This window comes from Rhinopithecus roxellana, chromosome 16, assembly GCF_007565055.1.
Source record: "Rhinopithecus roxellana isolate Shanxi Qingling chromosome 16, ASM756505v1, whole genome shotgun sequence".
Classification (NCBI taxonomy): domain Eukaryota; kingdom Metazoa; phylum Chordata; class Mammalia; order Primates; family Cercopithecidae; genus Rhinopithecus; species Rhinopithecus roxellana.
In genome coordinates this window covers 86,916,309-87,060,487 of record NC_044564.1, presented here as the reverse complement: position 1 = coordinate 87,060,487, position 144,179 = coordinate 86,916,309, and the positions used below count along the sequence as shown (strand labels likewise).

The 144,179-nt window shown below is 42.0% G+C and overlaps 2 protein-coding genes across 3 annotated transcripts; one reads left to right on the top strand and one right to left on the bottom strand.

Annotated features, from left to right (window-relative positions):
- Nucleotides 1–59,141: 59,141 nt before the first annotated feature.
- Nucleotides 59,142–139,591, top strand: SPTLC1 (serine palmitoyltransferase long chain base subunit 1). Of its 2 annotated transcripts, XM_010373597.2 has the most exons (15): nt 59,142–59,296; nt 61,569–61,676; nt 65,322–65,416; nt 85,492–85,585; nt 86,388–86,460; nt 103,951–104,083; nt 112,409–112,538; nt 116,555–116,644; nt 120,749–120,856; nt 123,038–123,133; nt 123,484–123,580; nt 124,701–124,755; nt 132,226–132,343; nt 135,627–135,700; nt 138,181–139,591. In XM_010373597.2, exons 1-15 carry the CDS (start codon nt 59,240–59,242, stop codon nt 138,272–138,274), a joined length of 1,422 nt encoding a protein of 473 aa, XP_010371899.1. In that variant the 5' UTR covers nt 59,142–59,239; the 3' UTR covers nt 138,275–139,591. The 2 variants fall into 2 exon arrangements, with proteins under 2 accessions (XP_010371899.1, XP_030775315.1); XM_030919455.1 differs by lacking the exons at nt 59,142–59,296; nt 61,569–61,676; nt 65,322–65,416; nt 85,492–85,585; nt 86,388–86,460 and adding an exon at nt 103,053–103,203.
- Nucleotides 67,943–69,262, bottom strand: LOC115893931 (putative UPF0607 protein ENSP00000382826). The gene has a single exon (XM_030919456.1). It carries the CDS (start codon nt 69,260–69,262, stop codon nt 67,943–67,945), a length of 1,320 nt encoding a protein of 439 aa, XP_030775316.1.
- Nucleotides 139,592–144,179: the final 4,588 nt, after the last annotated feature.

Below are 144,179 nucleotides of genomic sequence, written 5' to 3'. Positions count from 1 at the left end.
TATGACTCTGCTAGCTGCAGGAGAACCACATTTGCCCTGAGTGCATCGGGGACTTTGGTATTGAGGCCAGGTATTGGCCTCTTTGGTAAAGAGGACAGGTATTGAGGCCACTCTTGGGTTGAAATCTTGCCTCTCCACGTGCTGGCTCTGTGACCTTGGATGGTCAGCTAGAAAAACGGTTTCTTAGAACTGGTTCTACGATGAAGTTGTTTCTTACTTTCCATCTTATTATTGAAATATATTGGTCTGATTGTCTCCAAATGTAAAATACTGAGGGATCCTTCACTATTCAAGGGTCCAGCCTAAAATAACAAAAAACAAGACTACCGTTTCAACAAATACTTTCAAAGTTTGTTACAATAATATTTGCTTATATACAATGCTTTATTAAGAGTTCTATTTAAAACACATCCTTCCAATAGTGTAGCCTTAAAAAAAAAAAAGAAAAATATCAATCCAGTGGAAATACAATCTTATATTGAGTCTTGGGTGTGCTGGCGCACACTTGTAGTCCCAGTTACTCAGAGGGCTGAGGTGGGAGGATTGCTTGAGCCCAAGAGTTTGAGACCAGTCTGGGCAGTGTATCAAGACCCCGTCTCAAAGAAACTCAACCATTTATATTGATGAAATTTAAAAACATAAATATCATGGGTTTAAAAATCTGAAATTACTGACCTCAATAAAAAGCCATTTAGTTTTTTAAATGGCTTTTAAAAAGCCATTAGTAACTAAAAGGTTCTTCTGAAATAACTCATCTCCTTTTTGAATTCATTGTATCAAGCAATAAATGTGACTGGCTCACGTTTAGAATGCTGGAAAAGCCAGCCGGGTGCGGTGGCTCACTACTGTAATCCCAGTATTTTGGAAGGCCAAGGCAGGCGGATCACCTGAGGTCAGGAGTTTGAGACCAGCCTGGCTAACATGATGAAACCATCTCTACTAAAAATACAAAAAATTAGCTAGGCGTGGTGACAGGTGCCTGTAATCCCAGCTACTCAGGAGGCTGAGGTGGGAGAATTGCTTGAACCTGGGAAGTTGAGGTTTCAGTGAGTCGAGGTCATGCCACTGCACTCCAGCCTGAGCAAAAAGAGGGAAACTCTGTCTTAAAAAAAAAAAAAAAAGAACGCTGGAAAAGCAGAAATGTAATGTTTTATGTGGTGGGACAGCCCTTCCAAAAGTGTTTCCCACTGCTGATACTGATGAAGGTAGAAAATAATCTCACTTATTTTAACTCTTCCTTTAAAAATTCCTTTTTGGTGGCTCATGCTATGCATACTCGACATATCCTGGCTGTTAACTGCTCTTAAACCTTTGATGGTCAGTGCGCAGTGAAAATGCAGTGGACATCTTTGATGTGAATTCCATGGAATGGATCCAGACTGTCCCCTTCAACAAGATAATTTGACCTTAAAATTATGTGATTCCATCTACCTACCTATCTTAGGCAGATTTTCCTAGTTTTACTTTCACTGTGTGTGTATTAATGTCTGCATAATTCTATCACCTGTGTGAGATCCCTTATCCACCACCACAGTCAAAATACTGAATGGTTCCAGGACCATGGGGGAGTCCCTCCCGACCCCTTTTAGCGCCCCCTGCCCCTCCTTCCTACCTCCCCCTGCTTTCCTAACCCCTAATCAGTAACTTCTATTTCTAAAACTTTATCATTTCAAAAAGGTCTAACAAATGGAGTCATATAGTATTCATGATTCTTTTTTTTTTTTTTTTTGGAGATAGTCTCGCTCTATAGCCCAGGCTGGAGTACAGTGGTGCCATCTCGGCTCACTCCCGGGTTCACGCCATTCTCCTGCCTCAGCCTCCCGAGTAGCTGGGACTACAGGCACCCACCACCATGCCTGGCTAAATTTTTTGTATTTTTAGTAGTGACAGGGTTATACCGTGTTAGCCAGGATGGTCTCGATCTCCTGACCTCATGATCCACCCGCCTTGGCCTCCCAAAGTGCTAGGATTACAGGCATGAGCCACCGCGCCCGGCCCATGATTAATTTTATCTGCTAAGCCCAAATTAATTTTTCTAAAAAAAACCTTTGGATTAGAAACCCAGGAGAATCCCATTATAATATTCTTATTATCATATAGGAACCACATCAAAAAAAAAAATTGGAATATATACACAGTTCAAATAAATACAAAAACAAAGTGATGCCCGTGAGTTAGATGATACAGTATCTTCAATTCGTATGGTCAAAGTCTGACAAAAATGTGTTCTAACACCCTCATCTAACACCAACTTTATTGAGTAATTTCATCACATTTCAAAATCTGTGTCTCCTAGACCAGTTCAGCTCACAACAAAAGAGAATAGTATAGAGTTAGAAAAGTATATGAAATTAATGAACAAAGCAGTGAAACCTTCCACCCGGAAACATTTTTGGAACTTTCTACCTTGTTAATAATAGCTCCTTCTGGTTTTTAAATATTCAACCTCCTAACGTGAATATGTCTCCCATCAAAACAACCACGGAATAAACACAACATCTTTTTTCAACATCCCTCTTCCTAAGCTCACGTCTCCCATCTCTCTCCTTTGTCTTACAGCCAAATTCTTGACGTTGTTATTGATATTCCTTGCCCTACACTTCCCACCCTTATTCACACCTCCATCCAGGGCAATCTTACACCTTAAACCCTCCATTAAAGCTGCTCTCATACAAGTTATCAGCCATCAATTGTGAAAAACATCTGACCCGTTTCAGTCTCTGTCTTCTTGGCTGCCCAGTGACACTCGACCCTTCTTTCTTCAGCTCCCATGGTGCAGCCCCCTCAGTTTTCCCCACTTCCCTGAATTCTTCTTCCCTGTTGTCTGTGCTCATCTTCCTCTGGTCGAAGGCTCCTTTCCTTCTCTGCTTACTCAGCGGTTCCGAGGAGTCAGGCTGACATCACCAAAAATGAGTTATTGATTTTAGCGTGACAGGTGGGATGGCTAGAGATTGTGTACCACGCACAGTACTGTTCATGAAGTGTTCCTATGACCAGGCCTTAGCGTTCCTTTCCCATTATAGAAAATTCAGGGCATAGAAGAAGTGAAGAAGCACCATGAGGGAGCACAAAGACAGGTGCAGATTGTGGGACATTGTGAAAGACAACAAATCAGTGGCAGGGAAGACTGCTCAGGATGAGAGGACCTTTGTGAGAAAGTGGTGTGCAGGGTGGACCTTGTCAGGATTCTGATTCCAACAAACAGACCGCAAAAAGAGACATACTTGTGGCAATCAAGTATATATGACTGTGGACTAGGTATGGGATGATCATCAGAATCACTGAGCATATCTTCAGGAGTGATCACAGCAATGTGATTATGGGAGAAAGTGTCCCTACTTTTAGTGATACACGTTAAGTGTGTAGAGATGGAAAAACATGATGCCAGGGATTTGACTTAAAATATTCCAACAACACAATAGCAAAGAAAATACTTCAATGATCACATCTCTTCCTCCATACCCGCCTAGACCTGCTCCACCTTGTGTTTCACAATCTCAGTATCTATCAGTGGCCTCCACTCCTTTGCTCAAGTTGGAAATTTGAGAATCACTGCTCATTCTCTTATACCTCAGCTTCCACTTCCAACCGAGTGTGAAGTTTTTGCAATTCTATCGCCTCAATATTCCTCATATCCTCTCCTCTCCATCCTAACAGCTTCTATCATACATAATTGTAATCCGCAATTTCTTCCATTCCCCCTAACTTACTAGCCTCCAGTAAGTAGTAATTGAAGTCCCTTACTGCTAGTGGTGTTGAGCATCCATTGGTGTGCTTATTTGCCACATGTATCTTCGTTGTTGAGGGACCTGTTCAAATATTCTGTCCATTTTTAAAATTTAGGTTGAGGCCAGGAGCAGTGGCTCACACCTGTAATTTCACCACTTTGGGAGGCCAAGGTGGGTGGATCACCTGAGGTCAGGAGTTCAAGACCAGGCCAGCCAACATGGTGAAACTCTGTCTCTACAAAAATACAAAATTAGCTGGGCATGATGGCGGGTGCCTATAATCCCAGCTACTTGAGGAGACTGAGGGGGGAGAATCACTTGAACCCAAGAAGCAGACATTACAGTGAGCCAAGATCGTGCCATTGCATACCAGCCCAGGCGGCAGAATGAGACTCCATCTCAAAAAAAAAAAAAAAGCAAAATAAAATTTGGGTTGTTTATTTTCTTATTATTGAGTTTTTAAAATTCTTCATACATTCTGGATACAAGTTTTTTTGGTCATATTTGATTTGCAAATATTTTTCCCAAATCTGTGGCTTCTGTTTCCTTCTCTGAGTAAATTTCAAAGAATAGAAGTTTTAAATTTTATCTTTTTTTTTTTTTAAGACAGAGTCTCACTGTGTCGCCAGGCTGGAGTGCAGTGGCGTGATCTCAGCTCACTGCAACCTCCGCCTCTCAGTTTCAAGAGATTCTCCTGACTCAGCCTCCCGAGTTGCTGGGACTACAGGCGTGCACCAGCACGCCCAGCTAATTTTTATATTTTTAGTAGAGACAGGGTTTCACCATGTTGGCCGGGATGATCTCAATCTCTTGACCTTGTGATCCACCCGCTTCTGCCTCCCAAAGTGTGGGGATTACAGGCATGAGTCACCATGCCTGGCCCCAAAATTTCATCAATGTTTTAAAATTTTATGCATTGTGCTTTCGTGTTGTATCGTGTTGTTTGCGTTATCCAAGATCAGCAAGATTTTCTTTTTGTTTACTCTTAGGCACTTCACAATTTCGGGTTTACATTTAGTTCTATGACCTATTTTGAATTACTATGTATCTTTGTGGGGTTCTTAATATTTTTTATTGGTGGGCTTTATTGAGTTTCTTGGATAAGAGATTTATAGTTTATATCAAATTTGAAAACATTTTGGCCATTTTTCTCTTGTAATATTTTTTCTGTCCCTCCTTTTTTCAGTCCTTCTGGGACTGAAATTATACATATTATTGGCTACTTGAAGGTGTTCTACAGTTTAGTTTCTTAAAGTCCTTTTTCTCTGTTTCCTTTTGAATAGTTTTTATTGCTATGTCTTGTCTTTGGCACTGTTTAATCTGCCATTAATCATGTTCCATGTATTTTTCATCTCAAATTAAGTAAGAGTTTTTGGGTCAGCATAGTGGCTCACACCTGTAATCCCAGCACTTTGGGAGACTGAGGTGGGCTGATCACTTGAGCTCAGGAGTTCAAGACCAGCCTGGGCAACATGACAAAACCCTGTGTCTCCAAAAATTAGCCAGGCATGGTGGCATACGCCTGTAGTCCCAGCTACTCAGGAGGCTGAAATAAGAGGATGGCTTAAGCCTGGGAGGCAGAGGTTGCAGCGAGCCAAGATCACGCCACTGCACTCCAGTCTAGGTGACAAAGTCAGACCCTATCTTTAAAAAAAAAAAAAAAGTTTTTATCTTTAAAAATTTGACATGGATCTTTTTATATTTTCTATATCTCTACTTAACTTTTTGAAAGCATGAAATAGTTATAATAACTGTTCTGATGTTCTTTTCTGCTAATTCAACATCTACGTGAGCTCTAGATTGATTTTGATTTGTTGATTTGTGATGTGTCTCATTTTCCTGTTTCTCTGCATGCTGGGTATGCCTAACACAGTAGATGTCATCTTGTTGAATACTGGATATTTTTACATTTATAGGAATGCAGCAATTTGGAAAGAGTTCATTCTTTCAAGTCTTGATTTCAAAATTTGTAGATGAATACAGGCACAGTGGCTCCTACCTATAATCCCAGCACTTACTTTGGGGGCTTAGGGAAGAGGATTACTTGAGGCCAAGAGTTTGAGAACACCGTGGGCAACATAGAGAGGCCTCATCTCTACAAAAAAAAAAAAAATTGTTTAATTAGCTGGGCATGATGACATGTACCTGTAGTCCCAACTACCTGGGAGGCTGTTGCAGGAAGTCAGGGACCCTGAACGGAGGGACTGGCTGAAGCCATGGCAGAAGAACATAAATTGTGAAGATTTCATGGACATTTATCATTTCCCCAATCAATACTCTTGTGATTTCCTATGCCTGTCTTTAATCTCTTAATCCCGTCATCTTCATAAGCTGAGGATGAATGTTGGCTCAGGACCCTGTGATGATTGTGTTAACTGCACAAATTGTAGAGCATATGTATTTGAACAATATGAAATCTGGCACCTTAGGAACAGGATAACAGTGATTTTCAGGGAACAAGGAAGATAACCTTAAAGTCTGGCTGCCTGTGGGCGGGCAGGACAGAGCCATATTTCTCTTATTACCAAAAATGGGTAAGATAAATACTGCTGAATTCTTTCCCCAGTAAGGGATATTAATAATTAACAGCCCTGGGAGAAGAATGCATTCCCAGAAGAGGTCTCTGAAATGGCCACTCTGGGGGTGTCTGTCTTATGCAGATGTAGATAGGGATGAAACATGCCCTAGTCTCCTGCAGTGCCCCCAGGCTTGCTAGGATTAGGAAATTCCAGCCTGGTGAATTCTAGTCAGACCGGTTCTCTGCTCGTGAACTTTGTTTATCAATGACAATGCGTGCACAGCTAGACATGGAAGTTAGTGATTCTAGTTTTGCCCTGACCTTGTGATCTCCCTTTGACCTCCTGCCTTGTGATCTTTTGTTGCCCTTGGAGCATGTGATCTCTGTGACCCACACCCTATTCATGCACTCCCTCCCCTTTAAAATTGCTAATAAAAACTTGCTGGTTTTATGGCTCAGGGGGCATCATGGAACCTGCCGACGTATGATGTATCCCATGGACACCCAGCTTTAAAATTTCTCTCTTTTGTACTCTTTCCCATTATTTCTCAGACCAGCCAACACTTAAGGAAAATAGAAAAGGACCCACGTGAAATATCGGGGGCCGAATTTTGCCCAATAGGAGGCTGACGCAGGAGGATTGCATGAGCCCAGGTGGTGGAGGCTGCAGTGAGCTGCAATCATGCCACCGCACTCCAGCCCAGGTGACAGAGCAAGACCCTGTCTCTAATTAATTAATTAAATCATATTTCTTAGGTGGGACTAGAAAACATTTGTGGAAGAGCTAATTAGTTGCCATCACTGAGGAAGCTCCCTCTGATACTCTACCAAAATCTTGAAGTTTTCAGTCTGGCTGATTGGAACAGGCACAACTCCCTATAATTCTTTCTAGTGGTTCCTTTACTGACCCCTGGTAGTTTCCTCACATGACTGTGCTGATGAGTAATGTGTTGAATCCTTGACTGAGATTCTCTGTGGGTTCTGGGCCATCTCTCTCATGTGAACACTCACCCTCACTCACCTCTCCTGCTCTCCCCAGCTCTCCACTTTCATGTACTCTGTCATGTGAATTCTGGCTGCCTTGGTCAGCCCAGACTCCCACCTTCATCTCTCAACTCAGGAGCTCATTTGGTTCTGCTTGGGATTCTACTTCCTGCATTTGGTACTGAAAACTCTCTCGATGGAGCAATCTAGAGCAAAAATAGAATTCAAGTCACTTGCATCCCATTTTTCAGGAATCACTGCCCTTCATTTATTAATGTCCAGCACCACAAAATTAATTTTTGGTGTTTCCAACTAGAAGGTTAAATATAATCCCTGTTACTCCATCTTGATTGAAAGTAGAAATCTCTTTGATTCAGTTCACTTGACATATTTCTACTTCTTCAACATCTAAAGCGAAATTCATTTCTTTTCCCTAATACAATCATTCTTTTTTATATCCTTATTACTGTCAATGTTAATTTCAATCTCTCAGTCTCAGTGAATTAAAACCTTAATGTCCTCTACTATTTTTCTTTCCATTTTCTTTTTTTCTGTCACATGCCATATTTCTCATTCCTGTCTCTTCTTTTGTCATTCTCATAGCCACTACCTTGGTGCAGACACTCATCCCACTTGAAGAATAGACTACTGAAAGGTGAACCTTGGCCTCAGTATGCCTTCATTTCTCTGATCCCCAACACCTACCCCAAACACACACATACAACCTCCCAAATTATCTTATTACTTGAAAAAAACCACTGCTTCATTCATCTTTCTAAAGTCACCTTCCAAGATTATCTGGTTTCCTGTGCCAATTATACAAGGCACTGCCAAATTTCTGACAAGGGTGACATTAGCTGAGATAAAGAATATAGAGTTTATGAGTAGTGGAAGTTAGTTCAAAATTAGGATAAATGTAGAGACTCACATAAGGAGAAAGGGCTGAGAGGTCCTTGAGCCATCACTGTACAGGTGACACCTGGAGCTTCAGGAAGGGATGAGATCACCCAGGAGTGTGCAGAGGAGGAAGATAAGAAGGTCAAGGACAGATGTTAAGAGACACTGAGAGAAAAGTGTAGAGGGGCCTACAACATTCAGAAAAGCCAGAAGTAACAGGGAACCATACTGCATTTTTCTTACTAGGGTATGTACACTACAAGTTCACTGATTCAGTATCCTTTATCAAACACTCCATGGGAGTCTGAAGTGATGTCAGTGAAAATGACAGAGTAAGGATCTCTGAAAATTCTCTCCTCCATAAAAGCAATTAGAAAACTTGAAAAATGTGTCAGAATCAATTTCTTCAGCACCCTGTAAGTTAACCAAAAGTTTTTGGCACTCTTGAGGATTTATTCAAGAAAAACAGCTAAATCCGGGGTAAGAATAGTGAGCTTTGTGGTGTTTTGCCTTGCCCTAGTCTCATGCTCCACTCTCCAGCTCCTCAATAATCTTAAAATGGCAGCCTGCATTCACAGTGAATGCCAGAAGCCATGGGAACCTGAGGGAACAGAAGGGAGGAAAAGGGAGGGGAAAGGACATGATGTGTTTGAACTGACTCAGAGCTCTCTCAGTTTGAAAACTCTATTCCCCAGGGGGCACTTGTGGAAAACAATTATAAACAAGCATTTTTAACATCACAAATGTCTGAGGCAGTGTTTAAAAGTTGGGGAAAACAGTAGGTTAACAAAAAGCTATATAAGGGAAAGCTAAGGAATGTGGCATCCATAGGGGCTTTGAAAATCTCTGACATATTGCTGGGGATCTAGACAGCCATTCACATGCATGGGACTATGCACAAATTCAAGAAAACCCTAAGAAGGCCATGAGGTTTCACCTCTTGCTTATCATCAATGTGTAGATTAATTTTTTCACCAAATTTGGGAAGATTTTAGCCAACATTTCTTCCAATATTCTTGAGGCGCTTCACAACAGAACATGAAGGCTCAGACAGAATTGTAACCTGCCTGAATGAGTGCTGAAGGAGGGCCCCAATATAAACAAGGAACCCCTCAGCAAAGACTGGATGATTTATTAGTTCCTAATGTTTAAAGAAACTTCTGACCAATTATTAGCTGATCATTAAGCTAACAAAGTAGAGACTGTAGTGACCACACATGACAAAGAATAAAGACTTGACAGATTAATTCAGAAATATCATTAAATGAACAAAAAACTACAAGAAGCAATGACAAATTGTAGAGAGGGAGTGCAATCTGAGTTCCTGAGTTGCCACTTTTATTATTTAAAAGATCCAGTTTTCAACAACAACAAAAAATTATGAAACATGCAAAGAAACATGGAAGTTTGGCAACACAGGAAAAAAGTCAGTCAGTAGGAGCAGTTCCTGAGGAAGCTCCAATGCTGGACTTACTAGACAAAGACCTAAATCATTTATTTTAAATATGTTCAAAGAGCTATAAGAAACTGACTAAAGAACTAAAGGAAAATATTCTCATATGTCTCACCAATAAAAAAAATTCAGTAAGAGACAAATTATAAAAGCAACAAAATAGCCTGACATTGAAGAGTATAATGACTGGAATAAAAAATTTATGACTGAAGCTCAACAGCAGATTTTAACAGGCAGAAGACAGAATTCCTGAACTTGAAGATAGATCAATTAGGATTAACTAATCTGATGAAAAGAAAGAGAAAAGAGTGAATAAAAATGAAAAGAGCCTCAGAGACCTACAGGACAGCATGAACTATACTAAAATACACATAAAGGAGTCCCAGAGAGAGAGGAGAGAGAAAAAGGAAAAGAAAGAATAATTGAAGAAATAATGGCTGAGAATTTCCTAAATTTGATGACAAACATTAATCTACAACATCCATGAATCTCAACAAACTGCAAGTAACATAAACTCCAAGAAATCAAACTTAGACTCCTCATAGACAATTTGTTGAAAGACAAAGATCTTGAAAGCAGCAACAGAGAAGCAATTCTTCATATACAAAGGATCTTCAATAAGATTAAGAAAGGAATTCTTGTCCAAAACTATGGAGGCCAGAAGGCAGTGGGAGAATGCATTTAAAGGGATGAGAGAAAAATACTGTTATGGACTGAATTACGTTCCCCCAACATGAATACATTAAAGTCCTAACCCTCAGGACACTTCACAATGTGACTATATTTGGACATAGAATCTCTTTTAAAGATGTAATTAAAGTTAAATGAGGTCCTTTGTGTGGGCCCTAATATAATATGCCTGACATTGTTATAAGAGGAAAAGACACCAGGGATATGCATACACAGAGAAAAGGCCATGTGAGGACACAGTGAGGAGTCAGCCACAGAACCGCAGAAAGAAAAAGACAATTCAAAAACAATAGTTGGGAGCTGGGTGTGGTGGCTCATGCCTGTAATCCCAACACTTTGGGAGGCTGAGGGTGGATCACATGAGGTCAGGAGTTCAAGATGAGCCTGGCCAACCCTGTCTCTACTAAAAATACAAAAATTAGCCGGGCTTGGTGGTGAGCACCTGTAATCCCAGCTACTTGGGAGGCTGAGGCAGGAGAATTGCTTGAACCTGGGAGGTGGAGGTTGCAGTGAACCAAGATTACACCACTACATTCCAGCCTGGGCAACAAGAGCAAAGCTCTGTCTCAAAATCAATCAATCAACCAACTGGGGATTTCAATATCTGACTTTCAATAATGAAAATAACAACTAGGCAGAAGATAAGCAAGGAAATCAATTTGAACAACACTATAATCTAACAAGATATCCACAGGACATTCTGCCTGAAACAGCAGAATGCGTTCTTAGGTGTGCATGGAATATTCTTCAGGCTAGACCATATATTAGGCCATAAAAAAGTCAATATATTTTTAAAAATTGCAATTATACAGAGTATGTTTCTGACCATAATGGAATGAAATTAGAAGTCAGTAACAGAAAAAAATTAGGAGAATTCATAAATACGTGAAAATTAAACAACACACTCCTAAATAACCAATGAGTCAAAGAAGAAATCAAAAGGGAAATTGGAAAGTACTTTGAGATAATGAAAACAAAAACACCACATGACAAATCTTATAGGATGCAGCAAAAGCAGTGCTTAAAGGGAAATTTATAGGCATAATTACTGACATGTAAAAAGAGGAAAAATCTCAAATCAGTAGCCTAACTGTCCACCTTAAGAAATTGGAAAAATGGCCAGGCACCATAGGTCACACCTGTAATTCCAGCACTTTGGGAGCCCAAGGCAAGCAGATCACCAGAGGTCAGGAGCTCAAAACCAGCCTGACCAACATGGTAAAACCCCATCTCTACTGAAAATACAAAACTTAGCCAGGCGTGGTGACACACGTCTGTAATCCCAGCTATCTGGAGGCTGAGACTTGAGAATCACTTGAACCCATGGGGCAGAGGTTGCAGTGAACCAAGATTGTGTCACTGCACTCCAGCCTGTGTGACAGCAAGACTCCATCTCAAAAAAAAAAAAAGAAAATAGAAAAAGAAAAGCAAGCTAAATGCAGACCAAGCAGAAGGAAGGAAACAATAAAGATTAGAGTAGAAATTAATCAACTACAGTACAGAAAAATAGTAAAGAAATGTGAAAATAACGAAGTTGGTTCATTGAAAACATCAACAAAATTGACAAGCCTGTAGCTAGACTGACCTAGAAAAAAAGTGAGAAAAGACTCAAATTACTAAAATCAGAAATAAAAAAGGGAACATTACTACTGACTTCTTAGAAATTAAAAGAAGTATAAGGGAATATTATGAACAAAAATAGAAGGTGGGAGAATACTTTTCAACTTACTCTGAGTCAGTGTTACCTTGATACCAAAACCAGACAAATATCACAAGAAAACCACAGATCAATATTTTGTGTGAACTTAGAGTAAAAACCCTCAGTAAATTCTACCAACCTCAATCTGACAGCATTTAATGGGATTATAACCCATGACAAGTGAGATTTATCCCAGGAATGCAAGGTTGATTCTATACACAAAAGCCAGTCAATGTAATGCACATGTCAATGGAATAAAAGGGAAAAAAAATCCATACGGTCATCTCAGTAGACACAGAAAAAGTATTTGACAACACCATCCTTTCCAAATAAAAATACTCAATAAACTAGGAATAGAAGATAACTTCCTCAATCTGATAACGGATATCAACCGTAAGAAGTAATGAAGGATTGGTACAAGCTTCATGGATGAACCATGAAAGCATTATGAAAGATGAAAAAGCCAGCAACAAAGCACCACATGTTGCATGATTCCATTTACGTGAAATGCCCAGAACAGGCAAGTCCATTGAGACAGAAAGCAAAAGAGAGTAGTGGTTGGGAGGGGCTGGGGACAGTGGGCAATGTCGGGTGACTGCTAATGAGTATGGAGTTTCTTTTTGGGGTGATAAAAATGTTCTAAAATTAGATTGTGGTGATGATTACACAATCTTGTAAATATACTAACAACCAGTGGATTGTACACTTTTAAAATAATGAATTTTATGGAATATGAATTATATCTCAATGTTTTTCATGTCTGCTTTTGAGGTTTATTTCCTTTTTTACTATATACATACATACACATATGCATACATATACGTAATCAGAAAATAAACTCTTGGCTGAAAAACTCGTATAAGCATCTCACCAAATTATAATCTATACCTCAAAGGTGGTGATGCAAACTTTAGGAAAAAATCTCTGTTAAAGTTCACTTGGCAATGGAAAAAATTGGAGGCTTAACATAAATTTAAATGACATCGTTTAAAGAAAATATCAGAAAGCATTTTTATTCACAGATTTTGGGATTAGGAAAATTCTCCTTTACAAAGTTGACCTCATATCAATCACTTGACTCACTACGACATTGGGTTTCAATCTTTTTCTTCATTTAGATCATACAGGAAGAGTTTGAAGTCACAAACCATAGCCAACACTCTCTACCAGCCTTTCTTCCTTCCAGCTTTCTTTGGAAATTTTAGTTTTGATGTTTTAAAGATGAATGAAAGTAATCCAAATGGAAACATCAAACACTATCCAATTATTACATGTAAAATTAAAATATTAAAAATTTATGACAAGAAGTCACTTTTCTTGTTAAAGATACAGAACAGAACTATACAACATAAATGAAATTCTAAAAACAAAGCAATTCCTTTGAGGACTGAATGACTTTTATGTTGTAAAAATAAAATTGATACTGTTTCAGTTAGCACTAGTGATTAATTAAAATAACAGTCATAGTTTTGCCTTTAGGAAACATGAAATTCAAATTTGATAGCATGCCTCACGTTCAACTCAGATTTTAAATATTTCTCAAGATGATTTCAGTTTAGACTCATAATTTGTTATAGTGAGTGGAGAGTCAAAGCTACATCATTTATAGGGATTTCACCATTTGTTCATCACAAGGTAAGGTCTCAGCAGAAAACTTTGGAACATTTCAAAATATCCTACTGGGAACAGCTATATTGCACTGTGAAGTCATTTTCTTAGGATGGAACAAAAATTTTCAATTGCACATAATATAATTTACATCGTATATTACAAAGATTAGATATGACACACATGGTCACAAAGTGAGAGGTAATTAATAAACTTTCTAGAGTTTATCTAAATCCAAAATATTGACACCCAGATACGGCCTTCATAGGCTGTGCCCACACCTTCCGGTGAGTCTAGGTGGAGGGGACCCTTCTTCTGTTGAGAAGGCACTGGACAAGCTCTTGGGGCTTTTTCTACACAGGTTGTGTGACACAAGAACCCACATGCTTTTTGGATGAAATAGAGACTGGATTGTGGTGGCCATCATGGGCCAACTCCCTCACCCTCCATTATAATTCTGTCTATTGTAGAGGCTGAAATGCTAAAAACTATACTTCCCAACTCCCTTGCAACTAACATTTTGGACCTGATATAAGTTCCACTGATATGATTAATTTGAGTGAGACTCTGAGTCCAGCAGGGAGAGGTGCAGGATGCAGAGCATCTATTCTACTGGTGTCGATGCTCCCAGGTGGATATTGAAAGTCACGGCCACAGTGGTGGCTTCCAAATGCGGCAGGAGCATTCTTATTCTGCAGGTGACATCCTGGCTTCTCAGACTCTGGTGGTAGTGGCAGCCCTGAGCCCAGCAGCAGCTATGGGCTCTGAGGGTTGCATAGTGGCGGCAGCTTCCTAATGTGTCGTCTTCTCCTAACACTGGTGGTTGCTGTCCCAGGCCCAGCAATGCTGGGGCAGGAGGTGCTCCTGGGAGCTCAGTTCAGAGCCTGCTTCTGCAGCCCCAGAAAGATTTTTTTCGTTTTTCTTTTTTTTGAGACGGAACCTTGCTCTGTCACCAGGCTGGAGGGCCATGGCACAATCTTGGTTCACTGCAGCCTCGCCTCCTGGGTTCAAGTGATTCCCCTGCCTCAGCCTCTCCAGCCTGTAGCTGGGACTACAGGTGAGCACCACCACAGCTGGCTAATTATTTGTATTTTAGTAGAGACGGGGTTTCACCATGTTGGCCAGGATGGTCTTGATCTCCTGACCTCGTGATCCACCTGCCTCGTCTTCCCAAAGTGCAGGGATTACAGGTGTGAGCCACCACCCTTGGCCCCCAGAAAGATTTTATAAGCACCCACCCTTCATTTTAAATAGCACTTTGTGTAATGAGGGAGCTCGACATGAATGGACAGGGGACTCCGCAGGTCGTGATGCGGGGGGGCAGGACAGGGGTCCTGCTCAGTGCTATGTCCCCGAGGGAGCTCTCGACACACCTGGCTGGTGGACAGTAGTGGTGCTTTAGGTCCCAGGAATTAGCATCAACTTAGAGCCAGTGTTTATCATCTCGGAAAAACCTGGGATTTCCTCCTCCCTAGTGCACAATAGCCCTGTAATTTATGATTGCCTCCAGAGCCCTCCTTTCTGGCAGCAGCGCCTTATTCTGGCAGCAGCAGTTGGTTCCAGTCCGCATTTTCTTTCTGCACCTTGAAAACCAGCCTTGGGGTGTCACCCCAGACGTCTGGGTTGTGCCTTTTCCAAGCTTCTAGGTGCTGAGAGCCCAGCCTCTTTGTTTTGTTTCTCCAGCCCAGAGCTGCTCCTCGCAGCTGCTGCTTCTATGTGGCTGCCCTGTTTGCTGTGGGCCTTTTTAGTCCTCCAATCTCTGCTTAACCAGTTCTCTGTTTTAAAATGAGTCTATTGAAACAACTGGCATCGTTTCTATTTTCCTGACTGGAGCCAGACACATATCCAAAGGTGCATCAACGATAGAATGAAAAAAATTACAGAATATTCATGTAATAAAATATTATATAACAAAACAAGCAAATTATTGCTGCATGCAGCAACATGGATGAAATTTACAAACCTAGTGTTGATGACACAAAAAAATCTACTGTATGATTCCATTTACATACACTGTGAAAGTAAATCATATTATTTAGGCATGCATATATAGGTTATTAAAATACCACAAAAAGTAAAGCAGTCATTAACATGAGCACCAGAGTAGCAGTTCCTGCTAGCAGGGAGGGAGGGGTTGTAACCTAGAAGGGCGCATTTCTGGGGCATCAGCCTCATTTCACATCTTCAACTGAGTGGAGGCTACACAGGTGTTTTATGCACTTTTCTATATAGGTGTCATAGTTCACAATGTAAAATATTGTTAGTTATTTTGATTATAATACAGGTATGTCTACAACTTACATAAACTGTCAGCATTACTTTCCACCAATACCTGCTTATTTCTTACATGTTTATATCAAGTCTGCAGTTCTCTAACATGGAATTATATTAAAATAGTTTGAGTGCAAGAGGAAAATGCTATTTTTAGGACAGCAGAGTGATTCTGAGGTGGCTGTAGAAAATGTCATAAAGCTTAGTCCTTACTTCTCGTTGAGCCATTGTGTTGCAAGTTGTATTAAAATGCACCCAGAAAGATGGGCTCAAGTCCTGTCACTCTCCACCTGGAAGGCAATGGTAAACATTGAAACCAATGTTCGTGCCTTTTCCAGTCTTAATCTATTTGAAGTTGTTCTCAAACCATATTTTTCAGAGGTAATCACATTTATCACATGCTTATATTTAAACCAAAATATGTTCATGTTTATTTCTATATTAAATATATTCAATATATCTTAGCATTCTCCATGTCAAATGAAACCATTTTTAGCAAATTCATGGTAGACCTATAATGAAAGTACAAAAATAAATTATATCAGTTTTCATGAATGATTTAACTCCCCTGTGTCAAATCATTGCTTTTTTTCCCTAATGGCATTACATTTTTTAAAATCCTGAAACCTTTTTTGGAAGACCCAAGGACATTTCAGAAATTTGGCCAGGCCAACAATGGCTGCTTTCCCTATGCTGGCTTTTCCGCACTCCAAGTATTCAGTTCACATTAGTCCTCACAGCTCCCTGGTATGGCACTTCTTAACCTAAGCTACCTTTCATAAGAACACAGGCAGTCATAAAACAAATATATTTAATTATAAGCAAAACTTTCATCATGGTATCAAGATATTATTTATATAGAAGAAAGTATCCAACTACTTCCAACTTCTGATTCCTCTAAGGGATTTTTTTAAATGCCATATTTTATCCATTGTTAATTTTATTTGAAATTAGCAATTGTACTAATTTTAAATATGCGATATTCAAATTGAAGTCTTAAAGAATGACTATACTTGTAGTTAAATGTTAGAGATGAAAAAAGCACAAATTTTAAATTTCTCTAACAAGCATGCCTTTAGCAATGAGCATTGCCAGTAGTTTTTCTGATAACATGATTGCACAGTGATCAGAAAGGCATTGTGTTCAGAAATGCCATGACACTGCAAAAGCATGCTATTGCTCTGCAGTATTCAAAAAGAAAATAATTGAGAACAATGAAACTCTAAGTTAGGCCAAGCGCAGGTTAAACTGGCTCATACCTGTAACCCCATCACTTTGGGAGACCAAGACAGATCACTTGAGCCCATGAGTTCCAGACCAGCCTACGCAATATAGTGACACCCTGTGTCCACAAAAAATGTATTTAAAAAATTAGCTGAGTGTGATAGTGCACACCTGCAGTCCCAGCTACTTGGGAGGCAGAGGTGGGAGGATCACTTGAGCCCAGGAGGTGAAGGTTGCAATGAGCAAAGAGTCATGCCACTGCACTCCAGCTTGGGTGACAGAGGAGACTCTGCCTCAAAAAACAAATCAATAAATAAAAATCTGGGTTAAATGTTAACTTCAAAAAACATTATGATCAGAAATCATCTTTCTCCCTTAGGATCCTTCTTAAAAATGTCAAGCTGTCAGCAGACCCAGCAGTCAATGTTTTGAGACTCCAAGTGTCCCCTTTCTCTGTTGTTCTGTAGCTAGCCCAGGCCTTCATGGTTGGAGCACTTGCCCTGGGGCCACAGCTACCTGAAATACATTCGGCACCTCTCTAGAATTAGAACCTATCTTGGCTTTCATATTTGCAAGGGTAGCTAGAATTATCTTTAACTGTTTCAGATCAACTGAATGATTTGTCTCTCAGATGTATTCAGTTGAAGAATTTGTCCCTGGATATTTGTACTAAAACATACTAAAACCATAAGTCAAAATATATTAGTTCACAGGAAATTGTTCTGATAGATGTGGTGAAAGGGAATTGCAAGTGTTATTTCCAAATCAATCACACCACATGAATTTGGCCAAATACGAGTCCAATACATCACGATAAAATGATCTCATGCTCTTGTACTTTGCTTTACATTTAATTCTGGTTTTAGGGTATGTGTGCCATGAGGTGTCACAAAATGGAAGTTGGGATCATTATAGTTAACCTGAGCATGTTGGAAACCAAGAAGAGGTTGGATGTTATGACAAGTAGCTCATGAATCAGCATAAAAGGTAGAACTATGCATTACCAAATAGGCTGTGGAGTTTGGGAAGAGTCACTACTAAGCTCCAAATAACCACTAGCTGGTTGATGGGTAGTTTCTACAATATCAAAAACCCATATTTCCCTCTTGTTAGCTGCAATGATACTTGATTTTGTGGCTTAAACAGGGCTAGTTGATTTGTAAGTAATGACCTGGACCACTAAGCTGTATTGGATGCAGTTCAAAGTAATGCTTCCATACTCTGTGACAAAAAATTGCAGGTATCAACTATAGTATGGCCCAAAATTCGTAGTATGGGATGCAGTGTATCTTGAAATAAGCATCAATCCATTGGGAGAGGTTAAATGAAAATTTTCTCAATTCCAATAAAAAATGTTCTCAAAAATCAAACCACTAAAGAAAACAAATTTGAATTGACCTGCAGGGGTTGATCACAACTGAGAAATTTGACCTGCCATAATTGAGGGATTTGACCTGCAGCACCCATAGGGACAAGTTAGTTCAACTGAATCACTGTTTCTTCTATTGTCCATGAAAAAGTAAATCTGTACATATTAACTGGACAACCACTGCTTTCCTAACCTAAATTCTTCATTAATCGGCCCCTGTCCCAGGAGATTCATCAGCCTGGGGAGGCTCACCCCACCCTGATCCAGTCCAACGTGTACCACAGCAGGGAACGCATACAGATAGTAGGTGGGCCACTCACTCATTCGTAATGGAAAAATGACCACCAGTTTGAACACAAAACACTTTATTTTCTCTTTATTTTTTATTTATTTTTTTTGAGACAGTCTCACTCTGTCGCCAAGGCCGGAGTGCAGTGGCATGATCTCAGCTCACTACAACTTCCACCTCCTCTGTTCAGGCAATTCTCCTGTCTCAGCTTCCCAAGTAGCTGGGATTGCAGGTGCACACCACCATGCCTGGCTATTTTGTATTTTTAATAGAGATGTGGTTTTATCAAGTTGGCCAGGCTGGTCTTGAACTCCTGACCTCAAGAGATCCACCCACATTGGCCTCCCATGGTGCTGGGATTACAGGCGTGAGCCACCATGCCCCCTCGGAAATACTTTCATATTACCAGGACAGCTTTGTCTCATGCTGGATACATGGGAGCATCCCAAAACTGGGAAGTAAAACCTGGCATGAAATTTAAAACTGTAACCAATTACAAAAAATATTTTTATGAAATATTTCCTGGTATTAAAAAAAGGTAGTTCCACTTAAAACAAAATATTTTGTTTTTACTATCATAGAAAGACCTCTGTAGTGTTAAAAATAAAAGCAAACAAAATGGCTTTTTGCACATTTTATTTGAAAAGCTGAGACACAGCCAGGTGTGGTGGTTCACACCTATAATCCCAGCACTTTGGGAGGCCAAGGTGGGTGAATCACCTGAGGTCAGGAGTTTGAGACCAGCCTGACTAACATGGCGAAACCTTGTCTCTACTAAAAATACAAAAATTAGCTGGGCATGGTGGCAGGCGCCTATAATTCCAGCTACTCAGGAAGCTGAGGCACAAGAATCACTTGAACCCGGAAGGCAGAGGTTGCAGTGAGCCAAGATCATGCCACTGCACTCCAGCCTGGGCGACAGAGTGAGACTCTGTCTCACAAGAAAAAAAAAAAAAGATCTCACACACACACACACACACACACACAGTATCCCTAGGCTGGCTTATGGGAGCTATTCTCACGGCTGCATGGTAAGCTGGCTCTCCGGTGGCCAAATAGACTAAGAAAGTGTGGTACAAGTGGTCCCAATTTGGATGACAATTAGCCCCACACCCTTCTTGATCTGAGCACCTCACCCTTATTCAGGTGTTCAATTTCTAACCACAGGTCAGATTGGTACTTCTCTTTGGCATTCATTTCACTTAAAGAGGCAGAAAGAAGGGAACATGTCATTAAGTGCTAATAGCTGACAGAGACTGACCTATAATTGGATCCTACATAACTGGAATGTGGGACTAATGGGGTTAGAATCCTCAGTCAAACTGAATTTCATATTTAAACAGCATTCCATTAAGGGTACTCTGACAAAACTACACCGGGATTTGTTTCATGGGGAACAAAAATAATGGAGCAAATAAATGAATATGTGTATACTATCTTCCACTTGATTCACATATGTACTTACTTTTGGGCAAATGTGTGATCTGCATAGCCCTGAGCATAAGAGGTAATATGTGTGTTCTGAAACTCTGCACAGATGCTATGCAGCAGCTTTTTACACTGCACCATTCACATACTGAGCATTGCCTTTTCCTTTTCACATTCAATAAACTATACTCGTCTTATAACTGGATCATATGTATAACATAAAAAGCTTTTGGCTTTGTAACTCAGCTTCTTGAATTGGAGTTGATCCAAACGTTAATGACTCCGGTTAAGTGAACAGCGCTTTAGGCATGAAAGCCGGCCCTCAAAAGCTCATATTTCTCCTTAGCTCATTGAATGACTTTTGGAGCACATTTATGTAGAAAACCAGTGTTGCGTTTTTACTCTGGTTTCAATTTTGTTTTTTTTCCCCTTTTACCCTCCAATATTACACCATTCTAATGTATTCATTAGCCACATTTATTGACTATTTGCATAATTATCATTCACACTGTTAAAGCTTAATTTTCCCTATTTTTGTAGTAAGAATGAAAGGAAATTCTCCACTAACCAACAAAAGCATTGAGGAGAGGTGCTTCTTTAAAAAATACACATAAGCCAGGTGTGATGGCTCATGCCTGTAATCCCAGCACTTAGGGAGGCTGAGGCAGGTGGATCACTTGAAGTCAGGAGTTCAAGACCAGCCTGGCCAACATGGTGAAACCCCATCTTGACTCAAAATACAAAAATTAGCTGGGCATGGTGGCAGGCATCTGTAATCTAAGCTACTTGGGAGGCTGAGCCAGGAGAATCGCTTGAACCTGGGAGGTGGAGGTTGCAATGAACTGAGATCATGCTATTGGACTCCAGGCTGGGAAACAGAGCAAGAGCCTGTGGGGGCGGGGGGGAATATATATGTATATATATACACACACACACACAATGCAAATGTGGAAAAAATAAAACAACCTAAATATGTATACAGAAAAGAGACACTATAGTAGGTTTTAACATACGACTCTTTAAGGAGTCATAAAAAATAATTTACTATCAACAGAATAGAGTAAAAACATACAGATAATAGCAAAACGTATAAACCTGTATCTTCACAAAGCTCTTAGAAACTCTGAAGTGACTGGCTAGATTTAAGCCACATTGGTTGGGCATAGACTACGTTCTAAATTTAGATTGTATCGTTGGAGAAAGTGTTAATTCTTTTATGGGCAAAAACAGTGTTTTTGCTCGATTAAGAATGATTACTATTTAAAATTGTGTTTTCTTAATTAGAGATTAAATTTTAACATAGGCACTGAAATTCTACACTGAGCACATCTTGAAACAGTTTAGCATTGTATACCATGGACACCATTTATTCATGTAACCGCATGAAACCCCTATCTCCAGAGGGACTGACCAGTCACTCGGATGATTAGTCTCATCACTTCCTCAAAAGTTCTAAGGCTGGCAAATGATAATTCAAGTGTAAAAGCAAACTAAAGACACTTTGGGGCATCCAAAAAGATAGAAAATTCACTACACACAGATTTTTCAGAATTCGTCAAGGAGCTTCTCTCTAGTGCAGAACACAAACTGGATTCAAGAAAGAGGGGAAGATAGGACACAAGAATGCCAACAACATAAGCAGCAACTTATGGTTAACTCTAAAATACCGTCAGTAGATAAAAGCAATCTTGAACTAAAATGCCAGATGATCCCAGCAAAGGCTGGGGTGGAACTCTGATAAGAGTTCTCGATCAAACACAGGTAGAATGTGTTAGGTTTTGAAGGGAAGGCGAGGGTTAGAGAAAGAAAGGGGGCAGATCAACAGTAAATGCAGGCATTTACGTCCAGCATAAATCTGCAGAGGTGGGGGACCAGCTTCATACCACAGCCCACCGCCGCTTACAGGCTGAGGTACTTTATAGACCTAGGTGGGAGGCGTCTGGTCAGTGTGACTTGCTGCCCGGCAAGATATTGATAAGATGTTCCTATGATCAGGTGGTTTGGCCCTTTTCCCAGTGGGATGTGATAGTGATGTTCCTTGGCTGTTTGCCTGCAGGATGTAATGGGGATATTTCTTCAGCGGAGACTGTCCACCTTGTGGTCAGGTGGTTAGGCAGGATGTTTCACACCGCCCAAACCCTCTTGGAATGTTTCACTTTGAGCAAGGCCTGCAAAAGGGTGGACGGCCTGCACAATGGCGCAGTTTGGACTAACAGAATGCAGTAAGGACCACACTCTCACCTCCTCCTCCAGCCATGTGATTTTCGTGAAGGCAGCAACACTAGTGGCACTGCGACTTCTCTATCAAAATCGATTCCTACACTAATTTCCTTAGAAAAGATGTGCCACAGAGAAGTCAGTTACACAATTTTGAATATTTCTGTTGCTAAAACAAAACAGCATCTTGTATTCTTATCGTAAGAGGAAATATCACAGATTCCCTTGCAACTAAACTTCATGTACTTGGAAAGTGTATTTCTTTGGATCTGATCTACAGACTTTGTCGGGCTCAATTAGGATGCTTTTATATTACATGTAATTATAGGGAACTTGTTGAAACCAAGGCTGCGTCTCAAATATACATACATGTGATACATGGTTATGAAAGGCTTTTAGGAGAAAAAGTATTTTCTAGTGCATGCTTTTCTGTGTGTTAACAGTGGAACAGCACAGGCATTGGGGTCACAAAGTCCTTAGGTGCCAAATCAGTTGCTAAAGTTCTAGGAGTTTCGTGAGCCTGGACATTACAAAACATGATAAAACTGTATTTATATGTGTGTGTGCCTGTATATAAGTACACATACAAACATTAGTTTTAAGTCTCAGTCAAAGCCTTAACATTGATAAATCAGGAAAGTGAACTGAAGAATGTTTAGGAGTTATACACCCAATTAATTTCCTAATTCATTAATTTGTGTTTGTGTGATTTTTTTTTTTTTTTCTTTGAGACGGAGTCTTGGCTGGAGTGCAGTGGCACAAACTCGGCTCACTGCAGCTTCCACCTCCCGGGTTCAAGCAGCTCTTCTGCCTCAGCGTCCCTAGTAGGTGGGATTATAGGCTCACACCACCACACCTGGCGAATTTTTGCATTTTTAGTAGAGATGGGGTTTTGCCATGTTGGCTAGGCTGGTCTCGAACTCAGGTGATCTGCCTGCCTCGGCCTCCCAAAGTGCTGGGATTACAGGCATGAGCCACCACGCCCGGCCCTAACTCATTAATTTTGTGACATGTTTTACATAGTGCTACCTGTATTTCAAAGCACCATCTCTTGTCACACTTTTTTAAAGAACATAGAAATTTGTTTTATAAATAAAAAGAAAACTTCACTTGAAAGCAGAAACCCAGCTATAAGTACACAGGCTTTTTATGACATATTTTTTAAAAGTATCGCAGGCTGTTACTGAAAAATGAATAGGGAAAGAATTGAGGATGTAGGTCTTGATACCTTCCTGAGGAATTCTGCAAGGGCTTGTAATTGATCACCCTACAGAATAAGGAAGCTGTCTTTTGCTCTTGGTGACACCACAATCCAAGGGCTTCCCTGCCTGGGGAGATTTCAAGATCTTAGTGGAAGGAGGAGGCCTGATAGTCTATTTCTAGTTCTCAACAACCTGGAGGAGCTTGCTGCTCTTAGGCCAACAGCTGCTCCTAGCGGCTGCAAGGTTCCTGCCCCGGAGTTCCAGGGACTTCTGGCACAGGTGGCAGTTAAACGTGAAGGCTCAGTGTGCAGGCTGGATGGTCGCCCATCTGCAATGAGCTGGCCTGTGGAAAAGGAGGAAGCCATCCCTGGACTATAGGATGGGACAAATCGGGGAGGGGCATTTTGGTGATGGCATTGTGATCCTTGATCATTCAACATGGCCTTTGAATTATGAAACTTCAGAGGGGTGTGGAATATAAATATATAGATATATTAATATATATACAGTTGTGTATATATACAGTTTCTGCTTTGCATATATATGTGAAATATATGTTATATATCATATATATTTATATCATATACATTTAATATATATGAAAAGCAGAAATTGTTATAAGCTTTTTTCTGTTTTTCTTTGTTGAGGTATTTCTTTTGATAATCTTTAATCTTTTTTTTTTTTTTTTTGAGATGGCGCTGGAGTGCAGTGGCCAGATCTCAGCTCACTGCAAGCTCCACCTCAGCCTCCGGAGCAGCTGGGACTACAGGCGCCTGCCATCTCGCCCGGCTAGTTTTTTGTATTTTTAGTAGAGACGGGGTTTCACCATGTTAGCCAGGATGGTCTCGATCTCCTGACCTCGTGATCCGCCCATCTCGGCCTCCCAAAGTGCTGGGATTACAGGCTTGAGCCACCACGCCCGGCCATATAATCTTTAATCTTGATATAATTTCACATTTGCAGAAAAGTTTAAGAATAGTACAAAGACCTCCTGTATTTTGCCCTATTTACTTTGTTATTCTCTCTCTCTATATACACACACACACATCCACACATATACTTACATTATATATATAACATATATATGTAATAACCTACAGATACTCTGCCCTGTTACCCCTCAAATACTTGAGAACAAAGACATTTCTTGCATGACAACAGTACAAGGATAAAAACCTGGAAATTCAACATTGACATGACACTACTAATGAAAGCACAGTCCGTATTCAAATTTTGTCCATTGTCCCAGTAGTATTTTTCATCACTATTCTCTAATGTGAAGGTATTCCTTAGGCCGTCTTTGTCTTTTATGACCTTGAAAGTTTGAAGAATACAGACCGGTTATTTTGTTTGAGTTAGTCTGGCCTGTCTACATGATTCACGTTAAGATGTTTGGGGAGGATTATCATAAACCTGGTGTTCTGTCCTCAGCTCACCCTGTAGGGCGGCACTTACCTCTCAGGCCATGTGCCTTGGGGTCCCATAGGGTCTGTTTGCCTCAGTTTGGTAATAGGAACTTTGACTATTGGGTTAAGGAGATATTAACTAGGTTTCTCCACTGTAAGTTTCCTTTTTTTCCATTTGTAACTAATAAACTGTTTTATGGGGAAATATGTCAAGGCTAAGATATCCTGGCCTTTGTCACACTTTCATCCACTTGTTTTGTTTTGAGATGGAGTTTTGCTCTTTTTCCCCGGGCTGGAGCACAAAGGCACGATCTCGGCTCACTGCAACCTCTGCCTCCTGGATTCAAGCTATTCTCCTGCCTCAGCCTCGCGAGTAACTGGGATTACAGGTGCGCACCACCATGCCCGGCTAATTTTTTGTATTTTTAGTAGAGACGGGCTTTCACCATGGCCAGGCTGGTCTTGAACTTCTGACCTCAGGTAATCCGTCTGCCTCGGCCTCCCAGAGTGCTGGGATTACAGGCATGAGCCACTGCGCCTGGCTCATCCACTGTTCTTTTTAACCTGAATTATGTGTTACTATGATGCTTGCAATGCAGAGCCCTACAGACATCATTCCTTCTACATTTATTAATTGGTTTTATCTGCAAGGAACAGGTTTTCCTTTTCTCTCATTTATTATTTGTTCATTAATTTACATAAGTATGTACTCATAGGCTCCTATTTTATTTTATTCTTGTGAATATTTATTTTGATGCTTAATTGTCTCCTATCTTAGTCCACTCTGGCTGCTGTAAGAAGATACCATAGACTGGGTCATTAACACAATAACATTTTATTTCTCACAGTTCTGGAGACCGGAAGTCTAAGATCAAGGTGCTGGCAAGGTAGATATCATTCTGAGGCCTCTTCTTTTGGCTTCTAGGTGAAAACTGTCTCACTTGTGTGCTCACGTGTCCTCTTCATTGTGCTTGTGGGGAGAGAGATTGAGAGAGATTGGATTGCAAGTTCTCTGGTGTCTCTTCTTATAAGATCAATAATCCCATCTTTAGGGTCCCACCCTCATGACTGCATCTAATCTTAATTACATCCCTGTGGCCTCACCTCCAATACCCTTACACTGGGTGACAGATAGGGCTACAAAACATGAATTTGGGGAGGACATAGACCTTTACCCTATAACATCTCCTCCAGCCAGTTATCTCCTAGTGATTGGCGACAGAGAGTTCAGGCCAACTCCTGTGTCCTTTCACAAGCTGCAATATTGTCGGGCACTTGGTTGCTTTCTGGCGTAAGATGTATTGAGTTATCTTGTCTCTTCTCTGTCCCATGTTTGGAATCAGGCATTTTCCAAGGACCCTTGTTTCCTTTATGGAGAGTGATATTCAGAAGACACGGTATGCTTGCTGGATGGGAGCTCATTGTTTCTGGCCTATCATTCTTCTGGGCCCTCTCAGCAGAGAGAACTGGGCACGTGCACACAGGCACACACACACGCATGCACGTACACATCACATATAAGTACAAATGCTCATACACACACCCCCACATGTGCACATGCACATATACACTCATGCACATACACACCACACACAAATACACATATACGCATGCACCTACACACCACACACAAATTCAAACACACATACACTCCCCACACATACACACACATGCACATACACACAAATTCAAACACACATACACACCCTGCACACATAAACATGCACACCTACACACATGCACATACACACCACACACAAATACAAACATGCACACCCCGCACACACACATGCACATACCACACACAAATACGAACACACATACGCACCCCCACACATAGACGTGCACACACACACACATACACATACAACCCCACACACAGAAATACAGCTACATACAGACTTCACACACATACACATGCACATACACACCACACACACATACACAAATATTGAAAAATTGAAAACCATGCATCTTTTCAGGATACCATATTCCATAACACATCTAGATAGGATAAATTAACCAGAAATCCGTTGGGAAAATCCTTCTCCTGTGTCCCTGGGAGAAGGAAAGAGGAAGTGAAGGAAGATTGTGTAGAAGGACTTTTGACTGCAGCACAGTTTTAAGGCATGTTTGCCAAGGATATTGAGTGTTCTTAAGCCATACTGTCCTGTCCAGTCAGCTCCCCATCTCTCAGAGTCAGGCCAGCGTCCTATCCCTGCTGAGCTCAGCCATTGGCTGGGAGCAGCCTGTGGGAATCACAGCGTTGGCACAAACACAGTGATAGATGTCAGAGTGCAGTTGTGGAAACCAGTGGTCAGTTACACTCCCTGCAGCTGGAGAGAGAGGTGTGTTCTCATGGCCACCACAGACGGTAATTATAGCACACAAACACATCATTGGAAATAGTGATCAAATACATGAGTTTAACTATAGGGTAAACCCAAAAGAAAGGATTAGTGAACAGGAAAATGAATGGATACAAATATTTCAGATAGATCAATGGGGGAGGGAATGGGAAATACAGAAAATTATCAAAGTACCACATGAAAACAGTGAAAATGTATAATACGAACGTATTGGAGTACAAGGGGAGTGAAGAGAGAATTGAACAAAGGCAATGTTAGAAATACTGGCCAAGAATTTTCCAAAATTAATATCGAACCACAGAGTAAAGATACTCTACATAACTTCTGTAGTGCTCGGAAGTTCTACAAACCTCGAACCTAATAAATACAGGACCACACCTAGGCTTATGTTACTAAACTGCTGCAAATTCATGAGAATGGGTTCGGGTGAGGGTGGGGACACTTTGCTTTCCAAGGAACAACAATAAGACTTTTCCTCAAAAAATCATGAAAGTGAGAAAATAATGGAATGACATCTTTGAGGTACTTAATGAAACTGTCAGCTTATAATCCTATACCCTAGTGTGATGCAGGGGCTGGGCTGCTGATGCCTCATGCGGTCAAAAATCTGTAACTTTTGACTCCCCAGAAACTTAACCACTTAACTACTACTGACTGGAAAACTTACCCATAATATAAACAGTTGATTAATACATATTTTGCATGTTACATTTATTCTATGCTGTATTCTTACAATAAAGTAAGCTAGAGAAAGAAAATGGTATTAAGAAAATGGTAAGAGGGCTGGGCACAGTGGCTCACACCTATAATCCCAGCACTTTGGGAGGCTGAGGCAGGTGGATCACGAGGTCAGATCGAGACTATCCTGGCTAACACAGTGAAACCCCGTCTCTACTAAAAATACAAAAAAAAAAAAAAAAAAAAAATTAGCCAGGTGTGGTGGCGGGCACCTGTGGTACCAACTACTCAGGAGGCTGAGGCAGGAGAATGGCGTGAACCCGGGAGGCAGAGCTTGTGGTGAGCCGAGATCATGCCACTGCGCTCCAGCCTGGGCTACAGAGCGAGACTCCATCTCAAAAAAAAAAAAAAAAAAAAAAAAAAATGTTAAGAAAGAGAAACTATATCTACTATTAAGTGGAAGTAGATTATCATACACGTCTTTATCCTGTTATCTTCACGTAGAGTAGGCTGAGGAGGAAAAGGAGGAGGAAGGCTTGGTCTCGCTGTCTCAGGGTGACAGCGATGGAACAAAATCTACACATAATTGGGCCTGCACGGTTCAAACCCGTGTTGTTCAAGAGTCACCTGTACTTCAAAAGTGAAAGTGGTTAAAGCTTTTCACACAGGCAAAAAAGTTAAAAAAAATTCACCTCCACAGACCTACACTAAAAGAAACACTAAAAGGAATTTTTGAGTCAGAAGGGATTATAGGTGAGAATATGTTAATGTAGGAAAGAATAAAGAGAACTAATATATGGCCAATATAGGGATAAGTCTAAATAAACAGTGACTATTCAAAAAGCAGTCATAACAAGGGCTTTAAAATATATGTGGACATAAATGATAATATCACAAGTGGCAGAAAGGAATTAAGTGGAGCTCATGTTTTAGGGTTCTCACACTGTCAATAAATTCTAAATTTTATGTGGATTATAAATCTAAAGGTGAAGTATTAAACATTTAAAAGGAAACTTAGGAGATGATTGTGATGAACTTGAGATAGGCAGTTTCCTCAAATAAAACACAAAAACTACCAATTTTAAAGGAAGAAACAATAAATTGAAGTACCTTAAATTAAGAGCTTCCATTGACCAAAAGAGAACAAAAAGACCAGTCTCTGAGTAGGAGAAGATATTAGCAATTCATGTATCTATGTAAAGGCTCATATCCAGGGTGTATCTAGACATCAGTTATGGGTATACAAAATATACAAATTATATGCCTTTTGTGTATAATATATTTTATGAGTGTATACGCATGTATACATACAACCAACAAGAAAAAGGCAGGCACCACCTTAGAGACATCAACTTGACCTTCATCAGGGAGATACAAATTAAAACCTCCGTGTGATACCACCACAGGACCACCAAAATGGCTAGAATTTAAACGACAGGAAATGCCAAGTCAGTGAGGGTGTTGAGGAACTGGAACTTCCACATATTTCTAGGGAGAAGGTAAATTGATAAAAACTGTTTTGGAAACTGATTCGCAGCATCTTTTGAAGCTGAACGTATGTGTCCCTTAGAATGCAGTGATTCCGCCCCTGGCAACACAATACAAATGCCTAGATATATAGACTTCAAGACATGGACACAAATATTCATAGCACATTATTTTGTGCTTGCCAAGAAACAAAATAACACAGACATCAATCGAGGAGAATATATTTTACAAGTATTTTGCATTCACATGAAGGAATGCAGCAACAATGATAAAATATTGCTACATGCAACAACATAAACAAACCTCTCACACATAATACTAAGGACGGGAAAAGCCAGATGTCCAAAGGCCCATAGTGCATGATTCTACTGATACACTCTCAAGAGCAGGCAAACTTTCCACAGTGATAGACTCAGAACAGTGGCTCTTTTGGGGAGGGTTGATAACCAGGAGGGAAGCTGAGGGCCTTCTGGTGGATTGGTGGTATTCTCTTACTTGATCTGGATGGTGATTTCACAGGAGTACTCACTTTATTAAATTTAATATTTTCAACTTTATCATATGGATGATTTTATCTCTATTAAAAGGAAGTTTGCCAATACAATGACACTACAATATTTTTAGATTAAAATGGTAATAGTTTGCTGTGTTAACAGGGATGTGGGGAAACAGGGACTCTCCCAGATTGTGGGGGGAGGGGACATAACTTGATATGAACTCTTACGAAATTTTGACCATATCTATAACAATTAGAAACTCACCATACTCATTCACTGAGCCATTCCACTTGTAAGAATTGATACTACAAATAAACTCTTACATGTTTGGAAGAATGTATGGGTAAGTTTATTACTCACTGTGGCTTTGTTTTCAGGGTAGTAAATAGTTAAACAGATCTCGGTACTTCAACACAATGGAATACTAAGCAGCCATATATAAGACATCAAGAAAATGCTGCCGTATTGATGGATTAATCTCCCTCATGTTGAAAAAAGCAAAAAAAAAAGCATACGTCTAACAGTATATAGTGTGCAACATTTTGTGAAAAGGAGGGACACAAAGTTTATACTAGTATTTGCATGCATATGTGTAAATTTTCTTTGAACAAATACATTAGAAATTAACAACATTGCTAGCCTCCAGCGAAGGGAACTGAGAAGTGACAGACAGTGCAAATGAGGTTTTTCACTCTTTTGTACCATGTAAATTTACTGTCTATTCTATTTTTAAATGTTTTAGACAAATAATTGATGGTTTTAGTTCTGGTGAAGATGGAATAAGCACACTACCCTATCTCTGCGATAGCATGCAGCTCAAACCTTGGATTGAATGAAGCGACTGTCTGTGGACTCTGACAAGTAGATGATGGCAGGAACACTGAAGGAGATTAGAGCCCAAGTAAGAACAATGCAGCCATGAAGTTCTTGGATTTGTTTTTCCTTTGGAATCCTCTGGCCTGGATTCAAAGCAGCTTGAAACCTGAAATTGTGTGCTTGATGTGAATAGAATGAATTCCAAGAGAAGCCTTCTCTTTCTCATCATCCTTTCACAAAATAATAAAGGATGACTCAGAGGGCAGAATCAAGAGCCAAGAGCTGGAGCCAAGACCTGGAAGACTTGAAACCTAATTGAGGAACTTCCAACATTTTGCCTGGCTGGACTTCAGAACTTTGATGGATCAGTGACTCCTTTTTAATCTCCCATTTTTCTCCTTTTAAACCAGAATGTCTACAGTTGTAATGCTTTGCCTGGCCAACTATTATATTTTGAGTAAGTTCGGGGCAGATAACTTGTCTCTTTATTTTCACGGATCTACACATGGAAAAGAGGAACTATTCTCTAAGAGCTACATTTAATGGATTAGACTCAGAAGCCTCATCTGTACCACCTTGACTTGATTTAAATGATGAGATTTTGGATTTTCAGCTGATGCTACAATGGGACAAAACTCTTGGGGACCTTGGGAGAGGCTGGATGTATTTTTCACACAGGAACTAGTATGAAGCATTGGAGACAGAGGGTGGACTCTGACAGGCAGACCCTGAGATGACCTCTCCAGTGACCCCTGTCTTCTGGTATGCTCTTATATACCTCTCCCCTTAAGTGTGGATGGGACTTGTGACTTCCTTTTAGCCTATAGAATATGCTAAAGATGACAAGATGTCACAGCTGTGATTGCATTACATTGTATTAGACTCCATCCCGCTAACAGACTAAAGATACAGAGTCTCCTGCAGCATCTGGTGAAGTAAGTAGTCAGGTTGACAAAGCTCACATGACAAATAAAAGCAGATGACCTCTAGGATCTGAAGGCAGACTCCAGTTGATTGTTAGCAAAAAGTTATACAGCTATAAGAAAATAAATTTTGCCAACAACAGAAACGAACTTAAAAGTAGATGCTTCCCCAGTCAAGCCTCCAGATGAGAACACAACCTGACCAGCGCTTTGATTACAACTTTATGAAGAACTGAGCAGAAGACCCACCTGAATTGTGTCTGGATTCCTGACCCGTAGAAACTGTGAAATCATAAATGTACATCTTGTTTCAGGTCATTACATTTATTGTAATTTGTTGTGCAGCAATAGAAAAATACATGGATTGAAATACATTAGACAGAAAAAAAGATTGAAAAACAAAAACAGGAATACAGCCTCAAAAACCTATTAGACAAAGCCAAAAAGTTTAATATTTATGTAATTGACATCCCAGAAAAGAAGAGAGATTGTGGTAGAGAAAAAAATAATTGTTTTGTAATAACAGCTGAAAATTTCCCAATATTAGGATTCAAAAAACTTGGCGAATTCAAATAAACCCATGTTCAATGCATCACAATCAAACTGCTGGAAACTATAGAAAAAAAAAACAGAAAAATAATGCATTACACATAGAGGAACAGTAATCTGAATGATAACATGTTTCTCATTGAAACCATGGAGGTCAGAAGACAGTGGAATGTTTTTTGTGTTTTTGTTTTTGTTTTTGAGATGGAGTCTTGCTCTGTCACCCAGGCTGGAGTGCAGTGGCGAGATCTTGGCTCACTGCAACCTCCACCTCCCAGGTTCAAGCAATTCTTCTGCTTCAGCCTCCCGAGTAGCTGGGATTACAGGCATGCGCCACCATGCCCAGTTAATTTTGTATTTTTAGTAGAGATTGGGTTTTACCATGTTGGTCAGGCTGATCTTGAACTCCTGACCTCAGGTGATCTGCTCACCTTCGCCTCCCAAAGTGCTGGGATTACAGGTGTGAGCCACCGTGCCTGGCTGAAATGTTTTGTAAGTGCTAGAAAAAATGAAGTAAACCTAGAAATCTATATCCAGTTACAATATCCTTCAGGAATGAAGGCAAAATTGTTCTATTCCCAGATGAAAGGACACTAAGAATTTGTCACCAGCCAACATGCTCTAAAAGAAAGACTAAAGGAATTGCTTCAGGTGAAAGTGAAATGATGCTCAAGGAAAAATGAGAACTTCAGGAAAGAAGGAAGAGCAAAAGAAACACTAACTATGTAAGTGAATATAATAATTTTTCTCTGCTTAAGTTCTTTAAGATATGTACGACAATTAAAATAAAAATGATAACATTGTCATACAGGGTCTTGTATATATGTGCAATACATAGGACAATTACAACATAAGCACCCAGAAAGACCAGAATCCACATTCTTTTCCAGTACATGCAGAACATTCACCAAGATAGATCATATCCACGTCACACTTCAGTAAACTTAAAAGAATGCAACCATATGGAGAATGTGCTTTTGTCCTTCCCGTTACTTCACATGTTCCCTGTTCACACCTCACTTTCCTCCAGGCTTCCCTACACCCAGCCCGGTCCCTGCTTGCTCTCCCCTCCCCCTGCTCCCCATTCTCACAGGTTTATCTCAATCCCTTCTCATCTCAGCATCCTTTTTGCATTGTTCCGGTCCCTCCCCTTCATTCATTCGTGGGTCACAAAACATTTATTGAGACAGATAACATGTCTTGGCAAGACTATAGGGAAATTAGAAACCTCATACTCTTCTAGGGGGAAGATACAGTGGTGCAGTTGGTGTAGGAAAAAATTCTGGCAGTTCCTCAAAAGTTTAAACAGAGTTACTCTATAACCCAGAAATTTCACTCCTAGATCTGCAAGAGAATTGAAAATGTATGTCTACACAATGCTCACAGCAGCATGATTCTTCATAGCCAAAAAGTCCAAACAACCCAAATGTCTAAATGATGAATGAACAAACAAAAGAGGGTATTTCCCGGCTGGGCGCGGTGGCTCACACCTGTAATCCCAGCTCTTCGGGAGGCCGAGGCGGGAGGATCACCTGAGGTCAGGAGTTCGAGACCAGCCTGGCCAATGTGGTAAAACCCCATCTCTACTAAAAATACAAAAATTAGCCAGGCATGGTGGTGGGCACCTGAATCCCAGCTACTTGAGATGCTGAGGCAGGAGAATTGCTTGAACCTGGGAGGCGGAGGTTGCAGTGAGCTGAGACTGCACTATTGCACTCCAGCCTGGGTGACAAGAGTGAAACTCCATCTCTAAAAAAAAAAAAAAAAAAAAAAAAATAGAGGGTATATCCATCCAATGGAATATTATTGAGCTATCAAATGGAATGAAGTACTGATCTGTACCGCAACATGGACAAATCTGCAAACATTCTGCTGAGTGAAAGAAGCCATCACAAAAGACTATATATTGCATGATTCCATTTATATGAAATGCCCAGGATAGACAAATATAGAAAGAAAGAAAGTAGACTAGTGTTTTCCTAGGATTTAGTAGGAATGGCTGGGGTGGAGGGTGATGGAGAAGGGGCATGATGTTTCTTCTGAGGGTACTGAAAACTCTAAAATTTAATGTGCTTATAATCCCAGCACTTTGGGATGCCGAAGTGGGTAGATCACCTGAGGTCAGGAGTTTGAGACCAGCCTGGGCAAAATGATGAAGCCCAGTCTCTACTAAAAATACAAAAATTAGCCAGGTGTGGTGGCGGGCGCCTGTAATCCCAACTACTCAGGAGGCTGAGGCACGAGAATTGCTTGAACCCGGGAGGCAGAGGTTGCAGTGAGCCAAGATCCCACCACTGCACTCCAACCTGGGCGACAGAGTGAGACTCTATGCCTAACTCTGTGAATAGACTAAAAGCATATACTTTAAATGAGTGAATTGTATAGTAAGTGAATATCTCAATAAAACTACTTTTAAAATATTTATTGAGCATTTCTTTTGTGCCAAGCATTCTACTAGACATTTGGGCAAATTCTTATTCCAGTGGGGCAGGAAGGGGGCAGACAATAAAAAAATATACATAAGCCACTGTCACAGGGACCCCAAATTATTTTCTCATAATATAGGCTCCTCTATATTTCTGTTGCACAAAACTTAACATAAGCCTTCTATCCTTAAGGTGCTCTCCGGGTCACAGGATGGCTGTATGGCCTAGTGGGCCTGAATACAGCTTTATTCAGGTTCTCCAATGATTCTGACTCCAGCGACTACATCTTACAAATGAGAAAGTGAAGGCCAGTTTGAAGTCACCCAGCCAGTTTGCAGCAGAGCCAGGGCTCTAGCCTCCTTGTAAGACCACTCTACCTGCTACCACTGTCTTCCTTGTGTTAACCACAACGGGTCCTGGCCAGCTCAGTGTGATGGATGAGGTGCTACTTCTGTGAGTGGAGGGTACACGGAGGGACACAGCGGGGTGTCAGGAAGCTTTGCTATGGCTCCACTCAGAAGTGGCTTTGCCCCTCCACTTGTGCAAAAGTGTCTGAGTTCCTGAGAGAATTCTGGGTAGATGGCAGAGTAGGAGGCACCCGGAGTCTGTCTCCCCACCTAGACAACAACTGCACTGGCAGAATCTTTCTGATGTAATATTTTGAAAATCTAGGGTCTATTGAAGGCTTTCAACTTCCAGGGGAAGACTTGGATTACTTGTAGTTGATTTTGGTCAATTTCATCTCCTAGCACAGTAGCAGCTGCCCACCACCACCACCGCCCCCCAGACCCTGGCAGGCAGCTGTGTACATGTTCCTGAAGCAACTTGCACACAGCTTGCAGGAACCAGGGTAGGCAAAAAAAATCCCTATTCAACTACTGGGGATCTGTGCTCTGATTAGTGATTGCTACTTCTGATCACAGAGATACAGACAAAGGGATGGGTGTCCATTGTTATTGAACCTCTTTGGGAGCCAGACATTAAAGAGTAGACAGTCAAGATAACTTCATATAAGAGGAAAATTAGGGCCAGGTGTGGTGGCTTACACCTGTAATCCCAGGACTTTGGGAGGCGGGGGTGGGTATCGAACTCCCAACCTCAGGTGATCCGCCCGCCTCAGCCTCCTAAAGGGCTGGGATTACAGGCTAATGACCCTGTTTTAACTTACCTCTTTAGAGGCCCTGCCTCCAAATACAGTCACATTCTGAGGTACTGGGGCTCAGGACTTCAACATGTGAATTTGAGGAGACAAAATTCGGCACATAACAATGACCTTATCCAAAGCCGAATTTCTTAGTCGTGTTTTGGATTTTTCTACTCCCTGTGGCCAGTACCTCTGTTTATCATTTTTCCTTAGCCCAGATTTGAGTTACTAAAAGAAAAAAATTCAGGAGGCTCATAAGAATAGCAATCAACTCCAACTCTACTTATTCTTTGTTTTTGTTTTGAAACAGGGTCTCACTCTGTTCCCCAGGCCGGAGTGCGGTGGTGCAATCACAGGTCACTGCAGCCTTGACTTCCTAGGCTCCATCAGTCCTCCTGCTTCAGCTTCCCAAGTAGCTGGGACTACAAGTGAACACCACTGTGATCATTTATTTTATGTAGAGATGGGGTCTTGCTATGCTGCCCAGGCTGGTCCTAAACTCTGGTCTCGAGCAATCCTCCTGCATTGACCTCCCAAAGCTCTGGGATTACAGGCATGAGCCACCACACCAGGTCTATTAATTCCTGACTACTTGTCTTCCCACGTGTCTTGCCTCCTCTACTGATGGTCTCCTTGAGGGCTTTACTGCTGCCTTCTCAGGACCGAAAGCAGTGCCTGGCATACACTAGGTGCTCAGGAAGTACCTATTGAACAGGTGAATGGATGACTCACCCCTCCCCACAGGGCATGCTGGTTTCCCTCTTTCTCTCACACACCGCCAATGCTTGGAGCATCGACCTAGTTTCCCAATCTGACTCATTTCTTGCAAAATCTCCTGTGCAGCTTTTATCTGCAACAAGAAAGCTATCCAAATGCCTTGTCACATTGATACTGACAAGGAAGTGTCCCAAAGACGTTTTCACCTTTGAAAAGGAGGCTGAAGCTCCGGAGCACTTTCTGCCTCGCCTCGCCCCGGCCCTCTGCCCGCTCAGCTCCCTGAAAGCCCTGTGCATCCGCTGTTCCCCCAGACACTGGGAGCACTCTCTCCTCTCTCCTGAATTGTGCCTGCCAGAGGACAGTCTGTGTGTGCAATTTGGGATTCATGTCTGTCTCCTGCCCTAAACAGTGCCATGAAGACTGGGTCTAGTTTTCTTACCATTTTATCTTCCTCACAGTCCCTGCCACACATTTTGTTAGTTAGCTGGTTAGTTAGCTAGTTAGTTAGTTTGTTTTTGAGACAAGGTCTTGCTCTGTTGCTCACACTGGAGTGCAGTGGCACCATCTCAACTCACTGCAGCCTCAACTCCTGGGCTCAAGCAATTCTCTCACCTCAGCCTCCCGAGTAGCTGGGACTATAGGTATGTGCCATGATACCTGGCTAATTTTTTCAATTTTTGGTAGAGATGGGGGTCTCACCATGTTGCCCTGGTTAGTCTTGAACTCCTGGGCTCAAGCAATCCTCCTGCCTCAGCCTTCCAAAGTGCTGGGATTACAGGCATGAGCCACAGCACCTGGCCACATATTTCTGAATAAATGTAAAAGTGTGGTAAGGTAACATTGACGTTTTTGTAAAAGACATAGGTGAATGTACCCATAAGTATGAACGTAAATTCTTTGAAAAAGATCCCAGGACACACACACCAAATGTTAAGTGTTTGCCTCTGTTGGGAAGGGAAGTGACAATAGGCGTGTGGGTAAAAAAGCCCTGTGTTTTCTTCTATACCCTTAATCATGCCTTGAGTCTTTTACAACAAGAATGTGTAGAATAACAACATAACTAGAGGAGCAAAGGCACCAACAACATTGTGCCCTCATTTTTATGGTGATTACACGGCCAATTCTCCTTACAGGGAGAGAAGAAGTGGGGCCAGGCAACGCATGTTAGTTCTATTCTATTCTATTCTATTCTATTCTATTCTATTCTATTCTATTCTATTCTATTCTATTCTATTCTATTCTATTCTATTCTATTCTATTCTATTTTCTATTCTATTCTATTCTATTCTATTCTATTCTATTCTATTCTATTCTATTCTATTCTATTCTATTCTATTCTATTCTATTCTATTCTATTCTATTCTATTCTATTCTATTCTATTCTATTGTATTGTATTGTATTGTATTGTATTGTATTGTATTGTATTGTATTGTATTGTATTCTTTGAGACGGAGTCTCTGTCGCCCAGGCTGGAGTGCAGTGGTGTGATCTCAGCTCACTGCAACCTCTGCCTCCCAGGTTCAAGCAATTCTCCTGCCTCAGCCTCCCGAGTGGCTGGGCTTACAGGCGCTCGCCACCACACCCAGCTACTTTTTTGTATTTTTAGTAGAGACAGGTTTCTCCATACTGGCCAGGCTGGTCTCAAACTCCTGACCTCAAGTGATCCACCCTTCTCGGCCTCCCAAAGTGCTGGGACTATAGGCGACTATCGCCACCACACCCAGCCAGTCAGTACATTTCTAACCACCTGCTCATTCCCTCAGGAATCCTGAAAGATTTCAGCACTCATGTGTCCATAACAATGGTTTGGAATGGGGAAACCACTTACTCTCCCTGGAAAATCTGTTCCAGGTTTTAAATCCGTATTTAATCCCAGGAATGAAAAGGGAACACAGTGCGAAAATGGGGAGCCCTGTAACCTCCTGGAGGCTGTTGTGCAAACCTGCTGTTAGGAAATCGGGCTCAAAGGAGTCCAGCAAAGGAGATTTGATGCTGTCAAACTCGTTCTGCTCCTTGTAGCTCTCACGTGTTTTTACTCCAAAAACCCTGGGACTTGATCCTAATCAAGATATTCAAGAAGCCAAAGGACACGCCTCCTTTCCTTGGCTCCTTCAACTTTTCCCACCCAAAGAAGATGCTGTCTGGGTTGAGGACAAGCATGACCACGCACCTAGACACTCACACAGTTGGAGTGAAGCAACAGTGGTCGTTAATGTCTTCTAGACAGTGGCATAAATAACCAGTAACTCCGTTTGGGAGTTTGAGGTTTCAAACACAAAGTACAATAGAGTTTTGTGTTAAAAATCTAATGGGAGTTTCAATTGAGAAAAACGACGAGGCAAGTCTCAATCATTTTAGGAAGTTTATTTGCCAAAGTTAAGGACATGCCTGGGAGACAGGTCTATGCCTTTCTCCGAAGATGATTTTGAGGGCTCCAAATTTAAAGGGGAAAAGGTGATATATTGAGAAGTACATAATTTTCATGTAAGAGGCGGGTAGGGAAAAATAGTCATTCGTGCCTTTTTGTCTGGCTCAGTGAATCTGCATTTTTACATAAGATGACAGGCCGGGTGCGGTGGTTCAAGCCTGTAATCCCAGCACTTTGGGAGGCTGAGACGGGCAGATCATGAGGTCAGGAGATCAAGACCATCCTGGTTAACACGGTGAAACCCTGTCTCTACTAAAAAATACAAAAAACTAGCTGGGCGTGGTGGCAGGCACCTGTAGTCCCAGCTACTCGGGAGGCTGAGGCAGGAGAATGGCGTAAACCTGGGAGGCGGAGCTGGCTCTTCCCTGACCCTAAGCACAGTCCCTGCAGGATGAGCTGAGATCTGGCTGCTGCACTGCAGCCTGGGCGACAGAGCGAGACTCGGTCTCAAAAAAAAAAAAAAAAAAAAAATGACATAGACAAATGGGGCAGAGGAAAAATGCAGGGAATCTGCATTTTACATAAGATAGCATAGAGAAAACAGAGCAGGGAAGGAATCCCATATGCATTTGTGTCTGGTGGGCTGGGGGTGACTGCGTCTGTAATGATAAGCTAGCTATGAATTTACACTGCCATGGTGAAATGTTAACAGCTCACTAGGAATTTCCTTGTGGGCAAAATATGGCAGAGGCATGGAGTTTTTCATCTTGTAGCCATCTTATTTAGGAGCTAAAAAGGGGAGGGAGGTTTGCGTGACCCAGTTCCCAGCTTGACTTTTCCCTTTGGCTATATGAGTTTGGGGTCCCAAATTTTAATTTCCTTTCATAGGATCCAACTCAGTCTAACCCTAACCCTGACATGCAGGAAGGAAGAAGGGAGCTGAAATCATAAACCTGTTCCAGGCTCCTTTTGTCTCATCCACCGGCCATTTTTTATCCAGACGATGTGTGAATGCTTTCTTCATCCCAGGCGACCTGACGAAGCCACATTATGGGCATGTCTGGTCCTATCTTGGCAGGGGATCTTGCTGGATTACCAGGAGAGAGTCACTCCCTGAGCTGGCTCTGAACTCACCATCTGGCATCCTGGCAAAGGCTCCCTGCCCTCCTGTCCCCATTCAATCTGGAATTTGTCTAGTGATAACAGCACCTGCTAGTCATTACTGTCTATTACTTCCTGCTAGGTACTTCTTATTAAACCATTTTATCTTCATGATTATCCATCCCCATTGTACAGATGAGTAAACCAAAAGAATAGGGGTTTTTTAATGTGCTGAGAGCCTTAAAGCTAGGACTTGAAGCCAATCCATCTCACTGGTCTTGGGTTATATTGGTTCTCCTGTGCTTTCTGCTGGCTGTGGCCTCCTTCCCCAGCCCAGCTCCCGCAAATGTGAACCCTCTCAAGAGAACCCAATTTTAATTCTGTCTTCCTCCATGCTCATGCCACATCTGGAACCCAAGCTGGGTCCAGAGCCCCATGATCCTTGACAGTCTAACAAGCAGGATTGACTCAATTATTTCATGCCCAGGACCTTCATCTAACAAAGAAATGTACTAGATGGGAAGGAGAGGAAAGAAAGAAGAGATGGAATAAGGGAGAGACAGAGTTATTAAAACAAAACCTTCTTATATCAGGATATTTTATTACCCTGAAGATACCCATAGTAGTGCACCAATAGAATATTGATAGCTATATATATATACACTCACACATATATGAGTGTGTAAATATATGTAGGTGTGTGTAGATATATGAATATATAGGTAATGTATTCTAATGCATAAAATCTGTAAAGACTCCATTGAACATGCGTGTAAGTCATGTTAAAACGGAAATGCTAAAGGCCTTTGAAAAGCTACTTTCTACATTTCAGGCCAAGTTGCCCATCTCAGCCAGTAGAACAGGAATAGGAGACGCCGGGCAACTGAATTTATCAGTGGCATTCAGAGACCACTGGCGGATCTGGGGAGTTCTGATTTCTTGCCTGGGGAAGGTGGCCTGGCTGAGCAGGTAAACGGTGACCCACCCCTGCCTCCGCGCCTTTGCCCAGGCCGTTCCCTTCCCCTGGAAAACTTCCTCTGCCAGCCCTCTACCCAGCCCTTCTCAGTCACCTTCCACCTCCCAAATGACCCAGCTTGAGTCTTATCTGCTCCAGGACAGTGTCCCTGACCAATGCCAGCTCACAGTTCCACTTTCCTAGTCTGAAACCCTACACACCTTGTAAAGTTATTCTTTGTTGTGAGGAGTAATGGAGATGAGCTACAATAAATCGCCCGTCATCAAGCCTAAAATGTGACAGGTACTCAAAAGTCAGAAGTATCATGAGTATGTTGAAAATCAGATGAACAGAAAGCAAAATGAAAGTTAAAATGTAGAGAGATTTTTTTTTTTTTGTAGAAAGTTTTCATTTTGAAACATTAGGATTCTTCTCGGACATCATAATAACAGCAAAGGCCTATGTGCCAGGTGTGGTCCTAAGCACTCACTAGGTGCCATCTCCTTTGTTCCCCACAATGGCCCAGGAGGCGAGTCCTGCTCTGTTCCTCTGTGGCAAGGAGAGAAAGCAGGGGGCGTGGTTGTGGAATTTAAACCCAAACTCCTAACCCCTCCTGCAGCCTCTGGCTCTCCCCTGACCCTAAGGCACAGACCCTGCAGGATCGGAAGGTCACCTCAAAATCAAATTTCCTTTCACTGAGGCCCAAGGACCTAGTCACTTTAGGTTGACTGTTCTGTCTGGTGTGGCCAGCAGAGTTAAACATGGAAATGAGATTTTTTTCCCTCTTGCATGTGTTCATTTTAGCAGTTGAAAGTCATGAATAAAGTGTCCTATAAGCAGTTTGATTGTTAAATTTGTCTCCTTGGACTTCGTGTGAATCTTCACTCTTTTCCTTCCACAGGAAACTAGATTTATTTTATTTGCTGTGGAAATTAGACGTAGATGAAATTTTGTTTTCTTTATAAAAATGAGGTGGCATTCAGACTTGAAAAGTGAGTGAGATTCTGTTCTTTCAGGAGATGGAGGGGATTTCCCCAGCTGAACTGGAGCAGGTCTGGGTTGATCCAGAGACAGGGCATCAGGGTCTCCTGCGATGCCCAGTTCAGGAGCAGCCACACTAAGCAACAGCTTCTCATGTGAGAGGCAGAGCTCCAGGACTCTGCTGCGACGGTGAGTTGCCCCAGCCGCCCCAGAGAGGCATGTCAGGTCCTGGAGCGGCCCAGCTCCCTAGGGGGGGGTCACTCAGTGGTCGCTTATGACCCCCCTCCAGGTTTGGCTCAATGAGCCTCCAAGGGAGGTGAGGCACTGGGACCATTTTCCACTTTCCAAATATGTATCAGATTCCGCCTTTGACACTCTTTGTAGATACTCTCTTTAGATGCACAATAGTAGTAGTAAAGATTGCTGATTTTTAAGCAACTAATTTTCATGAAAAACCAATACAGTCATTTGAAAGAAGCCAGGACTCCTGGCCCCAGCAGCCTCTGCCCCAGGCCCTAAAGGGCAGAGGTCCCCCAGTGCTGAGCTCCTCCTCCACAGAGGACCCATTGTCTGTGACAACCTTACTAAAAGACAGTTGAGGGGTAAGGGGGACTGGTGAATGGGACAAGTTCATGCCTGCTTCTCTGTATCCCATTGAGTAACAGCAGGATAACAGGAAATGTTTCCAAATTCTGGAATCAAAGGCACCATGCCACTGCAAACTAACATAGTGGAAATGTAGATGTTATCACAGAACACAGCTATCCATGATTGTTTGCATTTATAACACGGGTTCTACTTGTCTCTGTCTCTACTGGGTGCCTTTGAACAAGTCACTTCTTCCCCTCTCCCTCAGGCCGCGGCTTCTTGCCTCTGGAAAATGACGGAACTTGAACTCGATGACTTCCTAAGGTCCTTCCTGCCCAACAGTCATACAAGCTGTGGCCTGGCATCCCTGGAGGGAGGGAGGTACAGTGTGCCAGGTGCTAACAGCCACAACTTGATTTCATCCAATCCTCATTTCATCAGGTAGCTATTAATATCCCCATTTCATGAATGAGAAAACTGAGGTTTAGAGAAGTTAAATGAATTATCAACAGTCTTAGAGCTGGTTAAGCCATGGAGTCTGGGTTCAGACCTTGAACACCATGTTTTTAGTGACTGTGCATCGAGATCCTGCTGCTGTGATAGACACTGGAATAAAAAGCTCGCAGTCAGACAGCACTCTCTTAGGGCCAGCCCCGTCCTCAGAACATTGCCGGTACTAATTTCGCCCAATCCACAGTGTTATCTCCATTTGACAGTTGAAGAAACTAGGTCCAGAGAGGTTATACAACCCACCCAACGTCACACAGATAGTATTGTAGGAGAAACATTCATAACAGCCAGACATAACTTTGAATGATGTTTCCACTTTTTTATAATAGAGTATGAAAAGATTGTTTTTAACATCTATGTGTAGAATATTTGTCCACTACTAAAGACTCTAACTTTCAAGACCTCCTCCATTACTGGGATTTTTTTTTTTTTTTTGACATGGAGTCCCCCTCTGTTGCCCAGGCTGGAGTGCAGTGACACGGTCTCAGTTCATCACAGCCTCCGCCTCCTGGGTTCAAGCGATCCTCCTGCCTCAGCCTCCCGAGTAGCTGGGACTACAGGCGCACGCCATCATGCCTGGCTAACTTTCGTATTTTTAGTAGAGACAGGGTTTCACTATGTTGGCCAGTCTGATCTCGAACTTCTGACCTCGTGATCCATCCGCCTCGGCCTCCCAAAGTGTTGGGATTATAGGCGTGAGCCACTGCGCCGGGCCAATACTAAGATTTAATTCCCCCAAAAACTTCCTCACTAGGTCATCCCTAAGCACTAGCAGTTGGGCATATTAATGAAATACATCAGTTAGACAATCAACTTATTTCATCCTTAAGGGAGGGTCGCCTAATCATGTTAATCTAGACTTTTTTAAAAGTGTGTGACATAGTAATGCAAGATTTGGAAGATGATTCTGTATCATCATAAATTGCTTATTTGTAGTATCCTGAACTGAAACTTGTAAATTTCTCCAAGCATAAAATAAGCTCCCATTTAAGCAAAACGGAATTTAGTTTACGGGCCATCTAAGACCACCCTGTTGAACATTTTCAGGACTTAGGGTCCAAAATAACTTTTTTAAATGACATGTGTGTTTATCATAGAGAGGTGTGGGTGGAGTTAAGGGAGCAAAACAGGCGCTCATTTATTTAATAATTCTTTATTATCTTCTAGATATTTGAGAATACAGTAACAAAAATATTGTCCCCGCTAGGCGAGGTGGCTCACGACTGTAATCCCAGCACTTTGGGAGGCCAAATTGGGTGAATTGCTTGAGGTCAGGAGTTTCAGACCAGCCTGACCAACATGGTGAAACCACGTCGCTACTAAAAATACAAAAATTAGCCAGGTGTGGTGGCACGTGCCTGTAGTCCCAGCTACTCAGGAAGCTGAGGAAGGAGAATCGCTTGAACCCAGGAGGCAGAGGCTGCAATGAGCTGAGATCGCACCATTGCATTCCAGGCTGGGTGACAGTGAGACTCCCTCTTGAACCAAAACAAAATAAAACAAATAAACAAAAATATACATATACATATATAGTCCCAGCTCCAATCTTTGATCTGTGGAGAAGGCAGATGTTAGTCCATTCATACACAATAACATCCTTAGGTTTCATGGTGTGAAACAAAGCAGTGCAGATTTCTAAGAGAGGGTTTTATGCCATTCTAAAGTTAGAGTTCTCAGAGGGTGTTTTATCCCAGGACTGGGGTAGATAATATTAAACTGTTACTTTATGCCAAAACTTAATGGCATAAAGCAACAATTTAATAGCAACAATGTAATATTGTCTATCCCAGTCCTGTAGGTTGACCATGCTCAGCTGGATGGTTCTCAGTTGAGGTCTCACATAGGGAGAGGTGTCAGTCGGGGAAGCCATGTGAAGGCTCGGCTGGGGGCTGCAGTCATCCGAATGCTCAGCTGGGCAGGATGTCCCTGGTGGTTCACTGACACGGCTGGTGATTGACGCCAGCTGCTGCTGGGAGCTCAGCTGGGGCTGTCAACCACTGTGCCTACACATGGCTGCTTCCTACGGCTGGGGCATCTCACAGTATGGAGACTAGTTTCCTAGAGGGGATATCCTGAAAAAGTGTTTCTAGAGTCTCAGGCAGAGCCAGTAAGGTTTTCTTATTATCTGCTTTTGGAAGTCACATGGCATCATTTCCACTATACTCTACTGGTCAAAAGCAAATACTGACACAACCCAGATTCAAGGCTGAATACTAGATGGTATAACTAAGTGAGAGGGCCATCTTTGAAGACCAGCTACCATACCATGGAAGGGTTATAAGTGATGCATTGCACAGCCAGATGGTTGCTGTGTTGTATGAATTGGAGGAAAGCAAAATAAAGTCGGGGAGACAGTGAGGTGGCTTTAGAGGATTGTGACTCCCAGTACTCATTCTGTCCTTCCCATTGGGTAGCAATGGTACCATCTAAGTGATAGATTTCAGCTCCAAGGTGGACCTTGTTAGGATCATTCCTTCCTTTCTTTACACTGATTGATTTAGGGATGGGCAGAGCTAAGCCAATTTGAGCCTTGAGATTTGAGCAGGGCTCTGAGAGTCTCTGAGAAAGCTGGTTACTTGCTTTTAAGAAAAACCTCAGGAAACCAGTCTCTCTTTGCCTAGGCGTAAATGCAATCATACAGAACTGGTGACCATTGACTGATGTCTTACAACCAATGAGGAATGTTGGCCTTCAGATGATCTTGATATTGGTCTTAAATGGAAGTTAATATTCTGGTAGGTAGCAGAGCAAGGATCTCAAAGGAACTAGGGTCTTCAATGGCTTTGTTGGGCCACAGGACTAGAGCTATCTTGGGGTGGACTGAACCTCATTTTTTAAATTTTACATGACTAATTGGGACACTGAATGGCACTGTGTGTCTTGCAAAGCTACAAGTATACTCAAAGACATTAGAGTGAGTATGCAGAAGGACAAGCAATGGGAATGTGAGTGAGGCTCTGATGCAAAGGGGAAAATATGCCGGTGGATAAATAAATGAACTACAAGTTATTTTAAACTTAGTCTGAATAACTCAGTTTTATACCCCTACATTGAAAAACCTCATGATGAACTGAAGGCACTTAAAAGACATCTAAGGAAAAGTTTCAGGAATGGAGTCAAGGGTGTGTATTCAAAACCACATGTATGCCAAAATACTGTAGATTTGTGAGAGACTTAAAGAAATTTTCTTTCCTTTCTTTTTCTTTTTCTTTTTTTTTTTTTTTTTTTGAAACAGGGTCTCACTCTGTAACCCAGGCTGGAGTGCAGGGGCGCAATCACAGCTCACTGCAGTCTCGACTTCTAGGGCTCAAGTGATCCTCCCACCTCGGCCTCCCAAGTAGCTGGGACTGCAGGCATACACTGCCATCTCCAGCTAACTTTTGCATTTTTTGTAGAGACGGGGTTTCACCATGTCGCCAAGGCTGGTCTCAAACTCCTGAGCTCAAGCGATCCACCTGCCTCAGCTTCCCAAAGTGCTGGGATTACAGGCGTTAGTCACCATGTCCAGCCCCCAAAGCTCTTTCTTATCTAAATGTTCCTTTATATATCGTATGGCTGTTTTCTCCTGAATACAATATATTCTTCTTTTGTCCCTGAACATATTGTTATGTTTTTCCTTCTCCTCTGTGCATTAACTCTGCTTCTCCAAGTTCTTTTTTTTAAATAAGATTTTTATTTTAGAATAGCTTTAACCTCACAGAAAAATTACAAAGGTAGTACAAAGCGTTCTTCTCTACCCCACACCCTGTTTCTCCTAGTATTAACAGCTTGCATTAGGATGGCACATTTGTCACAATATCTGTCACAATGAGCCAGTATTACCAAGTTCTTTTTACTCTTTGCAATTGATCTTTCATCCTAGAGGCTTTCCTCAATTCTGTGGTGACTCTCGATGGCCATTTTATGTTTAACAGCAAGGACACTCTAGATATATAAAGTAAATGGATTTTTGATGAGCTTAAATAAAGTCTTTCTAGAGACTATCGTAAGTCTGACACTATATAAACGTCCATGGATTCAGTCTCTCTCGAGAGGAATAGTCCACAGCAGGAAAAAGCTAAAATTTTAGAATGTTTAAAATTCTGCTTTTTTTTTTCCCCCAAATACACTAACTGGAAATTGATATCTAATACAATCAAGTAGAAATGAAATCTAGGATGAGTGTGGTGGCTCACACCTGCAATCCCAGTGCTTTGGGAGGCCAAGACAGAAGGCTTGTTTAAGGCCAGGAGTTTGAGACCAGCCTCTTTGATGATACCTTGTTTCTATAAAAAATAATAAAAAAATAGCCAGTCATGGTGGCACACACACCTCTAGTCCCAGCTACTCAGGAGGCTGAGGCAGGAGGATTGCTTGAGGCCAGGAGTTCAAGGTTTCAGTGAGCTGTGATCACACTACTGCATTTCAGAAAGCTGTGATTGTACCACTGCACTCCAGCCTATGTGACAGAGAAAGATCCTGTCTCTTAAAAAAACTAAAATAAGGCCGGGTGCGGTGGCTCAGTCCTGTAATCCCAGCAATTTGGGAGGCCGAGGCGGGCAGATCATGAGGTCAGGAGTTTGAGACCATCCTGGCTAACACAGTGAAACCCCGTCTCTACTAAAATTACAAAAAATTAGCCGGGCGTGGTGGCACGTGCCTGTGGTCCCAGCTACTCGGGAGGCTGAGGCAAGAGAATCGCTTGAACCCAGAAGGCGGGGGTTGCAATGAGCTGAGATTGCGCCACAGCACTCCAGCCTGGTGAAAGAGTGAGGCTCCGTCTCACATTTAAAAAAGTAAAATTAAAATTTAAAAAAGATAGCTAAGAAATATAGTTATTTGGGAAAACAGAAGACATTTTTAAAGTAAATATAATCAACATGCCTGGTAAGGAGTACTCTAAGGCAGGGTCTTCATGTCTCTTCTGGCAAAATGTCACCCGGTCACTGGACTATCCACTTCATATTTCTATTTTCGGTCTTTCCTCTGAACTGCAGATCCAAGAATCCTGCAGCCTATGGGACTTCTCTATTTGGGTATGTAACATCCACTCCCAAACTTGTTCCTCATTTAATCTCTCCACCTTCAAAAATGGTCGTTCCATTCACTCACAGTTCAGGCTAAAGAGCTGGGGGCACCCTTGATCCCCCTTTTGGTCTCATCCTACAGCAGCCAATCTTGTCTCCCACTGATGTCTCAGGTATGACAACTTCTCACCTCACCATCACCACCACTGGGCCTAAGTCAGGACTTGTGCAGCTGCTTCACTCGCACTCTCCTGCCACACTCGCATTTTCCCACCTCAAAACATTTGCACTTGGTCTTCTGCCCTCTTAGCTCACTTTTTCACCAAACGTTCATCAATCTCATTCCTTTACTTTAAAAATAGTTCTGTTCCAACAATACCTCTTTGGAGAGGCTTTCCCTGTCCACTCTCTGTAATTCTTTATCTCCACACATACTTTCGCTTTCTTCATAGCACTTCATGATGTTAACTTAAATATTTAGTTCTCTATCTGTTTATTGTCAACTACCCACTGGAATGTAAGTTCCCAGGATATCAAACATGATTTTATGCATTTTTACATCTCCAGTGACTAAGAGAGTCAATGCTGAATATGAGTGAATGGATGAATGGATGAAGTGAAATTAAAGCTGAAATGAAAGTCTAATGGACTGGTCTGATGGGGTAAGCAGGCACAACTAAAGATAAAATCAGTTTACTAGAATATTAACATCAGGAATCTTGCCAAAATGAAACAGAAAAGGACAAAAATTGAAAATGTTGGACCGGGCACGGTGGCTCAAGCCTGTAATCCCAGCACTTTGGGAGGCCGAGACGGGCGGATCACGAGGTCAGGAGATCGAGACCATCCTGGCTAACACGGTAAAACCCCATCTCTACTAAAAACTACAAAAAACTAGCCGGGTGAGGTGGCGGCGCCTGTAGTCCCAGCTACCCGGGAGGCTGAGGCAGGAGAATGGCGTGAACCCGGGAGGCGGAGCTTGCAGTGAGCTGAGATCCGGCCACAGCACTCCAGCTTGGGTGACAGAGCGAGACTCCTTCTCAAAAAAAAAAAAAAAAAAAAAAAAAGAAAATATTGGAAAAAGTTAATGTATATAAAAGATAAATATATACATATATTTAAAGAAAAGGGAATTTTTATCGTTACAAAATATACATAAATATAAAGTTTACCATTTTCATCATGTTTAAGTGTATAAGTCAGTGGCATTAAGCATCTTTTCATGTGCTTCTTGGCCATTTGTATATCTTCTTTGGAGAAATGTCTATTCAAGTCTTTTGCCCATTTTTGAACTGAGTTGTTTGTTGCTGCTGTTGTTAAGCTGTAGGAGTTGTTTTTATATATTCTGGTTGTTAAGTCCTTATTAGATATAGGTTTTGCAAATATTCCCTTCCAGAAACAGGAGGATTTTTTGTTTGTTTGTTTGTTTTAAGAAAGAACATAAATAATGAGGAGGAAATAGTAAAAAAAAGAAAAAGGAAAACAATTGTTCTAGAACTGAAGAAAGACACAATTCTTCAGCTTGAAGAAAACATACCTAGTATCCAGCAGAATAAATAAAAATGGTTATCTTTACTATCCATAATACCTATATGTATATATACGCAGGTACATGCTATATTGTTACATGCACTTAAACACACTTATAAATAGATCATATCCTCTGACAATATGCTTTTTCCATCAGCACAGTGTCTTTGAGATGTATCCTTACTGATGCATGTAAATGTTGGTAAAAATAAACTGGATGTATACTTTTCACATTCTAGAAAATTTTCAAGGTAACAAGTCAACAGATCAATCTAACAAAAGGAGGTACAGAACTACAAATATCACACAAACCAGCCTCCAAGATACAAACATGAAATGGGACAAAGAGGATCACTTAATTATAATAGAAGAAACAATCCTCTGTGGAAAGGCTGAGATAAAACATACAGCATTTGAAGAAACATCAACAGGAGAAATCAAACATCAAAAAGCACACACAGGACCAGGCACAGTGGCTCATGCCTGTAATCCCAGAGCAAGGAGGGAGGCCGAGGTGGGTGGATCACTTGAGGTCAGGAGTTTGAGACCAGCCTGGCCAACATGAAACCCCATCTCTACTAAAAATACAAAAATTACCTGGGCATGGTGGCGCACTCCTATAATCCCAGCTACTGGGGAGGCTAAGGCATGACAATCACTTGAACCCAGGAGGCGGAGTTTCCAGTGAGCTGAGATTGCACCACTACACTCCAGCCTGGACCACAGAGCAAGACTCCATCTAAACAAACAAACAAAGCAGTTCACTATTCCCTTTGACCCAGAACACCCCACAAAATTATGCAAATCCAGTGGTTCAAATCTTTGTATTCACTTTAGGAGCATCCAAGAAACTGCCCAGGCCATCCCAGTATGCATATACAAAAAGCCACCATGTATGTGAAAGATGTCACCTTACAGAAGTAATGTGTGCCTCTCCATCATTACCAGGGTGGCGATGGTGTGTCCAGCCCATATAGTGGGGCTGGACAGAGGGTCGGTGACCTAAAAAGAGAGCTGAATGTTCGCTACACGTGCTTAACAATGCAGAGAGTCCTGCTGAACTCAAGGGTTTAGCTGCAGATTGGCTGGTCATTGAGCTTATCCTGGGGAACAAAGCCCCTTGAGATGTGCCTTCCAATTATACTTGCAGAGTTCATGGTCAGGTTAACCCACACATGAGTGTCCCTTGAACAGATCCTTACTGAAAAAAAAACATTGTTCCGAAACCAGAAGAGGAGTTCGCAAAGAATAAAAGGATATCTCAGAAGAGACTGAAGAAACAGAAACTTATTGCCAGGGAAGAAATTCAGCATAAAATAAATGCAAATAAAAATTAAAAATATGTATACCCAGGGCCGGGCGCGGTGGCTCAAGCCTGTAATCCCAGCACTTTGGGAGGCCGAGACGGGCGGATCACAAGGTCAGGAGATCGAGACCATCCTGGCTAACCCGGTGAAACCCCGTCTCTACTAAAAAATATAAAAAACTAGCCGGGCGAAGTGTCGGGCGCTTGTAGTCCCAGCTACTTGGGAGGCTGAGGCAGGAGAATGGCGTAAACCCGGGAGGCGGAGCTTGCAGTGAGCTGAGATCCGGCCACTGCACTCCAGCCTGGGCGACAGAGCGAGACTCCGTCTCAAAAAAATAAAATAAAATAAAATAAAATAAAATATGTATACCCAGATATTACCAAGAAGTTGTAGAAAATCAACACCTGAATGAGAACTACTAGTCCTGAAAACAGTTAATAAATCAAATACTTGGAAACACTGAGGTAAGTATAACTGCATTCTCAGAGGAACAAGTGAAATTGTTTTATATGGGTTATGTTCAGTTTTTCTCCCCCCCGTTTTCCTACTGTCCCTGCAACCAGGTCATCATCTCCACCACTCCACCAAAACTGCTCTCACTGAGGTCATCAACGATGCCCACATTGCTAAAGCTGTGGTCACTTCTTTGTCTACCTCTCGGCCTTTTAGCACTGCTCAACCAGATGGCCACTCTGTTGTCCCAGAGCCCTCTCCTGGTTTTCCTCAGACCTTCCTGACATTCCCATTCAGTCCCCTTGGCTGGCTGTCCCTGGGGGCTCAGGCTTGAGCCTCTTCTCTCTCCATTCCTTCCTTAGGTGATCTCATCTGGAGTCTTTAAGTTCGCACTGTAACCGAGCACAGACCTGGCCGCTCGCAGCTTGCACAGCTGGTAACAAGGATGAAGTACAGGGATAGGAAAGTGACTGTATTCGAGCTAGCAGTGGTAAAGTAGCCAGTTTACACATCCAGAAACGGCTTCAAACTTTAGGCTTGGAAGAGGTTATTCAAAGCGGGACCTTGGAATGGGAGGCATGCTGGCGTGGTGCTGAGTACAAAGTCTGTGTGTCCTGTTACCACTGTAACAGGAGCTGTGGTCCACCTGGGGCCCCAACTGGCATCATCTCAACATCTCATATATTGCGGGTGGGAATGCAAAATGATGCAGCCACTCTGGAAAATAGTTTGGACATTTTTTATAAAACTACCGTGTGATCCACCAATGGCAATCCTGGGCAAGTATCCCAGAAAAATGAAAATCGATGTTCACGCAAAAATCTGTACATAAATGTTTATAGCATCTTTTATTCATGACAGCCTAAAACTGCAAACTATCCAGATGTCCTTTAATATGTGAATAGCTAAACAAACTGTGGTACACTCATACTGTGAATGCTACATGGCCATCAAAAGGAACAAACCAGTATTCCATGCACCTTCCTGGATGAATCTCTAGGGAATTATGCTCAATGAAAAAAGTTAATCCTGAAAGGTCTCCTATTGTATGATTCCATTTTCATAACATTCTAGAAACCAAAACTATAAAATGAAGAGAAAGTTAGTGGATGACAGGGGCCAAGGAATAAAGGCAGGGAGAGGAAGGGAACTGGGTGTAGTGGTAGAAAGACAACATGAGAGATCCTTGTGGTAAACAAATGATTCCATATCTTGACGGTGTCAATGTCAATGTCCTGGTTGTGATACTGTACTATAGTTTTGGAAGATGTTAACACTGGGGAAAACTGGATATTGATGACATTGATGGTAAAGAGTGCACGTGCTATTTCTGAATTATTTCTTACAACTGCATGTGAATCTACAAATATCCCAGAATAAATAATTTTTAAAGCAATATTGTATTGGTATGGTAAAACAAATAGACTAATGGAATCAAATAGAGACTCCACATATAAACCCTATTAGGTTTGTTACCTCAGAAGCGGACCACAAAACAAGGATTTGTGTAAAAGTAATTTATTAGTGAGCATTCCCATGAAAAACATGGTAAAAGAGAGGGGAGTTGGGATGAGGAAGGGAAGGCGACTGGAATGAGTTGAATGGTGGATCTCAAATAGGCATGCCTATGTCCCAATCTCCATGTGATGGTTAGTTTTAGGTGTCAACTTGACTGGGCTAAGGGGTCCTCACATAGCTGGTAACATTTATTTCTGGGTGCGTCTGTAAGGGTATTTCCAGAAGAGACTAGCATTTGCATTCATAGACTAAATAAAGCAAATTGCCTTCACTAATGTGAGTGGGCATGACTCAATCCATGGAAAACTTGAGTAGAATAAAAAAGCAGAGGAAGGGTACATTTCATTCTGTGTAAGCTGGGACATCCATATTCTCTAGCCCCTGGACTTTGGTGCTCCTGGTTCTTAAACCTTCGGACGAGGACTGAATTACACCACTGATGTTCCTTGTTCTCCAATTTGCAGATGGCAGTTGTGTGATTTCTCAACTTCCATAATCATGTGAGCCTTTTTTTTTTTTTTTTTTTTTGAGGCGAAGTCTCACTCTTGTCTCCAGTCTGGAGTGCAATAGTGTGATCTCGGCTCACTGCAACCTCCACCTCCTGGGTTCAAGCAATTCTCCTGCCTTAACCTTCCAAGTAGCTGGGATTACAGGTGCGTACCACCATGCCCAGCTAATTTTTTGTATTTTAAGTAGAGACGGGGTTTCACCATGTTGGCCAGGCTGGTCTTGAACTCCTCACCTCAGGTGATCCACCTGCCTCAGCCTCCCAGAGTGCTGGGATTACAGGCGTGAGCCACTGTACCCGGCCAAGCCAATCATTGTAATAAATCTTCTCTTATGTAGAGATCTATATGTGTTTTATTTATCCTGTTTCCCTGGAGAGCCCTATTGTACCCCAGAACATGTCAATGTGATCTTATTTGGTGAAAGCGTCCTAACAGATGTAATGAAGGATCTCAAGATGAGATCATCCTGAATTATCCAGGTGGGCCCTAAATCCAATGAGAAGGGACTTTATAAGAGACAGAGAGGAGAGACACATACAGGAAGAGAAGGCCATTAAAAGACTAAGGTAGAAATTACAGTGATGCTGCCACAAGCCAAGAATTCCTGGAGCCACCAGGACCTGGAAGGGGCAAGAATGATACTCTCCTAGAGCCTTCAGAAAGAGAGCGGCTCCATCAATACCATGATGTTTGTCTTCTGATCTCCAGACTTTGGAGAAAAAAGTTTTGTCTGTTTTAAGCCACAGTAGTTTGTGGCAATTTGTTATGGCAACTCTAGAAAATTAATACAGATTTTGGTACCAGGAAGTGGGTGCTACTGTAATAAATACCTCAAATTGTGGAAGTGACTTTGGAACTGAGTAACAAATAGAGGTTGGATGGTTTTTGAGGTACTTGAAAGAAAAGTCGTAGACTTTCTTGAAGAGACTGTTAGTGGAGTTATGGATTTTAAAGGCAATTCTGGTGAGGGCACAGAAGGAAGTGAAGAGCATGGTAGAGAATTCTTCCATCATCTTAGAAATGTATATCTCATCATGAGCAGAATGTTAGTAGAAATATGGATATTAAAGGTGGTTTATGTTGAAGGCTAAGAAGGAAATGAGGAACATGTTATTGGAAACTGAAGGCAAAGTGATCCTTGTGACACAGTGGCAAAGAATTTGGATGAATTGTGTCCTTTACTTAGGTGGATAGCAGAATTTGTAGGCAATGAACTTGGATATTTAGCTGAGGAGATTTCTAAGCGAAGTGTGGAAGGTACAGCCTGGTTTCTTCGTTCTGTTTGTAATAAAATACAAAAGGAAAGAAGTAAATTGAGGAAGCAGCTGTTAAGCAAAAAGAAACAACACTTGATGATTGAGAGTTTATTGGTCTATTCAGATTGCAAAAGATGCTAAAATTGGGAAATTCACCATTGGGAAAGTATACTCTGGATAGAGGGCCAAGGGTGTGCCTAGACAATATCGTGCTGAAGAGATCTGCTATACAACTGATAGATCCCTCAATTATCTCACAGATCCAAGGATAGATCCAGGGTTATCCAGGAAAGATCTGTGGGGGTTCTTTTATCTAATGGCATGGATCCCTGTGACATACATGGGAGCCTCAAAAGTTCTTGAGCAGGTTGTACCAGAAGAAACACTGTCAGCTTGGCCTGAAGGGACTGAGACAGGACAAAGTGAAAGAGAGGCTGTTAGATATGCACAATTCTTCAGGCAAGAAGAGGACTGATAGAACTACTCAGGTATCAGCATGCACTGCCTTTCAAGAAAAAGGAAGAATGACTCTGAGGACAGGATCATGGACACAGGGGTAGAGGCTGAATGTTCAAGAGTGGAGACCTACCAAGCTGCCATGAGCAAAGAGACCTATGAAGCCATGGGCCCAAAAGACACAGCTTCAAGCCACAGAGGATTATTCCCAGACCTTGAAACCAAGTGACTTTGCCTTGCTGGGATTCTAACTTGCTTGGGATTGATAACCATTTTATTCCTTCTGTTTTCTCTGCTTTGCAGTGAGATTGTTTATCATATACATGGCCCACCTTTGTGTTTTGGAAGCAGGTAACTTGTTTTCTAGTCTCAACAGTCAATAGATGCAGAGGAATATTGCCCTTTCCTAGCTCATACCCATAGAGTCACCTACACCTGAGTATTAGATTATTTATATGTGAATATTTGAGACTCTTTGAACTAATTTTTATGATATTTAGATGAGAGTTAAGACCTTTGGAGATGTTGAGATGGAATGAATGTATTTTGCACATGAGGCAGATGTGAATTTGGAAGGCCAGAGGTTGGACTCTAGTAGGTTAAATGGCAGACCCCAAAAAGACATGTTAACATTCGAATCAGGGATTAGAACCTGGGAACATGGCCTATGTGGAAAAAGGTTCTTTACAGATGTAACCAAGTTAAGGCTCTCGCTGGAAGAGGCAAAAAAGTCTTCTCCCCCAGAGCCTTTGGATGGAGTATAGCCCTGTCAACACCTTAATTTTGTATATCTGGCCTCCAGAAATGTGAGAAAATAAATTTCTGTTGTTTGAAAGCATCCAGTTTTTGATTGTGTGTTATGGTAGCCCTAGGAAACTGATACAGAGGCCAAGCAAAAGTGCCAAATCAAGCAAAATCCCACGGTGTGTTCCTTCCAGTTATCCCAAAATATAACAATCCCAAAACAGTGGCTTAGAACAATAACAATAGTTTATTTTGCCCACACATTTGGGTGTCATCTGGGCTTAGCTAGGCGTACCTCACTCAGGGTCTCTCAGTGGTGGTAACCAGATGGTGGCTGGAACTGGAGCCACCTTGAAGGTGTCATCCCGCACACGTCTGGTACCTGGACTAGTAAGACTCAAACAGCCAGGGGGTGGGGCAGCTGGGGCCCTTCAGTCATCTCTTTCCCCCTCTATGTGGTTCTCACATGATCTTTCTACATGGCAGCTGCATTCTCTTATAGAAGCTGCCACAAAGATGTGCCGAGCCTCAAGGAGAGGAAAAATAGACGCCACCTTTTGATAAGTATATAAAAGAATTTGCAGACAGTACCATTGACTCAGAATTGCAGACAGTACGGTGAAGTTCACCCCTCAGAGTTGTCTTGCTAAGTGGGGCAAGGAAGCTGCAATATTTATATTCCAGCTACCATCCGTCATCCACAGTGGTAAGTACTGCCCAGAAGAAGATACATTCTCAGATACTTCCAACTCTCTAGGAGAGCAGGAAACGTGGGAAAGGCAGCCTTCCAGGGGGTCCTCTGAGAAACGCAGGCATGGCTGCTGGAAGGAAAGCACCTGGGGGAGGAAATGCACACAAGCACAGGACTGTGGGCAGAGCACTGACACGGGTTCCGTAGTGCCAACTTATGTGGAAATGTAGCACATAATGTAGCGGCATTATTATTTGGGGTAATACCTGAGGTCCACAGCCATGGAAAACTAGGATGCGACACACCAGAGTGAGGTTAAGAGCAAAAGTTTAATAGGCAAACGAAAGAGAAGAGCTCTCTGTGCAGAGAAAGGGGTCCCAGAGAAAATGGGTTGCCAGTTCTGCAGTAAAATGCACAGGGTTTTATGGATGAGCTTGAGGAAGCAGTGTCTGATTTATATAGGGAATGAAAGATTGGTTGGACCAGGTGCGCCATTTGCACAGTGCATGAAGAAGCTAGCCTAACACCCTAATCTTTGATTATGCAGATGGCTTCTCTACCTGGCTGATGCCATGTTGCCTGTTCCTTCACTGTACACGTGGTGAAAAAGAAAATGGAGGATGGAGTCTTCATGTTGAATATACCTGGTTTCCAGGTAGTCCTTTTCTATCGGCACAACTGCCAGCATTCTCCTATGCGCTTCCAGCTTGCTTATCTATGTTTGTAGCTCAATTTTTCAGGCTGCTGTTTGTCAAAAAAGAAATAATTTTGGGGTTGCTTTTTGTTCAGAAAGAAGCTCTGCTGAGGACTCTCTAACCCTCACTATCTGCCTAAATAATTTCTTTTTAACTCCTGTATCAATATCACTGGTACCATTTCAGATTACTGGGGAAAGTCAGGGTTACTCAAATAAACGGCACTCAAAAAATCGTTATTCCTTTAGAAAAAAACATAATTAAGTCCCTTAACTCTCATTATACAAACATATAGTTTCCAGAATAAAGAGCTAATTGCAAATAACAACAAACTGCTGCATGAATGGTTGCAAATCATAGATGTGGTGAAGAAGGCCTTTCTAAGCAACATGCAGATCCAGAGACAAAAAGGGAACAGACTGAAGCACTACATAAAATTTAAAATTAAAGTATGATGAAAGAGCAGAAACCACTAGGTGGAAACTGAGCAAAAATAGTTTTCACATATGAAACAGAAAAATGTAAGATATTCAGAATGTATAGAGTTCCTATAAATCCATAAGAAAGCAAAAATAATCAACAGAAAAATGGATTAAGAATATGAATTGGCGATTCATACAGTCTATAAATGCCACTAAACATATAAGAAGCTGCACAACCTCATGAGTAACCAGAAGCATCAATAATAAAGGTTAATGAAGTATCATTTTATCTCCATTAAACTGGCAAATTTTTTTTAAAAGATTGATAATATCCATGGACTAGAGCATGGAAAAACTTTCAAATTATTTTAATTGGTTGAGCCATTTTGGCAGTACTTATCAAAATTAATAACGTGCATAGTCTTTAGATATATTCCATTTTGAAGAAACTGGTCAGAAAAACTCCAACGTGCACAGAAAGATAGACATAGAAGGAACATCGACAGTTATGCCAGCATTATTTGTAATAGGGGAAAGGTGGGAACAACATAAGTATTCACCAATAGGTAAATGTTTAAATAAAATGGAACGAGAAATACACATAAATTATTCCATGAAAGTCTTCAGCCATTAAATATGAGATATATTAGGGGAAAAATGCTGGAAAAAAAATAAGAAAAAGTAAGTTGTAGGAAAGTATTGTCCCTATGATCTTAATCATATTTAAGAAATCCAATCCAATTAAGTATGTGTGCGTGCATACTGCTTGCATATGCATTGGAAGGCTCTAAAAGATTCTGCACCAAACTGCTCTAGATTTAACACCTGCAAAGCCTTGGCCTGTGTCTGACAAACAGGAAGTGCTATTTGAGTTGGCTATTTTTGTGTATAATTATGCATTTCTTAATGATAATGCATTCCTGGATTACTTATGTTACTAAACGTAAACGTATTGGCCAGGCGCGGTGGCTCATGCCTCTAATCCCAGCGCTTTGGGAGGCCCAGGCGGGCGGATCACCCGAGGTCAGGAGTTTGAGACCAGCCTGACCAACATGGAGAAACCCCGTCTCTACTAAAAATACAAAATTAGCCAGGCGTGGTGGCGCACGCCTCTAATCTCAGCTACTCGGGAGGCTGAGGCAGGAGAATCGCTTGCACCCGGGAGGCGGAGGTTGCGGTGAGCCAAGATCGCGCCATTGCACTCCAGCCTGGGCAACAAGAGCGAAACTCCGTCTCAAAAAAAAAAAAAAGTAAACGTATTTCAATCATTTTAACACTCTGCGCCCAGCTGATGGCCAAGGGTAAGGCCCGTTCATTACTACTTTCTCCATCCCGAATCCAGCAGAATGGGTAATGGACACAAGGTAAACAACTCCCGGAAGAACCTTGCGCCATCCCACCCGACCCCGCCCAGCCTCCCCTCAAGCAGTGCGCAAGTGCGAAAAGGCGGTGCTCAGCGCTCCACCGTCCAGCCCTCCGCGGAGGCGAAGACGTCACTGAGCAGCGACGCGCACTTTTAGGACGTGTTCGTAACCCGCCTTCCGGAAGGAAGCGGTTAACGATGGCGACCGCCACGGAGCAGTGGGTCCTGGTGGAGATGGTTCAGGCACTCTACGAGGTGGGCTCTGCGCCGTGAGCGGTCCGCGACACACCCGGGCCTGGGGAGGGTGGGACGGCGCGTGTGGATTTGTGGCCTAGGACCTCGGCGAGACTGGCTCGGTCACGCCCAGACTCGGCGTCTCTTGCTGGAAGGACTGCCGGGAGCTTCTATTCCCAGCGGTTGAGTGTAGGGAGGAACGGGCGGGGGCTGGGACGGAGGGTCTCGGTTTGAGTTCTTACGCTCCGGGTCCCCTGGAGGCTCAGGAAAGGAACACGTGTAAGGGGACGCAGGAGACAGGTCTGCAAAAACCAGAGTTTAGACGGACGATAAAACGAAGTGGTGAAAATGAGTGGAAAACCTTGGTCTGGGAAGGTCCTAAGGAAGTCAGTTCTTTGGAACTATGGAACAGTTCGTTGGGGAATAAAATTGTAATAAATTGGAGTTTGTTTTTGTCGAAAAGAAACCAAGTGATTTAGGATCTGTGAATAAGAAATAGTTTGTCATTCTTCTGCGCACATCAGTTTTCTATCTTATAAAGATACAACTAGTTTAGTTTATTTATTGAGACGGAGTTTCGCTGTTGTTGCTCAAGCTGGAGTGCAATGGTGCTATCTCGGCTCACTACAACCTCCACCTCCCAGGTTCAAACGATTCTTCTGCCTCAGACTCCCGAGTAGTTGGGACCAGATACCACCACACCCAAGTAATCTTTCTTTTCTTTTTTTTAAATAGAAACGGGGGACTTGCTATGTTGCCCAGGCTGGGCTCGAACTCGTGGCCTCAAGCAATCCTCCTGCTTTGGCCTCTCAAAGTGCTGGGATTACAGGCATGAGCCACCACAGCCAGCTGCAACTGAATTTTTAATTTAACTTAAATAGCCCCGTGTAACTTAGTGACTGTCCACATTGGACCACACAAATCTAGATGCTAGGGATAGTGCGGTGAACAAATAGGCAAAAGTCCCTGTGCTTATAGAGCTTACATTCATTTCAAGTGAATTTCACGTTACTTTTAATGATTTAGTATCACCAAACTTCATATCACTATCTACTGTTAGGGGTAATGATGGTGTCTTCCATTGCAGGACATACTGGGAATGTTATCTTGAAACATTGCAGAGACAGCAGATATGGCTCTGTCTTATGCTCATATATTAAGTGATGCCCAATATTAGGTTAATTATAGTGACCTAAAATGAGTCACTAAAATTGAATGATCTTTTTTATAAATGATTTTTTAAAGAAATGGATTATTTTCTGTTAAATGTTGTTTGCTTCCTTTTTGAAGACTGACAGTAGTGTAACTTTTCATTCCTGGAAACTGTCCAGCAGTGAGACTTGGGAGAACTCCTTTATGTAACATTTCCTGGGAAGGAAAAGAAGTGGTGTTTGTGATTTTTATTCACTAGACAAATAGTTTCTCAACTTTTCTTAGGGCGATTTCTTTTTGGAGTGAGCTCTTAACTAGTGGCTTGGGCAGATGTTTGCTTGCTAGAATCCAACTATTGAGAAAACTAAAGGGGTATTTAGACTTACTCGTAAATGAATTGTGTTTAGGGCGATGAGCAAATTTTAAAATTCATCATAAAGATAAACTTCTTACTCCCAATTCCTATGCACGTTGAATGTAGAATATGAATATCTTGTATAGTGTACCCAAAAAAGAAATAACCACTGAAATTAAATAATCTGATAGTTGATATTGTTTTAAATGTTGGGATTCTGTGTTAGATTTTATTTATTTATTTATTTGAGATGGAGTTTTGCTCCTGTTGCCCAGGCTGGAGTGCAATGGTGTGATCTCGGCTCACCACAACCTCCACCTCCTGGGTTCAAGCAATTCTCCTGCCTCAGCCTCCCAAGTAGCTGGGATTACAGGCGTGTGCCACCACACCCAGCTAATTTTGTATTTTTAGTAGAGACAGGGTTTCTCCATGTTGGTCAGGCTGGTCTCGATCTTCCTACCTCAGGTAATCTGCCCACCTCGGCCTCCCAAAGTGCTGGGACTACAGGTATGAGCCACCACACCCGGCCTAGATTTTATTTTTTTAATTTTTATTCCCAAAGAAGTTTGAAAAGCTAAAAATATTAGGGGTTTTTCATGTGAGGGAGAAATCACCTGCTATTAGAAATGGGGAAAGGAATGAATAGAAATTAAGGGAGCTTCGAAAGTAAATTGTTGAGAATAGGCTAAAAGTCATAGGAGACAGTATATGCAGGTGTAGTAAATTTTATGTGCAGGTGTTAGAAGTGTATGTTTCATTTCTCACTTGTTTCGGACTCACTCTTAGGCTCCTGCTTACCATCTGATTTTGGAAGGGATTTTGATACTCTGGATAATCAGACTTCTTTTCTCTAAGACTTACAAATTACAAGAACGATCTGATCTTACAGTCAAGGTAAGAAATTAAATCTGTTTTAATTATTGGGTATGTGATTATAGTTGCTATGTCCTTCCAGAAAGGATTTGTGGTGGCTCAACTATGTGTGTTAAAGCATTTTCTGTAATGTAAGGAAATCAAGGGGAATGAAATATTGGGGTAGGCAAAATATGGGGAAATCTAGAAATAAAGTCAGTACCCAAATGAAGACCGTATTATGGTCTTGGATACTTTGCTAGGAGTAAACAGCCGTCTTGCAAATAGATGGTTAGAAGGAACCCTGGGCAACTGCTGGAGTTTGAATGTTCATATGAGGGTTGTGTGAGTTGCTGCAGAATAGCGCAACTATTTCTGAAGTGTAGGATAAAGTTTCCCCTGGGGTCTTCTTAAAGGAGAGTCAGAGTAGAAAAGAATCCTACTCATACCACCTCAAATGGAATTTTGATGTGTTGTGTATGGTAAAGAAAAAAAAATTCTGAGCATAGAAGTTAAATTTTCATAAATTAACAAGTCACCCACAAAACTGCATGGAAAAGAGCCTCTAGCACTAGTGATAAGGAAAGAGGCGGGCGTGGTAAGTGCACAAAACTCACAAGTGATTCTGTTTTTATTCTAGCCACAACTAGACATGGTATTTCTAGCAGTGTATTCACTGTGACTTTTGCATTGCAACAGACAATTTTGATACTGCCGAAGTTGATGTAAAGTGACTGCGCCTGAAAAGCTTCGGGGGTTTGAATAAGGATAGCCATAATAACAAGTGCTATGTGGCTTACAGAGGAATAAGCGATAAGTGATGTTAAGTCAGTTTGTCTTAGACAAATAGTGCTTGTTATAACTATTCCTCATAAGGATAGTATGAGGAAGGGGTAGGATATATATTCTGTTAGGGGGCTGAGGATGAGGGTAAGTCGTATGATACCGTAGCCGCCTAGTTTTAGTAGTACTGCTGCAAGTACTATTGAGCTGGCAGTAGAGACTTCTATGTGGGCTTTAGGGAGTCATAGGTGAAGTCCATGTAGAGATATTTTTACTATAGAAGTCATAATACATACTAGTCATATAAGGTTGTTAGATCAGGAGTTCAATAGTTCTTGATTAGTAAACATTATTATTAGGATATTTAGTGAACCTGAGCTATTTCAGGTATGGATGAGTGTAATAAGTAAGGGAGGGGATCCTCCTAGTGTGTAAAATAAATATGAGCTTGCATTAGGCATTCTGGTTGGTTACCTCAGTGGGTAATAATGATTAGGGTAGGGATGACTGTAGCTTCTTAAAGAATGTAAAATATAACTAGTTCTGTGGCTGTAAATGCTGTAATTTAAAAAGTTTGTAGGAAAATTAATTTGGAAATATGGAGTGTTTTTCCACAGGGGTGATTCATTAGAGAGGTGATGTTGGCCGGCTGGGATTATAAGAGGTAGTAGTCAGGCTGTTTGGATTGGAAGAGGTGATGTTAATGGGTCAGAAGAAAAAGTTAATGAGAAGTTAGATGAATTATTGTTAGGTTGATTTAAAAATAGTAGGGTAATGAGGCTGATGAATAGGCTATGAGTAGCTATATTCAGATTATAGAGTTTTTGGAGAGTCATATTGTAAGACTATAATTGTTGGAATGATAATTTTGGGCATTGGAGTCAATTTAGATTTTGTACATAGTCTAGGCCAGATGCGTTGGAGATGGAGACTAGCAAAGCAAGGCCTACTGCGGCTCTGCAGGCAGCAAATACCAAGAGGATAGTGGGTATGAGGAAACCTAGAGTGAAATGCATGTTTACAGTTATGAGCGTATTTATGATAAATATTGACAGTATGATGCCTTCTAGGCATAATCGGGATGATGTTAGGTGGGATCGATAGATTAGTGCTCCTAGCAGTGCTACGGTGTATGCTAATACAATGTTAATATAAACAAATGGCATTTGGTAAATATGGTCTATGATAATCTAATGAGTCGAAATCATTTAATTTAAACTATTTACCAATTTGACTCAATCTAATCCTTTTTCGGTTTCATTCATAAATTAGGCCTAGGATTAGAATCGTACTTAGTAGAAGGGCTGTACTGATTATTAGGATAAGGTTATTTGTTTGAAGGGCTCATGGCAGGGGTAGTAGTAGGGCGATTTCTAAATCGAATAGGAGAAATGTGATGGCTACTAGGAAGAATTTTATGGAGAAGAGGAGGCAGGTAGAGGTTAATAGATCAAATCCACATTCATACGGTCTGGATTTTTCTATGTAAGTATTAAGTTATGGGAGTCAAAATGTAATTACTACTAATAGAGTTAATAAGGTGTCAGTTATTAGGGCTAGTGCTAGGTTAATTACTCTTTTTCAGACTTTGTTGAAACTAGTTGATTGGAAGTCAGTGGTACTGCATATACTAAAAGAGTAGTAGGACCCTCATCAGTAGATAGAGACACATAGGAATAGTCATACGACATCTACAGAGTGTCAGTATCAGGTGGTGACTTCAAAGTCAAATGGTGGTTGGATGTAAAATGAATTTTTTTTTTTGAAACAGAGTTTCACTCTTGCTGCCCAGGCTGGAGTGCAATGGCGCAATCTCGCCTCACTGCAGCCTCCGCCTCCCAAGTTCAAGCAATTCTCCTGCCTCAGCCTGCCTGAGTACCTGGGATCATAGGCATGCACCACCACCACGCCCAGCAAATTTTGTATTTTTATTAGAGATGGGGTTTCTCTATGTTGGTCAGGCTGGTCTTGAACTCCCGACCTCAGGTGATGTGCCCACCTCGGCCTCGCAAAGTGCTGGGATTACAGGGATGAGCCACCATGCCTGGCCTAAAATGAAATTTTAATTGGTGGAGAAGGCAGATGGTGAGAATTGTTGATCCAATAATAACATGAAGTCCATGAAAGCCTGTGACTATAAAGAATGTTGAGCTGTAGATTCCATCAGAGATGATAAAGGGGGCCTCGAAATATTCTGAGATTTTTAGAAGGGTGAGATAGACTCCTAAGAGGATTGTGGTAAATAGTGCTTGGATTATTTGTTTTTGGTTACCTTCTATTAGGCTGTGATGGGCTCAAGTAATTGGAACTCCTGATGCAAGTAATACAGACGTATTTAGGAGAGGTACTTCTAGGGGAAGAACACCTGTTGGGGGTCAGTGTCCTCCTGATTCTGGGGTTGGTGCTAAACTGCAGTGATAGAATGCCCAGAAATAACTGGCGAAGAATAATACTTCTGAGATAATAGGAGCATCCCATATCAGAGGCCTTTTTGGACAACTGCTGTGTGGTGGCCGTGGAATGTACTTTCTCGGACAATTTCACGTCATCATTGATATATAGTAGTGTGTTGGTTAGTAGGCTTAAAGTTTTAACTTTTAACAGTGGTAGAATTAAAGTAATCCTATGGTTAAGTCAGATGTTATTCGGAGAGCCGAGAGAGCTCCTGTTAGTGGTCAAGGGCTAGGTACAACTATATGGTAGGCATGAGTCTGGTGGGTCATTATGTATTATCATGCAAACAAAGACTTACTAATAATGTGAACACATAAGCTTGAATAAGAGTGACAGCGAACTTGAGAATAGTTAGTAGAATTAGAATAATAAGAGATAGTGAAGTTGCAGAGACACTGATAATTGATAATATTAGCACTGCACTGTATTTTAATTCTTTTTCTCCTGTAGGAAAAAGAAGAACTGATTGAAGAGTGGCAGCCAGAACCTCTTGTTCCTCCTGTCCCAAAAGACCATCCCGCTCTCAACTACAACATCGTTTCAGGGTAAATTGATTTTGCTACCTGAATTACTTGTATTTGGCTTCTTGTAGTAACCTGCAGTATATAGTGCTTTATATGTAGTAGTCCTTTTTTATCTGAAACTAAACGTTAAGAAGTTCCCAGGAGTAACAGCTTTAGCTCCTGGTTTTAAAAAATTTATTCTAGGGATGTTATAGACATTTTTTTAAATCTCCAATTTAAGCATTAATGCTTGCCTTTTTTCCCAAGAATGTGCATGTGTTAATATTTCAAATGGTCGAACACTTAAAATGAAAAGCAACAGACTCCTGCTTTTTACCCATCTGGTTATTTTCTGATTTTAAATCTGTTGCATGTTACCTTCATAATTCTAGATACTGTAGTATGCTTAACTACCATTTGTTGATTCACGAACTACAGACAATACCTGTTGACCCCCACAATATGAATTATGGAGCTTCTGCTCACTTATGCCTCTTCCCTCCTTGCTTCCAATGTCTCGTCTATTTTTTACTTTTCGTTCTCTTGGCTATCTTTGCTATATTGTATGTATTTTCATTAATTAAGAAATATATTAAGAATACAGAAAGTTGATATCAGACACCTATATACCTGCCACCCAGAATTAATAGGTGTTAACATTTTGCTATTTTTAATTCAAACTTACTTTTACAGATAAATAGAATATTACAAATGTATCTTAAGAAATTCCTTCGCCTTCGTCACTTACTCTTGCCTCTCATACAGATAACCAGTCTTGAAGTTGGTGATTGTCTTTGCTTATATTTATAATTTTACCATATATGCCTGTTGCCATAAAAATATTTAGTTTATTTTAAAATGTGATACAAGATATTTTCCTGAGCATTATTGTTCTGATTCTGATCTGATCACAGAGGAGCTTTTATTCTTCACTTCTGTAGATCTCTTTAGTCTTATAAAAGTTTTATATATTCTGAAATCAAACCTACCAATCTTTTAAGCTCCGCCTCCCGGGTTCACGCCATTCTCCTGCCTCAGCCTCCCGAGTAGCTGGGACTACAGGTGCCTGCCAGCATGCCTGGCTAATTTTTTGTATTTTTAGTAGAGACAGAGTTTCACTGTGTTAGCCAGGATGGTCTCGATCTCCTGACCTTGTGATCTGCCCGCCTTGGCCTCCCAAAGTGCTGGGATTACAGATGTGAGCCACCGTGCCCGGCCCAAACTTACCAATCTTTTATAGTTTGGTCTTTTGAGGTCTTAGGGAATTCTTTCCTACCCTAAAGGTCTAATTTGATTGTTTTCCATACGATGGCCAGTTGTCCCAGCATTACTAGTTGAATAATCTAGTATTTACCTACTGCTTGGAAATTTCCCTTCTTTGGTAAGCCCGATTCCCTTCTAAAGAGTCTGTTTCTGCCTTTTATTTTTATTCATTGGGTATATTTGTATCTCTGTGTACCAGAGACTCATTCATATATACCACAGCTTTATAATAAACATTGATTAGAGTGTCTTTCTACCTCCATGTTCTTCAGAATTGTCTAGGCTATTCTTGACCCTTCTTCACTGTGAGTTTAGGTTTAGGTGATCATATTTAACCAAAACAATGCATTTGGGTTTTTTATTAGAAGTGTGTTGAATTTATGGATTAATTTAGGAGGCTTGGTATCTTGCTGATACTTAATCTCACTACCCATTTACATGGTATATATTGCTTGTATACTTGGGCCTTTTGTCTTGTATACTTGAGTCTCTCTCTGTCGCTAAGCTGGAGTGCAGAGGTGCAATCTCGGCTCACTACAACCTCCACCTCCTGGTTCAAGCCGTTCTCCTGCCTCAACCTCCCAAGTAGCTGGGACTACAGGTGCGAGCCACCATGCCCGGCTAATTTTTGTGTTTTTGGTAGAGACGGAGTTTCACATGTTGGCCAGAATGGTCTCGATCTCTTTTTTTTTAAATTAAAAAGTAGACTTTAATGTCAAAAATACAAACTTGGGAAGGGCAGAAAGATCACATACAAGGCTGTCACTTCACACCTGGAGGGTTGCACAGCAGCCCAGCAGAGACGCTCCTCACTTCCCAGACAGGGCGGTGGCCGGGCAGAAGCGCTTCTCACTTCCTAGAGGGTGCAGGGGTTGGGCAGAGGCGCTCCTCCCTTACAAACGGTGAGGGGGCCGAGCAGAGGTGGTCCTCACTTCCCAGACCAGGCAAGGGCCAGGCAGAGGTGCTCCTCACTTTGCAGATGGGGCAGTGGCTGGGCAGAGGCGCTCCTCACTTCCCAGAGGGTGCAGGGGCTGGGCAGAGGCGCTCCTCCCTTACAAACGGTGAGGGGGCCGAGCAGAGGTGGTCCTCACTTCCCAGACCAGGCAGGGGCCAGGCAGAGGTGGTCCTCACTTCCCAGACCGGGCGGGGGGCCAGGAAGAGGCGCTCCTCACTTCACAGACGGGGCAGTGGCTAGGCAGAGGCGCTCCTCACTTCCCAGATGGTGCGGGGACCAGGCAGAGATGCTCTTCAGGTCTTGATCTCTTGACCTCCTGATCCGCCGCCTGGGCTTCCCAAAGTGCTGGATTATAGACGTGAGCTACCACGCCTGCCCTTCCGTATCTTCTTTCTCCTCCCAAGCGGCTGTTTTCGTCTCCTGGATTTTGATGTTCTACTTAACACCCCTATGTTCTTACCCATGTTGCCCTGCTGGAGGCGTCCTTCCCTCTGGGAAGCCTGACCCAGCTCTAACAGTGCCTCAGGAGATAGGCAGGGAAGCTTAGCGGGTGGGGCCCGCTCGTTTCTATCCCACCTCAGTTGCAGGGGAGGGGTCGGTTGCAGCGGCAGTGGTGGCCCTGACAGCTTTCTTTTGCGGGACCCGTGGCCGGCAGCTCTGGGTGGAGAAAAGTTACTTGATCCCAGAAGGGCTGCAGGATCTTTGAGCTGCATGTCCTTCCCTGTGATCAGCAAGCCTGGAGAGCTGGGCAGGTGATCTTTACCCAGCACCTTCAAGGCCGCCTTCTCTGGCCACAGGGAGCAGCCCGGAACTGGGGCAGGGAGCACTGTTGGAGCTGCGTCAGGCTTCCCAAAGGGAAGGATGCCTCCAGCAGGGCTGTGTGAGCTGGAGACTCCATGCCCCTTGGGGTAGAAACTCACTGCATGCACCTGGGCCTTGTCATTCTGGTTCTTTTCGGTCAAGCTCTTGAGGTGGACATTTCCCTCCAAGGGCCTGGGACTGCACCAGCAGGAAGTGAGGTTTCCCTGATTCTCCAGGGGCCTAGAGGTGGAGGCTGCTTCCCCATTGCTACAGGGGCCCCTTTTATTGTCCTCCTGCCCCTGGGTCTCTACCTGGTCTTTCACCTCCGTTGCTTCTTTGGGCTCTTCTGCCCTCACCTCCGTCTTCGGGAGCCTGGCTGGGATCACCTGCTCATCTAATGAAGGCAGTCGGAGGTTAAACTTGCGTCTGAGACGAGGGATCCTCACGGGGCTGGGGTGTCCGAACATCATGGAGTTGCGAGCAGACAGCACGGGTTTCTTCCTTGAGGGGGTGCTCCAGTCCACAGGAGACGGGACCCTCAGTGGGGTGCCCCTGTTCCGAGGGAGAAGACACAGCCTCGTAGGGGCGCCGTCCCACCTGGCTGGAAAAGAAGGCCCAGGATGTCGCTGAGGGTAGAAGAGGAATCGGGAACAGCCCAGGGTTCTCGAGGCAGGCACAGGTGCAGGAGCCGCAGGGTGAGCCCTGCCAGCTGGAAAGGCCTCAGAGATAAGACGAGCAGATTGCCAATGGCATCTCGGGGACCTGTGGTGGAACCAGGAACAAAATACGCTTAGACGAGCACGTTGCCAATGGCATGGCCGGGACCTGCGGCGGAACCAGGAACAAAATATGCCTAGTGAGTTGCCCATTTTGAGCAAGTTGTGCACAGATGAAACTAAGGGTCAGAGCGGAGAGGATACTCCTAAGTCAGCCACTTCTCTGTGGCCGGATGCACACTGGGCACCTGGGAGCTTATGACATCACCATGGGGCTGGTGACAGAGCCAGGGTGTGGAGGCGTGCTTAGGAGCCCAGCGAGGGTGCCTACAAGAGGAGTCAAAGGACAAAGGGCGAGGCCCCTCCAACGGTCCAGCTGGACTCTAGCCTCAGGGACGTCCTGCTCCTGGGGGCACATGTGTGGCCCTGGATGGGCCCCCCCTGTGGGGCTGTTGGGGGTGCAGGGCTGATCTGCCAGAGCCCTTCCCGCCTGGTGCCTGGCCCAGGTGCTGGCTGACACCCAGTGGCCCTGTCTTGGCTGGCCCTGTGCCCTTGGTTACAGTGCCAGAACTTGCTGGAAGCAGGGCGCAGGACCAGCCAGATCTCACCAGGCTTCCCAGGGCCTCTCCATTGCTTCTGTGCCGCCTGGAGCCAGGCCTGGCTTCTCCATGGCTACTGTGGCCTTGAGGGCCACCAGCCTCGCTGCGCAGGTTTCCAAGGAGAGGACACGGTGCCCTGACCTGACTGGATGCTGCCTCTTACCACATAGCCCGCTGGCAGGCAGGGTCTCCACTTCTTTTTACAAGTTTGTCTGAGATCATTCCTCAGGTCATTCAGGTGGTCACGGCCCAGCCAGGCTTTGGACCCGAGCTGTGCCATTCCACAGCTGGCATTCTGGCCTGTGGGCCTCATGATCATGGATACAGCATGTATTCTTATTTATTCCTGTATTCCTGGGGTACTTTGCACCGTGGCATATCTGTAATAAGCACATGCACACCTAGAAGAAGGCTTTCACTTCAACATATAAGTTGACCATGGCCCACTCTGGGCTCCAGTCCTCTACAAAGATGTAGGGCAGGGACTACCAATTAGCACAGCACCATCGCACATTGCTCTTCCAACGGAGTCTTTCACCCCAGATGTTCTTTCTCATCTGATGGGAAGTATCCAAGTATGTCAAGATTATGTTCTAGATCAGCTTTGGTCTATCCTAAAAGAAATTCACCAGTGGATTATTCCATATAGATAAAAGTCAGTTTCTCTGGTCTTCCTGGAATGTGTCTAGAAAACAAATACATTATTTACAAGTTAATAGTAGATCAATGTATTGAATTAAAATATGACGAACATAATTTGGTCATTGTGAGCATGCCAGCTCGGTCAACTATTCACCGCACATTATGATGCCCTAAATATAACTCTAGATTTTCTTATGCCCAAGAGAGGAACATACTCTTGGGTGTCTGGACTAGGGAAACGTGTGAAAAACCATTCAGCCGCTCTACATCTTTTTATTGGAGAATTGAAACTGTCTGTATTCAAAGATATTATTAAAAGGCAAGAAGTGAACTTCTGTCATTTTGTTAATTGTTTTCTGGTTGTTTTGTAGATCTTTTGTTTCTTTTATTGTTCGCTTTATGATTTGGTGAGTTTCTGTACTGATTAACTGATTCTTTTCTTTATTTCATTGACATATCTGGTGTAATATTTTTCTCTTTGGTTACTCTGGAGCTTACATTTAAAAATTTATAGTTATGATAGACTATTTAAAGTTGATTAAAAGTTTTGATCACACATGAACCTGCTATACCATCCCCACATCCCTTGTCAGTGCACAACATTTGTACTTTTTTGCCTTAATTTATATTGTTCTGTATTGGGCATTTATTAAGAACTCATTGTGGATATAACTATCTTCGACTGTTTTGATGTTCGCCTTTCTCGAGGGCGATTTGAAAGATTGTAAAGCATTGTTTCAGTGCTGTGGAACTCTCAATTTGCATGTGAATTTGTTTTTAACAGGTTGACCGTGTCCTGTGTTTTTGCTTTAGTATTGTTCTTTCACTTGTGATTGAAGCACTCCCTTAAGCATTTCTTGTCAGGCTGGCCTTACGGGGATGAATTCCATAAGCATGTGTTTGTCTGGTAAAGACTTTATGTCTTTAATTTCTGATGGGTAGCTGTGCTAAGTACAGTGCTCTTTGCTGACAGATTTCCCATTAGCACTGTGAGTATAGCATCCTATCTCTCCTGGCCTTCAGGGTTCCTGCTGTGAAGACTCCTGATAGTCTGAAGCAGACTTGCTTCCTTGGGATTTGATGCTTCTCTCTTGCTAATTTTAGAATGTTTTCTTTGTGTTTGACTTTTGACAAATTGATTATAATGTGACTTAGACAAGACCTTTTTGGGTTGAATATGTATTGGACCCTTGAAGCTTCGTGGAACTGGATGTCCACATCTCTCCCAAGAATTGGGAGATTTTCAGCTATTATTTTGTTAAATAAGTTTTCTGTGTCTTTGTCTGTCTCTTCTCTCTGTTTCTCTTCTGTGTTTCCAAAATCTGTTATCGTAATATCATGGCACAAGCCTCATAGGCTTTCTTTGATTCTTTTTCCTCTTTTTTTCTCCTTTTTTCCCTCAGGCTGGGTTATTTCAAAAGTCCTATCTGCAAATTCAGAAATTCTTTGTTTTGTTTGACCTAGTGTGCCGTTGAAGCTCTCAGTTGTACTTTTTATTTCATTCATTCAGTTCTTCATTCCTAAAGTTTCTGTTGGTTTGTTTGTTTTCTTTAATGATATCTATGTCTTTGTGGAATTTCTCATTCAGGTTATTGCTTTTTTTATTATTTGTTAGGTTTTCTATCTGTATTCTCTTGTATCTCATTGAATTTTCTTAAGATCAATGTTTGAAATTCCTTTTAAGGCAATTTGAAAATTTCCATTTATTTAGGGTAACTTTGTGAAACATTATGCACCTTTGGTGGTCTCGAGTTTCATTGCATTTTCATGTTTCTTATCTCCTATGTTTATATTTATGATACTGTTGACATGGTCACCTTTTCCAGTTGTATAGAGTAGTTTATGTAGCGAAAGACTTTCACCTGGAGAAGTGTCTCAGGGTGTCAGTTGGATGGGCTGCATCTGCTTTAGTTCCAGGAGGACAGTAATGTAGTATCCGTGCTTTTTTCTTGCCTTTTTTTTTTTCTTTTGCTGTTATCCATTTTGGTGATACCCGTGAGTGCCTTCGTGACCTAGGCTGCAGGAGCATGTGCAGTTTGTTTTTCTGCTCAGGTTGGGAGTTGTGGAGGAAGGCGGCGGTCTCAGGAAGCTGCATGCCTAGCTGGTGAGTGTGTTACTGAGTCACAAGGGTTGGTTCACCAGTTTGAGATGGGACTGCCCTGGAAACACTCATCTGGCTGTGGATTACTGGGGCTGGTCTGCAGGCTTGCGATGGGGATCTCCTGGAAGCAACAGGCCCAGTTGGTGAGCACACCGATGGCATGAGAAATCAGCCCACAGTTAGTGTTGCAGTCACTAGGATGTGGAAGGCAAACCTCTTTGAGAGTTTGTTTCTAGGATAGAGAGAGCAGTAGCTGCTTTCCTGAAGAACGCTGTTGTAATGACAGGGTAGCCTCTGTCATTACAGAGGAGGCAGTGACCACTAGTTCACGGAGCAGAATATACACAGGTATGGCTTGGCTTTCTAGATAGTGCTGTATGTGGGCTCCTTCTCTGGGGCAGTGTAGCCCTGTGGGCATCAAGCAGCTCCCTAAACTAGGCTGCTAGAGATGGGGTTTCTCCATGTTGGTCAGGTTGGTCTCAAACTACTGACCTCTGGTAATCTGCCCACCTCGGCCTCCCAAAGTGCTGGGATTACAGGCGTGAGCCACCATACCTGGCCTACCTTTTTTTTTTTTTCTTTAAAGAAACTTGGTTATGTTGTTCTTTATTTTCTTTTTGATTTTTTTCACCCAGGTTTCCTTACAGTCATGCATCACTTAATGACGTAGATACGTTCTGAGAAATGTGTTAGGCAATTCCATTGTCCTGCAAACATCATCGAGTGGACTCACACAGACCTAGATGTGTAGTGTGTACCTATAACCTGGTACACACCTAGACTATTGTGGTATAGCCTGTTACTCCTAGGTTACAAACTGTACAGCATGTTACTCTACTGAATGCTCTAGGCAGTTGTAGCAAAATTGTATTTGTATATCTAAATATATTTAAGTATAGAGAAGGTACAGTAGGGCCAGGCATGGTGGCTTATGCCTGTGATCTCAGCACTTTGGGAGGCTGAGGTGGGCAGGTCACTTGAGCCCAGGAATTGGAGACCAGCCTGAGCAACATGACAAAACCCCTTCTCTACCAAAGAATCCAAAAAATTTGCTGGGTGTGGTGGTATAGGCCTGTAGTCCCAGCTACTTGGGAGGATGAGGTGGGAGGATGGCTTGGGCTCGGGAGGTAGAAGTTGCAGTGAGACAAGATTGTGCCACTGTGCTCCATCCTGGGCAACAGCGCCAGACCCTGTCCCCCCCCACCCCCAAAAAAAAAGTACAGTAAAAATACAGTATTATAATCTTATAGGACTACTGTTGTATATGTGGTCCATTTTGTCAACTGAGATGTCGTTATGTGGCACATGACTGTATGTCCATTAATTGTAGGTGATTGAGACTGGCTCTCTGAAAACACATCTGCACTCACTGTCCCCAGGCCTGGACTAGCTCCTGTCGTGCCTTTGTGTGGATTAGGGGAAGGTACTCTTCCTCCAGCAAGTGCAGCAGCCTGGTGCAGACCTTGGGCTGTGGTGCCAATACCTGGGTGCCCCTTACAGGACGCCAGCTCATGCAGCAGCCTTGCGCTGCCCTTTCTTCTGGCAGAGTTCAGATAGAGCATACTGTGTCCTTAGATAGTTTAGTGGTTATATTTTTATGACTTCATTAGTATTATGCATTAGTTGGGCCAGTGTTATGAGACTGTGTTTTCTTTATTGGAGACTTTTGTTTTCCCCAGAGTTAATCATTTTTGTTTGTTCACTTGATTGGTTCTATACTGGTCTTTAATTTAATGTTGTTTTCCTCTAGGAGCATGAAACTCCATTCAGAATGTTCACACGTTAGTTATCTATGGGATTCACTTTCTTTGTTCTTTCTCTGTCCTGCTCCACTCCTGACTGGTTGTTATTTGCAGCCGCTACACAGGGTGTGTCGGCCGGTGTGTCCAATCACCATTAGCTTGAGAATTTCATTTCTCTGTTCTGCATTGGCTATTTCCTATCTCTTGGTTTACAGTAGATTATAGATGGATTTCGGAGAAGGGTCATGGAAGGTGAATTTCTTTTTTGAAACCTACACATCTTAAAATTTTTTATTTTTACCCTTTTGCACTGTACTGATTATCAGTTTTTATTGATCTGTTAGACACTTACTTCCTCAATATCTGGTGATTGTTAACATCTCTTCTTTTTTCTCAATATGCACAATATTTTTATTGTCATTAAGAACATTATGTAAATTGCAGAAAACCACAAGAAAATAGAAGGATGTTTTGTTGATAGTCATACGTTGAGTGTTACTTTTCTTCAACTTATGCAATACCTATTTATATTCAGTACTGAGTTGACACAAGAGTAAGTGAATTTACTTGTTTTTCTTCTTTAAACAGCAGCCTTATTGATATATAATCTATATACCATAACATTTACCATTTTGAAGTGTAAGTTTTTTTACTTTAAACAGCAGCCATATTGATACATAATCTATATACCATAAAATCCATCATTTTGAAGTGTATAATTAAGTGGATTTTAGCATGTTCCCAGAGTTATACAACTATCACAACCATCTAATTCTGGAACATTTTTATCACCCCAAAAGAAATCCCAAAGCCGTTAGCAGTCACTTCCCACTCCTTCCTCTGCGCAGGCCTTAGCAACCATTTATCTACTTTCTTTGTGGACTTGCCTATTCTGGACATTTCACATTAAAAGGAATAAACAATACTTAGCCTTAGTTTCTGGGTTCTTTCATTTAACGTAATGTTTTCAGGACTCATCCACATTGTAGCATGTATCCATACTTCATTTTATCACGAAATAATATTTCAGTTTATGGGTATACACATTTTGTTTATACATTAATCAGTTGAAGCACAATTGGGTTTTTTCCCTCGTAAGAGTATATGAAAAAATAAAATATGTATGAATAAAACTGCTATGAAATCATGTGTACACATTTTTGCGTGGGCATAATGTTTTAATTTTTCTTAGATATATACCTAGGAGTAGGATTGCTGGGTCATATAACTCTGTGTTTAACGTTTTGAGGAACCCCCAAACTGTTTTCCAAAGTGGTTGCATCGTTTTGTATTCCCACTAGCTACGTATGAGGTTTATAATATCTTCACATCCTCAGCAATGCTTATTATTTTCTATTTTATTGTAGCCATCCTAGTAGGTGGGAAGTGGGATCTTGTGGTTTTAATTTGCATTTCCCAGATAACTAATGATGTTGAGCATCTTTTCATCGGCTTATTGGCCATTTGTATGTTTTCTTGGCTGTTTTCAGTGGGGGGGGGGGGTTTCTTTCTATCAGTAAAACTGTAAAAGTTCTTTATATATTTTGAATCCTTGTCAGATACGTGATTTGCAGATTTTTTTTTTTCGTTCTGTGGGATTTTATTTTACTTCTTTGATAGTGATCTTTGAAATTCAAAAGTTTATTTTAATGAAGTCTAACTTACCTGTTTTTCCTTTTGTTGCTTGTGTTTTTTTGTCATCCGTAAAAACTTTGGCTTAATCTAAGGTTACGAAGATTTACTCTTTGCTGTCTTCTAACCATTTATAGTTTTTGCCCTTGACATTTAGTGTGTCATTCAAGTTAATTTTTGTATATGGTGTGAGGTAGAGGCCTATCTTTATCTTTTTACAGGTGGATGTCAAGTTGTCCTAGCACTATTTGTTGAAAAGACTATTTCCCTTCTGAGTTGTCTTGTTGAAAATCAGTTGACCATATATCTAAGGATGGTCTATCTATTTTCAAGAATGACACACTAAAACGGTCATTGAGAGCCCTGTTAAAATGGGCTTGGCTTTTTCTTCAGTTTTACTGAGGCATAATTGCCAAATAAAAATTGTATATATTCAAGGTGTATAATATGATTTTATATTTTCATGTATATATATACACACACATACACATTGTGAAATAGTGATCACAATCAAATTAATTAACATATCCATCACTACATTTAGTTACCGTTTGTGTTTTAGAGGGGTGAGGATGGGGTGGGCTTTTTGACTGAGGGGCTTGCACTAGGATAATCAGACAGGGACCTGTTCGTTTATTTGAGGGGCCCCCCCAAACTTAGTATTTGTAGTTTTTATTCTCTTGGCTTTGTGTTTCCCAGGAGAGGAGTCCTCTCGTCTGTTACTTTGCAGGTAAAAAGCTGCTTTCCACCATTTGGGAGCTGAGTTGAAGGCAAGAGGCCCAGGGTCTTACCTTTCTTTATGTAGCTTACACTAATTTTTGTCTTCAGAGTGGCACCCGTGCCTTCACTCGTTCTTTCTCTTAAGGACTTCCAGTTTATACACAGCCTTTCCAGAGAGCATTTCTTCAGGGTGGAGGAGGGGAGTGACTGCCTATTGTCTAGGCACCCAGCCAGTCCTCCTGTTGTCAGCCTTTCCCGTTTTCCCATGTTTAGAGGAAGCTGGTACCCCGTTGGGGAGCATGTTTCAGGCATTGCTGCTTGGCTTTTCACTGCTGGCCTAGGCTTGTCTTTCTCTTTGATCTCTTTGACTTATGAAATACAACTTGTCCATTTGCTTTCCGGTTTCCAACATTTTGTCAGCTCTTCTCCTTGTTCTGGTCTGGGTAGGTTTAGACCTTTAAACTTTGTATGCATTTTGCATTTGCTTTCCGAGTGTGCTTTCAGAAGAGACCAAGGGTTGAGGTGGTTTTTAATGTTAGCTGATACTAAATGGGATGAAGAAATATCAAATCAGGGTCAGTAAAGAGAGGTGGGGTTGCTGCGTGTATTTCTTGTTCATTTCTTTTGACTGTCACGTATTCTTCTGTTGTGTGCAGCCTCCACATTTCACTTCTCCATTTTCCTCATGATGGACACCTAAACCGCCCCCATTTCCCACTGCTGCAAAGAATCCTCTGATTAATATTCCCTCATGAACCTAATATTCCCTTGAATTTCTCTGGGGGTATAGAGCCAGGAATAGGATACTGATACATGCCTGCCTAATTTTCCCTTAGGACTTTCCTGTGTCGTCTGTGGTCCCCTGAGATAGTATATAGGAATTCAAGTTTTCCCTGCATCTCTGTTTAGCAGTACTGTTTGCTTTGGATTTCTCTTGCTGTTTGAGCCTTTGAGCATCATTTCATCTACTTTTTAGCTGTTGGAGTTTTCTACTTCTTTGAATGCCTCTTCATATCTTTTACCTATTTTTCCACTGGATTCCCAGTCTGTCTTTTGATTAGCAAAAGTTCTATATACCTTGTAGATTTTAATCCTTAGTCAGTTTTTGACTTAGTACTCTATTACATTGGTTCTAAGACACATACCGTTTTTCCCTAGTTTAAAATCCCTGAAGTGGGGATGAATCTTAAAGCTGCTGAGAGTCACTGGTGAGTCATTGTCAGCCAGGAAGGTAGTTTGTGACATGGTTCTCATTGCCTATGCACCAGTGAACTTGGTGGTGGTGAGCTTACTGTCAGCACTCCAGCTGAGGTGTATGCCCTGCTGGTCAATGAGACAACTGATGGCCGGAGAGATGGCCAGATCTACAGAGCAGAAGCTCACAGAGGCTAGGATGATGAAAGGCTTTGAAGATGTCTTTGTCAGACTTCCCGTTGCCTTTGGGTAGTATCAGCTCGCTTTCTAGAAACGTGATTTAATTGGAAGGATGATAAAACTGTGAGTTTGGTTCAATAGGAAAGTTGCAGCATCAGAACTTGAGAATGGGTGACAGTTAACATGTCAGATAATCTCAGAAATGATAGTGAAGCATGCTGGTAAAAAATGCTGCGATACTGCCAAGAGCAAGAAGGAGACCATGGTATGAAAACTTGTGGTGTCAGTGACTTAGAGGAGAGGGACAAAACTCAGCTAAAGAGGTTTTAGGAATGTCTCGACTGATTTATCTTGCTTCTATTTTCCTTTTCATAAGTACAAATGTAGTGTAACAAAAATCTGTATCTAAGAATGTATAATAGACCTTATCATTAAGCATAAACTAAAAAGCTGTACATGACAAGAAAATATCAATGTATTTTAATTGACACTGTTTCTCTTCCTTAGTGATGGATAAAATGCAATTGATCACATCTTAGATTCAGTGAAATACAATAAACCTCTTCTCTATCACCCATCTGTTAACTTTATCTGTGGTATCTTTCGTTGAACCAAGTTTCTTAATTTTGACTTAGTCAAATGCATCCATCTTGGCTTGGTTTGTGTTTTTGGAGACTTGGTTAAGAAATCATATCCTACCCTGAGGTCCCAAAGACATTCTTCTACATTTTGTTATCTTTTCTAAAATACCTTTTAGGTTTTTAATGTGTCTGGAATTCACTTTGTACCTGGCTGTTCAACTTTATCCATAGAGAAAAATGTGTGTGAAACCTAGTGGTTTGCGGGGTAACTGCTGTCGTTTCCCAGGTGTTCATACGCACACAGCTCTCTTGAGTTCTCGGTGGTTTGCGGGGTAACTGCTGTCGTTTTCCAGGTATTCATATGCACACAGCTCTCTTGAGTTCTCGATTCTTTCATTGGTCTCTGCCTGCTCCAGTACCAAACCTGTTGTTAACAGGGGTCTGTAATATTTGCTTCCTTCCGGTAAAGCACCTCCCTGTTTCTGAATTCAGTTAGTCGTTCCTGAACTTGTATCCTTCTGTGTAATTATTGAAGTTCATAGAGTTCTGTTAGAAATTCTGGTGGAATTTTAATCGTGATTGCATTGAGTTTGTAGTTTATTTTGGCAAAAAATAATATCTTTAACATGTTGAGCCATCCCTTCAGCTGACCATCATATAGCTTATCATTTATTACTGTCCTTATATTTTTCTTGATACTGTAAATACTTTGTATTTTGTTGCCTTTATTATTAATTCCAATGGTTTGTTGATTTCATTGAGTTTTTTATGTAAGGTGATCATATCACCTGCCGATAACAATGTGACTCTTCTCAGACGTGTGTGTGTGTGTGGGCACACTTGTTTATTCACATTTTTGGACTTACAGTTTTACTGGTATGGTCTTTAGTAATATGCTGAATAGTGAAAAGATACCAAGCATCTTGTTTCCCAGTTAATATCTGTAGATTTTAGGTATTATAGTCTAATCAGTTCGAGACTATTCCCCCTGATCCAAGTTTTCTAAGTTTTATAAGTAGATATTAAACTTCATCAAATGTCATTTCTGCATCTAAGATCATTGCATGACTTTTCTTTATTATGTTGTATTTTCTGAAATTCTTGTTATTTAACTTCTATTCATATATCTCTTAGATGTACTCTGTTCTTTTTCTAACTTAGCTGAACACTTAATTTACATTTTTAATCTTTTCTGGTACTGATTCACATTCTCTTTACAAAAGACCCTGAGTGTAATTCAGAATTCACGCTTAAAGAAAGGTTTTGAAAGATAATAAAGTACATATTCCTTTTTTTTTTTTTTTTTTTTTTTTTTTTTTTTTTAATAAAGGGGGTTTCACCATGTTGGCCAGGATGGTCTCAATCTCCTGACCTCAGGTGATCCACCCACCTTAGCCTCCCAAAGTGCTGGTATTACAGGCATGAGTCACTGCACCCAGACTGTAGGCTGTATTTTAATGTGTGTTATTCAGACCTAAATATTTTCTTTTTTTATTTATTTATATTTTTGAGACGGAGTTTCACTCTTGTTGCCCAGGCTGGAGTGCAATGGCGCGATCTCGGCTCACCGCAACCTCCACCTCCCAGGTTCAAGTGATTCCTCTGCCTCAGCCTCCCGAGTAGCTGGGATTACAGGGATGCGCCACCACGCCCGGCTAATTTTTTTGTATTTTAGTAGAGATAGGGTTTCTCTTTGTTGGTCAGCCTGGTCTCGAACTTCTGACCTCAGGTGATCTGCCTGCCTCGGCCTTCCAAAGTGCTGGGATTACAGGCATGAGCCACCGCGCCCGGCCCAGACCTAAATATTTTCTAATTTTTATTGTGTGTTTTTTTTTTCTTTGACTGAAGCATAGTGTTTTCCTTAAGTTTTGTCTTCTCAGTAATTTATAATTCATTGCTATGTGATTAAAAAACATGTTCTGGATGATAGCTTTCCTGAATGATTCTGCTGCTCTTGTTGAGACTTGCTTTATGTCTTCATTGTAAATTTTGCAAATGTTCCACGGCTTTATCACAAAAATTTATATTATATATTCCTTTTATTCAAGGTGTCTTGTGTCCATTACATCAAGCATTTTAATTATTATTCAAATAGTTGACAGTCTTAGCCATTTTCTGTCTGGTATGTAAGTGAACGAGAAAGAAAGAGACAGTGAAGATCAGTGTTACCCTCCATGTGGATTCATTCTCTGTCTCTGTGTTGTTTTTAAATTCTTTAATTCGAAGGTATGTTATTCGATGTATGTGGGCTCAGCATTTCTACATCTTTTTTTAATGTCCCTTATCTCTAACAAAACTTATGTTTTACCTTAGAGTCCATTTGTCTGATAGCAGTGTAGCTACACCCAGCTTTCATTTAGTTATTATGTGATTAATAGGACTCCGTTTTCAGTTTTACTGTGTCATTGTGTGTAGTTCTTTTGTACATAATTGGATTTTAATCCTAGTATCATTTTTTAACTGAGGAGTTTAATCTGTTTACACTTATTTTGATTACTAACTCATTTGTATAGGAAACACTATTTCTGCTGAAATATGAGGTGATTCACAATTTTCCCAATAACGTTTAAAACAGTTTGTTGGCCCATTTGATATGTAAACTTAAAGAGTAAATAGCCAAAAATAATGTTATTTGATTTATTAATTTAATTGCACATGTATATTTAAAATGTCATTGCGCAAATAATATATTCAACAGTACTGCTGTTTCCTTTGCCTAGGCATCTGGGATACCATTAGAAGCACTGAAAAATGTGTGTTTAAAGTCTGTCATTTTCACTTCTGTCTGAATACCTGGATGTGTAACTTTTTGAATCTGTGTATGCTGCTGTCCCTCAAAAGGTTACCCAACTCTCATTCAGTATTTGTGATTCTACGCTTGACCCCTTTCAGGGTTGCTTTTTGTTGTGGTCTTTAAAAAGCCTTGCTTACTTGGTGGTATAGTGTTTCACTGGGAAGTCCCTCTCCCAGGAATATGTATTATGTGTGGGAAATAAGTACAATATCTGTGTCAAATTATTTTCTCTCTCTTTAAAAAAACAAAAAACAAAAAACTGATTTCTTCAAAACACCTAAAGGTAGCATTGTTAAAGATCATTCTGGTTGAAGTTGTAACTAATTAGCAGTGGGTACAACTGCATATAATAGGAAACCCAAACTTAGATGGCTCAGGCAAAGTACAAGTTTATTTGCCCTCACAAGTGTGGAGCGAGGTAGCTAGCGCCACAGATGATCAGGGACCCAGGTTTCCATCCTGGTGCTCTGCCCTTGAGATGTGTGGTCACCTTAAGGGAAGATGGCGGGCAGACAGGCAGAAAAGAGGCTCCTTCTGGCCTTGTCAGCCTGGTTACCTCAACACTGGCCACACCTAGTTGCAGGAGCAGCTGACAGACATGGTCTTTTGTTCCAGGGCAGTGGCGTTAATTATTTCGTTTCTTCTTTTTTTTTTTTCTTCCCTTGCCTTTAGTCTGCTTGATCAGGTTTTCTTGATTAGACTTCCCTTATTCTTTTCTTCTCCTCATGTTTCACGTAAGTAATTCCTGTCCAATTTTTTTTGTTTTTTGAGACAGAGTCTCACTCTGTTGCCCAGGCTGGAATGCAGTGGCACCATCTCGGCTCACTGCAGCCTCTCTCTCCTGGATTCAGGAGATTCTCCTGCCTCTGCCTCTGGAGTAGCGCGGATTACATGCATGCACCAGCACGCCCAGCTAATATTGTTTGTATTTTTAGTAGAGACAGGGTTTCACCATGTTGGCCAGACTGGTCTCGGACTGCTGACCTCAAATGATCTCCCCCCCACTTTGGCCTCCCAAAGTGCTGGGTTTGCAGGCATGAGCCACCTTGCCCCAAATGTTATAATCTTCCTCTGTCCTTACTGAGCAGTACAGGAACTTACTAGACTCCTTCTACTTCAGTTGTTCCCCATCCCCACTCCCCCTTTCTTGATGTCCTGGTCTGATATTTGACTTCCACTTACTTTATATCCTCCAGGATTATTATAGGATTCTTTACCTATTTACCAGTTTCTTACTGCCAATCTTTAGGTATTTCTTTCTTTATCTGTGCAGCTTCTTCGGGCTTAAAATTCCTTTTTCTAAAATATATTCTCTAGTAGATTGTTATGTGGAGGTTCAGAGAGGGTAACCGGTATCTCCTAATGAGAAGCGTTTTTATTTTCCCTCCTTGGATGACAGTTAGTGGATAACAAGTTCTGAGTGGATCATGATTTGCCCTGCGGCCCTTGGAGGATTTCATCATGGCCTGGCCTCTGAAGAGACTGTCAGTCTAATTGTTGTGCATCTTCTGTTTTTCTAGTGGCTTTCACAATTCTTTTTCTCTGTAAAATTCTACGGTTTCACTGTCATGTGTCTTGTTGTAATTTATTCATATTTATCCTACTTGGGATTCATTTTTCTACTTCAGTCTGTGGATCTGTCTCCCATGAATTCTGGGACATTTTTAGCTGTTACCTGTTCAAACATTGTCTCTCACTTTTTTCCTCCAGTTTTTCCCGGTAGAACTCATGTGCAGTGTACTTTTAACCTTCATATCCTGCATGTTCAGTATGTACTCTTTCATATTTTTGTATCTCTTGGTAATCTCAGCTCTGTCTTTCGTTTTTCTGCTGTGTCTGATGGGGTATTTAATCTATCTTTTGGATTTCTAATTTTATTGACTCTTAGATTTTATTTCCGGAAGTTATATTTGACTATTTAGCAAGTTAACCTGTCCTTTTTTTTTTTTTCGAGATGGAATTTCATTCTTGTTGCCCAGGCTGGAGTGCAATGGCACAATCTCGACTCACTGCAACCTCCGCCTCCTGGGTTCAAGCGATTCTCCTGCTTTAGCCTTCTGAGTAGCTGGCATTACGGGCGTGCGCCACCATGCCTAGCTGATTTTTTTGTATTATTAGTGGAGATGGGGTTTCACCATGTTGGTCAGGCTAGTCTTGAACTCCTGACCCCAGGTAATCTGCCCGCCTCGGCCTCCCAAAGTGCTGGGATGACAGACGTGAGCCACTGTGCCCAACCCAGCCTGTCGTTTTCTTAGTAGCTTTTTAACCTTTCCTTGTACTTATGCTCTTGGGCCTCAGCACTTTCTAGCGTCCAGCGTCTCGCGTTCTTGGGCGGTAGCCCTTCTGCATGTATTGTATGTTGACTGTCACTCATGGTGGGGTTGTGGTTTTTGATTGGGAAAGTTGTTTTCTCTCTCTTGAGTCCTCTCCGGTCTTGATTGTGGAGATGTCTTTCTGGTTGGTTTTACTTGATTCTGCAGCGTACCCTGTAAGATTTTAGGTTCCAGGATTTCTGTATCAGTTGCCCGTTTTGACCTGTTCCTGCTAGGCTGCATGGGGCACAGGTCTGAGACTTCCATTTCTCACTGGAAACTTTGTTCCTTCCCTCCTCCAAGTGCTGGACAGAAATAGCATCCCTGCATCACATCATGCTGCCTCCTGATAGCTTTTGAGCCGTGGTGAGGGGTTTTGGATGTACTTGTTCTTAATCATTTGTTTTCTGTGTATTACAGTTTTTGTAGAATGGTCTCAGTGTTTACAACACCTTTGGTACAGGGGTGGTCTACCTAGCTGTTTGTTTGTTTGTTTTTTAAAATCTTTTTGTGACTGCCAATTCCCGACTGTGGAATCAGGGAGGACTTAGAAAACTTAAGGAAACCCCGAGAAATAGGAACCTAAATAACATGATAGAATCAGAATCACAGTTGAGGAAGTGAGTGGCACTGGATTTGAAAGAGAAGCCCTTGAAGCCTTAGGGAAGAAGAAAGAAAATATTTGGAGAGTACCTGTTATGAGCCAGGTACTTCCATAATAGCAGTTTCCCTGAGAGGTAGGCTCTCCCCCTACTTTGATGATGAAGAAACTGAGAATCACAGAGGTCAGTGATGGCCGTAATGCAGAGGGGCCTGTCTGACAGACTCTATAACCCCTGTTGTTTTCACTGAGTCTTCTTGCCTTTTTTATGAGTTAGTTAGCTTTCATGAATTTACTTCACGTTGTCATTCTTTCCTTTTCCTGGTTTCCCAGCATCTGTGTTTTCTCAAGGATGACCAATGCTATTAAGAGGTATCGATGAGAATAGTGTGTCTCCATCTTTTCTGGCTACAGTGCATTTTATCGAGCAACCCAGTACGTGGACCAGTACAGATACATAGTCCCATCACTCACCCTGTGCCATGGTTCTGATGTTTTCTTTTCCATTCTATTTTGTTTTACTGTTTCCTCTGGCTAAAATAGGCTGATTATGACCAACTAACTTGGTCTCACAGCCCTTTAACAGTTTGCAACCCATAATTTGAACCCATGATTTTGAAGCATGGCTCATGGCTGGAATATAGATCTGCAGAGGGCTTAACAGAAGTATCCTCAGGAGCCCATGCTCCTGTCCCAGCCGGGCTCATATCCGGCTCCAGTGTACCCACCACCCACATTCTCCCCGCTCCCCAGGAGTGTGGGGATTCCTCTTCAACAGCATTCCAGCGTTAACTTTAGACATTGGGAACATATCCCACTTACTCTTTAGTGGCTTCCTATAGATACCATTTCTTTTTAAGCCACTTTATACAAGATCATAACTCATTCTGCCTATTTTTGCCTTTGATCTTATTTTATATTTTCTTCCTGTTTGGCTTATTCCAGATTTTTCTGACATACTTTATTTGGCAACTTCATTCTTAAGCGAGTTTTAAAAACCAAAGCATTTAAGATTTGCCACTCATTCATCTTGGAATTCTAGCTTATTTTTCTTTTTTTATTTTAGTAGTACAGGTAGTTTATTAAAAATAAAATTAATGGAAAAATATCTTATTTTTAATGTACCATGCTCTAATACTACTTCTTAAAAACAAGAAATCAAAGACCAGTATGCAAATAGGGTAGGATGACAACACTTTGTTGTTGTGCCTGCCACCAAGGTAATATAATAACATGTAACATGAATGTGTAATTGACGTGTACCTCTCTTTATCTCTTCCCTAGCCCTCCAAGCCACAAAATTGTGGTGAATGGAAAAGAATGTATAAATTTCGCCTCATTTAATTTTCTTGGATTGTTGGATAACCCTAGGGTTAAGGTGAGTAGCACATAATGCTGAAGTGGACAGATAACATTACTGATTTAAGAAACTGGACATAAAAGACAAATGCAGGCTGGGCGCGGTGGATCACTTGAGGTCAGGAGTTTAAGATCAGTCTGGCCAACATGGTGAAACCCCATCTCTACCAAAAAAGACAAAAATTAGTCAGGCATGGTGGCACATGCCTGTAGTCCCAGCTACTCGGGAGGCTGAGGTGGGAGAATTTCTTGAACCCAGGAGGTGGAGGTTGCAGTGAGCCGAGATGGTGCCACTGCACTCCAGCCTGGGCAACAGAGCGAGACTCTGTCTCCAAAAAAAGAAAAAAAATCAGAATGTTGGAAAGGGCTAGGCAAGTTTTTCCCATTACTTTTTGTCTGACAAGAGTTGTGAGCTGGACCTAGACAGAGAGAGGCAAGAGTGTCTTGTGTGGCTCAGTGTTGGGCAACAACCGCAGAACTGAACAGGCCAGACCTGGAGAATAGCTGGAGAAGGGCCTAGGAAATCACTCTTTCTCCTCCTGGGATTGTGGGCTAACAGGCATTTTCCAGGAGACTTGGCCCACAAATTCAGAAAAGTTAACCAGGTTTTGAGAATCAGGCTAGTATAACTTTTCCATGTGTTAAGTCATATACTCAGTCTTTACATCTGTCTTTTTATTCTGTTAGAGTCGTCGTAGTTCTAAGAAAGGAAGAAAAGTGGAGGAGGGTGGAAGGAGCTCTGTGGGTTAAAAAATAGGAAATGTTAGTTTTGAACTCTTAAAGATAAATTATTAAAGTATAATTATTTTATTTCAATAAAGGCAGCAGCTTTAGCATCTTTAAAGAAGTATGGTGTGGGGACCTGTGGACCCAGAGGATTTTATGGCACATTTGGTAAGTTTTTGTTGTGTTCTCTTTCAGACTACTACTTTCAATAGTTAAGATTCGATTTTAGGCCAGGCATGGTGGTTCACACCTGTAGTCTCAGCACTTTGGAGAGGCTGAGGTGGGAGGATTGTTTGAGCCCAGGAATTTGAGACCAGCATGGACAATATAGGGAGACCCTGTCTCTACAAAAAATAATAAAATTAGCCGGGCATGGTGGGCTCATCCTCGTGTGCATGTGTGGGGTTTGCAGTGTGGGGAAATGAGGGCAGAGCAGCAGTACTCTTTATGCAGGGGAGATGGCCTCATACTTCTGCCCACAGTCCATTGATGAGAGCAGAACCCCTGCCATGACTAGCCATGCAGGGGGCTGAGAAACAGCTCTAGGAAGAAAGTGGAGAGCAGATTGCCTGGGGTGGAGGGAGGGGGGATAAAGTGTAGTTTTTTTCTTTCTAGAATGAAGATGAAGGATCATTGATTTCCTTGTGTATGGATAACCCAGAAACAGGCCAATTAAATATTTAATGAGTAGATGATTTCAAATATAGTGAATTCCCTGGGAGTCATCAAAAAAGACTCTGGCATTTTATGGTTGTTTTTATTAAGTGTATATTCTTTGCTCCTGAAAATGTTATTAAATAATTGTTCAAGCCAGGCATGGTGGCTCATGCCTGTAATCCCAGCACTTTGGAAGACTTAGGCGGGTGGATCACCTGAGGTCAGGAGTTCAAAACCAGCCTGGTTGGCCGGGCGCGGTGGCTCAAGCCTGTAATCCCAGCACTTTGGGAGGCCGAGACGGGCGGATCACGAGGTCAGGAGATCGAGACCATCCTGGCTAACACGGTGAAACCTCGTCTCTACTAAAAATACAAAAACTAGCCGGGCGAGGTGGCGGGCGCCTGTAGTCCCAGCTACTAGGGAGGCTGAGGCAGGAGAATGGCTTAAACCCAGGAGGCGGAGCTTGCAGTGAGCTGAGATCCGGCCACTGCACTCCAGTCCGGGCGACAGAGCGAGACTCCGCCTCAAAAAAAGAAAACCAGCCTGGCTAACATGGTGAAACCTCGTCTCTACTAAAAATACAAAAATCAGCCGGGCATGGTGGTGGGTATGTGTAATCCCAGCTACTTGGGAGGCTGAGGTGGGAGAATCACTTCAACCTGGGAGGCAGAGGTTACAGTGAGCCAAGATCACGCCAGTGCACTCCAGCCTGGGCAACAGAGCGAGACTCTGTCTCTAAATAAGTAAATAAATAAATAAAATTGTTGAGATGAATTTTTTGCTGGAAATAACATTTTGGCTTATAAAATGTCACAGTGTGGGGAAAGCAGAGCAAGGGAAATATCTTCCATCTTCTATCCTTATTTCCATTTCTGGATCTTTTTGTGGTTTTTTACTTGAACAGTTAAGTTTTTTACTTTTGTGATTTTTTTACGTAAGGGAGCACCTTACGTTATCCCTAAGCTAGTTTGGTGATTACATTATTTGTCTTGGAAACAGATGAGGCAAATTAGTGTCCAGGAATCCTGCAGCTGGAAGTGATCTTTAAAATTTTTAGTTCTAACCCTAAAATTAGAAACTGGCCAGGTTTAGTGGCTCATGCCTGTAATCCTAACACTTTGGGAGGCCGAGAAAGGAGGATTGCTTGAGCCTAGGCATTTGAGACTAGCCTGGGCAACGTAGCGAGACCCTGTGTTTACAAAAAATAAAAATAAACTGGGCACTAGTGTGCACCTGTAGTCCGAGCCACACGGGAGGCTGAGGCAGGAGGATCCCTTGATCCCAGGAGGTTGAGGCTCTAATGAGCTGTGTTCATACCACTGCAATTCAGCCTGGATGACAGAGTGAGGCCATCTCAAAAATAATAATAATAATAATAATAATAATAATAATAATATAAACCACGTATCCTGACTTCCATTCTTGATGGCAAGTTCGAAGAAATGAGCTCGTATCAGAGCTTCCCACTTTCCTCCAGTCTAATACAAACAGGAGTTGTTTGCTTGGTTTTTAATTGGTAGAGAATTATTTTCTTGGCAGGTATTAGAAAACTAGAAAAGTCACATTTTATGGGGTTGTCAGTTGTAATCTGATGAAGGCTTTCTGTGACTGCCTGCTGAGGTAAAGGAATTGTTTCTTAAATGCCTCTCTTTCTAGTGGGTTTTATTGCATGTGTAACCTTGGCCCCGCTTGAGTCTTGATCTGGACAAATGAGAGATTTATTGACAAGTCCAATTGTGAAAGTTTCAAATCTTCAAGTTTTCTGAAAGCTGTGAAATATATTGTTAAAATATCCCAGTCACCTTTCCCTTTGGATCACCTGCATAATAGCATGCTAGATATTTCCAAACATGGGATCTTTAGATTAATGGTTTTTTAATTAATTTTCTTGATTGGGTAATTCAATACATGATAGAAACTTCACAAAGTGTACAAAGATAGACATGAGTAATCTCCTAACCTCAGGTCCTATTTTCCTCACTGCCATCCTACCACCTAAAGAAGACAAGCTACTATCAGTAGTTTCTTGTTAATTCTTCCAGAGACCTTTTATCAGCATATGTGAACCACTTCCACGTATTTATTTTTTTCTCCCATTCTTAGAAAAATGCTCACATACCATACACATTGTTCTGTACCTTGCTGTTGAAGTGAGTGTGTTTTAAATTTAAACTGGGTTTTATCCTTCAGATGTCTTAACTGGGCAGTCAGAGGCAATGAACGCACAAGCGTAGATCAGATCCTTTGTAAGCCACTTTATTGGTCACTTTAGGGTAGGAATCATCCTTATCCTAAAGCTATAGGTGCAGGTTCAGACAGACTGTGGCTTCTGGATAAAGGTTGCAAGATAATTTGCAGTGGGACTGTTTTCAAACAAGACACCAAATCTACAACTTAAAGTAACGTGTAATGTTTTCTGAGTGCATTGTCCTTCAGGTAAACATGGATTTATTCATTCTTAACAGTTGCCCACGTTTACTTGTCATCTTTTTTCCTTTCTTTAAATATATATATTGCCCATATTTGTACTTTTTGAATTTTCCGACAGGATTTTTTTCTGTGTCTTTTCTTATTCTGGAAGTAATAACTTGAATTATTATAGTTTTATTAAAATGCTTTGAAGTTTTAGCATTAGTTACAATTGGAGAAGCTGCATGAAGTCACCTAAGGCTAAATTGTATGTCTAAAATACTGTATACATTTAAATTATTCTAAATACGTAGGGGATGTTTGCCTTTTGCACCGAGCAATAACGCAGACATGAAGCGCTGTTTCTCTTGTTTACAATTGCTTATGTATTCTTGAAGAGTTGAATTTGAAGTGTAGGATAGCTTTCCCTGGACTCCCACATGATTGCTTTTAATATTATCTTTCCTGCCCTCCAACGCAGCGCAACTAGTTTCAAAGCACACCCCTTGTAGCTTTCTTCCCAACTCATGAAATAGTGAATGTGAATCACTTTTAAGAGTCAATTTCCTTATTAAACATTCTCTCTTGCTTACTATTTCACGGTAACATATCTGTTAAATGATTAATTCAGAAAAAGTAATGGAGCAGTGACTGGATTAAGATTCATCTAGTTTTTTAAGGCTAAACATTCCCCTACCTCCTCAAGGCCAGGCTAGTAGAACTCAGCAAGTTATTAGAACAGTTGCCTTAGGACCATGTGAACTAGATTTCTTCCCACCGACTGATGTGTATTTTAGAACTCAGCAAGTGGTTTCATTGAGTCATGGAACCTTCCTTTCCTCTAAGGCCAGTGGGATCCCGTTGTACTTAGGATAGTGTCTGTTGGTAAATTTTTTGTTTGTTTTTTTCTTTGTTTTTAGTACATTTAGGTCTTATTCACATGTGATTTATCCCTGGTTCCCTGGGGTCTGTTTTGCATATGTAATGATTCATTGTCTTAAACTAGGTCAAAAAACAATTGGGTGGCAAGGTTTCATTATGAGAGATAATAGCATTTAATTGTGTTCTAGAGCCAGTCTAGAGTAAAAGTTGTTCATTTCAGTAGTTTATAAAAATATTTGCCTTCTTTGTTTTAGAACAGTCAACTAATCCATGACTACCTTTTTCAGTAGGAAGAACATTTGTGTTATGCGCGTGCCTAATTGAAGAGACAATCTGAAACAGGCTAAGTGTGAGCAACAAGGCTGTTTATTCACCCACGTGCGAGCCAGCTGAGTCCGAAAAGGGAGTCAGCAGAGGGTGGTGGGATTGGAGATGGTTTTATAGATTAGGGGTAGGCAGTGGAAAGTTACAGTTAGGGGCCAGTTTTTGCAGGTAGGGGAAGAATGTCACAAGGTACGTTATCACGAGGTTACAGAGCACAGTGTCACGAGGTTGACTGATCACTTAGGGTAGAGCCTGTTACAATGGTAGAATGCCACAAGGTTGGCTAATCAGCTGAGACAGGTACTAGCCGTTTTCCTTTTGTGGTTTGCCTGTTGTCCCAGACTGTCTGGCTGCAGGAGACCTTCTGGATGTGTATGTGTGGGTCACAGGGGTCACAATGGCTTGACTATGGCACAGCCTGCTCTCAGGGGACCTTACATTCCTGTCCTTTTATCTTAACAATGAAAAATTAAAATGGGAAAGAGTAGTGAAGTGTTGGGGTGGTGAAAAGTTTTGGGGTGGTATGGAGAGATGATGGGCGATGTTTCTCAGGGCTTCTTCAAGCAGGATTGGGGCAGCGTGGGAAGCTGAAGTGGGAGAGATTAAACAGAAGAAAGATCTTGGGGTAAAGGATGATATTGTGGGTTTGTTAGAAGGAGCATTTGTCGTATGAACTGATTAGTGATAGCTTGGATGCGATTTTGTGTGAACTGAGAGATGAGTTGTAAAAGACGAGGTCCAAACAGGAGGAGGAGAAGGATGAGCGCGGAGGGGCCTGTCAGTGGGAGGAGCCGTGAGCTAAGCCAGAGAATGGCGGGGTAGGTCCAGTGAAACTATTTGCTTGATTATCGAGCTTTTGGGCTCGCTGTGTCACCCCACAATATCACCCCTTACCCCAAGATCTTTCTTCTGTTTAATCTCTCCCACTTCAGCTTCCCACGCTGCCCCTAAACCTGCTCGAAGAAGCCCTGAGAAACTTCGCCCATCATCTCTCCATACCACCACACAAATTTTAAGTTTTTTGATGTTGTCATATACAAGGCCTGATTGATTTAAGTAAAAGCAGGGCTCTTCATTTAAGAATAGGTAGAATCCTCCTTTTTCAGCAATAAGCAGATCGAGGCCTCGGCGATTTTGGAGGACAACTGCGGCTAAAGAATCCACCTGGGCTTGGAGAACAGAGAGTGTTTGAATTATATGGGTAAGGCTAGCAGATAAGTCACTGGAAACACTGTGAAATGTGATGATGGAAGTTGTAAGGCCTGCTACTCCTGTTCCAATTGCAGCAGTTGAAACTCCCAGTCCTATAATCAGGGGAATTAATGGGATGACCCTTTTTTGTCGTGTTGGAGTTATGAGGGGAACGGGGAGTTGTTTGCTTCCATTTGCAAACTGGATTTTGGGAGTAAGGAAGACTAAAGTGCAGGTGCCTGTCCAGTTGGCAGGGAGGCACATGTAGATGGAAGAGCCACAGAGAAAAAAGTTCTTGAGGCAGGCAGACTGGAAGTGCAGGGTAAAAAGATGAGTGTGTTCTGGAAGCGGGGTCCTGCACCCAGACCCCTAGGGATCCAGCAAGGGCAACAGCTGTTAGAGGTTGTAGTGGGGTTTGGTAGGGTAACTGTGTAGAGGGAGAGGTTCTGTTTCCATGGTGTAAAGGAAAGTGCTTGGTATCTGCAAGTAGCCATTCACTGTTATTTATGAGATTAGGTGTAAGCAGGCAGGAAGGTCTTGGAGGGGAATCTATTGAACAAGGGGAGGGTAGCCAAGGATGAAACAAGAGGCAGGGTAAGTGCCTTCCTAGACAAAAGTTGCTACTGATGTTTTTAAGACTGTTAGTGATGAGGGAGGGATTTTCTGTAATACAAAGTTGGAATGCTCAAATATTTTGGTTAATGTGGGTGGCAGGGCCTTGGAGGTGAAGAGTAAAGGAACATAAGGAAGACAGGAGGTAACCTAAGGGAATTCTAGTAGGTAATTGTCGGGAGACACGTAAGGGAGCAGCAGTGGGGATAGTTGTTTGTGTAGAGGGGTCCAAGAACGGGGGGTATGGAATTGAGGGAGATAGATTTCGTAGGTAGGTACGGAGGAGAGCAGCAGCTTGTTGGTATGAGATACCAGGGGAGTTTTTGCTGTATTTTTCTAGGAAGTAAAGAAGTTGTTTGGGAGGGTAAAGGTAGGGGCCATTGAAAGAGGTTCGGAGGTGTAGGGAGATGGGGGAGGTTGCCCAGTCGGCTGGCAGGGCAGGGACAGCTGTGTAGTAGGAGGAAGAGAGGGAAATGCATAGCCAGCAATCTCTGGCTAAGGAAGGATTGGAGATGGTGAGGAGGGAGTGGACGAGGTTGATGGTATGCTGGAGATAATTAGGGAGGGGTAGAGGGTGGCAAGGGAACGGGAGTGAGACAAAGAGTAAGTAGAAAAGAAAAGAAGCCGGGTGCGGTGGCTCAAGCCTGTAATCCCAGCACTTTGGGAGGCCGAGACGGGCGGATCACAAGGTCAGGAGATCGAGACCCATCTGGCTAACACGGTGAAACCCCGTCTCTACTAAAAAATACAAAAAAAATTAGCCGGGCGAGGTGGCGGGCGCCTGTAGTCCCAGCTACTCGAGAGGCTGAGGCAGGAGAATGGCGTGAACCCAGGAGGCAGAGCTTGCAGTGAGCTGAGATCCGGCCACTGCACTCCAGTCTGGGCGACAGAGCGAGACTCCGTCTCAAAAGAAAAGAAAAGAAAAGAACTTCATCAGGATGGAAGAATTGGAGAGTACCTTGCCATAGAAGGTCATCTGTCCATTCCGAGAGAGTTAAGGGTGGCAGCTTGAGGGTGACACCATGAGATATCAGCTACAATGGTCTGGAGGAAAAGCGTGAACCAGTAGTATAGACAAAAGCAGGGCATTTAGAAGTAGGTGAGAATGGTGACTTGGGGGCATGAGTAGACAGAGTTTAAATAGTGGGGTGACTGTGTAAAGGCCTACTGTAAATAAAAGGTATACAGCGTTATTGTTCTTTTTCAGGAATGCGGGTAAGTTTAAGGGAAGTGGGGGAGAGTACTTGCGACTTCAGGAGGAGGCAGATCGTCTGATGGGCACAGTTTTATCCTGGAGCGATGAACTCAGTGGGGAGGGTTCTGCAAACAGACTGTGGTTGGGGTGTTATAGACGACCAGGTAAGGTCCTGTCCACCGAGGTTGTAGAGTTTGAGGGGTTAGGTTCTTAACAAGAACTGACCGTCTGGCTAGGGTGTCTTTATATGGCTGGGTATCTGGAGTAGGTAAAAGGAAATTGGCAGCTTGGTGGATTTCCTGTCTAACTTGTTGAAGGACCAGAAGATAATCACCAAGAGGGTTGGTGTCTGCAATAAGGTTGGGCCCCAGCAGAAAGGTGCAGCCATGTAAGAGTTCAAATGAACTATACCCGGTGGGTTCCCAGGGTGTGGCTCGAATTCGGAGGAGTGCAAGGGGTAGGAGAGTGGTCCAGTTTTTTTTAAGCTGGTGGGTAAGTTTAGCAAGGTGTGTTTTTAAAAGGCCGTTGGCTGTTTCTACTTTTCCAGAGGACTGAGGGTGATATGGGGTGTGAAGATTCTGTTGACTGCCGAGGGCTTGGGAAACTGCTTGAGTGATTTGGCTAATGAAGACTGGCCTGTTATCAGATTATATGAAAGTAGGGAGACCAAACCGGGGGATTATGTCTGTTAGAAGAAGGAAATAACTGCAGTGGCCTTTTCAGACCCCATAGGAAAAGCCTCAACCCATCTGGTGGAGGTATTTGAGTTTCCAGACATGGGGCATATGAGTAGAATCAATTTGCCAATCTTGAACAGGGATAAATCCTCGTGCTTGATGTGTAAGGAAAGGAGGAGGTTTGAGAAGGCCTGGTGGAGGGTAGTAGAGTGGCATATAGCACATTGAGAGGTGATTGTTTTAAGGATGGATTTCCAGGCTGGAAAAGAAATGAGAGGTTCTAAAAGGCGGGTTAAAGGTTTATATCCTACATGCAAGCGGTCATGAAAGGAGGAGAGGATAGAGTAAGCTTGAGAGGCAGGGAGAATGAGCTTTCCATGATGTAAAAACCAGTTTCCTTGAGTGGGAAGTGACTGGTAGGTTAAGGTTTCAGAAGGAGTTTCAGAAGTAGGAGTGATAGATGAGAAGGAGAAATATTGGCCACTGGCAGCAGATACTGGGGAATTTGCTGTTTCTTTGACTGTTTTATTGGCATAGGTGTTGCCTTGGACAATGGGATCAGAGGTTTTTTGGTGTCCTTTGCAGTGGATTACTCTGGCTTTGGCTGGAAGGAAGGCAGCTTTAAGGAGGGCTTTATTAAGGGGGCATTGATAATAGAGGACCCTTGTGTAGTGAGAAAACCTTTCTGCCCAGATGACAGCATGGTGGTGGAGGATGTGAAGGGCGTATTTAGAGTCGGTATGCATATTAACATGCAGTCCTTTGCCAAGAATTAGGGCATGAGTTAGTGCTATTAATTCAGCTTGTTGAGAGGTTGTAAATGGGGAGAGTGCAGCAGTTTCAGTGATAAGATGAGTGAGACACAATGGCCTATCCAGCTTTTCCTGGTGTTAATCAACTGGTTTTTGAAGAACTGCTGTCAATAAACCAAGTGTGGTCTGGGTCAGGGACAGGAAAAAGGGAAATGGGGAAAAGGAGAGGAGGCTATGTGGATTAAGGAAATACAGTCATGTGGATTAGGATTTGTAGAGGGTATTAAGTGAGAGACTGGGTTGAAGTCTGGTCCAAAGGCAATGGTCCCTGTGGGATCTTCAATAAAGAGTGAATAGAGCTGGAGGAGACAGGGGCCGAGAGTTTGTGTTTTATGTGTGAAGAGGAAACTAAGTCTCGGAGATTGTGAGCGCTACAAAGGGTGAGTGGGGCATAGCCTGTGATTTTGAGAGACTCTAAGAGTATTAGGGCTGTGGCTGCTGTGGCGCACAGGCATGACGGCCAGCCCAGGACTGTAAGATTAAGCTGTTTGGATAGAAAGGGTACTGGTCGGGGGCCTGGTTCCTTAGTAAGAATTCCTACAGCGCAGCCCTGTGTTTTTGCTGTGTGAAGGAAGGACGGTTGGGAGGAGTCGGGAAGCGCTCGAGTAGGGGCTGTCTCTCGGGCCTTTTTTAGAGAGTAAAAGGAGGGGCGAGGGAAGGATTTAGGATCTATGGGTTCAGCTAAGTTTCCTTTTGTGAGTTTGTGGAGTGGTTTGGTCAGGATGGCAAAACCTGGTATCCAAAGGCAGAAGTATCCAACAACACCTAAGAAGGAGAGGAGTAGTTGTTTGGTGGTGCTGATTGGAGTTTGGGCAATTAGCTGAATACGGTCTGCTGGAAGTGCATGCCTATGCTGGTGGAGGATTATACCAAGATAAGTAACGCTAGGGGAAGAAATTTGAGCTCTGGAGGGGGATACTCTGTACCCCTTGGAGTAGAGGTGTTGAAGAAGCAGGATAGTGTCTTGCTGGGAAGATTGATAAGACAGGCTGCAAAGAAGGTCATCCACGTATTGGATGAGATGGGAAACAAATGGATGAAAAGAAAGCAGGTCATGGGAGAGGGCCTGGCTAAAGTAGTGTGGGCTCTCTCTGAAACCTTGGGGCAGGACAGTCCAGGTGAGTTGTTGGGACTGGTGGGTGTCAGGGTCAATCCAAGTAAAGGTGAAAAGAGCTGGCAAGAGGGATGTAAAGGGATGGTAAAGAAGGCATCTTTGAAGTCAGTAACAGAATAATGAGTTGTAGAAGGGGGTATTGAGGATAGGAGTGTATAAGGGTTAGGCATGATAGGATGAATGGGGGAGGACAATCTGATTGATGAGACGAACGTCTTGGACTAGCCTGTAGGATTTATCTGGTTTTTGAACAGGTAGGATGGGAGAGTTGTAAGGGGACTTGGTGGGGACTAAGAGGCCATGCTGTAGTAGACGAGTAACGACGGGCTTTAGGTCCCTTAAAGCCTGTTGTGGGATGGGGTATTGGCGTTGAGCAGGGCCATGTTTCAATGGGATGATAAGGGGTGAATGGTCCATTGCAAGGGAAGGAGTGGAGGTATCCCATACTTTAGGGTTGAGGTGGGGAGATGAAAGGGGAGGTTGTGAGGGAGGTTTGGAATTGGATAAAAGGGTAGCTCTGAGATGTGGCTGTAGTCCAGGAATAGGCAGGGAGGCGGATAATGTAGTTAAAATATCTCGGTCTAATAAGGGGACTGGGCAGGTGGGGATAACTAGGAAGGAGCGCATAAAGGAGTGTTACCCAATTTGGTACCAGAGTTGGGGAGTTTTAAGGGGTTTAGAAGCTTGGCCGTCAATACCCACAACAGTTATGGATGGGGGCAAGGGAAGCAAGCCCTTGAAAAGAAGGTAATGTGGAGTGCGTAGCCCCCGTATCAGTTAAGAAGGAGATGGACTTACCCTCCACTGTAAGAGTTACCCGAAGCTCAGCGTCTATGATGGTCCAGGGGGCCTCTGAGACATTTGGGCAACATCAGTCTGCAGCTGCCAAGCCAAGGAGATCTGGGAAGGAGTCGGTTGGGGAGTTTCGGGTTTGAGCGCCAGGATCTCTGGGAGTGGTGATGAGAGTCGGGCAGTCCGACTTCCAGTGAGGGCCCACACGGGGCATGGCTTAGGAATCCCGGGCTGTGGGCATTCCTTGGCCTAGTGGACAGGTTTTTGACATTTGAAGCAAGGTCCCGGGGGGGCAGTTAAACGCTGCAGTTTGGACACCTTGAAGTTTTTGCTGGTAGGCGGTGCAGCTGGGGTTTGTCTTAAGGCGGAGGCAAGCATTTGTCATTCTGAAATGCATGCTGCTACCTGGCAGCCTCTTCTCTATTATTGAACACCTTGAAGGCAGGGTTGATTAATTCCTGTTGTGGGGTTTGAGGGCCAGACTCTAATTTTTGAAGTTTCTTTCTAATGTTAGGAGCTAACTGGGTAATACAATGCATGTTAAAAATAAGGCAGCCTTCTGGCCCTTCAAGGTCTAGTGCTGTATGTCGCCTGAGGCTGGCAGCTAGATGGGCTATAAACTGAGCTGGATTTTCACCTTTGTTCTGAGTGGTCTCCTTTATTTGTCATAATTGACGGCTTTATATGCAGCCTTCTGGAGCCCTTGAACTAGGCAAGGGATCATGTAGTCCCACCTGGCTATGCCTTGGGCCCCTGCCTGGTAGGACCAGTGGGGGTCTTCACGGGGTACTGCCCTAGCACCTTCTTGGAGGCCATGCTCAAAGCTCCGGCGGTCATCAGCATAACATTGAGCTAGGGTCCAAAGTGAGGATCACATTTAAGTCATTCCAAGTGAGATTATAGGACTGTGTTAAGTATTGGAATTCTTATATATATTTGGTGGGGTCAGACGGAAAAGAGCCTAAATGCTGACTGATTTGGGAAAGGTCAGACAGAGAGAAAGGGACATGAACCTGGACTGTTCCTTCGGCTCCTGCCACCTCTCAAAGGGAAATTGCTGGGCAGGGGCAAGGGGGTCGGCCTCAGGGCCAAATTGTAAGCCAGAGCAGGTGTGAGGAGGAGTGGTAATGGGAGGCGCATAAGCGGGTGGGTTGTGGGTAGAACTGGGTTCTGAGGGGGAATTAGGGCCGGGTTCGGATAGGTGTCAGGGGAGAAAGATTGGAGGGGTTAACAGACAGAGGAGTCAGCATCCTGAGTGGAAGAAGGAGGGGTAGATGGAAAGGAGATAAGGAAAATTTGGGATGGACCACATTGGGAGCAGAGGCTAGGGAGAGATCGTAGTGTAAAAACTGCCGGGATGTAGGGTACCTCAGACTGTTTGCCCATTTTGCGACAGAAGTTGTCTAAGTCCTGCAAAATAGAGAAGTTGAAAGTGCCATTTTCTGTCCACTGAGAGCTGTTGTCTAATTTATATTGGGGCCAGGCCATGTTACAGAAAAAATAATTAGACGTTTAGGCTTTAGATCAGGTGAAAGCTGAAGAGGTTTGAGGTTTTTGAGGACACAAGCCAGAGGGGAAGGAGGGATACAGGGCGGGAGGTTGCCAATGATGGAACCGGGAAAGTTTGAGGGATAGAAAGAGACAAGGAAAAGAGCAACCACTAGGATCCTCAGTGGGCATCCCCAGCGGAGGTCCCGGGTTGTATGGCTGGCAAATGGCCAAGGCTGGTATCCCCGGCATTGACCAAACACGGAGGGGAGACTGTCTTCGCAACAAGAGTCCGTGACCAATGTTGGATTTAGGAAACAAGAGGAAGGTTCCTTGTCTCAATTTTGAAGAGAGAAAAAGAGGGAGAGAGGTGAGGAGAGACCGAGGCAGCTTCCCCGATCCGTAGACAGAGGTGGGAGTGTTCTCGGGACTTGTCTGAGGTCCTGAGGTTGAGGGAGGTCTCTTCTATGGAAGAGCGCGGGGAGGATGGGGAGAGGTCTTCTGGAGGAGTTCCCCTATCCCGGGCTTTCGGCACCAAATGTTGTACACGCATGTAATTGAGGAGACAACCTGAGCAGGCTAAGCGTGAGCAACAAGGCTGTTTATTCACCCGCGTGCGAGCAAGCTGAGTCCTAAAGGGGAGTCAGCAGAGGGTGGTGGGATTGGAGATGGTTTTATAGATTAGGGGTAGACAGTGGAAAGTTACAGTTAGGGGCCAGTTTTTGCAGGTAGGGGAAGAATGTCGCGAGGTACATTATCACGAGGTTACAGAGCACAGTGTCACAAGGTTGATTGATCACTTAGGGTAGAGCCTGTTACAATGGTAGAATGCCACAAGGTTGGCTAATCAGCTGAGACAGGTACTAGCCATTTTTCTTCTTTCGTGGTTTGCCTGTTGTCCCAGACTTTCTGGCTGCAGGAGACCTTCTGGATGTGTATGTGTGGGTCACAGGGGTCACAATGACTTGACCATGGCACAGCTTGCTCTCAGGGGACCTTACAATTTGGTCATAAAATTCCTAGATCTGCCACTTCTTCTTTCCAGTCATGGGAATCATGGTTTTCTCAGGTGTAAGCGGGAACAATCATTGCTTGCATGGCTTTAGAACACTTGGCTAAGGATCACATAAGGTACTGCATGTGAAAACATGAAAGACATTCGGCCCTGTATGTTCTAGTGACTACCTAAGGGCTATCATTTATACTTTTTTTTTTTTTTTTTTTGACGCAGAATCTCGCTCTGTCGCCCAGACTGGAGTGCAGTGGCCGGATCTCAGCTCACTGCAAGCTCCGCCTCCCGGGTTTACACCATTCTCCTGCCTCAGCCTCCCGAGTAGCTGGGACTACAGGCGCCCGCCACCACGCCCGGCTAGTTTTTTGTATTTTTTAGTAGAGACGGAGTTTCACCGTGTTAGCCAGGATGGTCTCAATCTCCTGACCTCGTGATCCGCCTGTCTCGGCCTCCCTAAGTGCTGGGATTACAGGCTTGAGCCACCGCGCCCGGCCATTTATATTCTTAAGAAGAAAAAAATTGTGCGTGTCTCTAGGGATTTGTGTGTGTGTGTGTGTGTGTGTGTTGTTGTTGTTGTTGTTGTTGTTGTTGTTGTTGTTGTTAGACAGAGTTTCATTCTTGTTGCCCAGGCTGGAGTGCAGTGGCGCGATCTTGGCTCACCGCAACCTCTGTCTCCCAGGTTCAGGCGATTCTCCTGCCTCAGCCTCCCGGGGAGCTGGGATTACAGGCGGGCACCACCATGCCCAACTAATTTTTTTTTTTTTTTTTTAAAGTAGAAATGGGGTTTCTCCATGTTGGTCAGGCTGGTCTCAAACTCCTGACCTCAGGTGATCCACCTGCCTCGGCCTCCCAAAGTGCTGGGATTACAGGTGTGAGCCACCGCACCTGGCCTCTAGGGATTTTTTTAAAGGACAGTATATATGCAAAAATATGAAGGCCTTAAGAGAAAATGTAGTTTGTTTCTAAACTGTCCCAAAGTCACCTATTTTATGGTGTTTTCTCTGGAAAACAACCAGGAAGGTCATAATCTCTCCTCCTTGTAAGTGAGAAGCTGAACCAAGTGGCTCTTATTAGAAGATAGTCTCAACAATTCAGAATTCAGATAGCTTAATTAGAAGATTGCCTAAAATGTGACCAGGTTTTTACTTTTAAAATAAACCTTTTCTTTTATTCTACAATATTAATGTAATTAAACAAACTCTTAAATAGCGTGTTGCTTGTTCCATGCCAGGCAGTGTTCTGAGTGTTTTATCAGCATTAACTCATGTAGTCCTCCTGCTAACCCTTGAGGAAGATAGGACTATCCCCACTATTCGACAGAGGAAGGCACCGAGGCTGCCCAGGGCTGACCCCCCACCGGACCTAACTACAGTCTGAGCTCTGTGATGACGGAGGTAATGAGGCCTCCCGTCCCTGAGGTTCTGGTGAAGGAGCCAGACACCAGAGAAGCAAGTGCTGAGGGCTGTGAGGTTGCGGAGGCATTCTAGGACACCTGCCTCCATGGTCACTTCTCTGCCATGTTTAGTGCTAACAGTGAATTGTAGAATACAGTACTTTTGTTTTATTCCATGCAAGTCTACAGCTCCAGTTAGTGAAATGGATCGTACATACAGAAGATAAGGACATCAGAAATTGAAGAAAAATGAGTGACCTTCCGCTCCCTTGGGTTGAGAGTTGCTTCGTTGCACAAAGGAGCATCAAGAGAAGCAAGTTCTGCAGTTACCCATATTTACCTGTCACAAAACCTGCTTTGCAAGGCTGTCATCAGCTAAAACCCAGTGTCTTTTGATAGAAGGAAAAGACTAGTCTTTTTGAACTTTTGGGACTATGCTTGAACCAATAAGTCATTGATTTATTGTTGAGAGATTCTTCTTCCCACTTTATGGCAACTGTATATAAACAGTTACGAGTATACCTAATGAATGATAGGAAGATTTGTAACATGCTGATTTTCATCAACTGGGTTAACTCACTCTAAAGTCCTGAAACAGGGTCATACTCAGTTTTACAGTCTCATCATTCATCACTGAAAAGAGTCATTTAGAGCTAAGAAGTCTACAGAATGATTTAAAATCCCTTTCGTGGTTAGCAAAAATAGTTTGTATACATAGCATGTTTTTTTTTTTTTTGAAATGGAGATACCAAATGAAAGCAAACCATTGTGGCCCGGGTTGTCCTTCTGGCTGAACTGTGAAGGTTTGTGGCAGAAATTTTCAATTAGAAGCACCATTATAATTTGAAGGAGGCCTCCTACCTGGGAACATGGGAGGTGGCAAAGCGGTTGCACTCAGAGAACAGTAATGAGGATGAGAAGGAAGACACACCCAAGAGTAACCCATGCTCAGCTACTTGGCTGTGTTCCTCTTTCTTGCTAGATTTTGCCTGAAACCTTTTCTGATAGCATCTCTCCTAGAGGGTGGCTGTCAGACAACCTTGGATTTCGTGTGATCGTAATGTCAGAGATCTTATACTCGAAGATCACCTGGGATATGTTCTTCTAAACTCTGTGTGTTGTAAAGTCCCACATTTATTTAATATTGGTATAATGAAAAGTGTCCATTTTATAAAATAACGATAACCAATTGGTAATGGAAATCAAATGATATTGACTGTGTTAACATACAAATAGGAAGAAGCATGCCACATATTTTATCACTATTTGATAGGAATGAAATTAATAGTTCATTTTAACAGTTCTGTAACATTCTTTAGGAAGTCTGTAAATACGCTGCCTCCTGCCAGGCCGTCAGCCCTCTCTGCTGCCCCTAGCTCAGGAATGCCCAGACCACCTGCCATTGCCCGTGCTTGGGTTCTCATCAGTAGACACACCACGGCTCCCTCATCCTGGGTCTCAAAATCCAACTCTGTGGGCTCCTTTCTCGCATAGCGCTGTAAGACTGGAGGGGCCTGGCTTCTTTGAGCCCTCCCCACACAGGGCCTGTCATGAAACTCTGTTACCTAGTCCTCCAGGCTTGGGTCCTGCCATAGTTAAAAGAGCTAAAGGAATTTTTTTAAAAATCCCTTTCCCTCCTTGATAATGCCTCATTTTAAGACTGCTTTAAACTTTTAAGATTCTAAACTGGCCAGTGGCCTGTTTATTCTAAGCATCACTGGTCCTCCGTCCGAGGGCATGAAGCCTCATGGTTCAGTCTGAGAACTAAAAGGCTGTGAGGAGGACCAGGCGCCGTGGCCCATGCCTGTAATCCCAGCACTTTGGGAGGCGGAGGCGGGCAGATCATGAGGTCAGGCGATCAAGACCAACCTGGCTAACACAGTGAAACCCTGTCTCTACTAAAAATAGAAAAAATTAGCCTGGTGTGGTGGTGGGCGCCTATAGTGCCAGCTACTTGGGAGGCTGAGGCAGGAGAATGGCGTGAACCCGGGAGGCGGAGCTTGCAGTGAGCCGAGAGCGTGCCATTGCATTCCAGCCTGGGTGACAGAGCGAGACTCTGTCTCAAAAAAAAAAAAAAAAAAAAAAAAAAAAAAAAAAAAGGCCGTAAGGAGCTATGATTTCAGAGGAAAATAATAATCAGTCTAATAATTATAATTTATCCTCATTATTATGTCAACATCCTCCTTATGGTACATCTATAAAAGGACTATATTTCCTTTTGTACTAGAAATTTGAATTATTATTCATTACACTTGTAAGAAATTCAGACAGAATCCCAGCCCCAAAAAGTGATGGGAGGTGCCACTACTAAATGCTGACACAGATTGTTAGAGGAGTGGTCACTGGAGTTCTGGTAAGTGTCACCTTCTTGATGCAAAGTATACAGAGTTCTTTTTGCTAAAATGCAAATAGACATTAATAAGTTAACATCAGACCTTGGTGAGACCTCAGTGGTTTTGGTCAAGGGCAGTTAATGCAGGGAAACTTGGTAGGCCTTGAAGTCTTACAGTAGACTGACATCAAAGCATAACCCGAAGTTGGAACTGCCCCAGTAACACATTTTGCAGATAGATGAGTAGCTGATTTAGTTCATGTATTTTAGAAGTTGTATGGGCCTGGAATTATTTTAATAGATCTTATATAATCTATCATTTAACAACAATTCCATTTTGGCCATAAGGTGAAAGTACTGATAATTATACTGCTTGTGTTCTTTTATTTATTCTTTTTTTTTTTTTTTTTTTTTTTGAGACGGAGTCTTGCTCTGCCGCCCAGGCTGGAGTGCAGTGGCCGGATCTCAGCTCACTGCAAGCTCCGCCTCCCGGGTTCACGCCATTCTCCTGTCTCAGCCTCCCGAGTAGCTGGGACTACAGGCGCCCACCTCGTCGCCCGGCTAGTTTTTTGTATTTTTTAGTAGAGACGGGGTTTCACCGTATTAGCCAGGATGGTCTCGATCTCCTGACCTCATGATCCGCCCGTCTCGGCCTCCCAAAGTGCTGGCATTACAGGCTTGAGCCACCGCGCCCGGCCTTATTTATTCTTTAGTAGAGAAAAAGAATTATAAGACAGTTTAACCATTTAACTTTTTTAACTGAAATAGATGTTCATTTGGATTTGGAAGACCGCCTGGCAAAATTTATGAAGACAGAAGAAGCCATCATATACTCGTATGGATTTGCCACCATAGCCAGTGCTATTCCTGCTTACTCTAAAAGAGGGGACATTGTTTTTGTGTAAGTAACCTTTACCTAGTTTTCTAGTAGCAATTCCTTTGAGATCATACTGATCGTCTTAGAGAAATACTTCATTAGAAGTTATCTGCATAAAATAATATTGCTTTTTGTTGTTTTTCAAGAAAGTCACCTCACCAAAAGTTTCAAAATTTGTGAAACCTTCACTTAAAAGATGCTTAACGGTGTCTATAGTCATTTATCTGCCATGATAATTATTTATTGATATCCGGATGAGGACAGCTATCTGCCTTCTTTGTGCAGCCCTGTGGCTGTGTGTTATCCTAATCCGTGGTCACCACCTCACGTTGTCACTCAGACTGCCCGGCAAAGTCTCTCCATGTCTCATCACCCGTTCACCGCGTCTCCTGGCCTCAGCCGATCTTGCTTCCTACCATATTGAGGATAGAGGAGCCATGACTTGGACACTTTCTTGACTACCCGCAAGTGGATCTTCACACTCGCTGCTTGTCCTGAATGCATGCTATGGAGATTTATTGTGAACGGCAGAGGGCAGCCAAGCAAGGGCTGGCAGCCTCCAGGCAGCTGATTAAACCAGTCAGAAGCATCTGTCGCCCCAAGCCAAGCCCGTGTCGTCCTTTGAGTGGACTAAAATTTGGGTCTCAAATTTACTTTTATTTTCTCTTTTCCTTTTTTCTTTTTTTTTTTTTTTTGAGACAGAGTCTCACTTTGTCACGGGGACTGGAGTGCAGAGGCGCAATCTCAGCTCACTGCAACCTCCGCCTCCTAACTTCAAGCAGTTCTCCTGCCTCAGTCTCCCAACTAGCTGGGATTACAGGTGCCCGCCACCACTCCCAGCTAATTTTATGTTTTTTCCGTAGAAACAGGGTTTCACCGTGTTGGCCAGGCTGGTCTCGAACTCCTGACCTCAAGTGATCCACCCACCTCGGCCTCCCAAAGTACTAGGATTACAGGCGTGAGCCACTATTCCTGGCCTTTTCTTTCTTTCTTTCTTTCTTTCTTTCTTTCTTTCTTTCTTTCTTTCTTTCTTTCTTTCTTTCTTTCTTTCTTTCTTTCTTTCTTTCTTTCTTTCTTTCTTTCTTTCTTTCTTTCTTTCTTTCTTTCTCTCTTTCTTTCTCTCTCTCTCTCTCTCTCTCTCTCTCTCTCTCTCTCTCTCTCTCTCTCTCTCTCTCTCTCTCTCTCTCTCTCTCTCTCTCTCTCTCTCTCTCTCTTTCTTTCTTTCTTTCTTTCTTTCTTTCTTTCTTTCTTTCTTTCTTTCCTTTCTTTTCTTTCTTTCTTTCTTTTTTTATTTTGAGACGGTCTTTCACTCTTGCCACCCAGGCTGAAGTGCAATGAAGTGATCTCGGCTCACTACAAGCTCCTCTTACTGGGTTCAAGCAATTCTCCTACCTCAGCCTCCCAAGTAGCTGGGATTACGGGCGCCCGCCACCATGCTTTGCTAATTTTTTTTATTTTTATTAGAGATGGGGTTTCACCATGTTGGCCAGGCTGGTTTTGAACTCCTGACCTCAGGTGATTTGCCTGCCTCAGCCTCCCGAAGTGCTGGGATTACAGGCTTGAGCCACTGCGCCTGGCTTCCTCTTTTCCTTTTTAACACCATAGCCAGAGTAATCTTTTTAAAATGTAAATCCTATTGTGTCACTTTTTATTTAATACAATTTAAAGCTTCTGTTGTTGCTAAAATGAAGACCCAAGTCCTTTGTATGATCTTGTGAGCTCTGCACCGCTTTTTCAGGCTTATTTTGTACCACTTTCCTGAGGTGTTTAAGCTGTAGCCTTGCCAGCCCTGTACGCTAGTGTCCTCTCACCTCAGGACCCACACACATGCTTGTTCTGACTAGAACACTGTTCCTCCTCTCCTTTCCTACTTAACCTTCTCATCCTGCAATACTTCTGCAGGGAAGCCGTCCCACACCTCTCAGAGCAGGTCAAGACCCCTGCTGCATGTGGACACAATCTTACAGCCAGAGAGAATTTATTGTTCTTGTTTATCCATGCTCACACAAGCACTCAAACTGCCTCTCAAGGTCACCCTGCTTCTCAACCCTCCCTCCCACACACAGACACACACACTCTCTCACACACACTCTGCTCTGCTCATTTGCTTCATACTTAACTGTACTTTTATTTTGTAGAACTTGTAATAGTTTATAATTTTATATCTGTGTGGTTATTTGCTTCTGTTTCTTGCTGGGAGCCCATTACTTAGAATAGTATTTATCATTTAGTAATGGTCAATAAACACTAGTTCAGTAAATGAATGAAAGGAAGCTGGAGCTCAGAATAGGGGCCAGATAACTGTATGGTAGAGCCTGGCCTCCCTCAAGCCCTGCACTGGCCTCTTACTTACCACTCACCATTGGAACTCTTGCTTGTGCAGCAACAGAACTTTCTATCACAATTACTACAGAGCTGACTCTACGTGGGGCTTCTGCAGTACATGTGACCCATTCCTCACTATTGCCCTGCAACAGTCTAGGAGCACTACAGCAAATGTCCTGGGTCTAAGTAGTATACTAATGTGAGCATAAAAATGAATATTTTTATTAATTTTTGGCACATAGTTTAAGAAATAATGTGGAAGACTCATCACTAACTGGAGCGCCATTGACTTAAACAGTGTTTCTGGGTTTTTAGTAAAAGCACAGACAGCTGCAGTGTCATTCAGTGTCACTTTATACACAAGCACCCCACTATAAATTATTTTTAAGTTCAGAAAAAGTTGATGGTTGCTGGTGAACTCATATGCTTCCTTTGATAAATACATTCTGGGTTTTTTTTTTTTTTACTGCTAGGAAACATAGGCTAAATTCACTTCCATGTGTTATGCTCAGTGTCTTAAAACTGATTCCAGTGAGTTGCTAACCTGTTTATTCTGCTACATAATTTTAAATATTCTATCTGAAATGTATTTGAATGTATGAGTGCTAGAGGTAAACATGGTGTTTGGTAAATTTGTTTTGATAAATTTTGTCAGGCATAGACACTGTCTAATGCTTCATTTCCTTCCTTTCAGTAAACAGTGTTAATGCTTTGCCGATAGTGGGTCTCAGCACAGTGGTCATTCATGGACTTAAGTCTGTCCTATCACTCCTCTAAGTCTGTGTTCATGCTGCTTCACAGATCTTTTTAAAATTAAACTTTTTACATTCAGATAATTGTAGATTCAAAAGCACTTGTAAGAAATAATACAGAAATCCTAAGTGTCTTCCAGTGGGGACCTCTTGCAGAATGAACAGTTTCACAGCCAAGATATTGGCTTTGTCATTGTCAGGATGCAGAACATTTCTGTCACTACAAGGATCCTTCATGTTGCCACACCCACATTCCTCCCACCTGCCCACTCCTTAACCCCTGGCAACCACTAATCTGTTCTGTTTGTTAATTTTGTCTTTTTAAGAATGTTATACAAATGGAATCATTCAGTAGGCAACGCTTTGGGGTTGGCTTTTTTCATTTGGCGTAATTCTCTGATGGTTCATCCAAGTTGTTTCTTGTATCCAGAGTTGGTTCCTTTTGATTGATGAGTATTATTCCATGGCATGAAGGCACCACCATTATTGAAGTTACCTATTAAAGACATCTGAGTTGTTGCCAGCTTTGTGCTATTATAAAAAAAAAAAAAGCTGCTCTAAACATTCATGTACATTCATGCTGTGTGAGCGTAAGTTTTTATTTCTGTGGAATACATGCCAAGAAATGCAGTTGCTATGTTTATAGTATTGCACAGTTTTTAAAGGAACTGCCACTGTTTTCCAAAATGTCTATACCATTTTATGTTCCCATCAGCAATATATGAATGACCAAGGTTCTCCACATCTTCAGAGGCATTTGGTGTTGTCACTACTTTTTTAGTCAGTCTGATAGGTGTGTGGAGAAATTTATATTTTTCTGATGACTAATGATGTTGAACATCCATTCATATGCATATTTGCCATCTCTTCAGTGAAATGTCTTTTCATGCCTTTTGTCCATTTTCTAGTTGTATGATTTGTTTTTATACTGAGTTTTGAGAGTTCTTTATACATTCTAGATCGTAATTCTTTATCAGATATGTGGTTTGCAGATACAAATTTTGATGTCCACATATTCATTGATAACATATAGAGATGAAATGGATTTTTTGTGTGCTGATCTTATATCCTGCAACCTTACCAAACTCACTTAATTAGCTCTAGGAACTGTTTTTCTAGATTGCTTAGGATTTTCCATGTAGACAGTCATGTCATCTGTAAATAGTTTTATTTATTTTCTGATCTACTTACTTTTTATTCCCTTTTATTGCTTTATTGCACAGGGAAGAACTGCCAGGACTGTGGTAAGAGTAGTAAGAGAAGACATTCTTGCCCTGTTCCTGATATTAGAAATCATTTACTCTTTCACCAATAAGTATAATGTTAGATGCAGATTTCTTACGATGCGCTTTATTACATCCACTTTCCTGCACCTCATCCTTTTTTTCTGAGCATTTTCATTGTAAATTAATGTTGAATTTGGTTACTTTTTCTGTATTGGTTGGTATGATCATGTGATTTTTCTTTTTTAGTCTGTTAATGTGGTGGGTAACATTGATTTATTTTCAAATATTGAACCAGCCTTGCATACCTGGAATAGACACCACTTGATTATGGGGAATAATTTTTTTTTATAAAAAGCTAAATTCTATTTGCCAATCTTTCGTTAAGGATTTTGAATCTGTGTTCATGAGGGAGACTGTCCTATAATACACTTTTTTGATACTTACTTTGGTTTTGGTCGCAGAATAACACTTCATAGAATCAACTGGGAAGTGTTCTGTCTTCTATTTTGTGGAGCTATTTGTATAGAATTATTTTTAATTATTTAATTGTTTGGTAGAATTCTCCCATGAAACCATCTGGGCCTGGAGATTTCTTTTTTGCAAGTATCTTAAATCTGAATTCAGTTTCCTTAGTAGTTATCAGACTGTTCAAATTATCTGTCATATTGAGTGAATTGAGGTAGTTTGTGCTTTTCAAGGAATTGGTCCATTTCCTTTTTTTTTTTTTGAGACGGAGTCTCACTCTGCCGCCCAGGCTGGAATGCAGTGGCCGGATCTCAGCTCACTGCAAGCTCCGCCTCCCGGGTTTATGCCATTCTCCTGCCTCAGCCTCCCAAGTAGCTGGGACTACAGGCGCCCGCCACGTCGCCCGGCTAGTTTTTTTTTTGTATTTTTTAGTAGAGACGGGGTTTCACCGTGTTAGCCAGGATGGTCTCGATCTCCTGACCTCGTGATCCGCCCGTCTCCGCCTCCCAGAGTGCTGGGATTACAGGCTTGAGCCACCGCGCCCGGCCCATTTCCTATAAGTTGTCAGATGTATATGTGTGGTGCTGTTCATGGTATCCCCTTATTATTCTGATGTCTGCAGAGTCTATAGTTATATACTTTGTTTCACACCTGGTATTGGTAGTTTGCGCCTTTTCTCCTTTTTTCTTTGTCGGTCTTGTTAGAGGTTTGTCCATTTTATTGATCTTTTGAAAGAATCAGCTGTTTGTTTCATTGATTTTTCTCTTGTATTTTTCTTGTCAGTTCCATTGATTGATTTCTCCATTATTTCCTGCCTTCTGTTCACTTTTGATTTATTTTGTTCTTTTTCTTGATTTTGAGGTAGGAGCTTAAATTATTAATTTGAAACTTTTTCTCTTTTCTTGAATGTTCATTTAGTGCTTTAATTGCCCTCTCAACGCTGCTTTAGTTGTGTCTCACAAATTTTGATGTGTTGTGTTTTCATTTGTATTTAGTTCATTTTTGTTTTGTTTTAAGAAATAGGGTGTCACTGTTTTGCCGATTGGCCATGAACTCCTGAGCTCAATGGATTCTTTTGCTTCAACCTCCTGGGTAGTTGGCACTACAAGAACACACCACTGTGCCCAGCTTAGACTTTCCCATTGACCTAAGGATTATTTAGAAGTGTATTTTCTACTTTTCAGGTGTTTGGGGACTTTAAATTTGTTGTAGTTTGGTTTATGGCTAATACTGTAGTCTTTTGGAGTATGTTACATGGACACTTAAAAATGTGTATTCTGCTGCTATTTGGTGGCGTGTTCTAGAACTGTCAAGTCTTTTCGGTTGATGGTGTTTCTGGGTTCTTCTGTCTTGGTGATTTTCTGTATAGTTCTTCTATCAGTTGTTGAGAAGGATAATGAAGTTTTCTTTTTTTTTTTTTTTTTTTTTTGAGGCGGAGTCTCACTCTGCCACCCAGGCTGGAGTGCAGTGGCCGGATCTCAGCTCACTGCAAGCTCCGCCTCCCGGGTTCACGCCATTCTCCTGCCTCAGCCTCCCGAGTAGCTGGGACTACAGGCGTCGCCACCTCGCCCGGCTAGTTTTTTGTATTTTTTTTAGTAGAGACAGGTTTCATGGTGTTAGCCAGGATGGTCTCGATCTCCTGACCTCGTGATCCGCCCGTCTCGGCCTCCCAAAGTGCTGGGATTACAGGCTTGAGCCACCGCGCCCGGCCAGATAATGAAGTTTTCAACTGTAATTGTGGGTTTGTCTATTTCTTCTTTCAGTTTTATCAGCTGTTGCACCTCAAATTTTTAGCTTTTTTGTTTAGTGCATATTTAGGATTGCTAAGTTTTCTTGATGAATTGACCCTTTTGGCATTTCATAATGTTCTTCTCTGTCTCTGATAATTTTCTGCTTTTTGTGTATGTGCTGCCAAAGCAAACACTCTGATAATTTTCTTTGTTCCAAAGTTTACTTTGTCAGATGCCCTTTTTATTTTGTATATTATATAGTTGTGTGTATATATCTGTATTTTTTACTACCTATATTGTTATATTTGAAGTGAGTTTCTTACAGACAGCATATAGTTGGGTCATGTTATTTAATTTATTCTGCCTGCCTGTGTTTAAATCATGTACTTGTACATTTACATTTAATGTAATTATTGATACAGTAGGGTTTAAGTCTGTTAAAACAAAGTCTGCCATTTTGTTTTTTGTTTCTTGTCTGTTCACTCTACTTTGTGTTTATTTTCTCTTTTCTGCCTTTCTGTGGGCTAATTGAACATGTTTTTAGAATTTATTTTTTCTTTGTATAGCTTTTTTTAGTCATTACTCTGAGTATTACATTACACGTATACTATAATAAACTACTGGTGTCATCATTATACCAATTCAAGTGTAGAAACTTTTACCTTCCTTTACATTCCTTTATTTCCCTCATTCACATTATAATTGTTTTAAATATTTCCTATACATACAGTGAGAACCACATCAGTGTTGCAATTTTTGCTTTAACTGTCCAAAATAATTTAGAAAACTCCAGAGGAGAAAAAAAGCCTAGTGAATTTGCCCATATTTTTTACTTACTGTACTTCTTCCTCCTTCCTGATAATCTAACAGTCTTCTTTTATGGCTTTTTTCCTATTTAGAGGACTTCTTAGGCCATTTCTTTAGGGTAGGTCTGCTAGTGACAAATACTCTTCATTTTTCTTAACGGAGAATGTCTTGATTTCACCTTCATTACTAAAGGATATTTTTGCTGGTTATAGGATTCTGGGTTGACAGTTATTTTCTTTCAGCATTAGGAACACATTGTGATGCTTTTTTTTTCCTGGTGTCTGGTTTCTGATGAAAAATCTCCCATTATTCAAATTGTTTTTCTCTTTGTGTAAGGTGTCATTTTTCTCTGGTTGCTTTCAAGATTTTTTTTTTGTCATTTGTTTTCACAAGTTATCTATGATGTGGCTTGGCAACTATTTGTTTGCATTTGCCCGTTTGCATTTGCAAAGCGTCCTGCTTGGCCTTCCCTGACAATACCCTAGGAGGGGCGTCGCCTTGTTAGAGCCTCTGAAGGGTCAAAGTCTAGGTTCCCTGCTCAGCCTTGCTGACATGGATGGGGCTGGGTACCCCTCATTTTTTTCTGTAGTGTTTGGCTACAGTAGAATAGTTATTATCTAAAAGTTTTCTGGTTAGCTGGGCTGCCAGTATTACTTCTCAGGGCAAAATAATGGTAGAGTAATGTGTCAGTCAAATCACAGATGCCACTGATCGCGAGGCACACCAGTATTTTATGTTTCTTACAAAGAGAAAAGTATGTGAATACACTGATACGTCATCCATAGTAAGATGCATGCTGATTTCAGAGAGGTTAATACATAGTGAGAGTGTGCTTCTTGGAACAGATTAAGTATGGTAGTTACGTGAAAAGGACTCGTGGATGAAGCGCACACAATGATGTATAAATATTCAAACATGTTTTATTTATTTGCTATGCTCATGTTAACAATCACTGATTGGTTAGCTTACAAAAACAAGCATTCCTTTTTGAGAATCTTGACAAGACCCTTTAAACCCAATTTGGTGGATCTCTTATCCTTGCAGAGACAGAGCTGCCTGCTTTGCTATTCAGAAAGGATTACAGGCATCCCGTAGTGACATTAAGTTATTTAAGCATAATGACATGGCTGACCTCGAGCGACTACTAAAAGAACAAGAGATCGAAGATCAAAAGGTATGATTCTTTTGAAGAAAATTATACAGTTCTTTTGTACTTTCTAACCAGCTAAATTATATATGAAATGGTAATTTGTCATGAAAACTTGCCTGTGGATCACTTTTGGATATTAAGAAGAGTGTTCCTGCTTATTAAATGTACTTCGTATTGGAGAGCCAAGTCTGATTGTAATTGCCTTGTCATTGCCATAATTACATATAGCAAATTGAGGGGAGGTAATCCAAGCAGCTTTCTAAGAGATCAAGAGAGGCTGAAAAACAGCATGCGCTTAGTGAGGCGGGGAGATGTCTACTCATAGCCAGGCGTAATGACACCAAAACTTACTAGGCCTTTAATGACATGTACCTAGTGAATTCACAATAGACTTATTCATACCAGAATAAATCATGTATCAATTACATGAGGAAAGAAAGGCAGCAAGCCTATTATATTAATATATGAACAAAGTGAAGCCCTTTCTCCCCACCCCACCTCTATCCTGCTCTGAGCAGCTGCTGCCTGTGGGAAATGACTGCCCCTAACATGGTCTCCTTCCAGCTTGCAGCCCTGGTTTCAGCTCTTTCCTCTCAAGAACCTAACATAACCTCAGGTGATGGTGGTTTGGAAGTAGCTCATTGGTGTTCTGATTAGAGTGAAACAGAGGAAGTGTGTTCAGAGCATCGTTGTTAAAATTATAATTTATTTTCCCCTGATGACATGGGTAAGTAAAGTAGCTCAGGTCTGTGGTTCTGAGCAGGGCACCATGATGTGTGTCTTCATCTCAGACACAGTTTCAGGTGGACTTTGCCAGTGCAACTCATTCATAACTAGAATAAATTATAAAAATGCTCATCACATTTCTTAATTTTGTGTTAATTTTCAATTTTCCAAATATTTGCATTATTCATTTAGGATTCTGTCATCTTTGTTTAGGTGTCAGCCTAAGTGCATCACTTCATGAATATACACATTCTCATGATGAATATGCATGATCTTGCCATTTTATACTAAATCTGCTGTAGGCTAATGTTTCACATTTACACAATTTAGAAAAATCTATAGGGAAAATCTGAAAACTGAGCCCATTCCACTGGTTAATTTCTTTCTACAAAGTATAAAAAGATGTTTGTTATGATTATGCAGTAATAGAATGCTAGTCTATTCAGTAATAGAACTGCAGTCTGCTGCCATTTGTTTTGCCAAGTTGGTATTATATAAATTTGGAAAACATCAGATTCAGGTTTTGTATGTGCTCTTTTTCTACGAGATCCGTAAGCCATAGAACTTTTTTTTTTAATGAGCAACAACAAGAAATAAAATTAAATATCTTGAAACTTATTTCTACTTTATAATTTTTACTTTTTTACTAATTTATATTTTTCTTGATGAGAGCAAGCTTTCTAAGTAACTTTACATTTTGGTTTTTAGAAATACTCATTTTCAATTTTATTTTCACATAAATAATCTGGTCATTAACACTTTGAATGTTTTCTTTGTCTATTTCCCAAGTGCTGTGGTTCATAGATTGTTTTTAATCCCTTTTCCTACAGGGTCCTTTTTTTTTTTTTTTTTTTGAGACGGAGTCTCTCTCTGTCGCCCAGGCTGCAGTGCAGTGGCCGGATCTCAGCTCGCTGCAAGCTCCTCCTCTCCTGCCTCAGCCTCCGGAGCAGCTGGGACTACGGGCGCCCGCCACCTCGCCGGGCTAGTTTTTTGTATTTTTTTAGTAGAGACGGGGTTTCACCGTGTTAGCCAGGATGGTCTCGATCTCCTGACCTCGTGTTCCGCCTGTCCCGGCCTCCCAAAGTGCTGGGATTACAGGCGTGAGCCACCGCGCCCGGCCTCCTACAGGATTCTTTTGTGCCATGTTAATTCTTCTTAAAGAATGGTCAGTGGATATGAGTAGTAGTTCATAAAAGGAACACACGTAACTATGAACAAGTGAAAAATAGCCTAGCCTCACTAATAATTAAGGAAATTAGGCTAGGAGTTTTGCCTGTTAAATTAGGGCATGTTTTTAATAGTAGTAGTCAGTGCCAACACAGATGTGTTGAGACAAAGAGTCTATGACTCGAAAGAGTTTAAATTGGCACTTCTTTTCTAGAAGGTAAATTGCAGATACATTCCAGGATCCAAGTAATTCCATGCCCTTTGACCCATTCCTGTGGTGGTGTCTTTAAAAAATTATCAGAAATGATGTCACATATTGAGGGATATTCATATTGTGATATGAAAAAGCAAATAAGGGAAACAACTAAATCCAACATTAGGGAAATAGTTAAGTAGTTTATGGTATATCCATAGGCAGAACGTCTCCATTAAAATCATGTAATCCGAGATAATTTAGAAATGCTCACAGTATAATGTTTTTAAAATCAGGTCCTAAAACTGCAGTAAAATCCTGATTCTGAACAAAGTAATTTATATGTTTATGCAAGAAAGACAAAAATTATCACCATGTGGTATGATTAGCTAATTTATTTGTTTTTTGTACTTTTCCATTTCCCCAAATTTGAATATTTTTAAATCTAAGAAAAATGTTTTTCCTTAAAGACAGGCAGGGGTAGCATGCCCTGTGTAGAAATTAGGGTGGCACCTCTTCATCAATCACTTCTAACATATTGCTAGCTCCTCAGCTTTCAGTTGTGAGTTGACAGAGTAAAGATGATTGAGCAACATCAGTGATGTATACTTTTTTATTCCTCAACAAACTTTTTTTTTTAGTGCTACTGCTGTGGGTTGTAAAATACTCCTTAAAGCATTGCTCTGATACTTTCTAATACTGATCATTTCTAATTGTCCGTTGGAACAGAAGCTTAGAGGCAAGAAACCTCTGAGTAAGAAGGTAATAGCAAACTCTAGCTGTGGATCTCAGGGTTTTTTGCAGTCCCGCACACCTGAACCAGGTACAGTTTCATACATGTGAGAGATTTATTAGTGACTTGCTCTGAGCGGAGTGTGTGAAGGTGTGTGTTTTTTGAAAAGAAGACCTCGACTGGGTGCAGTGGCTCACACCTGTAACCCCAGCAGTTTGAGAGACCAAGGTTGGTAGATCAAGAGGTCAGGAGTTCAAGACCAGCCTGGCCAACATGGTGAAACCCCATCTCTACTAAAAATACAAAAATTAGCTGGGCGTGGTGGCAGTTGCCTGTAATCCCAGCTACTTGGGAGGCTGAGGCAGAGAATTGCTTGAACCTGGGAGGCGGAGGTTACGGTGAGCCGAGATGGCGCCACTGCACTCCAGCCTGAGTGATAGAGCGAGACTCCGTCTCAAAAAAAAAAAAAGAAAAGGAGACCTCTCTACCCCACAGCCTAGGAACATCATTGGACAAGGTCATAGTCAAATTTTACTTGATCCGATAATAGATCAGTGGGGAGTGAGGAAGGAACAGGGTTGCCCCTTGTTTTGGGAGGTGAAGGAAAGCATGGTTTGAGTTTTGTAACTTTTTGTTATGGAAAAATGCCAACATAGAAGAAGGAAACACAGTGGTATAGTGAAGCCCCCCATACCCTTCTCCCAGCTTTGTTACCAGCATTACGTCATTCTTGTGCCATCTGTTCCTCACCCCATCTTCATGATGATGATCTTCATTATAGTTGTTCTGGGTAAAATTGACAGACCTTGAATCATATGAATACAGCCATACAATTTTAACCAGTGATTATACCCATGTAACCCAGGAATGTCGGCCCCATTATGATGTAAAACATTCCCATTTCTTTACAAAGTTCCCTTAGGCCCTTTCCCAGTTGGAGGGTTGAAGGGTTTTGTTTGTGTTTTAATATTCTCAGAGTGCCTAATTAGTTTGTGTGTGTGTGAGGTCATCCAGCTAATGCTGTGAGCTGAAAAACGTGTCTGAGAGAAGATAGCACTGTTGTTCGTCTCAAAATAACCCGTCACAAACACTGAGCTTTCAGTTCATTCGGAATATTTTTTTAGGAATACATCTTGGAAGGTGAAAGTGCTGGGGAATATGTAACAGATCTTGTCTTTAGAATTACTGAAATGTCAGATGTCTGCTTTTTCTCTTTTAAAGAATCCTCGCAAGGCTCGTGTAACTCGGCGTTTCATTGTAGTAGAAGGATTGTATATGAATACTGGAACTATTTGTCCTCTTCCAGAATTGGTAAGCAACCATGTTCAGTCATAATTTTAATATTTGGACTATTTGACACAGGTGCCTTTTGTTTATGACCACTTTTAGTGTATAATATCTGCGTTGCTTTGCACATTAGGCCTCATAAGCATAGTTTGCTCAGATCAGGGAAAAAGAACAACACACTGAATGCCAGTGCTGGCCTTCACAGAGTAATCAGGAGTGCTCGGTTGCCCAGGCTGAAGTGCAGTGGTGTGAACCCAGCTCACACTGCAGCCTTACCCTCCTGGGCTCAAGTGATCCTTCCACCTTAGCTTTCTGAGTTAGCTGGGACTACAGGCACATGCCACCGCACCTGGCTAATTTTTCCCTTTTTTGTGGAGTCGGGGCCTCACTTTGTTGCCTAGGCTGGTCTCAAACTCTTGGACTCAAGCGATCCTCCCGCCTCAGCCTGCCAAAGTGCTGGTATTACAGGTATGAGCCACCACGCCTGGCCAAGACTTAGCTTTTTTTTTTTGAGATGGAGTCTGGCTCTGTCGCCTGGGCTGGAGTGCAGTGGCCGGTTCTCAGCTCACTGCAAGCTCTGCCTCCCGGCTTCCCGCCATTCTCCTGCCTCAGCCTCCTGAGTAGCGGGGACTACAGGAGTCCGCCACCACGCCCGGTTGATTTTTTGTATTTTTTTTTTTTTTTTGAGACGGAGTCGTGCTCTGTCGCCCAGGCTGGAGTGCAGTGGCCAGATCTCAGCTCACTGCAAGCTCCACCTCCCGGGTTTACGCCATTCTCCTGCCTCAGCCTCCCGAGTAGCTGGGACTACAGGCACCCACCACCTCGCCCGGCTAGTTTTTTGTATTTTTTTAGTAGAGACGGGGTTTCACCATGTTAGCCAGGATGGTCTCGATCTCCTGACCTCGTGATCCGCCCGTCTCGGCCTCCCAAAGTGCTGGGATTACAGGCTTGAGCCACCGCGCCCGGCCTTTTTTGTATTTTTTAGTAGAGACGGGGTTTCACCGTCTTAGCCAGGATGGTCTCGATTTCCTGACCTCATGATCCACCAGCCCCGGCCTCACAAAGTGCTGGGATTACAGGCGTGAGCTACCACGCCCAACCTTTTTTTTTTTTTTTTTTTTTTTGAGACAGACTCTTGCCCTGTTGCCAAGCTGGAGGGCAGTGGCACCATCTTGGGTCACTGCAGCCTCCGCCTCCCTGGTTCAGGCAGTTCGTTCTCCTGCCTCAGCCTCCTGAGTAGCTAGAACTACAGGCTTGCGCAACCACCCCCACCTAATTTTTGTATTTTTTAGTAGAGACTGCGTTTCACCATATCGGCTAGGATGGTCTTGATCTCTTGACCTCGTGATACGCCCGCCTCGGCCTCCCGAAATGCTGGGATTACATGCGTGAGCCACCGCATTGGCCCTACTTAACTTTTAAGATCCAGCTTTGGCCGGGCGCGGTGGCTCAAGCCTGTAATCCCAGCGCTTTGGGAGGCCGAGACGGGCGGATCACGAGGTCAGAAGATCGAGACCATCCTGGCTAACATGGTGAAACCCCGTCTCTACTAAAAAAAAAAATACAAAAAACTAGCCGGGTGAGGTGGCGGGTGCCTGTAGTCCCAGCTACTCGGGAGGCTGAGGCAGGAGAATGGCGTAAACCTGGGAGGCGGAGCTTGCAGTGAGCTGAGATCCGGCCACTGCACTCCAGTCCAGGCGACAGAGCGAGACTCCGTCTCAAAAAAAAAAAAAAAAAAAGATCCAGCTTTATTTAGGTGAAATCAACGTGTAAAATACACCTACTTTAAGTGTAAAATTTGATAAGTTTTGACAGATGTATATACATCTCTATCACCATAACCATCACCACCATAGTCAAGATACAGAACATTTTTATGTAAGAAAATGTTTATCTAGAAAGAATACTTTATCCAGAAAGCTTCCTGATGCCTCTTTGTAGTAAGTACCCATATTGGCCCCAGGCAGCCATTAATCTACTTTCTCTTCCTGTAGATTAGTTTTACCTTTTATAGAATTGTGTATGAATGAAAGCATAGCTTGCTTTTTTTTTTGTTTGTTTGTTTGTTTGTTTGTTTGAGATGGAGTTTCACTTTTGTTGCCCAGGCTGGAGTACAATGGCACGATCTTGGCTCACTGCAACCTCCGTCTCCTGGGTTCAAGCGATTCTCCTGCCTGAGCCTCCCAAGTAGCTGGGATTACAAGCATGTGCCACCACGCCTGGCTAATTTTGTATTTTTAGTAGAGACTAGGTTTCTCCATGTTGGAAAGGCTGGTCTTGAACTCCTGACCTCAGGTGATCCACCCTCCTTGGCCTCCCAAAGTCCCGGGATTACAGGCGTGAGCCACCGTGCCTGGCCAGAACTTAGCGTTTTGGTAGTGAAAGCAACATAAGTGTTTTTAGAAACCATGACCATTGAAATTTCCTTTATTGAGGTGAAATTCACATAACACAAAGTTAACCAATTTAAATTGTACAGGACAGTGACATTTATTACATTTACCATGTGTGCAATCATCAACTCTAGGTCAAAAACCTTTTCATGACTCGCAAAGAAGACCTCAGACCCATTAAACAGTCACTCCCCATTCTCCCCATTTTCTTCTCCCTCTAGCTCCCAGCAACCACCAATCTGCTTTCTGTCTCTATGGATTTACCTTTTCTGGCTATTTCTTATAAATGGTATCATATAATATATGACCTTTTCTTTCTGGCTTCATTCACTTAATGTTTTTAAAGTTCATTAACATTGTCAAACGTGTTTTTCTGCATTTATTGGGATGATCATGTGGGGTTTTTTCCCCTACATTCTACTAATGTGTATGTAATACATATTTTATTTTTCCATGTTGAACCACCCTTGCATTTGGCCATTGAGATTTTAATCTAGGAGTCTATTAATTGAATAAGGATTCAAAATAAGATTTCATATGTTATTTTTTAATTTTTTCACTATTTCTGAAGAAATTTAAATATATTTTAAGTGTCAGTAGAAGAGATGTATTTGTTTTCTTCTTTCTGTTTTTGTAAGAGTGTCAACGGTTGATGGAATAATGTGAGGGAGGTAGTGAACCAGAAGGTACTAGGACATATATTATAGGACTACAGTAATGAAGCAGTACTGATGGACAGATACACAGCCAGAGCAGTGAAACTAAAGATGAAGTGTAGGAACAGCTCAAGTGTAGGTAAGCACTGAAGCTGGGCATGGTGGTTCACACCTTTAATCCCAACACACTGGGTGGCTGAGGTGGCAGAATCACTGGAACCCAGGAGGTCAAGGCTGCAGTGAGCCATGACCCTGCCACTGTACTCCAGCCTGGGTGGCAGAGCAAGACTCTGTCTCAAAAAAAAAAAAAAAAAAAAAAAAATCAGTATTGTGCTGTCTGTTGTTAAGTTGAATCATTTTAGACCATCTAAAGTACAATTGATTCTCATCATTCACTCTACTTAATATTCTGTAAAGTTGCCATGAACACTGGAATAAGAAAGACTGAACTATTGCTGCTTGGGCAAATAATAGGGTTAGGTTCCTCTGAGCCTCTGGTTACAACATTTTCATCAACCAGTTGACACAAAACTTGCTTTATGTGTGTTTTTGTTCAAAGGTGTCTTATTTAAAGTCTGTTGATTAATTACACTACAACTCATGCCTGAACAAAGCTTCTCTAACACACAAATTTTCTCCATGAGGGACATCACAGCCTTCGTGCACTAGGAGTAGTAGATGGCACTTTAGCATGACACTTGGGGGCCACTCTAAATAGCAAAATCACCAACAAAAAACACAGAAGTCCAAAAAAAGTGGCAATAAATAGACCTTCCATAGGGTAGTTATTCACAGGCTCAGAGCTGAAGCAGTTGCCCGTTCACCCTCACCTGGGGAAACACGTGTCAGGTAATTCAAATTCTTCACTGCTCTGCACATGCACATGTCTGTGATGATAGGAAAAAAGTGTCGATTTGGAGGTTGCAAATACATTTTTTAATAAGTAGATGAATTTGCACATATAGAATTCACAAGTATTGAGGGTCAGCTGTACATGCTTTTTAATCTTATTTTTTTTCTTTATAATATGTTCTATATGATGCTAATCATTAGTGTCTTAACCTTTATATAACACTTAGGTTAAGTTAAAATACAAATACAAAGCAAGAATCTTCCTGGAGGAAAGCCTTTCATTTGGAGTCCTAGGAGAGCATGGCCGAGGAGTCACTGAACACTATGGAATCAATGTAAGTTCCCCTTTTTAGGAATGTTTCCCGTCTTATAGGAGACGTGTAGTTCCATTCTGCTAGGCATATATTATTATAGGCACAAGACAGCACTCCTTATCCGTTTGAAGGGTCACGAAACTTTGGTGTCTGTCACCTCAGTGAGCCCAGGATGGGTCTAGTCAGCCAGAAGAGGGAACCCCATCTTCCTTCTGAACTTACTAACCCAGAATGGGTAGTCATGGTTTGTGCTGTGTTTGCAAAGTTGCATTTGAATTGGCTTTTAATGTCTCTTCTCTAGAAATGGTTAAATGTTGCCTTCCAATTATTTCTTAAAATCACCAAGAATTTCCTGAGTAGTCTTTTCAGAAGTATTCATGACAGCAGAGAAATGGTATTTAAAAATCTATGTTCTATATAATATGTTTGTGAGAGGTAGATATAGTTATGCGTGTGTGTGTATGTGTGTGTGTCAGAAACAGCACTGGCATGTTCAGCAAAACCTCTTAAAGTCCCAAACAGTGAGGTGTCATGTTTCCTTTTCTGAGGGAAATGGACCCAGACTGCCCACAATGCCTAGTGGGTTTTGCTCCTGGAGCCTCAGGGGCAGAGGAAGTCAGCCAGTCTTCAACAGCTGTATTACCAACCACCAAGTGAAGAGTTACAGAAAGCTTTTTCTCCAAAACATGCGCATAAGAGCTGTGCAACCTATGTTACAGAGTTGAAATATAAAACACAAATTGCCTTAGATTATCTACATCCCACTACCATGTAGTCCCAGAAAAAAATGTAGAGCAGAGTGAATATCCTGACAGGCTGGATGTAAGCACCTCCTCTAAGGCAGACTGACATTCAGCAGTTACATGCACCGAGGAGATAAATGGAATAAATGGAAGTGTAATTCAAGCAAATTTAGCAGTACACTACAGCCTTTTTTAAGGCATGAAAATTTTTATGAAGGAAATAACTTGAACTTCACTGTTGTAGTTTTCTGAATGCTTCCAGCAGTTGTCACTGAGGAAATACTCACAAGTGCCTGAGAGTAGAGAGCGGAATGTGTGGGCTTTATTTGGATCCTGATTCAAACAAATGCTGTTAAAAGAAAATTTGATGAGACAGTCAGAGATAATTTGAACACTGAATATTTGAATATATTTAACATCAAATTTACGTTTAACATTTAAAACTTGTTAACGTCTTAAGTATGATAGTAGTTTTGTGATTATGCTTTTGAAAGAGTTGTTATCTTTCAGAAATACACAGTGAAATGTTTATGGATGAAAACCCCATGAAGTCTGGGATTCACTACAAAGAAGTGATGATGGTGGTAGGGGATATAGATGAAGCAGGGTTGTCCTTGAGTTTATAATGATTGAATCTGGGTGATGGGGATTCTTTGTTCTGTTCTACTTTGTTCAGGCTTGAAGTTTTTCATAATGAAAGGTTTAAAAATGTTTTTTAAAAAGAGCAGGAGTGCAGAGTTTTTCTGTTGGATCTATGAAACACTGAGGAAAACACTAGCTGTGTTCCGACAGTCCATTAACGTGTCCATCATAAGTAATGATGAATGCCTACTGTGTGCCCGGAATGGAACTTGGTGCTGAGGGCTGGAGCCAAAGATGAGCACCAAAGGAGTTCTGAGTGGTCAGAAAGATGTAGGACTCAAAGCCCAGTAGGTCATTAGAGCACATTAGGTTCTTCTGCTGTCTAGTCGGTCAAAGATTCCATCGCCATGACGTTTGGATAAATTGATTTATGAAATGCTGAAAGGCATGTTGAATACAAGAATAAAGTGCTCAAAACTTCAATAGACTTATTTTTATTTATCTCAGGTGCATCCCATGGGGAAGGCCAGCTAGACACTGTTTTAGCAAGGAAATAGTCTTGTTTTGTACCTGTGACTACTTTTGATTTTGAACAGCTTTGGGTTTTATCTTCTTATAATTTATTTGTCTTTTCTATGAGTTAATTTGTCATGTATAATGGTAAAAATATATAAAATGAGAGTTTCAGAGATGGGCCATGAAACTACAGTTCATTCAGCGATAGATGTTGTATGGTTTATTTTTTATTTTCATGTAGATAGGTAGTTTGAATCCAGATGTTAACAGAGAGTTTGATGCTGTTAAATTTTATCTCTAGGCCTGAAGTTGGCCTTTTTTTCTTTAAACTGTGGAATAACTATCACTCTTTTTCTGGCAGATTGATGATATTGATCTTATCAGTGCCAACATGGAGAATGCACTTGCTTCTATTGGAGGTTTCTGCTGTGGCAGGTCTTTTGTAATTGACCATCAGGTGGGTTCTTTTTTAAAAAAGGAGCTAAAACTGAAACTAATTTCTCCATTGGTCACCTCAAAATATAACTTTGAAATACAAAATTTACTTAGTTTATCACACAATTTTTATTTAAATGTCAATTTTTAAAGAATCATTCAAAATACTTTCTATTTAGAAATGATTTCTCATTTAACAAAAAATCTTGTTTCTGTTACACATATCATGTTTATTTATGGCTGGATCTTACCCCGTCACCACATGTACACGCTGTTCAGTAGTTGTTTTAGAGAACCAATGCCTTAAAAATGTTTACCTAGAAAGGGCAGAGAATGTATATATGTGTCTTCAACTGGTTTGTTTCTTCTCAGCGACTTTCCGGCCAGGGATACTGCTTTTCAGCTTCGTTACCTCCCCTGTTAGCTGCTGCAGCAATTGAGGCCCTCAACATCATGGAAGAGAATCCAGGTATAACCCTTGAAAAACCCGAGAAATCAAAGAGATGTCGGGTTACATTAGTTGTGTTATGGATTTATTTACTGGAGAAATTATTTGCCAGACAAAACTGGTTTGCAATGACACGATCTGGCCTTTGTAGGAAGAGTGGCAGTGAAGAAGCTGTTCCTGCCCCAGGGAGTTGGGGTCAGAGCTTTTCTCCTGTGCTTAGAGCCAGAGCCAAAGCCGAAGCAAGGCTGGCTTGGATAGTGGGTGGAGATACTGGGGGGAGGAGGGGCTCTCAGCCAGTTCTGGGCCTCAACGTTCCATTGGTGTAAATAAGCCAGTCCTTATTTGGTTAATAGTTTTCTGAGAAATCAGCTGAAGCATGCTCCTCTTTTATCTGTATAATTTTATAAATATTGTGAGTTTTCGCCTTTAGCCTTTGAATCATCAGTTGGTACCGAAGCCAAGCCCGGTTTACCAGCAAAGAACTTACTCAGTGGGAAAAATAAAAAGTCTAAGAATTTGAAATGTGGCCTTTGGCTGTGACAGGGCCACCTCTGCAAAGCTTAAAACAGAAAGGGAGCTGCAGGCCCTACCCGGTACAGTATTTCTGAATCTTCATCACTGATACTGATTCAGAGAACCAGAAAAGGTGTGTCTCTGTGCTCATTCATATGCTTGCTTCTCAGGTGGCCTGGCACTCCTAACTTCTCATCAGATACTTTAGTTGTGGGATTTTCCTTGAATAAAAAAGGAAAATATCAAGAAAAGATTGTAAAAATTACTGTGCTACAGTTGAGTTTTCACCAGATGGTTGAGGATAAAGAAATAAGCAGTAAATCTGTGCCCTTTGATTCTTAGCCAGACCATCTCGAGGATCTTGATGAGAGCAAGAGGCATTGATTGCTTTTGAAAGCATCCTTCCGGGTTTGGTGAAAGTGGGGCAGTGAGGTGAGAAGGGGCCTGGTAGCATGCACCAGAGACGAAGCCCGGCCTTCAGGGGAGTATGGGTTCCTGGCTCTGTTCATATATAGAAGGATTTGCAGCATTTTAAATTGATGAACTTGATCTGGGTCTTCAAAAATATTTTTAGGTTAGGACTATCATACGTTCCAAGTAGACTCTCAAACGTATTTTTTTCATCTAGGTATTTTTGCAGTGTTGAAGGAAAAGTGCAGACAAATTCATAAAGCTCTACAAGGGTGAGTTTTATATATTTTCAACCAACATAAAGTTTATCTGCACCACACTTAAACAACTAATGAAAAGTTTTAATTTTATAGGCTTGGGTCAGTTTGACCAAATTGCAACTAAGAAACCAAAAACTTAGTTCACTCACGTTGGTTTATTTGTGTAAAACCAGATCATCTGTTTTAAAGAATCATGACTTTGTTTTTCTGAAAATTGAACAAACTCATTAATAAAATATTACAGCAGTACAGAAGATAGAAAGATGAAAATAACAACCCAACCGTCTTACCACTGGAAATAACCAGGGTAAACATTGAAGCATCTCTCCATGTCCGCACACATACAGGGATGCCATTATATATTACGTAATTAGATGACTGGGTTCATACCATCTGTGTTACTTTTTAGTAAATTACTAAGTTTTAACACAAGAAAAATAAATGAAATTTTATGAGTTTTTTTTTTTCTTTCTTTTTTTAAACTACACGAGTCACTCTTTAAGATTCCTCTGTAGTTAAAAAAAAAGATCGAGATTGGTGCTATCTCCAGGCACATTCCTGGTCTTATAGAAAGTGATTTTATATTGCCCAAGGTATTTGTTTTTGCCTTTCCTAAGGTGAAACATGCTTTCTTGGTCATGAAAGTCATCTCTCTGTTCCAGATACGGAAACTGGAGACTTTAACTAAAAGAAAAGGACAATTGATAAATGAGTACATCACAGCTGTTCCAGATAAAGAAGGGGCAGAGACAGTTAAAGTTCTGGGTGTGTCTGTGTGATAGTAACGGCAGTTCTTGCATGATTTATGGTAGGGAGATGTATTTGTATTGGTTCCAGTTCCATTGGTTTGTGAAATATTAATATACCGACACAGCCTAGCGTATTGGAGTCACTGGAAATTGATCAGCGCCAGCCTCACGTACCCTTCACTCTATGGTGTAACCTCTCTTAGTTTCTAAGTCCAATCCTCCACCTTCCCCAGCTCTGTCACACTTTTTCTTTCCAAAATTCCTAACCCTCTGTCTTCACTCCCCTCACTTTCAGCTAACAACCTGGCCTTATGCTGTCACTTGGGACTCTGTCATATTTCCTGACAAATCTACACACCTGTGGGTATCTGAACCAGTCTTCCCTCCTGTAGACCAATAAATGTTGCTCCAACAACCACAGGCCCTTTTTTAAGGACTGAGTGCCTTTGCTTGTCCCTGCTACTTTGTCATCAGCCTGTTCCCTTTTTTGCATCATTTGATTAGCAATCACGTCCACTTTAAATTCCTCTTGCCTGTCACCCGACATTTCCCTCTGCAACTTCCCATGCCTTTGCTCCTCTCAGTAGCTATCATCTGCACGTCTTCATTACACTGGCAGCTCTGAGACCTGGCTTCTGCTACTGCCCTTCACCTGGACTGTTTTTGTGGAGGTCTCCACTGACTACTGAATCCAGTGGACTGTCTTCAGAGCTCATCTTGATGTCCCCATAGTTTTCAGCACAGGTGACCACTCTTTCCTTCTTTGGACTCTGCTACACTGCACGCCTGGATTTCCTCTCACGTCTTTGAATGGCTCCACCTCGGTCTCTGAAGGCTTTTTTTCAACACCTTGTTCTTCGAGGCTTTGTTTGTGGTTCTCTGTTCTTCTCATTACCTTCTTCCACACCTGGAGCTCCACATCATTTCATGACACCTGTATGTAGACAGCTCCCAGCTTCATATCTCCACCCTGGACCACTGCAGCTCCAGGTCTCACACCCAGTTGCCTACTCAGTATCCACAGTTGGAAGACTCCACGGCACCTCATAGCAAACACGCATTCAAAAGGGTCGCAGGAGCAAACCGTGCTGTTATCTAGATGGTTACAGAGAAGAGTGAAAAAACAGCAAAGAGGTCAAAGTTACAGGAGGGAAGGAGTAGGGAATCTAGTGGAAGATGAGGTCTGGGTCCTGGGCCATCCACACACAGGGACTTGTGAGCCCTGATGAGAGCTTTGACACACAGAGAAAGTCCTGGCATGGTTTTGAGCAAAAAAGTGACACACCCTGTTGGATACCCTAGCAAAATTACTTTTGCATGATTGTGAAAAAATACATTGAACAGCAATAAGAACAGAAGCAGGGAGACCAGTTAGGAGATTGACGCAGGTGAAAGGTGACGGTGACTCTGACCATGGTGGGATCCGTGACGTGAGAAGTCTGGGTATCTTCTGAAGGGAGAGCACACTGGATCTAGCGGAAGTTCATATGCAGGGTGAGTGAGAAAGAGAAGACTCCAGGTGGAGCTTAGGGGGTTTGGTCAAAGTAAGTAGGTAGAGTTGCTAGTGAGTGAGAGGGATAGAACTGTGGAGAAACACTTACTGGGGAAAGTCAGCAGTGGTTATGTTAAGCCCGAAGTGCCCGTCAGACATGGAGTGCAGAGCAGCAGCTGGATGTGCAAGTCTGAAGTATAAGGAAGAGTACTGAGCTAGAGATAAATTTTTGAGTCTTGGGGTATAGATATTATTTGAAGCATTTCAATGTGAAGAGGTCAGAAACTTAGCCAAGACTAGTCCGAGAAAGAGTGACCAGTGAGGAAGAGGCAGGCTAGAAGAGCCTAGAGTCCTGGAAGCCAGGGAAGAAATTGCTTATGTAGGAGGTCAGCCTGTGTCATGCCACTGCTTACAGGCCAGACCAGATAACAGAACACCGATCCTTTGACTTCATCATGTAAAGATATTATGACATGGTGAGCAGTTTCAGGGGAGTGTGGGGTAAAACGCCTGCTTGAAGGAGGTTCCAGACAGTTGGACACAGCTTAGATGACTGTTTTGAGGAGTTTTTCTCTAAAGAGGTGCTGAGAAACAAGATGGTGGCTAGAGAAAGAAATTGGTCAAGAGAAGAATATTTCAGTTTAAGATTACTGAGGTCAATTTCTGAATGACGTCTAGCTAAGTATAAAACATCCTTTCTCCTACTGGTTGGAGCAGTACTGTCTCTATCATATACCAGGTTCCCGTTTGTACTTAGATCTGTTTTTGAACTGTCTCTTCCATTCCATTGGTATATTTACTCATTGCTTGGACTGTTTTTATTTTATCTGTTTTTGTTGCTGTTTTGGAATACAGGTTTATCACTAGTGTCTGTTTTTATTACTGTTTTGGAATAGAGGTTCCTCCAAAGTTATTGCTAGAATCTTGATTGGAATTGCATTAAATTTTCTGATGAATGTGGAGGGAATTGTCATCATGAACAAGAGCTCTTTAGTTAAATCTCCCTTTGTGTGTTTTAATGGAATTTCTGTAAAGCCCTTGTACCTTCATGGAACCTTTAAAGGAGATTTTCAGGCATCCTATAGATTTTGTTGCTGTTGTGAATGGAGTTGTCTTTTCTCTTATATTTTCTACTTTATTGTTGATTCATAAGAATATTACTGTTTTCTCTAAACTGACCTTATATCCAGGAGTCTTTCTAAACTCTTATTATTTCCAGTAGTTGTTTCATTCTGTTATGATGATGTACATAGAAGTCCTGTTATCTGCAATAATGGTGTTCTCTCTTTGCTTCCTAATGCTTTTACATCTTCGTTCATTTTGTTATTTTATTGCTTTGGTCTGGGTCTCTAATCTGTATTGAACAGTGGCAATAATAGCAAACATTCTTTTCTTATTCCCAGTATAGAAGCACTTCTTCATTAAATATAATACATCATGCTATGGGTTTTTGGTGAGTAGCCTTTATCAAATTACTCCTAGTTTTATTTTCTTTTGTGTTTTTTTTTTAAGAGATGGGATTGCTCTGTGTTGCCCAGGCTAGAGTGCAGTGGTTATTCACAGATATAGTCAACACACTACAGCCTCAAACTCCTGGACTCAAGCAATCCTCCTGCCTTCACCTCCCGACTAGTTGGGACTACAGGCATGTACCACTGCACCTGGCTAAATTATTCCTAAATGTGAAGACCTTTTGTTAAAATCATAAATAAATGTTGAACTTTATCCTTTTTTTTTTTTTTTTTTTTAACCTCTATTAAGGTAAATCATAAATTTGTCTTATGGCTAAATTACATTGAAATATTTACTGATGTTAAACCATCCTTGCATTCTTGAGAAAACCCTTCATTATAACATGTTTTTCTCCACTGTTAGATTTATTTAGCTAATATTTTAATTTGACTTTTTATATATATGTTTATAATTTAAATGGATCTATAACCTTATACCAATTTTATGTAACATAGTCAGTGTTAGGGTAGCTTCAGTAGATGATTTGGCTATTTTCCACTCTTTCTATCTACTTCATGGCTCCACTGAGTAAAACATGGCTTGAGAGTAGGTCTCCCACTTTAAGGCCGTGTAGGCTTGGAGCCTTTGGTTTGGGGATAGTTGTTGATTATCTCTCATATATCCATATTTTTTAACTTTTTATTTGTATAAGTTTGGTTTTGTGTGTTTTCATCATAGTGTTTTCTTCCGTCTCATTGCATTGTGTTCTTTCTCCAACTTCTTGCCTCATTGCATTGTCTCATTGCATTGTGTTTCATCGCATTGTGTTCATTGTGCATTGTGTTCATTGTGCATTGTGTTCATTGTGTCTCATTGCATTGTGTTCTTTCTCCAACTTCTTGCATTTAGCTTTTGGTTTTATTTCTTATTTTCCAATAAATATATTAAAGATAAATATTTTCAGAGGCAGTATCTTCAATGTTTAGTTCTGAGTAATTTTTTTGTTCAATTTTTCTCTCATTTTTCACTTCTCTCATCTCTGAGGTTGAGTTTGGAAAAGGAAGTTAACATCCTATGCTGGTTTGCCTCTGTTTTCATTGTAATTGTAGTTACTGTAATTGTAGTTATTGGTATCTGGTTCTCCCTATAGACTGTAAGCACACAGTGTAGACTGTGGCTGCCTTAGTGATTGCTCTGTCCCTGGGAGCTAGCCCAGTGCTCGTTTATCCACTGGGATAAGATGATACGTCCGGCAAAGTCTTTAGTTAAAGAGTAACGTAATAGACTCTGAAACACGGCTTCTCTGAACTCAAGCTACAACTGTGTCCATTTGGTTTTAATTAAACTCATCTGACATTCAGCATCTAGGCAACCAGAGATAGGGCATTTTGTTTAATTCCTTCTCTCACCAGCATGTGAGGTGAGACCATTTGATCAAAAAGCACAAGTTAGATTTGGACCTCAGGTGCCTTGTGTTTCTTTTTTTTTTTTCTTTGGAGAGGGAGTCTTGCTCTGTTGCCCAGGCTGGAGCACGGTGGCACGATCTCAGCTCACTGCAACCTCCACCTCCCGGGTTCAAGCAATTCTCCTGTCTCAGCCTCCTGAGTAGCTGGGATTACAGGCACTTGCCACCATGCCTGGCTAATTTTTGTATTTTTAGTAGAGACGGGGTTTCACCATGTTGGTCAGACTGGTCTCGAACTCCTGACCTCATGTTCCCCCCCGCCTTGGCCTCCCAAAGTGCTGGGATTATAGGTACAAGCCATCGTGCCTGGCCGCTTGGTATTTCCTGAGGAAAATTGAGGCCATTTGATTCATATGGAATGCTATTTAGAAAGCAATTTTTTTTTTTTTTTTTTTTTTTTGAGACAGAGTCTTGCTCTTGTTGCCCAGGCTGGAGTGCAGTGGCACGATCTTGGCTCACTGTAACCTCTGCCTCCAGGGCCTCCTGAGTAGCTGGGATTACAGGCGCCCACCACCACACCCGGCTAATCTTTGTATTTTTAGTAGAGACAGGGTTTTACCATGTTGGCCAGGCTGGTCTCGAACTCCTGACCTCTGGTGATCCACCTGCCTCAGCCTCCCAAAGGGCTGAGATTACAGTCATGAGCCACCACACCTGGCTGAAAGCAATTTTTTAATACTCTGAGAATATATGACCTTAAAAAAAAGAGAGAGAGACTTGATGTATGTGTTTAACATGGTTAGAATTTACACAGGAAATGGATTTTGAAAGTGTATTGCTTAGTTTCTACATTAGTAAAGAACTAACCTAGGAGGTTCCCTCACATTCCACATCCTCAAGATTCCATGATTCGGACCTGTAGGCTGCTTTATTGAGAGATCTAGCATGATGTATTATATTTAAAGAAAGGAGATGCTAATTAATAATGTTACAGGGGTGATTGGAAGGCCAGGTCAGATGAGTCTCCAGAATTCACATTATTGTAACATGCAGTAGTCATTCCGTAAAGGCTTGTCGAGTCCTAATCTGGGAAGATTCAGTTGTGCTACCTAGTGCTTTTTGTTGTTATTTCATTCTGAGGGAAAAACAAATCATTTTAGGTGAAACAAACTAAATGAAAGGAATCTAAAATGTTTAGCCCAGTTTCAAATAGACATATACCACATTTGTGTCCTAGGAGGTAGGTCAAAACTCAAATAATATTTGTTATCATAGGATAAAATAGACTTTAAATGAATCTGATTGGATATTAATAATATGGCTTAGCATCTCCTGACAGCTATAGTACAAATACAGGATTTAATTTAATTTAATTTAAAAATACAGGATTTGGCCCCTAAAGATCTGTCTTTGAGAAGCTACAAATTTTTGTGCTGTTAATCCTAAGTAAAAAGAAAATAATTTTAATCCAAGTAAAATCTAAAACATAACATGCAAATAAGGACATTTTTCTATCTAAACATATTGCTATTAGTCAAAATATAATGTATGTTTGGTTTTTGTTGGTTTTTTTTTTTTTTGAGACAGGGTTTTACTCTGTCACCCAAGCTGGAATATAGCAGCACAATCTCAGCTCACTGCAACCTTGACCTCCTGAGTTCAAGCGATCCTCCCACCTGAGCTTCCCAAGTAGCTGGGACTACAGGTGCAAGCCACCACACCTGGCCAATTGCTGTATTTTTGTTTTTGTTTTGTTTGTAGACATGGGGCATAATGTTGTTAATGTTAGAAATCATGCCTGTAATTAATGAGAAACAAAATAAAAACTAAAGACATAGATAATAAGCAAGGAAGCATAACATAAACTGTAGTGAGTAGCTTGTGAAGGATCCAGACAGGATGAAACATAGCAAATGATGGAGCTGAGCCTTCCCTAAAGTGGGTGATGAAGAAGGCCCCAGCAGCAGGCAGTGCTGGAGCTGGGCCCCAGCATGTGCAGCCAGCACAGGGAAGAACAAACATCAGGGGCGAGGGAGCACATGGCAAGGGAATGACAGATCAAGCTGGGGCCCAGAGGGCCTATGAGGAGGGGCGCCCAGGCCGGTAGTACGGTGCACAGACTCCCTGGTGGGAGGCTGGGGCCATGAGACCCGGTCCTGTGCTCGAGAAGCCACATCACAGGCAAACTTTTTTAGATGAGGAAGCAATGCCCAGGGTGCCTCGTTTTGCTTTCTTTGTTGGAATTGGAATAATCCTTCCCGTCAGTCGCAAGCTTCTGTACGTTCACTGTGCCTTGACATTGTGGACTTCTAACATTATTTCTCCGTGGGTGATCTTTGAGCCTGGAAGGAACTTACGGCTGTGTGTGTGTTTCCCTTTTTCAGGATTTCTGGATTAAAAGTGGTGGGGGAGTCCCTTTCTCCAGCCTTTCACCTGCAACTGGAAGAGAGCACTGGGTCTCGCGAGCAAGATGTCAGACTGCTTCAGGAAATTGTAGATCAAGTAAGTATCCATTTACTTGAGGAAATCCCCCCACACCACTTCTGCCCTTACCCCAAGCAATTTTTTAATGTTATTTTTTAAGAAAAGTCTCTTTGCCCTGAGAGAGAAGAGAGTAGAAAGGAAGATGCTGGTGACTCTGGACATGGGATCTTAATCCTCCACGTCCTTCCTAGCTTCTGGCCATGGTAACGGGCAGCAGGCCCTCCCGTTGGGTCAATATGTGGCTCCCTCCAAAGTTATTCTATTTTGTACCACATTGCATTTAAATATACTTGGCCTCTCCTCTGAAAAATTAGCCTTGCAGAAAACTCTCTTGCTCACCGTTTTACAAAGCCAGGCTTTCCTATGTGTAGTTGGGGGAGGCATTGTGTGTGGGCATCGCACACATTCCTAGACAGCTGGCTGTCCCCACAGCACAGCTCAGGGACAGTCCACTCGCAGTCACCCTGAAGTCAGGATGCTCTTGTATCTTCCAAAAGTTATTTTACTACTAATTGTCTAAGAAACACATCACCAGGGAAACCGCTTGCCCGTTTTCATCTGGCAGCACTGCCCCTCCAGAGTGCTTCCTGCATGCGGGTTTACAGTGGTGCAGGGACAACAGAAGTTTCTTAAAAAGGGGAAGGAAGAGCAGCGGAGTAACCTGGGCAGGAAGGACTCAGGAGGGTCAGTGGAATGCCACCCACCCTGCTCCCCTCTTCCAAGTCCTGGGATGCTGGACATCTGCTTTCAGAAGAATCTGGACTTTTATGTGGGCTGCTGCTGCTGCTGCTTTTAGAAAAATCTGACATATACCTAGTATGTATTTGAGAATGCACATGGGCATGATTCTGCTTCCTTGTCCAGAGGCTGTAGCTATGAGCAATGCTACTAGGTTTCTGGGGTCATAATGGCAGCTACCACCTATCATGTGCCTTTTCAAGGCCAGGCCCTGTCCTAAGCCTCATCTGCCTATACAGCCTCTCAGGCAGGCTCTTCTAGGCCACATGGCTGTGCAGTATACAGACTGGGTGTGCAGGCAGCCTGTGCTGCCTACCTGGCTTCAGCTGTCCTAGGTCCTAAATGTTTGAGCCACATAATCTGGAATAACAGATTTGTGGAGAACTTCATAAAATGTGTGGCCTTCTAGAGTCAATTACATTAAAAAAAAAAAAAAAAAAACAAGCCCCAGGATCTGAGCTTCCTAAAGAAACATGTCAGATTATGAATAATCAGGCTGGAGCTGCTTATCTTGTGAGGTGAGGAAATGCAGCTGATGTCCCCTCAGGAATAACTCTGTGGACATGAAGACTCTCAACAGGGAAAAACATCCCACTGCCTGCTTTACTACCTCATTGTTTGTATTGTAACGTTCCTTAAATACATACAAACACAAAACTAAGTGTGACATCTTTGTGATTAGAGTTCTCATACTGGAAAACTAAAACAAATTTATAAATTAAATACATACTAAATAGACAAGCCAGTAAAATTCCCATTCATTTCGTTACCTTCATGAGGCAGGTGAATTTGTTGTTTTCAGTAGACTTGCCCCAACGGGACAGCTGAGAGCCGTGTTTGCAGAGCAGGCTCATGAGCTGCACACGCTGGTGATGGGTCTGAGTGATCGCTCCACCGTTCTCACTGAGTCTCTTCTCGAACTGCATCGGGACAGTTGTCCACACTTGCTTCACGTTGAGGGACAGTCGCCTCCTTCAGATGCCAGTGTATTCATTGCATAGTAAATCCACCTGTGTTCTCTTTTCATTAGATAGCAACAGCTAAAGTCTTACTACTGCTTTGTATCAAAGAGAGACGCAGAGGAGGACGTGTGAATGAAGCAACTCGGTATTAAAATACTGTGCTTACAAGGATTAGCCACGTAACGAAAGAGGAAATGAAAAGTCTGTGGACAGCTCACAGATCTCAAACTCCTGTCTGTGGGCCTGGTTTGATCCTGGCTCTCTTAAGGAAATCCTCTTGAGAGTTGAGTGAGAAGAGAGCAGTCTGGGGTAGGGAACAGAATACTATCTAGAAACTTCATTTATATATATATATCTTCCCACTTCTGTGTATCATCACAGCTTCCATTTTTAAAATCTTCCGAATCTTTTGTCCCACTCCCCTCATCTTCTTTTCAATATTTGAAGGAGAGAAAAAAACCATGCTGCCTTAACTCTTATTTAAGTTTTGTAGATCTGAGAGGCTTTGCCAAGTTTATTTTGAGTTGCTCAACAGGACACTGTTTTTATAAACTGAGCTGTTGTTTATAATGTCTCTTAACCAGCCAGGGCTAGAAACAGAGCCAGTCCAGATGTTTGCAGGAGTTCACTTTTCCAAGTACACTTCCAGAGCCTAGAGTCAGCGGGAGGCTGCTGTCATTGCTTGGTATGGTTTTTCCATCCCTTCCTCGCAGCCTGTGACGTGACCCCTCTTCAGGCAGATACCTTTACTGCCAGACACGTGGAATAATTGTTCTTTCCTTTACACTGGCCTTTGCTCTGTTGCTACTTTTTTTTAATATAACGCACATACCACATACCATAAAATTCACCCTATTGAAGTATATCGTTAAGTGGCTTTTAGTATCATACGTGCAGTAGGTTGTGCAACCATTACTGTCTCATTCCAAAACATTTTCATCACTCCAGAAAGAAAACACTGTAGCCTATTACCTTGCTCTGGTGTGTATGCTTTCTTTATTTTAGTAGAGATTGTTTTCATTTTTTCTTAATGTTGACAGATGGTTAATATGTAGGAATGCTGTAAAAAACTTTGTTAACGCGAGACTCTGCAGTGCCCGCGCCGTGCCCAGATGCCACATGTGGGCGTCGTTTTTGCTAATACCTGAAGTGCAATGGTTTTTCTCTGACACAGTCCTACTGGTGGTGGTGGTCTTAAGTCCAGCCTGCAGGACTTTGCTCGCACCGTTTCCTCACATTCTAACTCTGCTTTGTCTAAATGGTAGCCATTAGCTATCTGTGGCTGTTTAAATTTAAACTAAGTGGAAATAAAAGGTACAACTGTGACCTCTCAGTAGCACCAGCCACATCTCCCTGTGCCCAGCAGGCACACGGGGCTCATGGCGACTGCTGGGCACTACAGAACAGAGGCATTTGTCATGGCAGAAAGTTCTGTGGACATTGCTGCCAAGGTGGTGGTGTAGTATCTTGGTGATATCTTCTAGCAATTAGAATTGGAAAAGGGAGTTAAAGCTATCAGTGCAGGATTTCAGCGTTCGCCCAGTTTAATGACCGCCGTGTCTGAAGTCCAGGTTGCCGATGTGTTCTTTTTCCTCCTGCAGTGCATGAACAGAAGTATCGCATTAACTCAGGCACGCTACTTGGAGAAGGAAGAGAAGTGTCTCCCTCCTCCCAGGTCGGTGACATTCACATATGACCTTATTTTTTCCCCTGCTCTGAGCTCTATGAAATACCTTATCTTTTGAAACATTTTGAAAGACTATCATAGGCTAAGGAAGAGTATCTGTCATAATATATAGTACATTACCTGTTTTCTGCTCTTAAACTAGAAGTGTTTTAAATTTTAATTGAGAAGCTCCCGAGGACTCACTGAGTACCCTCTCAGTTAACTCAGAGAAATGTCTGGGAGCCCAGGAATGAACTTGGGCACACTGAGTTTCCATCAGCTCATATCTGCCACATCTGAAAGGTGGCACATGCCGGACCAGGAGTTCCTGCCACAAGGACTGTCCTGCAGGGACGATCGGCAGTGTTGGGTGGGGGTGGGCACACCTCTCTGCTGCTCCTTCAGTCAGCGACACTCACTAACACTTGGGAAAAACCAAGCAACGGTGGGGAAAAGCTGCAGCATCAAGAAAAAACACCACTTTGGGAGGCCGAGACGGGCGGATCACGAGGTCAGGAGATCGAGACCATCCTGGCTAACACAGTGAAACCCCGTCTCTACTAAAAAAAAAAAAAACAAAAAAATACAAAAAACTAGCCGGGCGAGGTGGTGGGCACCTGTAGTCCCAGCTACTTGGGAGGCTGAGGCAGGAGAATGGCAGGAACCCGGGAGGCAGAGCTTGCAGTGAGCTGAGATCAGGCCACTGCACTCCAGCCTGGGCGACAGAGCGAGACTCCGTCTCAACAAAAAAACAAAAAAAAGAACACCAAAAGTAAAAGACTAATGTCTTTGACTGCACTGGGCCAGGCAGTCACAGGAGGGGGCATGGACGTGGTCAGTTCTGCCCTGGGGCATTCATTGTCCAGGCTTTTGAGAGCAGGTGATGTCTACACCAAGCCTGGAGAAGTGTGTGTGTCGGGCATCCTGTGGGCATCATGGCTTTCCATCAGATGCGGTGGTGTGTGCTTTGCTCAGGGTTGTCAGTGGCTTGGAGACCTCCAGGTTCATCTGGGAGTGCAGAATGGAAGCTGCAGAAGAGCTGGAGAGAAGGGTCCTGAGGCCAGGTGCCAAGTCAGGGAGGCTGCAGGAGAGCCCACCGGGGAGTTGGAATGCTCTGCTGGCCTGGATCGCCAGATCAGGATTTGGAAGATCACTGTGGTAGCAGCTCAAAGCACCTTAAAGACGCTGCCCTTGTCAGCCAAGCGCAATGGCCCACACCTGTAATCCCAACACCTGGGAGGCCAAGGTGGGCAGATCACTGGAGCCCAGGAGTACAAGACCAGCCTGGGCAACATGGTGAAACCCCATCTCTGTAAAAATTAGCCGGGCATGGTGGTGCACGCCTGTGGTCCCAGCTACTTGGGAGGCTGAGGTGGGAAAATCACCTGGTTCCGGGAGGTGAAGGCTGCAGTGAGCTGAGATCACTCCATTGCACTCCCGCCTGGGCTACTCCTTCATCTTTTATTGCACTTACCCAAAGGTATAATCCTACATCCTACGTTTACTTGTTAGTAAGACTGTAGGTGCATGAGGATGGCAGCCATGCTGGTTTTGTGCCCTTGGGACTCCATGCACAGCATAGTACAGCTCAATAAATATGTGTCACATGCATGAAGCAGATGTTTGCGGAGGGAACTGAGGGGACAGGGGTAGCATTGTCCTTTCAAGCTATTATTTCTTCGATTTCCTGAAAACTTGAACATTTCTGCCATACCTTAGAGTATTACAGAGCTTTCACATTGCTGTTGACATAAATATGCATAATCAAACCTCTCGTTGATTTGAGAAGGATAGAATTCCTGCTTTGTGCCTGGCACTGCCTGAAGCAGTACGTGATGGACAGGATGCTGTTTCCCAGCCTCTGAGGCAGAGCCCATGGCAACTCACTCTGACTGGGTGTGCACTGGTGGTGTATGCCAAGGCCTGCAGGTCACAGAGTCCCTGCCACAGCAACCCACCTGCCACAGTAGTGAGAAAGCGGCTGTGGGCAGCAGGTACATGAATAGACAGGCCAACTGCCAAGAGAGGTTTGTTTACAAAAATAGGAGGCAATGGTGGATTCAACTCTCAGGCCATAGACGGCTGACTGTGAGCACAGGTCCTCACCTCATATAGATATTTCTTTTTTGTTTTTTTGTTTTGTTTTTTGTTTTTGTTTTTGTTTGAGAGGGAGTCTCGCTCTGTCACCCAGGCTGGAGTGCAGTGGCGTGATCTTGGCTCACTGCTAGCTCTGCCTCCCAGGTTCACGCCATTCTCCTGCCTCAGCCTCCCAAGTACCTGGGACTACAGGCGCCTGCTACCACGCCCAGCTAATTTTTTTGTATTTTTAGTAGAGATGGGGTTGGGGTTTCACCGTGTTAGCCAGGATGTTCTCGATCTCCTGACCTCATGATCTGCCTGCCTCGGCCTCCCAAAGTGCTGGGATTACAGGTGTGAGCCACCGCACCTGGCCCACAAAGATAATTCTTTGTGTCCTTTACTGTTCTCAGCATTCGGGTTGTGGTCACGGTGGAACAAACAGCAGAAGAACTGGAGAGAGCTGCGTCCACCATCAAGGAGGTGGCCCAGGCCGTCCTGCTCTAGGGACAGTCCCAGGACCATGGCCTCCTGCCACACAATAGGCAGACAGGACTCAAGACTCCCGCTGGCCACGGAGGGGCCTGAAGGAGAGCAAGAACATGTGGATCTTTGATAGGATTGTTACCAAATGATGTCAATATGGACCAATTGACCATGAGAAGGATGCTTATTTTTTTTAAAAAGAAAACACATCTAAAAGCCCAGGAACTGATTTTTTTAAGAGGAAAACTAATGACAGTGTATAACTCATATTTAAATTGTGCATTTAGTACTATTTAAATGTTTTCTTATACTAGTGTTTTATATTCTTTTGTTGTTTAAAACTGGAGCTTCAGTGTCTCTTCCCTCCCTTCTAATAGTGATGACACAGTAAGCGCTCCTTAACTCCTTAGTATTTCATGTAAAAATGACTGCAGCATTTAAGCTAAGAGGAGCACTCCAACATATGTGGTACAAATTTATGTTGAAGATCTAATTAAACCACATGTTTTCCACTCCTCGTCGTGTGAAGCTAAATGGTGGCTAAAAGGAACACTTTTTGTGTGATTATTATAAACTTTGCATTGTATTTGAATCCTAGAACTTTTGTACACACTAAATATTGATGTCACACCATTTCTAAACTGAGCATCCCTAGCCAGAGAATGTTCATTATACTTCCTAAGTGAGCAATAATTTAAATCAGATGCTATTTTATTTTAATATAATTGATCTTTCTTTACATTTCTTATGTGTTCACCTCTAATCTGTTTTAGGACGAGGGTTGGTTGGTATGTTGATCCCAGAACATAAATCATATCCTTTATATTTTAGAATATCTCAAATGTATTCCTTTTCTGTATGGTGGGTTTGCCTAGGGACATGTAACTACAGGCTTTTTCTAAGCTAAGGAAAAAGATAATTTTTCTTTTCAGCTTACAGATTCCAGATATCTACAAAAGATGTGAAAGTACTAAAAATACCATTTTTAAGCAGTACCTTACCTGTTTTTTCTTTAGCAAACCAGATTACGTGGTATAAAGGTTTGTTATATGTGCCACAAGATAGCATATAAATATGACACCATCATTCCTTCTCTTGTTAAAGGTAGAAGAATAAAATTACCATTTTTATAATCTATGCACATATTACTCAAATGGTCTTCAACATCTTTTTAAATAACACGTATTTTTTGAATGTTCAGTTTCTATTTTGCTTGAGGTATTTTGTACATATGTGCCTTGTGATTGCTGCTGCTTTAAAGGATAAAGTACTCTTTGGGGGATGAGTCTGGTTTGTTTTGTTTTATTTTTTAATGAAATAACCCTACATTCCTGATTATTACTCTATTTGCATATGTAATATATCCAACAGAATAGTGTCTTAATTTTAACTTTTTTGCACTGGGGTAGTATTCTCTGTGTGTTGTTTTGTCTTGTTTTAGAAAATAACAACAAAATTTCTTAGTTCCTTTTTGCACATCCAACCAAAGAATATATGGTATCTGAAGTTTCCTAGGTTCCTGCTGACCTCATAGGACTACAAAAATATCATGGCCATTATTTTCATAAATAATAACTTTTCAGCTTCTTTTATAATACTTTCTAAGTCAAAATAGCAACATCAAAATAATGTTTGTAATAAACTTTTTGAAAATATGACCATAAGTTTCTGGGAAAGATGGCGGATCAGGCACATTACTTCAATCCTTAAAACCAACATTGTAAACAAAAAGAACCAAAAGTAAAATTTTTATGTTAAAATTATAGAGTGACCATAATCCAGTAATATGCACCACAAAGAAATGTCTACTAGAAGCAGTAAAATTTGGATCAAACTGAAGCAAAATGCTGAGAAAGTACAATCATCTCCAATCTGGACCAAGTTACAAATTTCTCTTTCACAGAGTGGGAAGTTTCCAGAGTGCTCTACCAATGATTCTGTGTTTTAAAAGGCAGTGGCTTGAGGCGAGCAGAGTAGAGACCATTTGGAGCCCATTTCCACTCAGCAGGACATCCACAGGGAAGAAGAGAACCACGCCACCTTTTTATTGTCTATGACTAAATTCTAACTCTGGAAAAATGGGGCTTTGGGTCAAGTTGGGACAGAAAATACACCAGTATTTCATCAAATTCAGTACTTCACTCATTATACCATGTGTACTTTTTTTTATGTACCACTAGAAGAAAATAATTCTACCTGTATTATGCTGTAAGATGTCTTCCAATATTAGAGATATTGCAATGTGGGTGGAGAAGATGTATCTTTAAGTCTATGAAATAATAATCATCTGATGTGTGGGCCTCTTGCCGTCTTTCCTTGTGGACATAAAACCTTAGTCCCAGAAGATAGAGATGTCCAACATCTAAATCTGAAATATCTCCATGCATCTTTCCAAAACACTGTCCTTGTGATTACTTAAATAAAAACATTCATAACGTACACCTAAGAGTACGGTTAAAGCTATGGAGGATGCTTAAATTTAATTTCCTTACTTATTTCCTGGTGAAGAGGAGTAGGAAGCTTAAGGATGATGGAGCACAGATAAAATAAGTCATCTCGACAGCAACATTTTCTAGAGATTTGAAGGAAGAAGGAAATACGATTCAAGGATTTTATATCCACAAAGCAGTCTCTCAGATAACAAGGTTATAGAAAAACAATTTAAAATTAGAAGTGAATACTTCCTGTTGAGCCCTTCTGGAGGAAACCGCTAGGGGAAAGCATCTGATTAAGAAATGCAAGGCCGGGCATGGTGGGTCACACCTGTAATCCCAGCATTTTGGAAGGCCAAGGCAGGAGCACTGTCTGAGATCAGGAGTTTGAAACCAGCTTGGGGAACATAGCGAAACCTGATGTCTACAAAAAATAAAACCCAGACATGGTGACGTGCACCCGTAGTCCTAGATACTTGAGAGGCTGAGGCAAGAGGATGATGTGAGCCTAGGAAGTCAAGGCAGTCATGAGCTGTGATTCCAGCACTGCACTCCAGCCTGGGCAACAGAGGGAGACCCTGTCTCAAAGAAAAAAAGCAGAATAATCTGTCATGAGATTGGAGTTTTTAAAAAGTAAAATACTTCAATGTGTGTAAATTATACCTTGCGAATTAACTCAGAAACAAAACCAAATACTACATGTTCTCATTTATAATTAGGAGCTAACCACCGCATACTCATGGACATGAAGATGGGAACAATAGATGCTGACTGTGGGGAGGGAAGGAGGCAGGGCAAGGGTTGAAAAACTATTGGGTACTATGCTCAACACCTTGGTGATGAGACCATTTGTACCCCAAACCTCAGCATCATGCAATATACCCAGGTAAGAAACCTGCATATGTACCCCTAAATCTAAAAGTTGAAAAAAAGAAAATAATTTGCTCATAGTGTGTTATATAAATAGGTGGGGTACGGTGCAAAAATATTTAGACAAAGGGAATACCAGAAGTACAAAAACGGGGGATTAGGTACATTATAGGAAGTTTTATTATAAAGAAAACTAGTAGAATAAAAACAAAACTTCCTAAATTCAAAAAAAGCAAAATTAGACCCTACACAGGGGAAAAATAATAAATATAATTCAATACACGCAGAAAGTACACCCAAGTGTCAGAATGGCACTTTGTACCCCCTGAATCTATAAAAAAATTTTTAAAATACAACAAAATAGCATGAGTTGAGACTAATTTAAACATATCATACAGTGAATGGGCATCCACTTACTGTTTGTGTTTTTGTTTTTGTTTTTGTTTGGAGACAGGGTCTCACCCTGTTGCCTGGGCTGGAGTGTAGTGGCGCGATCACAGCTTGTTGCAGCCTCAACTTCCTGGTCTCAAGCAATCCTCCTGCCTCAGCCTCCTGAGTAGCTGGGACTATAGGTGTGTGCCGCAATGCCTGGCTAATTTTAAAAATTTTTTTGTAGGGACAGAGTTTAACTCTGTTGCCCAGGTTGATGTCAAACTCCTGGGCTCAAACAGGGTGCCCACCTCGGTCTCCCAAAATGCTAGGATTACACACATGAGCCACCGCACCTGGCCCATGCACTTTATTTCTACTCTAAGAAAAAATTTTCAAGTTGGTTCACAAAGCAAAACACAAACTCTGCTACATACAAGAGACAAGAAAAGCTAAACATGGCCGAGCACAGTGGCTCACGCCTGGAATCCCAGCACCTTGGGAAGGCCGAGGCAGACAGATCACCTGAGGTCGGTAGTTGGAGCCCAGCCTGACCAACGTGGAGAAACCCTGTCTCCACCAAAAATACAAAAATTAGCCAGGGGTGGTAGGAAAGAACTCTCCACCCAGATACTCCAAAGTACATAGTCTTTTCAGGTGTACATGAAACATTCTCCAGTATAGACCACATGCTGGGCCATAAAACAAGTCTCAGTAAATCTAAAAAGATTGAAGTCATAAAAAGTTTATTCTCTGGCTGCAACATGATTAAATCAGAGATCCACAGTAGAAAGGAAACTGGAAAACACCCAAATTAACCAGTATGCTCCTAAATAACCCGCAGATCAAAGAAATACACAAAGCAGGTTTCGAAATGTTATTAACTGAATCAATTACAATATATCAAAAAAATTTAGTTACCAGTTTTATTATAAAAGACAAATTATTTGCATGATGAAAGATTGCAGAACTTCAGTGGGCAGCTTCATGTTGATGCCATTTCAATAGTGATTTGTTTCCGTCTACATACTTTCAAGAATGTCCGCTGTCTCTTAATAAGATACAATCCTTGTCATCTAGAACTATTTTGGTGTGTCTGTATCCTGGAGGAAATTTATTTCTGACTTTAACGCTAACTGGTTGAATCTCTCCACCTTTTCCCTTATAGCCTCATCCAGCAGCAGCTACTACTCTTGCTTGCAATACTTTTGCTTTAGAGTTTTCTGGAAGCCTAGTGTCTCCTTTGGTTACAGTTTCAGCTGCACTCCTTTCAACCAATACTTGCCTTTCAACCAATACCTTCTTCCGAAGAGTGGAAGAAACTTTCTAAATGCTAGTACTGCCATGACTCCTACAGCAGCTCTGCTCTCGTGCTGCCACCACAGGCCAACAAATCAAAGTCTATGTGAGGCAGCTAAAACAGTGGTGAAGAGGAAATTTATACAGGTTTTTAAATACCTGTATCAGAAAAGAAAAATCTCAGTAATAACCTAAGCTTCCGCCTTAAAGTAAAACCCCAAAACAAGTAGAAGGAAGGAAATAAAGATTGGAGAGGCTTTTTTTTTTTTTTTTTTTTTTTTTTTTGAGATGGAATCTTGCTCTGTCTCCCCAGCTGGAGTGCACTGGTGCGATCTCTGCTCACTGCAAGCTCCACCCCCTGGGTTCACGCCATTCTCCTCCCTCAGCTGGGACTACAGGCACCCGCCACCACACCCGGCCAATTTTTCTGTATTTTTAGTAAAGATGGGGTTTCACCATGTTAGCCAGAATGGTCTCGATCTCCTGACCTTGTGATCCGCCTGCCTCAGCCTCCCAAAGTGCTGGGATTACAGGCGTGAGCCACCGTGCCTGTCCTGGAGAGGATTTTTTTTTTTTGGAAAAAAATCAATAAACATTTATTTGATGCAGTCATTTTAATACATACAGTGATAGCCCGTCCCCACGCCACTCGGGACCAGGGCACGGGCGGGGACGAGGACCGGGGACAGATGGTCACAAGGTGGGCGGGGCCCGAGCTTACTGTCGAAACATCTCGCAAATAAACCACTTTGTAGATAGACTATATATGTATATATATGTGGTTAAAAGTGATAGCTGGAACCTCTTTAAGAATGCACTTATGTACTGAGAACTGGCATTAAAAAACCCAAACCGAGAAACCCAAAGCACAGGACGCGCGGCCGCGAGGCAGGGGAGAGCCTGGGGCCCCAGGCCGGGGCCTGGGGAAGCCGCCTGGGGCCCGCCAAGCAGGGCAC

Excerpts from the sequence above, each read along its gene's own strand:
- LOC115893931 (XM_030919456.1), bottom strand. The coding sequence starts at position 69,262 with ATGGGCAACTCACTAGGCATATTTTGTTCCTGGTTCCGCCGCAGGTCC.
- SPTLC1 (XM_010373597.2), top strand. The coding sequence starts at position 59,240 with ATGGCGACCGCCACGGAGCAGTGGGTCCTGGTGGAGATGGTTCAGGCA. Across the intron at positions 86,461-103,950 it reads AGGATTTTATGGCACATTTG|ATGTTCATTTGGATTTGGAA; the intron begins GTAAGTTTTTGT and ends TAACTGAAATAG. Across the intron at positions 135,701-138,180 it reads AAGTGTCTCCCTCCTCCCAG|CATTCGGGTTGTGGTCACGG; the intron begins GTCGGTGACATT and ends TACTGTTCTCAG.